Genomic DNA, 144179 nt, shown 5'->3' with positions numbered 1-144179 from the left:
CGTACTTGATATTAAAGTCTTTTCCAGTCTGTCTACAACCTTCTTTGGGATGTCAGAATAATCTAGGCGTTCAAGGCAAGGCATGGAATAAGATCAGTTATAAGACATAGCCTCAGTGCTTAATTTGTAGAAGAATAAGTGGCGGTGCCACAGCTCTGCTCAGAAGCCTCCAGTAAGCGCGATCAATCCTCGAGTTACTGATTGCCAAGGCTGTGTAGGGCTCCCTGTTTTCCGTATTCACTGATTTCTACAGATAAATATAGACAGAAAACATTTTAGGTCTGTATTTATTTTTTAAACGTGGATAAAAACGGAAATTCGGTTGTTTTTTTGTAAACCTAAATTCTCTCTGCCATGACTGCCAAACCAATATCTGTGTGAGTTGATAGGAAAGGGGGTTAAAAAAGGAAAGGAACTTTAGTAAAGAAGCTTTAACCACAGTAGATATACACAAGGCTGATACTGAAATTTTCATGTTTTTATATAAGTACATTGACTTAGCTTCAGTGGGTGTTCACAGCACTGAAACCTGGCAGGCATTTAAGCATGAGTGCGTTTATCAGTTAGATAAATGTGGAAATATACTAATTTCAGCTTCATTTTTTCACAAAGACCAAAATAAATATGGCTAAATACAGATAAAACAAGCAAAAAAATAAATATGGATCACTAAAATAAATATGGATAAATACAGATGTAAATGTCAAAAATGTTTGTCTCTCTGAGGACATAAAAACAGGAGCCCTACTTTTAATCCATCACCAGATCTTCCATTTCTCGTGATCCCACTCTTTCAGGCTCTTTGTCATCCATGGATTCTCCAGTTGACACTATTTTTGCATTCTTCTCTTCCTCTTTATACCCCTTTTGTGATTTTCTCTTTCTTGTCTGGATTAAAGTCTCGTGAGAAAAAAGAAGTGTCGGTCCCTCAAAATGAATGCCACTGGGCCCCATCTGCGGCCACTGTCTCAAATTAAGCACTGGATATTCTGCTCCATGAATGTCAATTCACAAAAGTACCAGATGAGCATAGCTGACACAACACACCCATTGGCAGCAAATGACACCAATGGGCTGATCCTTCACCCCACCATACCCTCTAAACAATGAACTATCTACCGAGGGACAAAGAGAAGGTCAAGGAATAGAAACCAAAGAATGTAAACAGGCTTCCAAGAGAACTCTTCTCGTTCACTGTTCCTGCCTTCATGACTCCCTGAGACCAGTGGTAGCAAGGGTAATGTCAGGGCTACCAATGAGTAAGCCTAAGTTAGCAGTTGATACCCCTAATTGACATCTGTGCCTACTACTGTGTCTCTCTGAGGACACCCTGTCTGACCCTCATTGAGCGGGTTCAGGAGTGCTCCCTAAAGGCTTAACTAGCTGGAGGGGTTGGCCATCACATTGAGCGAATCCAGAAGGAGGTTCACTTTATACTTGACATCTATTCTTTAAAACATTTCCCAAATTGCTGATTATTCTCATGTTGTCCAGAAGAGCTTTTACATTTTTTGGAATGGGAACTGGAAACCACTGCCCTCCTTTTGTAAATTAAACCTAGGTATAGCCTAGATACCTTTATGTTCTGATCCCAGCCACCAAGCAATGACCTGCTATTTTAGCTGTGGAACAGTGTGGGTTTGGGCTAAACACAGTGTTCCAAACTGGATCTCCCTTGCTTGAATAGTTATTAATAGGAATGATAGTTATCACAGGCAAGTGTGGCAATGCCAGTCGGTGTCATCCTGCAAAGGACTTGCAAGCTTTAGTTGGAGACCAATAGTATTCCTGTAAGATCATGCATTGCGTGAGCTTAGTTGAATGAAAAGCCATTGGGGAATCAGGTGCATCAACTCACCCGTTGCTTATCATTCTATCCTATTGTATCTCTGAGAGGTACAGACTCTTGACTACTTCAGATACGGCTCTGGAGAAACCCTCCTTTAGTAGTAGTTGTATTGGACGTTTGCATGCTATGCATGTGAAGTTACTCCATTAGGCTATGCCTTTTGCTTTGCCTAGCACTAGATTTTCCCCACTGAGGGTTAGTTACCGTCTTTCAATATTCCTGTATTGCATGCACTGTAATTTATGTTGCCTATCTACAATTTTGTGAAGTGTATGGCTCACCAAATACACAACCTAATCGCACAAACCTTATCACCACCCCAGCTGAACCTTAAAAATAATGTATTGCTTGTCTACTGCCACCCAACCCCCCAACCTCTTACACTATTACTTCTGTGAAAAAGAAACAAAATAAAGGTGCCTAGCTACACTCCCCCACCTGCCTAGATAGAATCATCCTATTATCCAAATAATTAAAGGAATAACTGGTTTCCAGCCACCCTCTGCTACAACATCTTGGGCCATACCTTCCACCATAATTTCCTTTCCCCACCATAGTTGTGCATTTCACTCGTAATGAGCTCTTAATGTGTGGGGAATCAGTGTCACCAACAGCGGCACGCTTAGAGTCGTAGCTAGAACAGACGCAATTCCCTGTCAGATGTGGTTCTTTGGAGACAGGGAATGCAGCGATTGGTGATAAAAGAGCATTCCTCCACCTCTCTTGAGTCTGCAGAGACTCGTGAGAGGTGGGAGAAGGTGAGCGGCGGGGCAGATCATCATAGACATTCAACTTTTTTACTCAGGTCTCTGGACATCCAGATAAGGTGAGAGAAGACTGGGGAAGTGAGCACTTTCCCAAGGGATGCCACAGCTGTGACAAAAAAGTTTTGCTTTTTATTGCTGTGATTCAAACCTCAACTTTCACTCAATGCCAATTCACTCGCATTCACCCTGGACCCTGACTTCATCTTCATGTAACATATTGCACAGAAAACCAAGACAGCATTATTTCAGCTCTCTCCTGACAAAATGAAACCATTCCTCCCAGAAAGTGACTTCAGTACTGCTGTTCAAGCCCTATTAGTCCCACATCTGAAAGATGGCAATACCCTGCTCTACACCTCTCATAGGGGCATCCTAAATGCCACAGTAAGCCTCCTAAAGAGTCAGTAGAAATGTGACCACACCATACCCATCCTTTAGGAACTCAAATGACTGCTCTTGAAAGTCCATGCCATCCTCAAAAGCATCTCCATTATATACAAAGCCATCATACTAGAAGCCCTGCCTAACAGGCTGACAAGCTCAGCTCCTCTGGTGGCTCTCAGTACACGTCTGAACTGGGGTGGCAGAATGGGCTAAAGAACGGTGATGGATTAAACCCAGATCTTTTGACTGGGGGTGAGTGCCTGTATTGTCAACGCTCCGTCCATCATTTCCTTTGGTTTTTCTTTGTTCGCCATAAGTTGGGAGGGTATGCTCAGACGTGAGTCCCTTGCTCACTTTGCCACTGGATTCAAGCAAGCCGGGCTGAAGAAGGCTGAAATGCCAGAATCCGGTCCTCGGTAGCCTGTTTCCGGTCCAGGGAAGGCATGGCTTGGCAGTTCGGGCTGGACTGTTCCCATGAGGCATAGGGTCAGACTGATTTGCATATGGCCATGTCTGAACTGGGGTGGCAGAGTGGGCTAAAGAACGGTGATGGATTAAACCCAGATCAGTTAACAGGGGGTGAGTGCTTGTATTTTCAACGCTCCGTCCATCATTTCCTTTGGTTTTTCTTGGCTCTCGGTACACCTCCAGTCTGGACAGCATCAGATTTGACATAAATAACTGCAAAAATAAACAGGCAACAGGTTGAGTCCATGTATGTACCCAGGACCTCCAAGAGTATCCCTGTATCAGTCAGTACTGCCCCAACCCTGAGCCTATTAGAAAGACACACGTCTTTAGAGAACAATACTACATGATGAATTTAGAGTCAACCTCGGCTTTCAAACCCAACTTCCTCTCCTTCCCCCTCATTAACACTATCCTTGCTGTCTGTAAGAAATTGATCTACTAGTTGAGGACGGTGAGTGCCCACTTCAAGTAATAATCACAGTCCTTGTCAGGGTTAACCTCTAAAGTCACTAAACAAACTTGAGCTCAACCACTGGAGAGAAGACAGGCTTTACCATTTCGGTACTTATGACGAAACGGTTCTGTCATGAGCACCAGTGCTCCTGTGCTCATGACGGAACCATTCCATCATGAGAATAGGCGCACTAAATCCCTCTGCTGCAGACAGCAGAGGGATTTCCTTTATTTTTATTGACCTCAGGAGGTTGGGGAAGAGATTCCCCAAACTCCCAAGACCGTTTAGCATTTTCATTGCAATGACGATCGCGGGCATAGCGCGTTGACATCATTCCATTAAAAATGAAACTGAAACTTTGTTCCACCCACTAGCCACCAGGGACGGGGGAGTTACCGTTGAGCAAGGACCTTTGCTCCCCCCATATAATTTGGGTACAGACAGTCTTTTTGCCCCCCCCCCCCTCCCCTTGGAGGGCAGATGGGGGCAGAAGCCCCAAATCTGCCCCCCGGGAGGGGCAGAATGCATCCTAGTCACCAGGATTTTTTATTATAGGAGAGGGGTGGTGGCTGCCCAGAATGGGCATGTAAATGCCTCCACCCTATCCCCCCAAAGAAAACAAAATACTTTCTGCCCCCCAGGAGGCAGATGGGGGCAATAGCCCATGATCTGCCCCCCGGGGGAGGAAGAAAGCCCACTAAGCACCAGGGAATATTTTTGTTTTATATACGTAGGGGTGGGGGCTGCCCAGAATGGGCATGTCAATGCCCCCACCACCCAAACAAATGCTACAGTCTTTCTGCCCACCCTGGGAGGTAGATGGGGTAGTAGCCCCTAATCTGCCCCCGGGGGGAGATAGCTCGCTAGACGCCAGGGATTTATTTTTTATAGGGCAGGGGTGGGGACTGACCAGAATTGGCATGTCAATGCCCGCACACCCCAAAAAAATGCTACAGTCTTTCTGCCCCACCTGGGAGGCTGATTGGGCAATAGCGACTTATCTGCTCCCCGGCCCACTAGGCAACAGGGATTTTTTTCCCCAAAGTTCGGGGTGGGGGCTGCCCAGAATGGGCATGCCAATGCCCCCACCCCCCAAAAAAATGCCACAGTCTTTTTTGCCCCCCCAGGTGGCAGATAGGGCAGTAGCCCCTGATCTGATCTGCCCCCAGGGGGAAGGTGGGGGCAAGAAAGCCCACTAGGTACCAGGGAGTTTCTTTTTTTATACATAGTGGTGAGCATGACAATGCCCCCTCCCCCCCAAAAAAAGATGCCACAGCCTATCTGCCCCCCCCCTCCCAAGGCAGATGGGGGCAGTAGTCACTGATCTGCCCCCGGGGGGCAAAAACCCCACTAGGCACCAACAATTATGCTCTCTTTTTATACGTAGGGGTGGGGGGTGCCCAGAAAATAGCAGCAGTCTTTCTGACCCCCCCTTGGGGGCATATCGGGCCAATAGCCCCAGATTTCCCACCTCCCCAGTCCGGCAGGAAGCCCATTAGCACAGACTTTTTCTTCAGAATGGACTTTGGGTCCTAGCGCAGCCGGCACCTAGGGAAACATAGCAATCCTGTATATTTTGGTAAACTAGACACCTAGGGGAATCCAGGATTGTGTAGCTCTCTCCAGGGTCTGCTTCCCAGAATCCCTTCAAAACCTCAAGCTTTGTAAAAGAAAAGGACATTTTCCTCACATTTCTGTGATGGAAAGTTCTGGAATCTGTGTGGATCCACAAAATTTCACCCACTCGCATTCCCCAAAGTATTTTGATAAAAATGATACCTCACTTGTGTGGGTAGGCCTAGTGCCCGCAACTGGAAACAGCCCAAAACGCAATGTGGACACGCCACAATCTTACAGTAAAAACTGACCTTTTTCCGCCTAGTGCCTAGCTGTAGATTTTGAACCCTAGCTCTGCCGGCACCTAGGGAAACCTAGCAAATCTATACATTTTTAAAAACTAGAGACCCAGGGGGATCAAGGATGGGGTAACTTGTTTGGCTCTCACCCGACTCTGTTACCCAGAATCCCTTGCAAACCTCAAACTTCGTCAAAAGAAACACATTTTCCCGACATTTCCGTGATGGAAAGTTCTGGAATCTGCATTGGTCCACAAACTTCCACCCACCCTGCATTCTCCAAAGTCTCTCAATAAAAATGGTACCTCGCTCATGTGGGTGGGTGGGTCAAGCACCCACGACAGACAAGGGCCCAAAACGTATTGTGGGGACATCAAAATTATCTATCACAATCCATCAGAAAATGTCCTGGTTTTGCAAGGGAAGCACCTGGGTTTTTGGCCTAGGGCTCAGCGGCCATCTAGGGAAACGTATCAAACCCAGACATTTCAGAAAACTAGACACAGTGGGTACTACAGTGGGGTATGACTTGCGTGGATCCCCCAACGTTTCCCTACCATGAATCCCCTGCAAACCTCAAATTTAGCTGAAAGAATCATGTTTTCCACTCATTTTTGTGTGGGATCACCATTTCGGCACAAATGTCCGACCACCCAGCGTTCCCCTCGTTCTCCCGAGTAAAATTATGCATCACTTGTGTGGGTGGGCCAAAGGCCTGTGACTGAGAAGGGTCAAAAACATAGGGATTAAGGGTATAGCACCACGAATTCTAAGCGCTACATTTTTTAAAACAAATAAGTTTTTAGCTGATTCTGTATTGGCCAGTCACCCTAGTGAGGTTTAATTTTACTCTGGAGACCAGGGGGGACGCTGGGTGGTAGGACATTTGTGATGGCACAGTGATCCCACAAAAATGTGTAGAAAAAGGGATTTCTTCAACTAAATTTGAGGTTTGCAGGGGATTCTGGGTAGGAAAACATTGGGGAATCCACGCAAGCCATACCTCACTGGACTCCCCAAGGTGTATGTGTTTGGTAGGTTTCCCTACATGGCCGCGGGCACGGGGCCAAAACACCAGGTGCCCCCCCTGCAAAACCAGGTCATTTTACGTTAGGTAATTTTGAAGTCACTGCAGTAGGATTTGGGACATTTTCTGTTGCAGCCACTATGTCTACCCACACAAGTGAGGTACCATTTTTATTTGGAGACCTGGGAGAATGCTAGGTGGTAGGAAATTTGTGTTAGCCCGGTGATCCCACAACTTTCCCACATAGAAAATTGAGGAAAATCTGATTTGTTTCAGCTACATTTGAGGTTTGTACCGGATTCTGAGTAGGGAAACGGCGGGTTCACGCAAGCCATACCTCACTGGACTCCCCAGGGTGTCTACTTTTCATTCAGATATGTGTGGGTTTGGTACATTTCCCTAGATGGCCGCTGAGCCCTGGGCCAAAAACCCAGGTGCCCCCCTTGTAAAAACAGGTCGTTTTGTGATAGGTAATTTTGATTCTCCGCAATACATTTTGGGCCCTTGCCTGTCGCAGGTACTTGACCAACACACACAAGTGAGGTACCATTTTTATGGGAAGCTTTGGAGAATGCGGGGTGGGCGGAAGTTTGTTGACCAACGCTGATTCCAGAACTTTCTATCACCGAAATGTGAGCAACTGTTGCATGGCTAAACACTTATAAGGTTTCAAAGGCGAGACCTATTGGCTATGCCAATGCTTGTTTGACTTAGAATCCTTTCCTGAATAGACTATTCCCTCTGCCTTTAACGTGGTCTGCTTTATCTAAAAACTGAAAAAATTGTAGACCACCGAGAAGGAGGCAACTGGGCTCCTTGTGAACATGAGACCTAATAAATACCTTGGACAATCTGCCCTTGCTACTGGGTAGACTCAGGTCCAATACGGGCTCCTTGTAGCCTGTAACGGCCAAACTCCCACAAATCAATGCATGTGAGGTGTTCAAATCAAGAGGTTTCTTACATCCTGCAATGTAACCATTGTCTCTGTGCCATGAGTCCTTAAATAACACGTAACAGTCTCAGCTGACCCTCTCAAACTCACATGAAGAAGAGACCATTTAAAATTCTACATAACATTGAACTAGATTCACCCAGTCTTTTGAGGTAACCATTTTCACAACTCTGCTTCAAAACAGCAGTGTTGCACTTTTATTTCACTTCTCCATTACTCAATTTCCATTTCGAAAGCAGTCATGCATCAGCAAGAGTGAAATCTAAATGTCCAATAAATAGAGTTTTAAATTTAGACAGCATTATGCTTAGTTCTCCTACTACTACATGAACAAGGAGTGACACAGGCTTCCATAGGATTTGAATCCGGTAACGGTCGAGCTACAGGATTTGCATTTCAAAAGCAACCCTGTATTTAAGTTATCGATGGAACTGAAATAACATTGGGACCTCATGAGGCAGCCCTTCTTGCTATCTGCAGAAAGGTAATGTGCATGCAAACAAGGATCAGTCATAGATGCACTGCCTTTGAATCTGATTTATATCACTGGAGCACAGTGTGCAAAGCATAGTGGGAAGCTAAGTTGTTAAATTCCAAAACAGAGCTGCATCGTGTTAGCCTGTCCTTTCCTCCCCTTGACTCCCTCAGAGAAATTATTCCCCTTAAAGTCAAATGAGGAAAACACTGCATGCTCCAAAACACAAAGCATCTTTGTCGTTTCAAATATGGGATGCCACTCGGACAAAAGTAATTGTCTTAAACAGGAAGGAAGCAGTCGGCGTGTGTCAGATGTGCTGCACCTGCAGTAAATGCAGCGCGTGCCGTGCTGTGCAAGAAACCCCACTCACATGTCTGCCAGCGGGAGGGAATCAGAAGTGATGCCCCCGAAAGAGAACCCTGCTCGAGGACGGCATCAGCAGCATGATAGATGAAGCAGCGCGTGGCATCTCACGCAGGATTCATCAAATTGTTTCCATGATATCTGACTACAGCAGGGGCACAGCGGGTAAGTGATTCCAGTAAGGTTCTGCCTTGGCACCGTCTTTCCTTTGTACCTCGGAGAGGCTGGCAGTGTGTAGTGCGAGCGTGCGTACAAGCAGAAGGATTACACAAGCAAAAGCAACAAGCGCTCAAAGACAAGCACGCCCCGCGGACGAGTACTCGTGCATGCAGAGCTTTTGCCTTGCGAGAGCAAGCAGCGGTAGGCGTGATAATTGAAAACATATGGCGTCGCTGCTCACTACCGCAAGGCAAAGGCTGTGCATGCACGAGTACTCATTGGAAACAGTGCAAAACATGCACGAGTTTCCAAAAAATACAGAGCAATGGCAAGAGGTGCCTCATAAGCAACGCTTTCGTGATGCGTAGGCGAGACCTAAAAAGGGTCAGTTTTCACTGTAAAAATGTGGTGTGTCCACATTGTGTTTTGGGCCGTTTCCTGTTGCAGGCACTAGGCCTACCCAGGCAAGTGAGGTACCATTTTTATCAGACGACGTTGGGGAATGTGGGTGGGTGGAATTTTGTGTATCCAGGCAGATTCCAGAACTTTCCATCACAGAAATGTGAGGAAAATGTGTTTTTTTTACAAAGTAGGAGGTTTTCAAAGGATTCTGGGTAACAGAACCTGGTGAGAGCCAGACAAATTACCCCATGTAGGTTTGCTATGTTTCCCTAGGAGCCGGCAGGGCTAGGGTTCAAAATCCACAGCTAGGCACTTGCAAAAAAAAGGGTCAGTTTTCACTGTAAAAAATGTGGTGTGTCCATGTTGCGTTTTGGGACATTTCCTGTCACAGGCATTAGGCCTACCCACACAAGTGAGGTACCATTTTTATCTGAAGACTTTAGAGAATGCAGGTAGGTGGAATTTTGTGTATCCACACAGATTCCAGAACTTCCCATCGCAGAAATGTGAGGAAAATGTGTTTTTTGCAAAGTTTGAGGTTTGCAAGGGATTCTGGGTGACAGAACCTGTTAAAAGCCAGACAAGTCACCCCATCCTAGATTCCTCTGGGTGTCTAGTTTCAAAAAATGTATAGGTTTGCTAGGGTTCCCTAGGTGCCGGCAGAGCTAGAGTTCAAAATCTACAGCTAGGCACTTTGCAAAAAAAGGGTCAGTTTTCACTGTAAAAATGTGGCGCGCCCACTTTGCGTTTTGAGAGGTTTCCTGTCCCGGGCACTAGGCCTCCCCACACAAGTAAGGTACCATTTTTATCGGGAGACTTAGGGGAACACAGAATTGTAGGACAACTGTTATTACCTATTGACTTTCGCTGTATTTCTGCCAATCTATGGAACTCACTACCCATCACCCTCCAACAGGCCCCATCTGAAGCCTGTTTTAAACACCTGCTGAAAACCTGGCTGTTTACCCAGTCTCGCTAAATGCTACCCTCTCCAGCCTCCATGGTCTGATACACTTGTTCTCTCAGCGCCGGGACACCTCCTCGTGAGGTAGCTGTTCGCGCTATACAAAATTCTGTATTATTATTATTATTCCAAATGTAAGACAATGTGTAAAAAAGATGTCACTTTTGAAAAATGTCCTATAATTCACATGCTAGTATGGCTACCCACAATTGTGGAGATGTGAAAATAGCTACTGTTTTTAAACTCTATATTTGGTTCCCATTTCAGAAATACATAGGTGTCTTTCATACTGATTTTTCACTATAAAAAGCCATTGCAATACGCTGCTCAGTTATTGGCTCTGGGTTCCTCGGGGTCTTGGTGAACCTACAAGTCCTATATATCCCCACAAAAAGAAGGGTCCAGCGGATGTAGCAGTATATTGCTTTCAAAAGTCTGTCATACTTAGAAGAAGTTAGAGGTGGAAACGTTGGCACAAATGATTGTTTTTTTCAAATCATTTTCAATTTTTCATATTTATAACTGTTAGTTTCTATAAGAAAACCTTGAAGGATCTACACAAATGACCCCTTGCTTAATTCAAAATTGTGTCTACTATTCAGAAATGTATAGCATCCCATGATACATTATTGCTTTCATACCTATTTTTACCATTTACTAGAAGGTTGTTTGACAGCACAAAAAATAGCAAAAATTGCCAAAACTGTGTAAAAAATTTGGTTTTCTGACAAAAGTCTGTCAGTCCCTGAAAGCTGGGAAGATGGTGATATCAGCTCTACAATCCCTTTGTTGATAGCGTTTCCAGGGAAAACACCAGACGCTTTCATCTGCAGCACTTTTTTTCCATTTTTTTAAATAAAAAAATTGGCTGTATTTTGCCAAATTTCTGAGTCCCCTTCCAGGGGAATCAGCAAATCCTGTGTACCTTTAAAATCCCCATTATGTTGGAAGAAAAGGACGTAAATTTTACATGGATACCTTATGTGGTCAAAAAGTCACAGGGGCCTAAGCGCAAACTATCCCAAATAGCCAAAAAAAGGCTTAGCACAGGGGTGGAAAAGGCCTAGCAGCGAAGGGGTTAACTTGGAGGCAATGTGTACATTATTATGCAGTACTTACACAGTAATAAATTCAAAATGCAAAACAATAAAAAGGGTAAAATTATTAGAAAAATATAGTAAAATGTAATATTAGAAATGACAAAAATCCAATAAGGGGAACTGGATAGATGATTTTTTTAAGTTTTAAGTAGAAATTGTTCCAAGATGCTCAAAGTGTTATTTATAGTCAATGGTTTCAGTGTTACAGGGCACTTGTGTAATTTAACACTGATTGGGATGGAGAGTGGGTTGGATACAAGAACCAGGTACTTCCTTATCAAAGATTTTATCATCTGGATTTAGGCCTTTTAAATTCCAATCCACCACAGGAGTACACTTCTAAAAAAAAACAGGACCTCAGAGGAAGCACTTAGATACGCACAGGATGGCAGGGAGAAGCTAATAGGAGAGTCTAGTTCAGGTTTAGTGCCACTGGTCAGCTGGGCAGTTGCAGGAAAGGCCACTTGTTAACTTGTTGTGTCCCCGTAGCTTAAAAGGAGGTCAGCCTTATGACCCATGGAGTCCACTTCTTGGGGGGGGCGTGGTTTGGAAGCCGATGAAGCAGGCTGCATGAGCGCTAAGCTCCACAAAGATCCCCATAAAAATCCTGATTTAAAGCGGCTCTGTGACCCACCCGTCAGCACCGAGCGACTCTAAAGTGGTGTGGACCGAGACTGGCGCTGTCCAGAGGGCAGACCCGACGTGGTTTGAGAGTTTTGCAGTTCCCTGACCCGGGGTTATCAGCGAAAGGGAGGCCCAAAATGGCGGCGACGCAGGCCGAGTGAAGCTCGAACCCGGGATTGAGGCTGGTCGGAATCGTCGGCTATGGGGCTCCACTATTGAAGAAGCGGCAGGAGTGCCGAACCGAAGACCTGATTGAGGACTGGGTCGGGGCTGGGCTTGGGTGTCCGTGAGTAGCATCATCTTGTGTTGCGGATGCCCCGAATAGGTACGGCCTGCGACAGCGCCGGAACTGCGGCTGGGAGAGGGAGCCCTGACACCCGGATACCTGGGGCTGACCTCGGGGCCCGGAGAGGCCGTGAGTCAGTGGGACGGCTTGACGGAGAGGGTCCGCAAGCCACACCAGCCTGCATTGTGGGTGCCCTGAGCGAGTGTGATCCGCAATGCGAGAGTGGACGCAGACCAGCAGCGAGAACCCCGGATCCCCTAGAACTGGGCTGTGGCACTCGAAGAAGCTGCGAGTCCGAAGCACAGCTTGGCGGGGAGCAGCGGTACCGACGGTCCTGCCGCGGTGAGTGGGGGGCGGCTTGACCCGGGGTTCCGGGCCGCGGAGGCGGGCATGGGGCGCCAGGGATAGCTGCAGCCTGCGAGCTGTGGTGGGGGCCGGAGTGCACGCAGGGATACAGTTGGAGGCCAGTAATGAGAGACCTACCGTGGGCATATTTGGCGGCCCTGCTGTGAATGAGTGCGGGTGCGCTCGCCGAAGAACCGGGATACCGGCCTCTAGGTGCGTGGAGTGTGGCGGAGGGGAGCTGATGGCGAAGACCTGAGCCTGAGGCACGGAGGAGCGAGGAGCGGAGGAGGTTGTGCATGACACAGCACTGACGGGGTGGAAGAGCCGCGCTGCCGACAATCATCACAGGGAGGTGCACAGGCCTCGGAGGACTGAGCTTGGCCTAACACTGTAAGAGGGGCATGCACTGCATGGTGTTGCGAGCAGAGAAGCAGTGAGGCATTGACTTCCAGGGAGGGCCAGGTGGTGGCTCCTCTACCAATGCTGCGACTACCTGGTGCGAGGGCTCACTATTAATGATTGAGAACTGAGGAAGCCTGGATTTGGTCGCAGCCTCCTAACCGTTAGGTTGTGGACAAGGGCTGATGGACTGCACGCTGAGGCATTGGGACTATTGGGGGAAGGCCCCCCCCTAATGAGCGGGACACCTGCACTTCTCTGGGGAAGAGGCGGGCGCTGCTATCACTCAGGGAGCCTGAGCACCGCGGCGAGCGCACTCTCACCTGACCAGCATTAGGAGGCCCGCACCATGGGGAAACCGAGAGGAAAGCAGGGGGGAGCACTCCAGCCCCCGGACAGTGAATTGCAATCCCAAGCTGAATCAGATGGAGCGGATGAGGCCCAGGACCCCCAGTTGCAAAAACAGTTTGACTGCATACTAGCGGCGATTGCTGACTCACGCACAGCCCTACAACAAGACATTGCACATGTAGCGACGGGGCTGGGACTACTGAGCGCAGACCGCTCTAAGCATTTGTGGATAGAGTGAAACAAGTGGAAGCAACACTGGAGGAGGTGACGCCGGCCCAGAAGGTATTGGAGAGCAAGATGACAGATGCGCTGGATTGCATACAAACGTTGGAAAAGCGCGCGGAAGATGCGGAAAGCCAGAATAGGCGAAATAACATTTGCGTGGGGGGGCCTGACTGAAAAAGTGGAGGAGTCGGATATGGTGAGATACCAGGAGGATTGGTTGAGGACGGTGGTGGCAGCTAAGAGTCTATCTCCCTTCTTCACATTGGAACGCGCACACAGAGTACATACTAGGCTGCCGCAGCCAGGGCATCCCCCGTGCCCGGTTGTGGCTAGGCTCTTACATTATAGGGACAGAGACCTCCTACTCCAGAAGGCGCGTACGGAGGGGTCGTATCAAGTGGACAATGGCATAGTAACTATATTCCCGGATTACACACTGGAGATCAGGCGCCGTCGTGCATCATTCCTGGTAGTTAAAAGGGATCTGAGGTCGGAGGTCCTTCAATACTCGTTGCTATTCCCGGCGAAATTGAAAATAATGCTAGATGGTGGCACTCATTTTCATGACACCCCAGAAAACGCATGGGAGTGGCTGGAAAATTACAGGGCTGGAACTGATCGTAAGGAAAGACGCCTGCAGGAGACCTTTAAGGGCCTGCCACAGCGCCAATCGCAGCACCTTCTGCGCAGGCGACAGGGTGTGCGGAAACCATCGCAGTCCCAAAGTGTGTTTGAAAGACAGGAAGCATTTGAAGCAGTGTCGGCGTTGTCTGGCAGCCAGGTGTTGCAGTCCCTGGGGAGCACGGAGAAGGACAAAACACAATCGGACACTGAGACCTCGGATGTCTGGAGTGTTCGGATGCCGCAGGTCACCCCGGCAACAGCAGATGGACTCATTGATGAGTGATGGGTTGCATTTCTGAAGATTAGAGTTAAGAGGCTGCCAGGAAGATTAAATCCAGGACATGTACTATACTGGGGTTGACTGCGGTTGGCGCAAAGTGGCTTGTGAGGGTATTTGGGAGGCTACCCGGAGCGGGAGCGTACTTTACTACACAGTGATTTGTTGAATTGTTGAAAGGTGCATGGGTGGGAGCAGTTGGCTGTGTTTTGTTGGGGAGTACAGCGGGCATAATATAGGAGCGCGAGTGGTCGCCCGTTGGCGCTATGTCACCCCCATTGCCCTTAAGGCATGCCTGCAGTGGCTACTGCTGGGCTTAGGTACGTGGTATATGTTGGAATGGTTTGGATGGGGACTAACAGTTTTGTTTTAGGACCTGTTCTTGGGAAGGTGAGGGGAGGGGGAGTTGGGGGAATGGTTGGGATCTGGGGTTCACCAGTATGTTCATCTATGTACAAGGAGGGGTGAAGTGGTTGGACCGTGATGATGGGGGCAGTGCCTGATTTGTGATGTATAAATGTACGGGGGCTACACACGATGACAAGGCGCCACAAGATTCATGCATATCTGGTCAGGAGAGGGGTACACATAGCACTGCTCCAAGAAACGCATCTTACTAAACCGGAGGGGCTAGCACTGCAACGTAGATGGAGGGGACAGGGTTTTAGCACATCTTATTCGCCGTTTGCGAGGGGGGCGCTGATTTGGGTCAGGGTGGGTGTCCCCTTTCAGGTAACTAAGCAAACAATAGACTGTGAGGGCAGATATGTTGCGGTTGAAGGGCGCTTGTATGGCAGTGAGGTAACATTATGTAGTATCTATACCCCGAACGTGGATCAGGCGAGATTCCTGGACCGGATGTCGGGTACTCTAGCACATTACTTGGCGGGCCCGATAATATTGAGAGGAGATTTTAATTCAATAGTGGATACGTCCATGGACAGGTCTCATCCCCCCTTGCTAGATTCCCTGGTTCATAGACTTTCCAAGTATACACTTGATTGGCAAACTAGTTGGAATTTGGTGGATGTGTGGAGGACACATCACCCGCAGACTAGGGATTATTCTTATTTCTCAGCACTGTACAAGCTTCATGTTCGATTAGATGCCATACTGTGTTCCATGGTGGTGGTGCCTTCTGTAACCCACTCTGAGTACCTCGCTAGGACTCTGTCTGACCACAACCCGTTGCTGGTTACTTTACATTGGACGAGGGAAAAGGCCGAAAACCCCGGCATTGCGTCTCTTGCAGCATATGACTAGCCTGGTACATGAGGATCAGGATGGGTTTATCCTAACCAGGAATACGGCTACCAATATAAGGAGATTGACGAGGGTTTGTGAGAAGCAAGAGATGGCTCACCCATGGCCGCAATCCTTTCTGTGGACATAGAAAAGGCCTTTGATAACCTCGAATGGCCGTTTTTGTATAAGACTATGGGGTGCTTTGGGCTGGGCGATGCCTTTGTGGGATGGACGACGGTGTTGTATACCTCGGCTGTGGCTAGAGTAAAGGTAGGGAAGATAATTTCGCCCCGCTATACATTAGGCCGGGGGACGCGACAGGGTTGCCCACTCTCCCCGCTGCTATTCGCTTTGGCAATAGAACCTCTGGCAGTGCGGGCGCGGTTAGGACAGTGGTACAAGGGCATAGCTTTTAGAGAGGAGCAACAAAACAACAAGAAAGCCAATACTGAGACTTCTAGAAATATGGTTGTATATTTGCGTAGCAGCCCTTTAACACTGAATGGTAGGCTAACCCATGGCTTTTATCAACTTGTCTTCTAGTTGTCCACCGTCCGGGTGTTTCGTTCACAGTAAGAGCTCTCATACAAGGTAGGAAGCGAGGGGAGCGCACAGGCAGCTAGTGTATATTCTCTTTTCAATCCATCCCCATTCTGATTTAGTGTCCTTGTCTCTTTCAGCTATGAGGTCCTGATGAGAACCCCATGAAATTGTCAAGGGTTCGAAACGCGTAGACCATTCTACAACTCCATAAGACTGTTAAAATCATAAGACACTTGTTTTAAATTCTGAAAAGGAGCTGATTTGCTTTTGTAGAAACTTTAGTCTATGGTGTTTATCAAAAAATCCCCCCCGTTTTTCTCATTTCATCCAAATAATTAGTTTTTTGACATTTCAATTGTATATAAAGTCCGGAGTGCTTGTTGTAGTGTATGAGAGAGTGATTTATGAGTGTGAATGTTGATCAACTTGATATGATATGTGGTATTTTCACTAATGTTGTGTTATTAATGTTTGTTTTAAGCAAATGTCATTTTTATGAATAATGTTTTCTGTATTGTTTGTGTTCAAAATGTATTGAATTGCTGGTAAACTATGAACCAACATATTCTTTCAAAAAAAAAACTTTCAGTATAAATAAAAGATTAATTTCGTGAACTGTGTCACTGCCCCGCACTTTAGTTTAATTCTTGGCACGTAGGCAACTTGAGGTAAAATAGAAGTCTCAGTATTGGCTTTCTTGTTGTTTTGTTACTTTGATGAGGCTTGGCCTTACTGTGGGAAGCCCACACCCAGTGTTGTTTCTTCACTGTTTTAGAGAGGACCAGCAATACATCTTGCTGTACGCGGATGATCTGTTGATGTTTTTGGCAGATGCGGAAGGAGCACTGACAGGGGCTGCATGATTATTATCTGACTTTGGCAATATCTCAGGACTAAAGGTTAATTGGTCTAAAACGTGTTCATTTCCTGTGAAACCGGGGAGGACGGCACCTATGCTGGTGCGGATCGTGCGGTGGGAGCCGTCTTGCTTAGCGTACCTCGGGGTACATATTTATCATGAAGCCAGGGACATGCTAGAAGGCATCATAGGGAGATGTGTGCGGGCCGTAAAGGGGAGCATGGCATTTTGGAGTACCCTTCCATTATCAGTGATGGGGAGGATAGCCTTGCTGAAGATGGTGGCACTCCCTCGGCTACTGTTCTTTTTCAGAACATTGCCGGTATGGGTGCTGTGCTCTGTGTTTGCCCGCTTGAAATCAATGGTTGTAGGGTTCCTCTGGGGGTCTGGGAGGCGCAGAGTAGCTAAAAAAACACTGATGAGGACTAAAGCGGAGGGCGGCCTGGTGGTTCCTGACCTGGAACTATATTATATAGCAGTGCAACTACAGGTTCTCACGCAGGCAGTTGCCATGGAGTTTCGGGGTCCTGAATCCTTGATAGGTAGCGGAATCCCGAGACATGTCCTGTCGTTTGTAGTACTGCAGCAGCAATTAGACCTTGGGGATCTCTCCTAGGAGGAGAAGACGCTGCGGTTGTGCTGGAATAGGAGTCAGCGGAGAGCGGGAGTATTACACCCCTATGTGCCGGAGATACCACTGGGGATGCTGACAACATTACCCCATGGAGGAGACTGGATGCCGTTGTTGAAGTGGGAGCAGGCGGGGATCCAGGTGCTCAGGGACTTATACGAGGATGGAGAGTTGTTACCTTATCGGGTATTACTGGAGAGGTATGGTCTCCCTAGAGGAGGTTTTCTGGTACATGCTGCCCTGGTGCGTGCAATTCAAAGGCACTGCCAAAAAAGAATTGATGGAGCCTAAAACAACAATGGCGTGTCAATATGTGGTAATGGCAGCAGGCACGTTTAAAGCAGTTACATGCCTGTATTTGAGAATGCTGCATGAGGGGTTGGCTCCGCTTGATACATTGCGGCTAAAATGGGAGGCGAGCATTGGGAAGTCCATACCGGAGACCACATGGGGGCATATTAAGTGCAGGGCGTGGAAGGGCACCAGAAATGCACAATTCCAACTGGTGCATTTTTATATACTGCACAGAGCGTATTTGACACCTGGCAAGATCATGAAATATTATAATGTTGACAATACGATGTGTCCTCTGTGCGGAGGTGGGGGCTGAACTGGAGCACATGCTATGGGAGTGCCCGAAACTGGGGAGTTATTGGGTAGAAGTGGGAGAACTGTTAAATCTACTTAAGGAACGCCAATTGGACTTTGATATGTCCACATGTATATTACACTGGTTCCCTCATACTCCCAAGACGAAGGTGACAAGTAAGTTTGTGGATCTGGGGCTGGTGCTGGCCAAAAGGGAAATAAAGATGCGATGGGTCCCTGCAGCAAGAGATGGAGGGCTGAGCTGGTTAAGTGGGCTAGTGGTGAGAGCGTTATTCGCTTCCAGCAGGCACGACATATACATAACGAAAAGGCGCTGGGCGTGGGAGGAGCTGGTTCAAGCACTGATACACCAACAATCTGGGGAGGAACGAGAATTACGTGCTAGGGGCACATGAGGGCCACTGCAACACCCAGTAGGCACATCCTGGTTTTCTAACAACACAAGTACGTATTGTACTAGGGTGGATACAGAACACACCGGTGACAGGGAGGGGGGGAGGAGGGTATGGGGAGGGAGTTATCATTTTTACATTCGATTAGAATTAATGTGTATGCAGTGCCAGTTACCTTGCAGCTGCGTCTGTGATTTGGCAGTACGGGGAAACATTATAAGGAACTGTCAAGAGACTGTGGGGAGTGACGGTTAACTGGCAGCATAGATGGTACGCTTGGTGACCAATGGTGACTGTGGAATGGGTGGGGTGGGTATCTATACAATGTGGTTGTGATTACCTGTTTGACAAGATGAAAATCAATAAAATGTGTTTAAAAAAAAAAATGTAGTTCACTTCTTTGTCCTGGGTACAAGAGGGAGAGCAGGTCCAGCCTGCAGGGCATTTCTCAAGTGACAGACACTAGGTTCAATCCTCTTCTGTTCTTCAACAATTCCAGAAAGTGTTCTGAAGTGGATACCTGGACATGCCGCATTTATGCCTGGCACGAGCTAGTCAGTGGGAATACCCCTGGGCATGCACTATCAAATAGGTAAAGGTTCCTGGGGAAAACTCTACCTACTTTGGGCATTTTATACTTGTTTGAATTCTTCAGCCACACTCAACTAGGGATATGAGGGCTGGGTGTGTCTGTTAGTAGTGTACTATTGAAATACTACTCTCTTTCCACATATAACACTAAAATCTAATTTGAGGCAGGTTTTGTAGCCACGCCAACCTCAGAAACAAAGGTATGGTAGAACAAAAGCTGAGTTTTCAGCATCCAGACAGTGGGTATCCATAAATTGTTTTGACATCTTGTTTTCCTCCTATGAAATGTGCCCCAAATGTGCATTACTTCTCTCTCTCTCTTAGATTTGAACAGAGCATGGCACTCCAAAGCAACTCAAATTTCAAACTCCTTTATTTTAGCAGAGGTGAAGCTTCACCTCTGCTAGAAAATAAAGAATTTGACATTTGAGCTGCCTTGGAATGCTGTGCTCTGTTCCAATCTAAGGGAGTGAGAGGAATAATTGATTTAAGTCCTACGACTTGAGAGCATCTCATGAGCATCCCCTGTGATAAGGGGCCCGTAGACACACGCCAACAGTTGGTGGAGATAGATAGATAGATAGATAGATAGATAGATAGATAGATAGATAGATAGACTCTACAGTTTTAAAGCGTGTTTGAATGGTCAGCTATGGCAATAGGAGGCCAACTATGATTGGGTCCTGTCTGGCTGGGGGGACAAAAGATGACTCCTGATCTCATCTCACTATACCATATCTGTCCCTTTAATATAGCTCCTCCTTACTGTAATCAAATTTACCTATATTACCAGTATGATACTGCTTCATCTCTTGCTTCATTCCTCCTTGATTTTGTGAATTTGTTGTTTTTTACTTTGTTATTATACTTTTTATACCACTTGCGGCCTTATCCTATCATGATCATGTAAAGCGCTCTGATACCTCTGGGTCTAGCCAGCGCTATATAAAACTTTTTAAATAAAATAAATAAATAAATAAATAAAATAAGTGCCCTGCCCATGAAAAACCCCAGCAGACCTGTCAAGCAGGATGTGACATTTGAGTAGGATTTGCAAACAAAACAGGTGATGGACAGAATGTGGATCAATGTCACACATTCACCCCAGTCCAAAGATCTGGGCCCAAATTCATTGTTTTTTTGCACTCCACACCACCCTGGGTTAGACAATGGCGATATACAAATCAGCTCTGACCCTGTGCCCCATGGGAACAGTCCAGTCCGAACTACAAAAGCCATGTCCTTCCCAGAACGGAATCAAGCATCCGAGGACCGGACCGGTTTCGAGGTAACACCTCTCATCAGCCCGGCTAGCTTGACTCCAGTGGTGTGGAGTGCCTGGGACCCACGTCTGAGCATCCCCAGCGCACTTATGGCGGTAATTGCAAACAAAACAGGTGATGGACAGAATGTGGATCAATGTCACACATTCACCCCAGTCCAAAGATCTGGGCCCAAATCCATCGTTTTTTTGCACTCCACACCACCCTGGGTTAGACAATGGCGATATGCAAATCAGCTCTGACCCTGTGCCCCATGGGAACAGTCCAGTCCGAACTACAAAAGCCATGTCCTTCCCAGAACGGAATCAAGCATCCGAGGACCGGACCGGTTTCGAGGTAACACCTCTCATCAGCCCGGCTAGCTCTACTCCAGTGGTGTGGAGTGCCTGGGACCCACGTCTGAGCATTACCAGCGCACTTATGGCGGTAATTGCAAACAAAACAGGTGATGGACAGAATGTGGATCAATGTCACACATTCACCCCAGTCCAAAGATCTGGGCCCAAATCCATCGTTTTTTTGCACTCCACACCACCCTGGGTTAGACAATGGCGATATGCAAATCAGCTCTGACCCTGTGCCCCATGGGAACAGTCCAGTCCGAACTACAAAAGCCATGTCCTTCCCAGAACGGAATCAAGCATCCGAGGACCGGACCGGTTTCGAGGTAACACCTCTCATCAGCCCGGCTAGCTCTACTCCAGTGGTGTGGAGTGCCTGGGACCCACGTCTGAGCATCCCCAGCGCACTTATGGCGGTAATTGCAAACAAAACAGGTGATGGACAGAATGTGGATCAATGTCACACATTCACCCTAGTCCAAAGATCTGGGCCCAAATCCATCGTTTTTTTGCACTCCACACCACCCTGGGTTAGACAATGGCGATATGCAAATCAGCTCTGACCCTGTGCCCCATGGGAACAGTCCAGTCCGAACTACAAAAGCCATGTCCTTCCCAGAACGGAATCAAGCATCCGAGGAACGGACCGGTTTCGAGGTAACACCTCTCATCAGCCCGGCTAGCTCTACTCCAGTGGTGTGGAGTGCCTGGGACCCACGTCTGAGCATCCCCAGCGCACTTATGGCGGTAATTGCAAACAAAACAGGTGATGGACAGAATGTGGATCAATGTCACACATTCACCCCAGTCCAAAGATCTGGGCCCAAATCCATCGTTTTTTTGCACTCCACACCACCCTGGGTTAGACAATGGCGATATGCAAATCAGCTCTGACCCTGTGCCCCATGGGAACAGTCCAGTCCGAACTACAAAAGCCATGTCCTTCCCAGAACGGAATCAAGCATCCGAGGACCGGACCGGTTTCGAGGTAACACCTCTCATCAGCCCGGCTAGCTTGACTCCAGTGGTGTGGAGTGCCTGGGACCCACGTCTGAGCATCCCCAGCGCACTTATGGCGGTAATTGCAAACAAAACAGGTGATGGACAGAATGTGGATCAATGTCACACATTCACCCCAGTCCAAAGATCTGGGCCCAAATCCATCGTTTTTTTGCACTCCACACCACCCTGGGTTAGACAATGGCGATATGCAAATCAGCTCTGACCCTGTGCCCCATGGGAACAGTCCAGTCCGAACTACAAAAGCCATGTCCTTCCCAGAACGGAATCAAGCATCCGAGGACCGGACCGGTTTCGAGGTAACACCTCTCATCAGCCCGGCTAGCTTGACTCCAGTGGTGTGGAGTGCCTGGGACCCACGTCTGAGCATCCCCAGCGCACTTATGGCGGTAATTGCAAACAAAACAGGTGATGGACAGAATGTGGATCCGTTCTGGGAAGGACATGGCTTTTGTAGTTCGGACTGGACTGTTCCCATGGGGCACAGGGTCAGAGCTGATTTGCATATCGCCATTGTCTAACCCAGGGTGGTGTGGAGTGCAAAAAAACGATGGATTTGGGCCCAGATCTTTTGACTGGGTTGAATGTGTGACATTGATCCACATTCGGTCCATCACCTGTTTTGTTTGCAATTGCCACCATAAGTGTGCTGGGGGTGCCCAGACGTGGGTCCCAGGCACTCCACACCACTGGAGTCAAGCTAGCCGGGCTGATGAGAGGTGTTACCTCGAAACCGGTCCGGTCCTCGGATGCTTGATTCCGTTCTGGGAAGGACATGGCTTTTGTAGTTCGGACTGGACTGTTCCCATGGGGCACAGGGTCAGAGCTGATTTGCATATCGCCGTTGTCTAACCCAGGGTGGTGTGGAGTGCAAAAAAACGATGGATTTGGGCCCAGATCTTTTGACTGGGTTGAATGTGTGACATTGATCCACATTCGGTCCATCACCTGTTTTGTTTGCAATTGCCACCATAAGTGTGCTGGGGATGCCCAGACGTGGGTCCCAGGCACTCCACACCACTGGAGTCAAGCTAGCCGGGCTGATGAGAGGTGTTACCTCGAAACCGGTCCGGTCCTCGGATGCTTGATTCCGTTCTGGGAAGGACATGGCTTTTGTAGTTCGGACTGGACTGTTCCCATGGGGCACAGGGTCAGAGCTGATTTGCATATCGCCATTGTCTAACCCAGGGTGGTGTGGAGTGCAAAAAAACGATGGATTTGGGCCCAGATCTTTTGACTGGGTTGAATGTGTGACATTGATCCACATTCCGTCCATCACCTGTTTTGTTTGCAATTGCCACCATAAGTGTGCTGGGGATGCCCAGACGTGGGTCCCAGGCACTCCACACCACTGGAGTCAAGCTAGCCGGGCTGATGAGGTGTTACCTCGAAACCGGTCCGGTCCTCGGATGCTTGATTCCGTTCTGGGAAGGACATGGCTTTTGTAGTTTGGACTGGACTGTTCCCATGGGGTACAGGGTCAGAGCTGATTTGCATATCGCCATTGTCTAACCCAGGGTGGTGTGGAGTGCAAAAAAACGATGGATTTGGGCCCAGATCTTTTGACTGGGTTGAATGTGTGACATTGATCCACATTCGGTCCATCACCTGTTTTGTTTGCAATTGCCACCATAAGTGTGCTGGGGATGCCCAGACGTGGGTCCCAGGCACTCCACACCACTGGAGTCAAGCTAGCCGGGCTGATGAGAGGTGTTACCTCGAAACCGGTCCGGTCCTCGGATGCTTGATTCCGTTCTGGGAAGGACATGGCTTTTGTAGTTTGGACTGGACTGTTCCCATGGGGCACAGGGTCAGAGCTGATTTGCATATCGCCATTGTCTAACCCAGGGTGGTGTGGAGTGCAAAAAAACGATGGATTTGGGCCCAGATCTTTTGACTGGGTTGAATGTGTGACATTGATCCACATTCGGTCCATCACCTGTTTTGTTTGCATTTGAGTAGGATTTGGCACTTTAAAGTAAACAAGCATTTGCAATGCAATAGGTCTCGCAACTGCAAGTTTTGGAGTTATTGGTATTGTAAATGACAATGCCTTTAATTTAAGTTGTACAAACCAAAGCATAAATAAAAGGCATTGTCATTTACATCCACGAGCATCAGACATCCACAAGCTTCAGGCATCCACAAGCATCAGGCATCCACAAGCATCAGGTATCCACATGTACAGCACTTCTCTGTTCCACCCAAACCTCCTCTCTCTGTCTAGCCCTTCTCTGCTCCACCCCAGCGGCACCTCTCTGTCCAGCCCTTCTCTGCTCTACCCAAGCCTCCTCTCTCTGTCCAGCCCTTCTCTGCTCCACCCAAGCCTCCTCTCTCTGTCCAGCCCTTCTCTGCTCCAACCAAGCCTCCTCTCTCTGTCCTGCTCTCTCTGTCCAGCCCTTCTCTGCTACACCCAAGCCTCCTCTGTCCAGCCCTTCTCTGCTCCACCCAAGCCTCCTCTCTCTGTCCAACCCTTCTCTGCTCCACCCAAGCCTCCTCTGTCCAGCCCTTCTCCGCTCCACCCAAGCCGCCTCTCTCTATCCAGCCCTTCTCTGCTCCACCCAAGCCTCCTCTCTCTGTCCAGACCTTCTCTGTTCCACCCAAGCCTCCTCTGTCCAGCCCTACTCTGCTCCACCCAAGCCTTTAATTTATGCAGTACAAACCAAAACATAAATAAAAGGCATTGTCATTTACATCCACGAGCATCGGACATCCACAAGGGTCAGACATCCACAAGGGTCGGACATCCACAAGCGTCAGGCATCCACAAGCGTCAGGCATCCACAAGCGTCAGGCATCCACAAGCGTCAGGCATCCACAAGCGTCAGGCATCCACAAGCGTCAGGCATCCACAAGCGTCAGGTATCCACATGTCCAGCCCTTCTCTGCTCTACCCAAGACTCCTCTCTCTGTCCAGCCCTTCTCTGCTCCACCCAAGCCTCATCTGCTCCACCCAAGCCTCCTCTCTCTGTCCACCCCTTCTCTGCTCCACCCAAGCCTCCTCTCTCTGTCCAGCCCTTCTCTGCTCCACCCAAGCCTCCTCTCTCTGTCTAGCCCTTCTCTGCTCCACCCAAGCCTCCTCTCTCTGTCCAGCCCTTCTCTGCTCCACCCAAGCCTCCTCTTTCCAGCCCTTCTCTGTTCCACCCAAGCTTCCTCTGTTCAGCCCTTCTCCGCTCCACCCAAGCCTCCTCTCTCTATCCAGCCCTTCTCTGCTCCACCCAAGCCTCCTCTCTCTGTCCAGACCTTCTCTGTTCCACCCAAGCCTCCTCTGTCCAGCCCTACTCTGCTCCACCCAAGCCTTTAATTTATGCAGTACAAACCAAAACATAAATAAAAGGCATTGTCATTTACATCCACGAGCATCGGACATCCACAAGGGTCAGACATCCACAAGGGTCGGACATCCACAAGCGTCAGGCATCCACAAGCGTCAGGCATCCACAAGCGTCAGGCATCCACAAGCGTCAGGTATCCACATGTCCAGCCCTTCTCTGCTCTACCCAAGACTCCTCTCTCTGTCCAGCCCTTCTCTTCTCCACCCAAGCCTCATCTGCTCCACCCAAGCCTCCTCTCTCTGTCCACCCCTTCTCTGCTCCACCCAAGCCTCCTCTCTCTGTCCAGCCCTTCTCTGCTCCACCCAAGCCTCCTCTCTCTGTCTAGCCCTTCTCTGTTCCACCCAAGCCTCCTCTCTCTGTCCAGCCCTTCTCTGCTCCACCCAAGCCTCCTCTGTCCAGCCCTTCTCTGTTCCACCCAAGCTTCCTCTGTTCAGCCCTTCTTTGCTCCACCCAAGCGTCCTCTGTCCAGCCCTTCTCTGTTCCACCCAAGCCTCCTCTCTCTTTCCAGACCTTCTCTGCTCCACCCAAGCCTCCTCTGCCCAGTCCTTCTCTGTTCCACCCCAGTGGCCCCTCTCTGCCAAGACACTCTCTGCCTTGCTCCTTTTCTGTCCTACCCCTGCTGCCTCTCTCTGCCCAGACCCTCTCTGCCTTGCTCTTCTCTGCCCTGTCCCTCTCTGCCCTGCCCCTCTCGGTTCAGCTCCTTTTCTGTTCTACCCCCGCTGCCTCTCTCTGCCCAGACCCTCGCTGCCCTTCTCTGCCTTGCTCCTCTCAGTCCTGCTCCGCTCTGCCCTGCCCTCCCTGTACTGCTCCTCTCTGCCCCACCCCTCTCTGCCCCACCCCTCTTTGCCCCGCCCCTCTCTGTCCTGCCCTCTCTGCCCATCCCCTCTCTGCCCCTCTCCCTCCTGCCCCGTCTGTGTTCTGCAGACAGTCCTCTCCAAGGCTGCACCTGGGCACTCAGGCCCTTATAGTCAGGCAACAGTTTCACAAGGGAGGTGTCAAGGCGGCTGTGTGAACTGAGCTGTTCGGAGACAGAACCACCACCCCTTCCTTTTTTTACCTTTCCCTCCTTCCTTCCTGGCACTGTTGGTCCTCTGAGGCCGAGCCGCCTTGGTTTACCAGCTTGCGGCCCTGTTGCTGCTACAGTGTCTCCTCGTCGCCTCCTCCTCACAGGGGGGCAGTGTGGGTCCCATTAATGTCCACAGGATCCTCCGACCTGGGTGGGGAGCACTACCTCCTGCCGCCACCACTGCCCGCTGCAAAGAGCACCCAGACTGCAAACAGTGTCTGCTCAACGCCTACTCCTTACAGGGGGGGCTGTGGGGGTCTCATTAATGTCTACAGGCTCCTGCGAACAGTGATGTACCTGGAAGAAATAGGGGGTGGGGGCGGGGGACATCACAACTGTCCGCAGCAAAGAGCACCCAGACTGCAAACAGTGTCCCCTCGGCACCTTCTCCTCAGATGCGAATCTCCAAGTATATCACAGGCACTCTCTTTAAACAGAAGGCGGGAGCTCCGCAGTTTTCACTTTCTTTACACATGCATCATACAATGTATTAGTTTGATTTATGCTTTCTCTCCGAGTAAAGAAAGAAAATCTGCATTTGTTGCACGTTGGCATAAATATATACCGATTATAACAAGTTACGTGTGCTCCAAGATGGGAGGGGGTGGGGGCGAGGAGAGGCTCCCTGAGTGGAGGTGTGATCCGAGGAGGGTGGGGGGCTCAAAAGTGGAGAGGCTGCCCGTGCAAAACACAGAGTCTGGCAGGACCCCCCTGTCCTCCCCGTGCACCTCTGTGCTCGGTGCCTGCTTCACAGCTGACGTGAAGAATGTTCTTATCTGATTGTTAAGTAAACAAGCAGATAAGAATAGTCTTTAGGCCAGCCACAAAGCAGGCTTCCTTGTCCGGAGGGGCAGTGGGAAAAGCGGACAGGGTGGCACCCATAACCCCTCTTTTCCAATGGGAAGCCAGCGTTTACCATCAACGTTGACGCTACCCAAGGGAAAAGAGGGGCGGGGCTTACAGTACCCATTTTAGAACAATATCTCTCGCAGGGCAAGGCAGCAGCTTCGCTGCTCCGCCCACGCCTCTGCGAGACCTAAAAAGGAGCCTCCCAACCCCACCCTAAATATTCTGTCAGGGTCAGATGGGTCATCTCTGCTCATTCACAGCAGCATATTGCTTGCTGCTTTGAGCGAGTTCACACCTCATTCACTCCGATTCGAAAGCTAATTATTGGCTGGCAGAAGTGGGAGAGTAAGATGTAGATTTAGCTTCCAAGGAAGTCATGCAGGGCAAAGGTAACTTTATCAAATTTACTTTTACATAATATTTAGAAAAAAAACACCTCCAAAATTGAATTGTATTTGTAATATATATTAAAAGTAGTTGTTTAATTATTTTTCTAGCTAGTTCAATTCGATAGATACAGTATTAGTATTTAATATTGCACCACAATGTTTTCCAAGGAAGATTGCTACAGTGAAATTTGCTCTGATGTGCTAGTCACTGTAGGACATGTTTAACATTAAACCTTTACATGACCTACTTTTGAATACCACAGACCCTGACTTTTGGGAAATAAAGCCTACTTAGGTGTCACTTATAAATGTTTATAAGAAAGGTTTAGGCCTGCCAAAGAGGTTGTTTTTATAGGTTGCATCTCTAGTTTTAAAACATAATGGTCAGGCTACACTGGTAGGCCTGGAGCCATGCTTTACAGTGCCACTGCAGTGGATGGCACAATGAGTGCTGCAGCCACTGGTATCATTTAATTTACCGATGCTGGGAACACTTGGTACCATATGCCAGGGACGTATAGGCAAATTAAGTAAACCAATCAGATGTATACAAATTTTACCAAAAGAGAAGCATAATCACTTTAGCACTGGTTAGCGGGAGTAAATGTGCACAGAGTTCCATGGCCAGTAACAATAGGCTTCAACAAAATGGCAATAAATCGAGGGTGACTGCAGAAATGGCAAATTTCCAACTGCTTACTTTGGATAAGGTTTGCTCTATACAAGTACCGTATGCATGCATACAAAAAAAAAGCAGTAAAAGGCCAGTTTTCAAATCCATTACTCGTGCTAATAAAGCTAAAAGTATACCAAGATAACTATTAGTAATGGAGAGTTGTCCTTCTACTGGTTTCAAGTGACATCATAGACAATATTTGACTCACCCCCTATGATGCTTCAATGCTACATATGATAGTCTAAACACTTACTCAATGTAAATAGCACAAAATAATTATGGTATTCATTGATTTGTTTTATGCAAAAAATAATTTTTTATATTTTCACAAAAGCAGATCATACACACATATGGTCTAGTGTAAGAGGTGAAACAAAGTGCAATAATGTGTATCCAATTCATAACATACATACACAAACAACATTAACAATAAAGCATAAAGAAACAATAAAGGCACATAGAAAAAATAATCATTCTCAGAATGACCTAGACATTATTCAGAATCATTTTGGCTGGTCGATGTGGAATATACAAGCTTCTAATTTTGTGTCAACGTTTCGACCCTTGTGTATCTGTGCTAGATATAGAGGCATCAAACGCGGGTCTTCTTCAGGACAAATAAAAACTAGACTGTGTGTGGCCTCAAAATTATGGTTCCAAAGGAATCCAATAGGCAGACACATTATTCAATTCTTAAGAGCTTCTAAATCACTCCTGGATGGATAATTCCTGATTAAATGGCAGAATGGGTAGGCTATGCTCACATTCATCTATGGCATCTGGCGCTTGATTTTATTAAGAATTATTTAGGGCAAGGGTATTCTGCTATCCACGTAATGGAGAGGACGCGTTCATGGATGTGCAAGCAGCATGCTGTTTAAAGAGCCCATGGGAACTAATTTTACCGGAACTCCAGTATTTCAAGTGATTAAATATTATTATTATTATACAGCTCCAATGGAGTGTCCCCAAGCTAAAACACCAAATTAGTACCCAACAGCTAGGCCAGAGATCACCCTCTCATCCTGCAGCCATAGCCCCCTATAGAACAGTTGCATAGGACCTATTTCGGCCATCAGGGGGACAGCGAAATAGCCACATCTTAAGTTTTTTCCGAAACAAAGTCTCCGACTGGCACATTCTTAGATCAACAGGGAGGTTGTTCTAGGCTTTCGCAGCCAGAAAGCCAAAGGAACTCCCACCAGCCCGTACCTTCAGAACCATAGGCACAATCAGCGTTGTCGTGCCCAAGGACTGTAGGCAACGGGCAGTAATATAGGCAGTAAGAAGTGGGTGCAAGAAGCCAGGACCTTTCTTATTGATGATCCTGTGAGTGAAAAACAAGGCCTTAAAAGTGACTCTGGCCTGTATGGGGAGCCAGTGTGATTTCCTCAGAGCCTCACCAACCGAGGCCGTCTAGGAATATTCAGGATAAGGCGAGCTGCAGCATTCTGAACCTCCTGCAGGATGTATACATTTTTTGGGGTCACACAACCAGGTACAAGATGTTACAGTAGTCTAGACGCGACATAACAAGGGCCTGTATAATAGTCCGTCTAGCCTCTACTGGGAGAAGAGGCAGAATTGTTCGCAGCATCCTAAGAATACCAAAACAGGCACCAGCCACCACTGATAGCTGTTCAAAGAATGAGAGGGAGTCGTTAAACCACACTCCTATATTCTTAACCTTGGCCTTGGGGGTCGGGGTGGTCCCAGCTCCTCCAGCCACCACAGGTGAGACCAAAGGGAGGGCTGTTTACCAACTACCATCACCTCTGTCTTACCCGCATTCAGCTGCATACAGCTGAGCTTCATCCAATTGGCAAGCTCCCCCAAACAGGCCTTAAATTTGGCAGCTGTACCTGCCTCCTTTTGCTCCAGGGTAACATTCAGCTGAGTATCATCAGCATATGATACCATTTTTACCCCATGTCGCAACACAATGTTTGCCAGGGGGCGCATATAAATATTAAACAGGGTAGGGCTGAGAGCAGAACCCTGCGGCACCCCTTACGACAACGGGCAGACTCTGGACTCAAAAGGATGCTGTAGAACCTGGAAGGATCTGTTCTCCAAATAATGTTTAATCCATCTCCATATCACTCCACTGACCCCGTACTCCCCCAACAGTTCTAAAAGAAGGCCGTGGGAGACTGTATCAAAAGCGGTACTCAGGTCTAGGAGGATCCGAGCAGCTGTTCTTCCCTCATCTGCAGCCCTTTTTAGAGCCTCCGAAGAGAGAAGAAGAGCTGACTCGGTGCTACGTAGGGGTCTGAACCCGGACTGTGTCTCGTGGAGTACTTGTCTCTCTTCCAGGAATAAGGAGAGTTGACTGTTAAGATGCTTCTCTGCACTTTTAGCCACATATGGTAGAAAAGATATGGGTCTAAGATTTTCTGGGAGAGCAGGATCCAGGGAGGGTTTCTTTAGCAGTGGAACTACCGTGGCATGCTTCCAATTACTATGAACCTCACCAGAGCTAAAAGAGAGGTTCAGGAGTGAGGTAAGAACCGGAGCAATCACTTCTTTCCCTAACCTCACGTATTTTGGGGGGTATCAAGTCCAGAGGCGACCCAAATTTATATGCCTCCATGAGTTTAAGGACCCCGCTTACTCCAGGCAGGCAAAAAGCAAATCTGTTCTCACTTCCATGATCATCTGTTACAGAAACCGGGATGTGATTCCTGCTACTTTCAGGGAAGGTAGCATAGATTTTTATCAATCTTGCTCATAAAAAAGTCTGCAACTTGATTGCAATAATCAGAGGAGGCTGGCATTGTTGCTGTCAAATGAACTAAAGAGGACAGTTATTTCACTACACTGAAGATATTATTGGTGCAGTTTTTATCTGCATCAATATGTTCAATTTAAAACTCCCTCCGTACTCTCCTAATGCGTTGATTATACAGCTTGAGAGCAGCCAGGTAGAGCACCCTGTTCTCATTCAGGTAGTTCCCCCTCCACCAGCGTTCAAGGCACTTACAGTCTGTTTTTAGAAGAGCCAGTTCCACCGGGAACCATTTAAGGGAAGGAGTTCTACGGGTACATTTACCTGGTTTCGGTGGAATGATGGAATCAACTGCCGCCTTGATCCAAAGAGAGACTTGCCCCTCAGCTGTATGTACTTCCGGCCCTAAAACTGGAATACTTAACGCCAGCTTATCTCCAAAGAACTCAGGACTTAGCACATCCCATTTCCGAACCATGGCAAGTCCAGAGCGCTTTCCTAAATTGCTAGGGGTCTTTATTGTATAGGTAAGTGTAAAAGGGAAGACAAAGTGATCCAACCATACTACTGTAACCGGTGGCAGAGCATCTACAAAGGCACTATTAGTAAAAATGTTATCCAGCGTATGCCCTTTATTGTGTGTGGGGGTGTTGACCAAGTGAGTTAGACCCATCGCCTTTAACCCTTGAATCAACTCCTTGGAATCTCTGCTATCTAAATCTTTTAAATGAAGATTCAGATCCCCCAACAAAATAAAGTTAGGGTAAGAAATAATATAAGCGACATTATTTTAGACAGCTTCAACTGAAATTCCTTCCTAAATATCACAGCGAGACCTCCCCCCCTCTGCCCAAGTCTATCAACCCTAAGAATAGCACACCCTTCAGGCAGTGCTACCAGGACATCCAGAGCAGATTGCTCAATTAGTAAAGTTTCCACCAGAAACACAACCCCACTGGTTTCTGGTCAGTAAGTAGGTCATAGATTTCTAGGCTGTCTTTGCTAAGAGACCTACAGTTAAGGGAGAGGCAAAGCAACGGATCCAAAGTATTACACATTGCCTTCCCTCTTTCTCTATCATCCCTGACAGGGGAGAATCGGAAGTTACAGTGCGCATGATTAATGATCGGAACAAAGGATGAATGATACTTGGTTTATCCAAGATAAACTCACGAGTCCTCGGAGTTTGTCCCCACAGCGTACCTGCTTTTTACATGGATAGCGGAATACCCTTGCCCTAAATAATTCTTGACAAAATCAAGCGCCAGACGCCATAGATGAATATGAGCATAATGTGCCCATTTCGCCATCTAATCAGGAATTATCCATCCAGGAGAGATTCAGAAGCTCTCAAGAATTGAATAACGTGTCTGCCCATTGGATTCCTTTGGAACCATAATTTTGAGGCCACACACAGTCTAGTTTTTATTTGTCCTAAAGAGGACCCGCGTTTGATGCCTTTATCTAGCACAGACACACAAGGGCCGAAACGTTAACACAAAATTAGAAGCTTGTATATTCCACTTTGACCAGCCAAAATGATTGTAAATAATGTCTAGGTCATTCTGAGAATTATTTTTTTTTCTCTGTGCCTTTATTGTTTCTTTATGCTTTATTGTTAATGTTGTTTGTGTATGTATGTTATTAATTCGATGCACGTTATTTCACTTTGTTTCACCTCTTACACTAGACCAAATGTGTGTATGATCTGCTTTTGTGAAAATACAAAAAAATCGTTTTTTGCATAAAATAAATCAATGAATAACCTAATTATTTTGTGCTATTTACTTTGACTACGGGTTTAGACTACCATATGTAGCATTGATTGATATCCTAACTCCGTAAGGGATAAAAAAAAACACTCTGAATTTGATGAAGCTTTGTAAAGTGTGTTGAGGCAGAACCATTTTTTCGTTTCATCTAATTGTCCCCAGGTTCTGCACTATACTGGTTATCCCCATTGATTAATACTCACCCCCTATGATGTCACTTGGAACTCCTCAGTGGAAAACAACTCCATAATTTATAGCTACCTATCAATATTTCTGTATACTCCGAAATCTGAGCTTGCTACTGTTCTATAAGGAAGTCTCTAAGTGAATGAAGGAATGTACTATGATTAGCCTGTGAGTCCTATGTACTCATTATTCACATTCTGAGAGGACTGAATTAGATGTCATTCTAGGGGTGGGGTCGTGTATCTTGACAATGCCCCACCCTGCACCTATGAGGGAGTCTATTAACCCCTTTGATGCTGATGACGGCTGGGAGCCGTCATGGCACACAGTGCTCGTGTGCTGATGACGGCTCCTAGCCGTCATGACCTCGCCAGCGATCGGAATGTGCCGCACAGGAGCGGAATTCCGGCCGCGGGCAAGGGGTTAAATTTGCCTAAAGATGGGTGTGCTGAGTTTTCAGAAACAATGAGCTATTGGGACAGTTGAGAATTCAGGAAGCACGTTTCCTTATCTGAAAGTTTTGTCCAGCCACATTCTATTTGAGCCTGCAGCTGCAAACTGCTAGATTGGTTTTTTGAACCATTAGAAATAAATGGTGATGTCCTTTGTGATTTTGTACCAGAACCCTTAAGCTCGTTAACATAGTTAACTTTGAAAGTAGCATTTGGTTTGACACAATATCGCCCTCCCACAGTGAGAGGTTCAGTTTAACTGATTTGCCAAACTCCTAGTGGGGCTAGTTCACGTAACGAGTCTAAGTTACTCACCACTAGAGTCTCTAGCCCTTTGCTGAATTCAGTCTATGAAATTTGATGCTTAAACTCTTTTCTTAGAGGCCCAATTCTCATAAGTAAAACTTTGAGATAATTGATGGAATATTGAGAGCTTTGTTTTGTTACAAGGGGATAATTGTGCTTTGCCTCATTTGTGTGAAAATCATTACCTCTGCAACTATTCGTGTTGCAAAAGTATATTTGCAGAGAAAAAGCCAGCGTGCATTTTCTATCTTGGCTGTATTCAATACAATGAAAAGTATAACAAAATGTAGTGTAAGCCATCTTGTCATGAGCCAAAAACGTTACAAATGCAAAAATAAACATGAAACCATTACAAGGTTCAGAAATGGCAAAAAATGTCAATTTCACAAATCTTAGCTGGCCACCTCTGCCCCCTACCCCTTTGGTAGAGTCAGGATGATGTGTAGGACAAAGGGAGGGAAGAAGGCTCTCTGGAAATACATACAAGTGTTGTAAGCAGGTTCTGACTATCAAAAAGTAGAACAGCGAGGTTTGGCAATCAGGAACAGTTTAAGTTTAATCAAATTAATTTCAGTTGCATGCTGAAATTCAACTTGCATTAGGTACATGGCATGCTTTATATTGTACAGAGGGTGCAAATAAAAGAGAATCCCATCCCTTTTTGGTCAGGACATACTGGTATAGTGGGCCATAAATTGTGTGTTAGATTCTTTATCACAACCTGATAGAAGGGGCCAGAAATACCAACTACTGGTCATATTCTGAGGTGGTCCAGGTGACCAGTTGAGTAATGTGTGTGTAATCTAGGGGGACGCTTATCACTAGGCATTGTTTGGGCTTTATCTGATCAATGCAACTAGCCATTTGCTCTGGTATCATGTCCTTGGGCCGAATGCAGGCCCTATACTGAGCCTGTGTTTTGTGTATAAGAGTGTGTGGATCTAACTGGTATCTTACGCATTACATCCTTGAAACATATGCAGGGGTGGCTCTGCCTCTATGTCGGAGGAGCGTTGCCCCACTGCTTTCTCTCAGTGAGAGAAACAGAAACATTGCATTGCCGGCGGACGGGGCTGCTCTGCTCTCTGAGCAGGGCAGGGGAGGAGTGGTGTGCCCACTCTTGAGTGGCCTGCCCTATTGGGCACTTGTCCCTTCTCCATTCAGGCTACAATGCACCCTGCATGGAGAACATGGCTACCCCATAAGCCCCTGGCTGAGTCCACGTTACGGCGCTCCAGACCAATTGATTGGCTTAGGGGAGGGAACCTGGCTGCCTGCTTCCTGTTCATGTCGGAGGCAGGAGAGCAGGAGCTGAGAAGACGCAGGACGCAGCCTCAAGGTAATTTAAAAGTATTTTTTTAAATTGAACCCTCCGGCGTGTGACAACCTGCGCACCCTTTGCCCGCCGCACCCACGACTGGCCATATGTGATTTTCTGCAATCTTCCAGGTGTGTTTTTAGGCTGTTCACTCTGTGGCGTTTCATCACAGAAAATACTAGGGGTGGACAGAGAGCAGTTGTGTTATGTTGATCTGATAAAGTGGGACTTTGAAACTGTAACAAGTGCTTTTTTGTGAATTTGCGGAGCACAGGCAACATTTGCTCTACTGTGTGCTGGGCTCACAAAAGCAGGAGCTTTTTATAAATTGATCCAATGCTAACATTAGAGGGCAATGTTAAATTTCTAAAATAATAAATGCTGTGCCCAAAGATATTCTCAGAAAGCCTCAGCTAACATGAATGATTGTCGGGACTGCTGAATAACAAGGCTGTTTGCTCTTGATTCCACCTTGTGCCTCTTCCTTCCACCACCCTAACCTCCATGTCACGTTTTGTCATTCTTAGAGATCCTCTTTCATTCCTGCTTTATCCCTTCCGTAGTATTTTTCCATCATCCTGTTCCTCCTCCGTTCCTCCTTTTGTATTTTTCTCTCTCTCGCGCTGGGTCTGATGAGAAAAAAATGTGTTGGTTTCCAAAAATGAGTGCCAGTGGGCCTACCTGCAACCATCAGCTGAAATTAAGAACTGGATTAATGGCAGCTGGCCTGAGCCATAGATAGAAAAGCAGTGCGATAGAGAAGACAAGAGAAATGGAGAGAAGATTGAACCATTATATTTAAGAGACACATTGGAATGTAAGGGTAAATTAAATGGATGACTTAATCATTCTGGCCGAAGGTTCAAAGGGGCCATCTTATGAATGATGTCACAATTTGATCTCAAAACCCCAGATGACATCATCAAAAACATTCTAGGATGCCTATAGCTGGTGAATGTTAGAGATGCCAAAGAGAAATGTGTTTCCCCTAGAATTCCTGACCTCTCTCAACAGAGAGAGCAGAATCCAACAAAGCAGCCATGATTTCATGCAAGTGAGGCCCCAAGCCCCGGATGTTACTAAGTATTAACGTAGGGAAAAACGAAAGGCGCGTGGAACGTGTCGGGCAAGTCAACTCTCTCACGAGTAAGACTCTCAAAAACTATTAAAGACAGAAATCCCACAGCACACCTGCCTCGCCCTTTTCCCTGCCTCTGCCAACCCTGCACAGTGTTTTCATGCTGTGCTGAAAATTGAATTTCCAGATGTTCTGGATACTCTTGTGTGCCACATCCTTTCCTGCAACAATTGTGAAGAAAAATCCCAGAATTGAAATCTGATACGTTGTTCAGATGGCTGTTACATTTGGAAAAAAATATTGATTCATTTCAGTTATTTTACGTTGCTTTGCTAATTGGTTGCAAAACTGCACAAATAAGAGTTTCAAACAGTGTGAATATGAATAGCTTTAAAATAGTGTCCCGCATTCCATGAACAAAGTACACTTACTAGTTAAAAACATATGCAAACCCATTTTTGAAAAGTTTCCCGTTTAGTTTAAAGGCAGCGCCCCGAACAACATAACACGTTGAACCTTTAATATAGCGTGCTTTAAAAAGCGCACTTGAAAGGAGCGCACGTAATGACCGGAATATGTTGCGCAGAGTAGTCTAAAATTGTACACAGAATCGTTCAAAAATAGGTTACAGAATTATTTAATAGTGATATACAGGGTAATAATTCAAATAGAAAAGGCTTACCGGGGAAATGATATAGATGTCTCAGGGACTCTTTTTTCTAGATTGCGCTGTTACCCCTCAGCCCCTTCTAGTGCCTTGGAACATATTTAAGCCTCGCAGCTGTACATGGATGTAAACAGATGTGAAGGGCACAGCCCGGATGCTCTCCGGGGTTAAGGTGGGGTGAGAGTGGGGGCCGCGGCTCAGCTGCAGCGCTCCGGCATGGGGAGTTGCGGGGGTGCGCAAAGCAGCCCCTGGTCGGGATCCCACAGTCTCACTTCCTCTGTAAAACCGATTTAAGAGGTGTCCCGTCTCTCTCGTTCTTGCCTTCGTGCCCGCTTTGTTTTCTTTAGCATTTCGTCCTCTTCGTTTCACACATCCGTTTCTGGTAGTTTTCATTTCCCTCCTTTTAATCCCACTCTTCCTTTGGTTTTTCGTGCCATCATTTATTCTTATTTTCCTCAGGTTAATTTCTTATTTATCCCTTTTCACTTTCTCATTCTGTTTCCCATGTTTATTTCTTTTTTGTTTTTGCCTTTTTTTCCTTCTTTCCATTCTTTTCTTTCTTCCTTTTCTCTTTGCCACGCTCTATTTCGTGTTAAGTCTGTTTCTGTGCATCGCTCTCTTCAGTGTTTTGTTGTTTATTTCTTTTGTTTCCCTCTCCTCATCTCGTTATATGTGCACCCAGTCTGGTCTAACAATCAGCGTCCCCCCAGGCCACCCCCACCCCCCCCGACCAGCAGCAAAAATTGCTAAAAAAAATGATAATAATAAACCAGGTTTTATTTTTCTCTCCCAGGCGAGTGTTTCGGACGGGGCCTTCACGGGGGCAGTCATTGAGGATTGGTGGGCACTGTTGTCAATCCCTATGTGCGTTTGGCTGGTCGTCTCAAGATGGCCAAATCGCTGTGGCGGCTCCTCTGCAATGGCGGAGGAGCATCACCCCACTGCCTTGCTCAGAGCCAGTAAATAAAAAATAAAATGATGTCATCATTTTATTTTTTATTTTGCGCCTCTGAGCCAGCTGGCGATGGGAGGGGCGGGACATTGGGAGGAGGAGTGAAACATACACTCCAGTCCCTAAGTGTGCATATGTGTTTTAGCCGACAGTGTAAGGCCGACCAAAACACACATGCGCACTTAGGTTTTCTCAAGCCCAGCTGCATTGATCAGCCAGGCTGGAGAAACCCCACAGAATCCTTGGTCTGAGCAGGGCATCTTTCCTGCCTGCTCAAACCATTCCCGGCACGTGAGAGCAGCACATCGATTGCAGGGAGTCGGTGACGTGGCCCCAGTGCTTGCTGGGACCAGGAAGGAGGAGACCGAGCGCGACAAGGGAGGCAGCTCCAGGTAACTTTTTACTTTAAATTCATTATTTATTATAGCCACCCACCTACCGCTTCCCCTCCTGCGCTTCCTCCACCCGCACCACCACCTCTTTATTTTGGTGGCCGCAACTACCAAACCGACATGCACACTAAAGCTGTCTCCAACCCGAGCTGTGTTGCCGGATTGGAGACAGCAGGCACAGGCTCCCTATCTCTCTTGGAGTGCCAATCGAGGGCGCTCAGGCCGCCCTTGATGCTGTTCTTAAGCAGATGAAAAGAGTGTCAAGATTGGACGCAGGGTGTACTGGGAGACTGTGGTGGTGAGGAGCAGAACAGCGGCGATGGGGCAGGTAAGTTATTTTTTTATTTGTTTTTTGTTGTCGGCATTCGTCGCTCCCCACCCCATCTACCCCACAACTCAACTGGATACCAGCCTCTACTGCTCACAATAACATAGACAATCTGAGGCCCAGGATGATGCTGTGTAGTAATAACATGTCCCAGGAATCCCACACCAATATAAGCATGTCCTAGGAGTATCACAACAATATAGCATGTCCTAGGCGTCTCACACCAATATAAGTGTGTCACCGGAGACTCACAATAATATAACCGTGTCCCTGGAGAGTCACGCCAATATAAGCATGTTGCAGGAGGGTCACACCAATATAAACATGTCGCAGCGAAGTGACACCAATATAGGAGTGTCTGAGGAGACTCATACCAGTATAAGCATGTCCCTGGAGTTTCACACCAATAAGCGTGTCCCTTGAGAGTCAAATCCATATAAGCGTGTCCCTGGAGAGTCACACCAATATGAGCATGTCCCAGAAGTCTCACACCAATATTGTCATGTTCCTGGGGTGGCACTTCAATACAAGTGTGACCTAGGAGAGTCACAACGATATCAGCGTGTCCCAAGAAAGTAACACCTATATAAGAGTGTCCCTAAAGAGTCACACCCATATAGCCTTGTTACATGCAACTCAAACCAATATAAGCAAGTCCCATGGGAGTGACACTAATAGAAGGTTTGTCATGTGTCCCAGTTAGGCCTAGAAGGAAACCATACCCTTTTACATGAGCACAGGGCTTTCCTAAAGTTGCCTTCACTTGTCACATCAACTTTTGACCCAATTTGCATTCCTTACACTTTGAGTTAGTTTTCTTGAAACACTGAATTTTCTTACACAGGTCAACTACGCAAGAACACTATTGTATTGCCCTGACACTATGTACAAGGCCTATACGTACGTTGAGCAAATGTTTTTGTTATTGTCGTCCATATAGCGACACAACTATCTGTAGCATACAAACAGTGGTAGCCTGATCACAATATCAGCCCAAGGCAAGTATACCTTTTTAGGTCTCGGCTAGAAACGCGCAAAGCGCGTTCTCGCCAGAGATCTATTGTCGGCGTCTCAGCAGTGTCAGAACGACGAAGGGAGACAAGACCTGGCCGCGCGCAGCATTTCCCCATAGGATAACGTTGTGCACGCGGCCAGGTCTTGTCTCCACAGCATGCATGGCAGACCGGATCGCAACGCGCGCCTCTCTGGAATGCAGGGGGAGTCTGCAGAGAGGCGCGCGGCGCGTGAGCTTGTTTTTTCTTGTTTTGCTGTGTGGTGCGTGGTGCCGTTCTCAGCAGCCCATCGGAGAGCAATGCTTTCCACCAGACTCTCTTCGCCCGATGGAAAAATGCGAAAAGCGATTTAAAGCCCAGCTGTAACCCACAGGGGGGTCTGCCATACCTCCGTCCTGTGCAGCAGAAGTGGCGGCAGTTTGTTTGCCGGCAGTGAAACCCTGGTACTCGTTTCATTTTCACTTTTATATTTCTCCCCCTTTCATTATTCTGGTTAAGCTAATAACATTGTTACTTTTCTAGTCCTCTTTATTTCTTCTCCATTGTTATCCCACGGTCTCCCTTCCTTATTGCATTAGTTTCTTTGCGCATCTCTGAGGTTTTTTCCCGCTACACCTTTAGTTACTCTACGCAGTTTTACCTCCTATTTTTGACTCTGCTCCGTTGTCCTTTAATATTGACCCACCCTGCCTCGCGCTTGTACTAACTAGTTCTATCGCTTGGTTTGCTGCATCTGTTTTTTATATAATTTAACGACACTGGCGTTTGGACAGCACCGTCCGCCTATAGATATTTTATTAACAAATTGCACACAGATTATTATTTCAGACTTACACGAATATCGTTCTCTCAGCCTTAATACATTTCACGCCCGTCCTTCAACAGGCAATCCCCGCGCCCCTAACTCCCGTGCACCTATGGAATTCCGTTCACTCCTAACCTCCTCCCTTTGTCTCCCCCTCTACAATGTCCCCAGCTGCCTTTTCCCCCCTTTTGATTTACAACTGCTCTCCCCGTGGAACTCCCATAATCCCCCTCGCTCTCCATCCAACTCTCTTCATGGACAACTTCCCTTCTCTCTCAGAGTTGTCTCCCTTTACCTTGTTACCTCGCCAGTGGAAGGCTCCGGTCCTCCGGGTGTGGGAGCAGACCGCGAGTGATGAGGAGCACTGGCAGTGGCCACAGCCCGCCCTCCGCACCTGCAGACACCTCCTCCGTAAGCAGACCGGTGCCGACGAGGATCAAGGGGGCCCCCGCCTCCCCTCTTTCCCCCCTCTGCAGATGCCGGCTGAGAGCATTAATACTTTTAAATAGTGCGTACCGTGAAAAAAGCCGCCTCTAGGTGTCCGTGAGTTCAGGTTGTGAGTAGGTGTACCGGGGCCATGACTGACAGTTTTGTAGTTCCGGCCAAAGGCGGATGGAGTTTCTCACAGTGCCCGTCAGTGGATCATAAAGAGGGTTATGAATACATGCTCACCCAAACCATGGCCTCTCTGCAGAGCGCACATATCAATGGTGTGCGCCAACTTAAATTGTGATTCTATGTGAAAATGTGTGAAGGAGACACAGCTGTTAAAGTACTGACAGGGTGTGTTGTGGGTGGGGTTGGTAAGGTGAAGGAAGTAGGTGAAGAGAGAGTGAAATGAGGGTGGTGAAGAGGAAGGAGATGAGGTTGGAGATATGCATATGGAGAGTTTTACAATGATATTGGGAGAAAAAGGACATGTTTCTAACCAAGAGTCTGCAGAAGAAAGTGGTGAAAGAAAGAGGATTATGGGAAGGACTGAGCATTCCGAAGGCTACTACCCCTTCTATAGGTTGAATTCACAGTTTTATCATTTAAATATTTCCCATTCTAGTTACTCACACCAATTTTTCTGTTATTACTCCTTTATATGATACTGCTACCACGCATTGGCAAAGAGAATAGTTTTTTATCTTTTTTTTCTTTACATTACTAAACTGCAATCTACAGCCTCCTTCCGCCCCTGTCTTCCTTTGGTGTTAGCTACACTGATTCTGCGTACTCGTGCTGCCCGTCACCATCTACACCCGTTTACAACCATGCATCTTGTACATTCATACATTTCTTTTCTTTACACATCACTCGGGGTCACCACCACATGACTCGGGGACACCACCATATCACTCACGAACCCCCCCACATCACTCAGGGGCACCACCACATCACTCGGGGACACCACCGCTCATCACTCGGGGACACCACCCCATCACTTGGGGACACCACCACATCACTCGGGGGCACCACCACATCACTCAGGGGCACCACCACATCACTCAGGGGCACCACTCCTGGGCACCACCACATCACTCGGGGACACCACCACATCACTCGGGGACACCACCACATCACTCAGGGACACCACCACATCACTCAGGGACACCACCACATCACTCAGGGGCACCACCACATCACTCAGGGACACCACCACATCACTCGGGGACACCACCACATCACTCGGGAACACCACCACATCACTCGGAAACACCGCCACATCACTTGGGAACACCGCCACATCAGTTGGGGACACCGCCACATCACTTGGGTACACCACCACATCACTCAGGGACACCACCACATCACTCGGGGTCACCACCACATGACTCGGGGACACCACCATATCACTCACGAACCCCCCCACATCACTCAGGGGCACCACCACATCACTCGGGGACACCACCGCTCATCACTCGGGGACACCACCACATCACTTGGGGACACCACCACATCACTCGGGGGCACCACCACATCACTCAGGGGCACCACCACATCACTCAGGGGCACCACCACATCACTCAGGGGCACCACTCCTGGGCACCACCACATCACTCGGGGGCACCACCACATCACTCGGGGACACCACCACATCACTCGGGGACACCACCAGATCACTCAGGGACACCACCACATCACTCGGGGACACCACCACATCACTCGGGGACACCACCACATCACTCGGGAACACCACCACATCACTCGGAAACACCGCCACATCACTTGGGAACACCGCCACATCAGTTGGGGACACCGCCACATCACTTGGGTACACCACCACATCACTCAGGGACACCACCACGACACCACCACATCACTCAAGGACACCACCACATCACTCAGGAAGATCACCACATCACTCAAGGACACCACCACATCACTTGGGGACACCACCACTCATCACTCGGGGGACACCACCACTCATCACTCGGGGACACCACCACATCACTCAGGGGCACCACCACATCACTCAGGGGCACCACCACATCACTCAGGGGCACCACCACATCACTCGGGGACACCACCACATCAGTCGGGGACACCACCACATCACTCAGGAACACCACCACATCAGTCGGGGACACCTCCACATTACTCGGGGACACAACCACATCACTCGGGGACACCACCACAACACTCGGGGACACCACCACATCACTCAGGGCCACCACCACATCACTCAGGGGCACCACTCGGGGGTACCATCACATCACTCAGGGACACTACCACATCACTCAGGGGCACCACCACATCACTCAGGGGCACCACCACATCACTCGGGGAGGGGACACCACCACATCACTCGGGGACACCACCACATCACTCGGGGACACCACCACATCACTAGTGGACACCACCGCATCACTCGGGGACACCACCGCATCACTAGGGGACACCACCGCATCACTCGGGGACACCACTGCATTACTCGGGGACACCACCACATCACTCGGGGACACCACCACATCACTCGGGGGCACCACCACATCACTCAGGGGCACCACCACATCACTCAGGGGCACCACCACATCACTCAGGGGCACCACTCCTGGGCACCACCACATCACTCGGGGACACCACCACATCACTCGGGGACACCACCACATCACTCAGGGACACCACCACATCACTCAGGGACACCACCACATCACTCGGGGGCACCACCACATCACTCGGGGACACCACCACATCACTCGGGGACACCACCACATCACTCGGGAACACCACCACATCACTCGGAAACACCGCCACATCACTTGGGAACACCGCCACATCAGTTGGGGACACCGCCACATCACTTGGGTACACCACCACATCACTCAGGGACACCACCACGACACCACCACATCACTCAAGGACACCACCACATCACTCAGGAAGATCACCACATCACTCAAGGACACCACCACATCACTTGGGGACACCACCACTCATCACTCGGGGGACACCACCACTCATCACTCGGGGACACCACCACATCACTCAGGGGCACCACCACATCACTCAGGGGCACCACCACATCACTCAGGGGCACCACCACATCACTCGGGGACACCACCACATCAGTCGGGGACACCACCACATCACTCAGGAACACCACCACATCAGTCGGGGACACCTCCACATTACTCGGGGACACAACCACATCACTCGGGGACACCACCACAACACTCGGGGACACCACCACATCACTCAGGGCCACCACCACATCACTCAGGGGCACCACTCGGGGGTACCATCACATCACTCAGGGACACTACCACATCACTCAGGGGCACCACCACATCACTCAGGGGCACCACCACATCACTCAGGGGCACCACCACATCACTCGGGGAGGGGACACCACCACATCACTCGGGGACACCACCACATCACTCGGGGACACCACCACATCACTAGTGGACACCACCGCATCACTCGGGGACACCACCGCATCACTAGGGGACACCACCGCATCACTCGGGGACACCACTGCATTACTCGGGGACACCACCACATCACTCGGGGACACCACCACATCAGTCGGGAACACCACCACATCAGTCGGGGACATCTCCACATCACTTAGGGACACCACCACATCACTCGGGGACACCATCACATCACTTTGGGACACCACCACATCACTCTGGGACACCACGAATAAATAAATTACAGTTAATTGCGTTTGTGCCTGGGTGTTAATGGATTTTATTGTCTAGGGCCTGGCAGCCCCATTCCTAGAAGGAGATGGTGAATGGTCTTTTCTTTTTGCACGTTATTTATGGTCTGGTGGACGTGGTACAGGTAGGCTTTTTTTATTTATTTATTAGTTTTCACTTTTATATGGCGCAAACTTTACCCGCAGGTATCAGAGTGCTTTAAATCAGCATGCTTATAACAAGCGAGACTAGCACTCTATATTACTGCCACATTTGCTTAGCATAAGCAACAGCTAACCATTCACAAACAATGTTTATATACCAATTGCAAATTAAAGAAAAAATAATAATGCAAAGCATTGTCATTTACAATCCCAGTAACTCAAACTTTAATGCTGCGAGACCTATTGCATTGCAAATGCTTGTTATATAAGTAAACATCTGTTTCAGGGTATAGTCAGAGGAGGCACTTCTGCTCACTTTGAAAGGTCTCTACATGCTGAAGCTTTCACCAGCAGCTGACTGACATCTCCGTGAGGGGTGCCAAGCTTGTGACCAAGACTGGATTCTACATTCTTACCCACCAAGTAATGGGGTTGAATCATCCAGCAAGGGGGTTCTTGGCAGAACATACACGTACACCCTAGACATGTAGATTGGAGTCTGCATAGTAAGAGTATGCCAGATTTTTAGATTATTTTGTATGCTTGCAAAAATACGTTGCTTCATCATGATAGTAGAACTCTTTGTTCTGTTCACTGTCCTGACACTTATTATAACTTTCCTCTGCTTCTGACTATTGATCATTGTAGCACATATTTTCTATACAAGAATCATGTTTGTTCAATAAACATTGAAAATGTTGATCTGTGTATTCTTTGTATATATTTCTGAGCAAAAGAGACCATAAGTACATGAGCGAAAGGTTCTAGATCTGCCACTACGGTTCCTGAGGGAACAGGGTTGTCATGTTTGGTGGTTGACACAATTGTTTGCTCCCTATCTGGACTTAGGGGGGCTTATGATGGCACTGTGAGCTAGCTGGTCTAAGGGATAACCTATCCTGTGGGGGTTCACTGAAGCAGTCTTGCACCACCCCAAAATTGATGTTGTCGACAAACGTGCAGTCCCTAATGATTAGTGCAATCCACACAACATCTTGTCCCAGGAGAGTCGCAACAATATAAGTGTGTCCCAGGAGAGTCACACCAATATAGGCATGTCCCTGGAGATCCACACCTATATAGGCGTGGCACTGGAGAGTCACACCAATTTAGGTATCACAGGAGCGAGAACACGGATATAAGCATTTCCCAAGAGAGTCCCTGATATAAGCGTGGCCTTGGGGAGTAAAACCAATATAAGCATGTCGCAGGAGAGTCACATCGATATAAGCATGTCCCAGGAGAGTCACACCGATATAAGCATGTCCCAGGAGAGTAACACAGATAAAAATGTGTCCCTGGAGAGTCACACCAATATAAGTATGTTACAGGAGCGCCACCCCACTATAGGCATGTTACGGGAAAGTCATACCAATATAAGCAATTTACATGAGAATCACACCAACATAGGCATGTTAGAGAAGAGTAACACCAAAATAAGCATGTGCCAAGAGAGTCATAATAATATAAGCTTGTCCCAGAAGTGTCAAACCGATATAAGTGTGCCCCAGAAGAATCACACCAATATAACAGTGCGCCAGGAGAAACACACCAATATAGGCATGTCACAGGAGAGGCACACCAATGTAAGCGAGGTACAGGCGAGTCATGCCAATAGGCATGTCACAGGAGAGTCACGCTAATACTAACATGTCACAGGAGAATCACACCAATATAGTTGTGTCACAGGAGAGTCACACCAATGCTAGCATGTCACAGTCGACTCACACTAATATAGGTATGCCACCGGAGAGTCACACCAATGTAACCATGTTACAGGAGAGTCACATCAATATAGACGTGTCACTGGAGATTCACACTAATATAAGTGTATTACAGGAGAGTGTCACCAATAGGCCTGTTACAGAAAATTCACACCAAAATAAGGGAATACCAGAAATATTACACCAATATAAGCATGTCCCATACGTCTTTCTCCTGCTAGAAATAATTATAAGTACAGGGTATCTCATGGACCCCAGAAGTAAATGTCTCCCAAGAATCTCACCATAGTACTTTATGTGCAAAATCAGTCTTTCAACTTAATCATGGTTGGAGGAAAGGAGGAAGTTTAGGGAAAGAAAGAAGGGGGTTGCTGCTAGGTCAGGCAATGTAAAGACATTTCATAAAATCTAGGGTCACTTGTTAGTAAATCGAGGGCCTAAAAGTGTTGGAATTTTGTTTGTGGGGCGATTTCTTGGATGGGCTGTAGGTTCAGTGGATTTTTATGGCATCTTATGTTTCTATGAGAGGTATAGATTATTCTCTGTCAATGAGCTGTGGCGCTGTTCCTCCAAATGAAAATAAAAAAATAAAGTATTTTCACCCTGCTCATAAACGTGGCCACAGAGTCTAACACCCTCACTGATGTATTTTAGGAATCTCATCCCACCTTATTACAATGTTTCAATAGTGTCTACCTTTCATAAATATGCCACAGCAGTCTCATGCTTTTTCCCTTTGCCACACTAAAGCTGGAACTACATCCAGGAACACTGGAATTATGCGGTAGAGGCGGGCCAAATTATGTGGTAGAGGTGAGTAACAAACAGCAAGAAAAGCCAAATTATACAGTGCCATGCGGCACATATTGTAATAGTATTACTTCATTATTGTGTCATTTTTACACTTCTTAACACGGTCTGGGCATTGGTTGCACCTCAAAAGAACCAGTTTAACACCCAAATAAGCAACAGAAAGGTGACCAGTCAACCTTTGCAAAGGGCCTTCCACTGCACAGCGACACACGTTCTCAGTTTTAATAACTTCTGAACCGTTTGACCTAGAAACAGATTTTTTTTGCTAAAATCTGCATATTATGAAGCTGATGATGGATTATGTGGCAAATGCAGCAAATGTATAGTCATGTGAAAATGCTGCAGCCGCACAATCACATAATTCCAGTTGCAGTGACTATATCCTAGGAAATATGTCCAAGGAGCTTCACCCCAGTAATAGATGTTTGCCAGGGGTCTCACCTCAGTAATAAATGTATCTCTAGATATTCAGCCCAGTAATAGATGTGCTGTAAATATTACACTCTGTAGAAATGAGTCCAAGGAGTCTCATCCTTGGAAAAGCCTGCCAGTGGTATTAGCATGGTATTAAATGTACCCTAATGTTCTCACCCCAGCAATAAATGTGCTGTGAAGTATCACATTATGTCCAGGGAGTTTCCGCCCCCAGGAACAGACAGGTGCAAAGACCGATATTAAAAGTATCCTAACTGTCTCACACCCAGTAATAAAATGCTGCAAGTATCACAATTTGTGTAGAAATGTGACAAAGAATTCTCACCCCTGGTAGTAGACACGTGTCAGGAGTCTCACCCATTAATAAATGTAGCCTTATAGTTTCCCCTAAGTAATAAAGGATAAATGTACTCTAAGCATCACACTCTATATACAGCTATGCCCAAGGAGTAGACGTGTGCTTGGGTTTCACCCCTGTAATAAATGTAGCATAAGTATCACTTTTTGTGCAGAAATATGTCCAATGATTCTCACCTCGGAAATGGACCAGTGCAAGTGGTCTCACCCAGTAATAAATGTATTCTAATAGTCACATCTCTGTTCTAATGTGTCATAAGTATCACAATCTGGGTGAATATGTCCAGAGAGACTCACCCCAGTAATAAAGGTGAGCGAATGGTCCTATGTTAATAAGTGCTTTCCAATAGTTCATCTCCTCCCCCACCCCGGATTAATAAATGTCTTTGATTCTAATATGAAATGTTTCCTAGGAGTCTCACACCAACTTTAAATGTGCCCCTGGTATCTCACACTGTTGGTACAGTAGTTGCTTAAAACACCAATATTCTCATCTCAGCGTAACAAAAGCCTCCGTACACATCAAGGCGCGTTGTTGAGATAGGCTGCGGTTTTACCTCACCAAGAGAAACATGAGCCACTTACACATATGATTCCTCCAAACCAGGGCTGGGCCTAACTGCTTCAGCGTAGTTACGCAAAGTTACAGCAAAATTACACGTATTTATGCATAATTATGTGAGTAGCGTTAACCAGTGTTTAGCTCTACTTTCTTGATGTAAAATGCACCCTCAAATGCTAAATGGACCCGTGGATGCAAATTGCACTAAGAAAATTACCTTAGGTGCAACAGGACCCAAACTGCTTCTGAGGCAGGTCTGGACAGACCGTAGCGGGCACTGGGCATTTTCCTGTGGGCCAGAGGGTGGGGGGACGTTTATTTGAGTGGTGGGAGGCGTTTTTATTACTGGCAGTGCTGCAATATCAGCCCCCTGTAACAAAAGCAGCAGCAGTGCTTCTCATTAGCACCCCCCCTCCACAGGGGCCGGTCCAACAGTATTGCCAGAGTAGCCTGTCCCTACTCCGAAGAATAATTTTGGACAAATTACTCCTAATTCTGCGAATAGGCGTAATTGTAAAATTTTCTGTAATTTTGCGGCAAAAGAGTAATGTAATATTACCAAATTTACTACGATTACTTCAGCATCATTTAAATTTCATCCAGGCCTACTCCAATCATTTACATTCTTTTATCAGCCTGGATTAGTACTTTTTAGTACAATGCTTGAATGCAGAACTTTCACGATAAACATGAAAAATAACTTATTAAAGCTATTATAAGAACCATCACTGCAATTATGCGGCAGTGGAACGCTCTAGGAGGCGTGGATGAGTGAATTATTAAGTATGTAAAGACAAATTAGGCAATATATTTAGGTCATCAATGCAAGTTATGTGGTATATTCTGTACCAGTAATAAGTGGCTATTTTGCCATATTAGCAAACCTAAACCTTGTCTTAGAGTTTAGTGGAGAAGGTACTCTGTCACTACAACAATGGAGTAACCAAGTGAATTCCGCCCACCTCATTTAGAGTCAGGTGAAACTACTCCATATGCACAGCTAACATCCGTCTTCAATGGCCCCACTGAATAAGGGTCATCAGAGGTTTTGGAATTTGTTCACTAGTCCCATTTAGAGTGGGCAGACAAATGGGCAGTTTTTACTTTCACACACTGCCATCCAAAACCTGGCAGTACAAACCTTTTAATGACCCTCACACCTTGAGGAAAAACTCTCATGATCAGGGGGTCATTGTTTTATTTTTTTTTTAAATCCCACTTTGGAATTTTGTTTTTGAAATTAGAGAAAAGGTATTGAAAGTGCCCTGTACAGCACCATCAAGGTAACGAAGACCTACGGCACACTTTGATGCATTGACAGGAACAACTGTGATGGCAGTTCCTGCCAATGTGGAAGATGTTCTCCAGGGCGATGGTCATCTCTAAACTTGAAGTTCAGTTTCTCCGTCAGGGCGAAGGAGTATTTTGCTCTGTCACCCTGACGGAGTAAAATCTGTGCTCCAAAGTCTAAACCAACCTCATTGTTATAGATACAATAAGTTTTATTGTGTTTGGCCTATCAATGGCTGCATCAGAATTTGATGCCAGTGGGTGTTGAGACTGTCATTCAGAAAAAAGAAGGTGCATTGCTAATCAGCATGAATATATTTGCAGATATACTACTTGTAATGGTCTGCAGCTGGGTGATCAGTAACCCTTTTTTTCACTACATTCACACGAATCCAAAGAAGATTTGTAAAATTTTGTTCAACTTCTGGCGAAAAATATAGTGATAGATGGCACATGTATTTGGAGATCGTGTTTTCAGTCGTTAATGAACTTTAGTGCACGCTTCACAGCACCATTGCACTGTCACAGAAACAAAATGAAGTTGAAAAGGAGGTTCCTATATCCTCAAGATGCAGAAGATCACCTTTCCTTAAGCACCAATGTATTTCCACTTTTATTCTGGCATTTTACAATAGAACATAGTCTGAGCAACCTGGCGAATTGTCTATGATATTCCTATTCAACATGAAAATGAAAAAGGAAATTTTTTCCGCTGTTATATTTCTTGTCTAATGTTCATTTCATGGAAAATGTAGTCTTGTCTGCAATACATCTTTGAATGCCTAAACGGATGATCGTCAGGGGTTGCAAAGACAATGCAAATGGTACCAAAAGCACCTAGAGGTCATAGCTGCTACCTTTGGTGACCCTTAATTGACGTCTATGGCCATCACATAATCTTTTTTTTTAATATAAAAAAAAGTATGACCCTTTTATTCTATGTGTACCAGCTTTGTTTTCGACCACGTCTTCTGGAGCTCAGTGTCTAGTTTATTCTGTGTTAACACCCCATGGCCTCTCGAAGCACTCCTTTCCAAGAAGCACCCCGCAGAACAGTTTTATAATTTTCACATGTGTTATATAAATACCACACCTTATGATTCATAAACTTCAGGCTTTAAAGAAATGCAAAATGATAAAGATTGTTTTAAATTCTTGGCACCCTCGTAAAATCCCTGCTGTTTTGAGAATACCTCAGTGTTGGCATGAATAGTCAAACCGGACATTTTTAAGCCAGAGATGCTGGTTGAGTAATGTTTAAATGTGTACGGTTTTCAGAGAATCCTCATTCTCTTGTTGAAGTTATGCAAAATACATAAACTTTTCAATTTATCAACTTTCCAACGTTTTGACCTTTGAAAAACCAATGGCTAAATCATTTACATTTTACACAGTCCTTCTCCTGAAAGCCTCAATACAGCAATCACCATGAGTAATCCATGTGCAGCAAGTGGAGTCATTTTTGGATCCACTTAAGCTAGAACCTTTATTATTGAATTCAGTCCAAGATTTAAACAGCGTTTAAGAAAAAATATCATAACTATTACACAGATTGACTGCATTAAGTACATTGTGACCTGATCTCTTCTTACTTGCAGAAACATTGTGGGGTGCCTAACTGTTGACCTTGCACCTATCACTAGGGACTGCAATACTCTAATGATGCCAGAGTTTGTAGACTGTCTACATAACAAATAGCTAGAACAGAATCCATACACTCAGATCGACTAGTTACGTATGTCTGCTAATATGGCTAGGAGCCAGGGGATTTAATTTGTACGGTATAATGCTTCTTGATGATAATAAAGCTTATACAGGATGCTGTTGTGGCCTTGTTAAATATATGTGGCAGGAGAGAACCAATTGAAAATTAAGGACTCGTATGATAACGAATATGACATTCATTACTGTGGAATGTGATTATTTGATTACAAGACTGGTATGACAAAGGCATACTAGAAAGGGAGGAATATTAATTCTTATCAATTGAATACCCTAAAATGGCTACATTGTATTTTTTAACAAAAAAAACACATAAAACAATGAAATGCCTCCAGGTAGACCTATCATCTCAGCCCAAAATATTCTCTTCAAACACATCTTTAAATACAGTGATTATGTTCTCACCCCTTTTGTTCAATCACTCCCTTCCTATAACAGAGACACCAAAAACGTGTTAGAAAATGTATGATATAGGATGAGAATAAAGTTACAACTTCATCACATTGGATGAACAATCATTATACACTAATATAAGACAAACATGCAAGAAATGTTTGTAGGCATTATTAGAGATCCAGACTCTTACATCTGTGTCATCCCATGGATATGGTACTCAAAATAATGAAGCGGTGTTTGTCTAAAAATATATTTATTTTGATATGTGTATATACTGTCAGCTCCAGGGAACTACAATGGGCACCTGATTCAGTCCCTCCTGTACTAATCTATTTATTGGCAGGGGGAAGGAGCAAGTAGTATGGGTTCAAGAACTAAAATATTTCAGAAGACATATAGTTATCTGGCTAAAATGCATTGTTGATTTGTTTCTAATTTGGTATCGTCCCAAAGATAAAGGTAGAGAATTCATCAATACATTAAATAGATACAACAATAACATTAGGTTCAGTGGTGGCTGCAACTACCAAAGGGTGGTAGAGCGAGTGGGGGCGTGAGGGGATCACGCAGGGGCACGTGTTGATAATACATTTTTTAAACATACCTTTAGCTGCTGGCAGAATGCAGCACACATTGATAGAGGAACTAACATTGGCACAGCCAATAAGTTTAGCCTTGTCTAAAACTATTGTCTTTGTCAATGCTTTGTTTACATGCTGCACAGCAGCACGAACTGCTGTGCAACATGGTTTAAACTTTTTAAAAAATTTAAATGGCTCATTGCGATTGGAGAAAATATAATGAGGAGGTGAGGGTAAGAGACTGGCTGCACAATGGTCTTTTATAGGACTACATTTCATTCTGGAATGGCTTTGCAGCGCTTTGGAAGTTCGAAGGAATGGACAAATAGATAGATAGATAGATAGATAGATAGATAGATAGATAGATAGATAGATAGATAGATAGATAGATAGATAGATAGATAGATTAAGAATGTTAATATTTAGTGATTAATTAGGTTAGCAACTTCATAAATAATTAAGAAATGCAAAGAGAAAATACACTGTAATGGTTTATACTGAAGAAAAAAAGGGCAGCTAAACACGTTCATGTTAGATAATAAAGACAAAAGTGAAAAGAAATGCATGCTAAATACAAATAAAATGATTTAAAATAACCCTTATACATGGTTCTCACAGACTATGTGAGGAGCGACCGGCTAGAAACTCGATGTTAGCCCAGCACTTGACTAAACATGCTAGCGTAGTAACCAACAGAGGGGGAAAGGGAACACATGCTGGCCCCGCAACAAAACAATACAACAAGACAACAGGCTGGGAGAAAACCAGGACAAAACTCAGTACAAGAATTTTCTTTAAATATACTAAAATGTGGTGAGAAACAAGAGCAGCGCAAGTCAGTCAGCAGCACCAGGCTTCCTTCAATGATCTTCGCATCAAAAGAAAAGGCAAGATGCCTTTTCTTGCTGATTGCTTACAGATCAAATGATAATGGTTTGTCAATGTTCAAAACAGATAACCAAGGCAGGAATCCTCTAAGAAAATATAAATTAAACCATATCTACACAAAAAAAGCACATTAATTGTCTGCCTTGACTGCCCCCACAGGCCAGTCATGCCAATGGTCCTTTTGCGGCAGCCGGCGAATTGCTTTTTTGAGAAAAAATTATTCAGCTGCACCAGACTTTCTTTAACGGCTGCTCTGCATCAACATAAACAAGGGCGGGAACGAGGGGGGAGGGTTTAGGAATGGTAGACAGAGCCTACAAAGATATGCACTCTTAAGAAATGTCTGATTAAAAATAAAAAAAGTACCTGTAAGAGCGGCGGCCAGTCGAGGGATAGTGGCTGCAGAGACCGGAACTGTACTTGGTCCAAACTCCATGTAGGACTGGACGTCAGTGAAGAGAAAGTGGAAGCAGCAGGAGGCTCTGACCAATAAAAAGCAAGAAGATGAGAGCGACGTGGGAGCCAACCAATTGTAAGCCTGTTTTTTTGCTTCTACTAACCGCGCGTGCACGCTATACAGGTGAAATCTAAAAACAAGGAGAAATAAAGATCATTCTCCTTGTTATGCCTCTCCTGGGGAGGCATACATTTAAGCCCATTCCCATGTTTACCTGTTCTTGTAAATCTGAGAATGTGTCAAAATCCATGGATATTGCGTGGGAACACCCAACCACCCTTAGAAACGTCTCCCTGGGGCAAAGTAATGAGACACAAAACCCTCTGATAAATATGCCCCTTAGGTATCTGACATACAATGGCATATAAATCACACATTTTTAACTTTCGCAACCATTGTGTTTTCACTGAAAATGGTCGATTCAATAAAGATATGCATTTTATAAAATTGTGTCACTGTGTGCAAGGCTCGTTGAAATTATGTTATTTTAAACAAAAATCTAAAAACTATGGGGGAGATTTACAAGCCCTTTGCGCCACATTTGCGTCATTTTTTACATGGGGAAAATGACGCAAAAGTGGCGCAAGTAAATCTGCCTCCATGTTCTTTCATCCAAATGAAACTTTCCTTTACAAAAGCTGTTCTTAATTAAGACCATACCCGAGATCCTATGAATGAGTTGAGAGATGCATGTTCCCATGACCAAAGAGCACCCTCGTCCGTGACCCCGCCTCCACAGCACCCTGTGTACTCTTCTTCATTGAGGTCGTGCCATAGTGCAGGTCGCTGTCTCTGACTCGCTGCAGAGAAGTTCCAGCTTTGCCCAGTTGCTGTGTGGTGCGGTGGCCGTGATGTAGCACGGCTATGGCCGGTAATAGCCACCAGGTGGCAGGCTCACTAAAAGCTGGACGAGTACAGTAGCAGGCCTGCGAGGTGCTACGTCAGGCATAGCCACTAGGTGGCAGCAGTCCAACAGTATGAGCCTGCTGGCTGCGAGACAGCCGGGCGGCCGGTAGGTGGCAGCCTCCCCGCAGGTCCCAGGCCTTGGCAGGAGCAGCAGACCACGAGCACTCAGTGCAGCAGTGAGAAGAGGGGAAGCAGGGACGGCAGCAGACGTCCGGAGGAGCAGCGCGAGAGCCGGCAGCCTGGCATTCCTCTGGAGGAGCCGGCAGGGCATGGGGTTCAGGGATGAGCCCCAAGGTGAGTACGGCTCCTGTGGTCGGGGTGTGGGGGGTGTGGACTAAGGGTCAGTCATCTCTCCAGGTGCTCTGAGCAGAAGCGACAGGATCCCAGCCAGGTGACACAGACGAGGAGCACTGCAGGCTGGTCCCGTCTGCCCATCCCTGGATGCACCGGAGTGGGATACGCCTGAGGTACATTCTGCGTGGAAACTCGCAGCCTGAGATAGGAAGCGCGTGCATTTGCGTCTGATATCAAGCTATTTAAACATCTGGCGTTCCCGAACTTTAAATCACCTGGCTAGCGATGGGTGAATGGTTCACAACTGTCGCAGTCACAGAAGTGGCTGTGGGGCTAGTAACTACACGATTGCGCCGCGCTATCACTTTCGCGTTATCACTAGTGCGCAGTACTCTACAGATAACGCGGTTATCACACAGTAGCTGCGCGGGTGTTTGGTGTGGAGGGCTCTCCGCAGCGCTAGTTTGTGATGGGGTGTAGACGGTGTGTTAGTCTGCATGAATATCACCCACGGGATGTTTATACAAGATAGCGCCAACATGTGCGTTATGGTAATTTAGGAGCGCAGTGGCGGGGCTCACTGGTGTGCAGAGTGCAGTGGTTACACTTAGTGGGAATGGTGCATTTTGGATGATAAACGGAGTTTGCTTGGACGCATGATTGTATTTGACGGTAACGTCTTTTTGATCGAGGGGTGGGGCACAGGGTACCAGTGTTCTGGGCACTTTGGCCAATAAACGTGTTTCTGTACTGACTTCGGCTTCGACATGTCACTTTGTAACCCAGGTGCACATGTCCACAGGTCGTGGTCCCAATCTGTGCCACATTCCACCAGACACGAGCAGCGTTCAGAGGTTTCTGCGCAAGGCTCTCACATCGCGATAGATAGCGCATCACTAGAAATGCCATATCTTCCTCCAGGTGAGACGGGTCTCAAAGTGCCCAGGGACCGGGCAGATTACAAACTCCACACCTTTTTCCGTCTGTCCAGCAGGGAGTGTTCGTTCAAATTGTCAGCAACACAGCTACTATGTGTGTAATTTAATCGTTGTGTTTAGATTGACATAATTAAACCATCATCTTATTACAAAAAAAGGTCAAATGAGTGGCCATAGAGAATTCTATGGCATGCTGGCCATTTGTGTGATTTCAAATATTCTCTCTCTTTAGAAGTTTGGGTCAGACGTCAGAGTCGCGAGCCACCCAGCGAAATAATCCGGACAGGTGCGAAATAACTCGAGCAAGTGGCTGAAGATGACGTAAATGCAGGCACATTTATAGAGTAAAAAGGGAGAAATAGCGACGAAATTTTCAGCCAGTTCTGTGCAGATTTAAAAGAAGAGTTATAGTTTCAGCACCACACTTCTGAATACCTGGTGTTCCGTATTAAATCACCAGCATACACGTGCAGTGCTCATTAATGTTTAATAACGACAGGGTATTACATTGTTAATTTGAAGAACTATATTTGAAAATATTAATTGTCAGCAAACGTGTGAAAAGATAATTTAAACAGAAAGCTAGGGAAGTCCCCAAATACCTTTGAATGATACCTCTACATTTCAAGCAGATGTAATCCCACACCCAAATAAAAAAATAAAAAATAGATCGTTATAAGTAAAAAAAAAAAAGTGGGAGAGAAAGGCAGGTGGATATCAGCGATTGCCACAGAAACATTTTAACACCCACAATAACACGAGTGCTACTAGTCCGAAAAACCTGGAACAATAACAATAAGAATCGGATTAACTGTCGCAATATTAATAGAAACAATAGTAAGATAGTTACTGCTGGATATAGCACACATCACTTCTTCCAGCGGTGTAGGCGCTTTACCAACTTTTGTATCGAGGTACAGTATCATTGGTTAACCGGGAAGGGATCGATTGTTTTGATATATGATGAGGGAATTCGTAGAGAAGGGCTGTTTCAATGATGCAATGCGGATACATAAAGAGACTTATGGTAAAGGGGTCAGAACCATACTTAACCTTGTTGAAATAAGGTAAACATGATGGTGCTGTGAATTATAATGAAGTAATGTGCGTAAAAGTGTCGCCACCGTATTATACAATTAGGTAATGGGTTCAAAGGCCAGTCCAATGAATGTAATGAGGGTGCACCTTGGTACCGTGAAAAAAAAAACGAGGAAATGAGCACGAAATATCCGACCCCTCGAAATAAAATGGGGGATAGTGGCACGCGACTGGTGCCATGGTATATAATAATAGACAAATAGAGGCATCGTGATACGCGATGAGGGAGCAGTGTGAAAACACTAGTACCGTGATATCGTATGAGGAAATCAGGATAACTGAGTGAAATATAAAGAAAGAATGAGTGTAAAAGGTTGGCACTGTGATTTATTACAAGGGGATGAGAGGAAAGAGGCTGCTGCGATGGAACATAACGAGGGAATAAGAGCAGAGTAGCTGGAGCAAAGGAAATAATGGGAAAGCTGGTGCTGTGAAATTTAAGGGAATAAAGGCGATTGGAGGAAATATAATGAGGAGGTGAGGATTGGAGACTGGCTGCACAATGGTCTTTTATAGGAGTACGATTCATTCTGGAATGGCTTCGCAGCGCTTTGGAAGTTCGGAGGAATGGACAGATAGATAGATAGATAGATGAAGAAGGTTAATATTTAGTGATTAATTAGGTTAGCACCTTGATAAATAATTAAGAAATGCGAAGAGAAAATACACTGTAACGGTTTATACTGAAGAAAAAAAGGGCAGCTAAACATGTTCATGTTAGATAATAAAAACAAAAGTGAAAGATAAGGTCAAATACTTGATAGATGACATAACGATAAACTGGGGAGAATCAGACAGCTGGGATATAAAACCAAACATACTATGCATATACAGAGAGAAGAAATAATGCTGCACGACACGTACCATAATATGTCATGAAGAGATAATGCCAAAACGACCACAATATACAAGAAAAAAAGGTGAGGAGAAGTGGAATGTGGTCGGGCGGCAGGTGAGATGGGACAGAGGGGTATGCGAGGCCGGTTGGGAGGTAAGGAGAGTGGTGAGGAGCGAGGTGTGGGAGGCGGGATGCGGGTGTGAGAGGGGACTGGAGAGAAGGGGTGGATGGTGTGAGTGAAGGGAGTGAGCGGGAGGATGTGAGACGGTGAGAGGAGACAGGATGAGAGCAGGCAGCCGAGAGGAGTGAGGAGAGCGGCAAGGGAGTGAACGGGTTCGATTTGAGAGGTCATGGTGAGGCCAGAGGAGGAGAAATGTGAAGGAAGTGCGGAAACGCGAGGAAGGTGAGGGAGAAGAGGAGGGCTACTGTTGAAGGGTGAGAGAAGATAGCTGAGAGGTGATATGTGAGAGGTAAAAAGAGAATGTGAGGGTGAGGGAGAGCAGCGATAGGGGAAGAGTACTAGGGTGGGTGTTGGCGTGACAGGGGAGTGATGTGGGTTCAATAAGGGGTGGAAGGACAATGGGAAGACGTGAAAGGGTGGACTGGAGAGGTGTAGGATACAAATACATAAGACAGAAATTTGAAGGGACAGAATGGAGGTGAATGAGAAATGCTGAGGGGTGTGAGGTGAAGGGGGCCAGAGAGGCTGAGATAAATGCGAGAGACTGTTAGAGATGAGGGGAGTGGAGAGACAGAACTGCAAGAGGTGATTGAAGGTGAAGTGAGAGGTTGAATGGAGAGAGTTGTGAAGATGAAAAAAAGGCGTGAAAGAAAATGGCCTGCAAATGGAGAAAGGGATCCGGGATGAGGAGAGGTGAGAGGGAGGGAAGAGGCGTGGGTGAACTGCTTGACTCTGCACAGGACCGCCAGGGTTTTAAGGGACCCCAGCTGCTCCCGGCCAGGCCCAGGTGAGCTTCGGATATTTATTCTCCAAAGTGTAAGTTTACAGCACACTCGGAAATGACTGCAGCACCCCCGGGTGACCCCGTCACAGGATTTCTTTTTGGGGGGTGGACATTGATGCCAGCGGATACGAGAGAGGTGCACGGTGCGTCTCGCCCATTTCGTAAATGGTCAAGCGTGAATTTCCGCTCTGTCTCAGTTCAGCATGTCTATCTTAATCAATGGACTCTCTGGTACCACTCTCTCTCTCGTGACCGTGTCATCAATTATTATCTCACTCACTCTCTTTTTAAATATTTCGCCCGAATATTTGTCATTTTCTTTCGCTTTAGAAAGTCTGGACCAGAAACCAGTTTCACGTAACGTTTATTCAAAAAACACTAGCATCGTTAAAAATATTAGTCCCTACAACAAATAGCAAAACAGAATAACCAGATTGTAACGGTTTCCAAATTTTAAAAAAATCCGGACGATTTTTAACGTCATTCGGGAGATAACTCCGCCTCGAAGTCCCTAATCCCGAGAAACGCAATGGAGGACTTTTGTTGCTTATAAAACCGTGCATTGTGTTTTTTTTATTTCGGTATTTTACATCGCACCCACGTATCACCTTTCGCCCGTTTCACAGCTCCGAGTTTGCTGTAACCGTTACTTTAGGAATGCGGTGTCTTCTGAGATGGTTGTGGTTGGGGTTCGGGCCCGTAAAAGGGGATTGGTCGGTCGGTGGCTGCGAACTGTTCAGGGGCGGGGTCCGGTTCTAATGGTGTGAGGGGTGCTACCGAAGTGGGGTTCAGGTAGAAAATGTCCTTAAACAAACGGTTGCCATGCTGCTGCACATATTAAAAGACTGTGGTGCTCTCAGTTGCAGTCCTAAAATGTCAGCGTTCTAGACGGGGGGAGGCCAATGAGGAAGGTGAGGCTTCCCCAAATGGGCTGGTGGTGCCTTTCAGAATTACAAAAAATGGGGCTGGCGCAGAGTCAGTTGATCGGCCCAGTCCCATAGGCCCTTCCGAGGTACCGAGCTGTCACGAAAATGCCCCCCCTCCCAAGAAGACAGCCACCTGCTAGACATGCCTTTGGTGTGAGATGTGGGGCTGATTGGGACGCCTACAACAAACTAGCACTCTACAACCGAGAGTTGAAAGAGTTGAAACGGCATGAGGAGAGAGGTGTGTGTCACCACTTCTAAGGATAAGTAGAGCTCGAACTGTCTTCCTAAACCTGTCTCGTCCTCTCTGCTGTGCGACTGTCTCTTTCTGTCTGCGTCTCACTACATCTGGCCTATGTGGGGACGCCTCGCTCGTCTCTGACTCACATGTATTTTCCCTTTGGGGTGAAAAGTGCATGCCTAGGTCCTGAGGTGAGGAGTGCATCCCTCCCCTGCGGCCAGAGGGGCAGCCTGGCAGGAGTCCGCTTGGGTGAGAGGTCACGACCTTCTCGGGTGACCATGGCGGACCTCCCACGTGATGAAGAGGGCATGACACCCTCTGGGGGCTTCCCCCATGGAGTGCAAACAGTATCCTTTGCCACGGGCAAGGAGGGATGACTCCCCTCAGACGACGGCGGGTGTCTCCTTGAGGGTAAGTGGGTTCCCGCCATAAGACAATCCGAGAGACAGAGGTTGGTATGTGCCCCCCTATTCCGCGAGAGATCCACCCACGCCTATCTCAGTGGTGATGACGTCACGCCTTTCACCGTGGTGAGTGACTCCCCACGGGGTGAGTGCGTCATTCCTCTCCTGGGGTGAGGGGGCATGCCTTCCCTGGGTGAGGGGGGCCCGGGTGGCACTCCTCTCCGGGGGTGAGGGGGCATGCCTTCGCCGGGTGAGGGGGGCACCCTCCGCCCAGGCGTGCCCCGGCGTTACTCCTCTCCGGGGGTGAGGGGCACATGCCTGCCCTGGAGGGCGCCCCCCTCCAGCAGGGGTGAGAGGGCCGTGCTGTTGCTGCACACTCCGAGGAGGCCGGGCAGGAAGCCGCGCGGCTGCAGGGAGCCCGGCCGGCGTGTGTGGAGTTCACGCCGGGGTCATGTGAAGTTCCTGGCCGGGGCTTTACCCCGGCCCGGAGGAGGCCGGTCACATGCGGCACTGCAGAGACTGCGGCCTTTATCTGCGACTGAAATAGCAGAGGAAACCGCTGGAATAACCCGTGCCCGGGGGAGGAGTGGGTACATGGGACCGGGTGAACAGGGCCAGGGGCACAAGGGATGCAGGGGGCAGGGGGCAAGGGGCACATGCGGCAGCGCCGGAGGGCTGAGGTGGCTGCGGGGTAATATTGTGATATGGAAGCCGGGTGACCTTTGCAGCAGCACTGGGGAAGGAGGCAGAGTAAAAAAGAGCATAGGAGAGGGGACGGAAGGTTGGAGGGCACACCCCTCAAACAGGCGGGCTAAAGCACAAAAAGAAGGGCAGGGCGGGAGATACACGGGGTACAGGTGGCACTCGAAGACCAGAAGCACGGAAGAAAGGTGGCAGAAGAAATTGGGCAGCGCTGGCAAAGCACAGGAAACGAGGGGCACACGAAGCAGAATTCACCAGGAATGGAAGGACGGAGGGGGCAGTGAAGGGAGCAATCGAGGGTGAGTAGGCAGGGGGTAAGAGAAACCGGCAATACCAACATTTTAGAACAAGAAAGAGAGGCGATTTTTTCCCCACATTCACTTACATTGATTCAGAGGCAAGTTCAGGCTGAGGCAGTTAAAATGAAGCGTTTTTTGGCTTCAAAATTCGGACTTTCTCTTGAATCGGGTCTGTTGGCATATATTGGCCTTGGAGAAAGATACCGGGAAAGAGATACAGCAGAAAGACAAAACAGGAGACAGAGGAGACATGGGTAAGGAGAAACAGGGATGAGAAAACGGGAGGCTGATGAGAGCGAGGTCAGAGGAGACACGTGGAAGGAGAAAAAGTGTGGCACAGAAGACAATAGGCAGAGACATCGTAAGAAGGGCGCTGGGTGGACAATTTGTACCGGGCTACGAGTTGCAACACATGGCACCAGGAGAGTGCAACATGTCCTGGCCTGGTGTGCATGTTTGTGCACATGTACGTTTGTTGTGTCTCTGCTTGGAACGAACAGGGGACCAACCACTTCATTTCATATGGCAGTGTTTATAGATGAGAGTAAGCTTACCACGCAAAACATAAATTAAGCTTGTTGGTGTATGGTCTTTCACTTTTTGAAGTACATTCAAAACCTTTCTTACAAGTTCTGTTTTTCTTTCTGGGAGCCTTCTATTCCGAATTATGTCAATTGCATTGCTTTTAGACTCCTTAGGAAACGTTTTTTTCTGCAGACCAGGCTAGAGACCAGGCTAGAGAAAATAGTCGTAGGTAGCATGCAATTTTTAACAACTAAACTTAATAAAATCGAGGTGTAAAAGCTTCAAGTGCAGCCACCTCAAAATAATTCCCCAAATTTATTTTTCATAATTTCTGTGCTTGAGTTGAAATGTATAAGGAAGTCCTTATTGATTCGATTACAAATAGAAAGCTATTGTGTTAGAGGAACATTCTCCACAGTTATGTGCATAGGTGCCACCAGAAACACTGTTTTCTACAAAAGATGTAAGCATAAGAAACATAATAAAAAAGAAACTAGCAGTTAATAATAGTTTGCAAATCAGTTTGCGACTTTAGTTTCTAGCTGCATGTTTTACTTTGCAGCTGTAAGTTTAGAAATATGCCAACAGGCCATGTACCATTTGATCAAAAGAAAGAAAAAAAGGAAATTGCCACAAGAACTCATTTTTATGCACAATTTTACATTGTAAACAACCGCATGTTTTGTCTCTCGCTAAGAATGTGAGTGGTGGTAAAAAGCACACATCAGATAAAACTGATTAGTTAAACTCAGCTGCTTACATTTTTGATCTTTAAAGATATCACAGAGGAACAAATATCTCTAATGATCTCCTTCATTTGAGGCTTTCACTTCAGTATCATTCGAGATTATTATTACCAACTTGATTACTTCAAATAAGCCCTCCAATGACATGACATGGGTCCTGACAATTCGAAATAATCTATTAATAGAGCACATTCACTGGGGGCATCTGTTGTGGCTTATTGGTTCAATGCCATTTTATGTACACTCAAATTCCTCTAATTTTCAAAGGGGGGGGGTTATGATTATTTAAACACAAGAAGCAATTAGAAATTGATCCTAACAACTATAAATTATTCTCTATGCTTTGTTCACCTGCACAATTGTTTTTCTTAAACTCTATTATTATATTTGATTGATTGGTTTAAAAGGAAAGGCATCCTTCATGCAATCCAAACGAGGTTTTACAAAGCTTATTCTGTTTGCACAAATAGATGGCTTTTTCAGTTTTGGGGTGTAGGGTGATCGGCAACTAGCTTTGCAATTCAATGAATTTGCTAGGGATCAGGTTCGGTCCGAAGCATAAGATGCTAAGGATAGGTTCCCTCAAGAGTCTCGTCTATTTTTTGTCTCAATTTTATCTGGGCACACATTTGTGAGATCATACAACAAGTTGAGTAGGTGTGGCGAGATCAATTTCTGGTCAGGGTGGCGTCAGGGATGTGTCTTGGCGCCCTACCTTTTTAATATCTTCTTAACTGACCACAAGGACTCCCTGGCCTTACATCCATAAACACCCATTCGCCTCTCTGGTCAGACGGCCAGTACTTAAGAATTCTTTATAATGCTGATGAAGTTTTGCTGCTCGGCCATACTGCATTGATCTTTCAGCTTGCTGTTAATGGACTGGTTATCTATTGATTTGCCAACGATTTGAAAGGAAATTTGTATTAAACACAAATTCTGCCAATTTTGCAAGTCACGTTTCTGGTCCTATTGGCACCTGGATAGTACACAATTCTTTAATTACTTCCTACTTTTCGATATTTGGGTATTGCTGATAATAAACTAAATATTAAGAAAATAAGAAAAAAACCATTGACCATAGAGGTGGGCGCCCTAGGACAGAGTCCACTATGTCCCTTAATAGAAGTGCACTAAGCAAAAGCTATTATATTACTCAATTATGGGTGTCGCATTTGGTTTCTGACTACCAATTTCCCAATTGATTGTATGAAGATCCAGTTTGACACAAATTTCTAGGGCTTAGAAATCTGACACCCTACAATCAGAGGCTCGGATTTATGTTTTTGGGGGCTCTTGCCCTGAAAACAACTGTGGACTAGTATTATTCAACCAGGGGTGTAGCTTCCATTGGTGCAGCAGATGCAGTGCGCCAAGGCCCATTGAACGCTGATGATGGCTGTATTTTTCTACCCAACAGCAGCCAAAGGGGCTGCTTCCTTGCTTGAACAGTTCCCATGGCACCCAAGCTGCGTTACTGTATTCACCTGTTCATGCAGCACCTGGCGATATTTCTTCTTGGCTCCCTTGTGAGTGTCAAAATCCAAAGGTGGCTAGTGTTTTGATTATTATTGATTTTGTTGAGGTTGGATCAAGATTTTAGGCTTGACCGCTTACTATGTAGATTTTAGGTTGACCGCTTACTATGTAGATTTTAGATTGACCGTTCATTAGTCAAAAAGAAAGTTACATTTCATTATTTAGTGGGAATCTCTTCTTGCTGATTTTTCCAAGTTTTACACCAAAGCATATATGTTTCTATGTACAAATATGCACTAATTATGGACTTTCATGATGGCCTATTTTATTGTTCAAAAACAGGTCTTGAATGCTAATATGTTTTTGGTCACATTCCAGCAAGGGACAAAATCAGTGGGATATTGTTAACAGGATTCATTATAATATTTTTCCTCAGTCTGAGTGAAGGGCTTTCACTTACCTCCTTTAACACTGAAAGCACCTTGCTCATTGTCGCTTTGACTATTTTTTTTATAAGCTTGACAATTTGGGATTCATTGCTGACTGAAATATTTCAGCATATTTTTTTTTATTCTACTAGTTGTGAGGTGCACCATTCACTTATCCTTCTGTTCTAGAACATTTGAAAAGTGCTTAGCCTCCATATAAGTTTTAGTGGATTTGTTAATTGATTGATCCATTGAATTGTCATCTTGTGGAATTTGTGTACTATTGATTTGATAAGGTTAACGCATTTTTTACCGGTCTTTAAGATTTGTTTTTATCCAATGAAACACAGAAAGAAATATGGAGCGTCGGTCTTTTCGGAAGGATTGAAAAATTGCCATTCTAAAATTGCTATGCATTTTACAGGACTTTCATACTAAAAGTAAAGAGAAGCAGATGTACCTTGTGTAGTCATAACTCTGGATTTCTAAAATAGTTCACAATTGGTAGTCTCAGTGAGAGGACTTAGTGAATAAGTGGCAGAATTACTTGTTGAAAGATGTGTTGATGTCTTCCTGTATTTATTTGTAAAATTCTGTGGAAAAAAACGCAAAACATAAAAGTTAATCGAAATAGTGTTCCTGTTCCATACTTCCTCACCAGAAAACCTCTGTCTGTTTAACACCCCAACTTCCCCACTCTATTAAACTGTGTGATTCTGGACAATTCCTGTTATAACCCTGTGCTTGTATGTCAGCCATTAGTGAGTCCCTTAGGGCGTATAATTAGTTTACAATAACATGTATTTATACAATTGAGTCATTTACAATGACATCTGTCAGTCTCAAAATGACCCATAAAGCTCCCCAAACTGCGAGTAGTGTTAGTGTATGATAGGGTTTCCACAACCAGAGCCTTTAAAACAATTACATTACAACAGAGATCTTTAAAAAGAGACGGGCACTGAGCTGCTCTGTAGTGGGTCATCAGGTACATCTTTGGTCCTTTGTGAGAGTAGGAATTAAGGTGTGGGGGGGGGCATCAACCCTCATCGTTCGTTCACATTATTTCTGATAAATGATCATACTGTGGGTAGGTTAACAGAGAGACTTGGCTGCCAATAGAGTGTTTGAAGTTGGGTATTTTCCTTTTTGAAAAGGGATAACTTATCATAACTACAATGCCTGATATGTTAAATATGTTCAGTTTTGCCATTTTGTATAATAATTATAATTAATTATGTTTGCAATTCGCGGGCCGTGATGATTTTGTTTTTATACAAGGCGCAGTATGAAAAATTGTGAAGACCCGTGCATTAAGCTTTGGTGATGGGAGAGAGGCTGGAAGCAGAGGTAGGCAGACACACACAGATCTGTAAATTCACAACACACAGGCATATGACTAGCAAATACACAGTAAGTGACAATGAGCTTGCAATAGAGGCAATCAGATCTGGGATCTTAAATACAGGCCAATGATCTGCAAATACACCGTGAGCGGGCTTCAAGCAGAGATGAGCACACTAAGAGATCCCATGTACAGGCAAATAAACAATGCATTCAGTGCAAGCAACCAGACCGGGAGATCCCAAATACAGGTCAATGACCAGAAAATGCAAAGTGAAAGGGAATGAAATAGACAGATATGGGGATGCCAAGTTAAGACAGCACAGAGAGCAGATGAGCGGGGCTGGCAGGCGCATATTCGGAATGGGAGCCATATCTGCATTATGAACCTTATTGAAGAAACTACTTACTTCCTCACCCACTACACCCAGCATGAAGAAACAAGTAGAGGTTACTTCGACACGAAAAGTAAGAGATAAGCAAAAGAGGTCAAACTTCAAAAATGCTGCAGAACACCGGTCAGGAAGTGAGAGGGTAAGGTACTCTTTATCTATATAAGCTTCATTAGGACATCTCAACCTTTGTGACACTCTCCATGCTGTCAATATGCACAGCCATGGGCCTGGCAGTCATGATTGACAGCATGGAGACACACTCAAAAGAATACCCAATTTCTGCATTTTCCACTGTTAAAACTAAATACAAACAGGGAAAGGGTTGGTCTGTCTGCATTTATTTGTAAAATTCTGTGGAAAAAACGCAAAACATAAAAATTTATCGAAGGTATAAATATAAAACCGCAAAACTCCTCAGAGTAGGTGATAGGGTCAGAAGTCAAACGAAGAGCATATGTTGCCATATAAGATACTCACAGCAAAAGCTGTAGAACACCTGGGAGCGTTCATCTCAATTCAATTTACCTTTATTGTTTTAAAAAGTCAAATCATCATACAACGGTATGCAACAATAAATTCCATAAATATTTCTATTGCGCAGAATAAAATAAGTCGTCATAATAAATCTTGGCTGGGCTTATAGAAACAGACACTAAAAGCACCTTAGTCATGACTATGGATAGATTCCGCGCACACTAATGCTGCACAAGGGTCTTCTGTAAAAGGATCATGCCAAACTAATGCCACACGATAAAAGTCGGTACAAAAGGGGGTGGTAATGGACAAAGCATCTGAACCAATCAAACACTCGCACCCAGTCAAAAGATCTGGGTTTAATCCATCACCGTTCTTTAGCCCACTCTGCCACCACAGTTCAGACATGGCTATATGCAAATCAGTCTGACCCTGTGCCTCATGGGAACAGTCCAGCCCGAACTGCCAAGCCATGCCTTCCCTGGACCGGAAACAAGCTTCCGAGGACCGGTTTCTGGCATTACAGCCGTCTTCAGCCCGGCTTGCTTGAATCCAGTGGCAAAGTGAGCAAGGGACTCACGTCTGAGTATACCCTGCCACACTTATGGCGGCCAAAAGCGGTACAAAAGGGGGTGGTAATGGACAGAGCATCTGAACCAATCAAACACTCACACCCAGTCAAAAGATCTGGGTTTAATCCATCACCGTTCTTTAGCCCACTCTGCCACCCCAGTTCAGACATGGCTATATGCAAATCAGTCTGACCCTGTGCCTCATGGGAACAGTCCAGCCCGAACTGCCAAGCCATGCCTTCCCTGGACCGGAAACAAGCTTCCGAGGACCGGTTTCTGGCATTACGTCCGTATTTCTATTGCGCAGAATAAAATAAGTCGTCATAATAAATCTTGGCTGGGCTTATAGAAACAGACACTAAAAGCACCTTAGTCATGACTATGGATAGATTCCGCGCACACTAGTGCTGCACATGGGTCTTCTGTAAAAGGATCATGCCAAACTAATGCCACACGATAAAAGTCAGCAGTCTCATTCTTGGTGGTGGCTCTCTTTCTGCAGCCAGCTTGGATCTCCGCTTCCACGCTCCACGGGCATTGTGCTAAGTGCTGTGTTACACGTTTGCAAAATTTAGCCAGGCAAGAACAGACTTGAAAATTCTGTCCTATCGAGAAGCTGTACACCCACACCTTAAATTCTATCAATGTTTGATTTTAGAAGAGAATTTCTTTCTTGTTTCACGTTCTGATAAATGCAAAATAAGTTCACAACCTCTCCATCTTTCACCCCAATACATACAGAAGCACCTTTTTTTTAAATCCAGTGCTATCTGATGGACTTAAGCTGTAGTGGAAGAAAGGAAAGCGAATAAAGAATTCAATTATGTATACCAGCAACGCTGTCAGCAGATATTTTTGAGGAGGAGGAGTCACAAAAACGTTCCAAATAATTGCTGAACAACTTTCTTTGCTATAACAGTCAGGTCACTTGGAACATGACACATTCTTATTTTTAAATTAATCCCAAGCATAGATGAGGATGAGGTACATGCTTATCCAGTGCCTGATGCCTCATTTGTAGTTCTAGCCAAGTAGCTCCGTGATTCTCAAAAGTCCTCACACCACAGATCAAACCACTTAGCACCCAGTTCATCAATTTCCCTTCAACTGAGCTTTTTAAGCTATTAGACCGGGACTCACTCAACCTTTGTACATACTTCACAAAATACATTTAATTTATACAAATTGAAGTCAAACCAAACTATGTGCGACTCAAGATGGGCAAGCCAGAGACCAGCAAATGGGAAATCCTGCTTGCAGTAAGTAGAGTTTCATGTCTAAGCTGTAAGTTAATCGAATTAAACCTGCCAGCAGGTGACAGTGAATACCCAGAGGAAATGCAGCTGAAACCTGGCAGCAGGTGACTTAAAACACACAGAGCATAGAGACACAGCTGAAGAATACTAGGCAGCAGGTGACATTATAAAACACAAGGAAATCCGCTGCACGATACCTGTCTGCAGCTGCTACTATAAAACACCCAAAGCTTAGAGTTAAAGCCAAAACCTCTAAAAAAGACTTGGCAGCAGGTGACAGTTGAGAACACACAGTTCTGAGGCACCAATGAAGAATACCCGGCGTTATGCGACAGTGTAAAACACACAGAGCTCAGAAACACAGAGGAATACCTGCCAGCAGGTGACACTGTAAAACACACAGACCTCAGAGATACCACCGAAGAAAACATTGCTGCAAGCAGCAGTGTAAAGCACACAGATCTTGCAGACACTGCTGCAACCTGTGTAGTACAGGTAACTGTGTAAAACACACACAGACCACAAAGACACCTCTGAAGAATACCTGGAAGAATGTGAGACTGTAAAACTGAGGGCGCCCAGAGGCACAGTCAAAGGCTTGTGGCAGCACATGACAGTGTAAAACACACAGGGAGCAGAGCCACTGCTGAATACTATGTGGCAACAGGTGACAGTGTAAAACACACAGGGAGCAGAGCCACTGCTGAAGACTATGTGGCAACAGGTGACAGTGTAAAACACACAGGGAGCAGAGCCACTGCTGAAGACTATGTGGCAGCAGGTGACAGTGTAAAACACACAGTGAGCGAGCCACTGCTGAAGACTATGTGGCAACAGGTGACAGTGTAAAACACACAGTGAGCAGAGCCACTGCTGAAGACTATGTGGCAACAGGTGACAGTGTAAAACACACAGTGAGCAGAGCCACTGCTGAAGACTATGTTGTAACAGGTGACAGTGTAAAACACACAGTGAGCGAGCCACTGCTGAAGACTATGTGGTAACAGGTGACAGTGTAAAACACACAGTGAGCAGAGCCACAGCTGAAGACTATGCTATGTGGTAACAGGTGACAGTGTAAAACACACAGTGAGCAGAGCCACTGCTGAAGACTATGTGGCAACAGGTGACACTATAAAAACACACAGAGCTCAGACTTGCTGCTAAAGACTATGTGGTAGCAGGTGACAGCGTAAAACACACACAGACCACAAAGACACAGCTGAAGACTAGGGTCATCAGGCAAATTCGGCTTCACACTTATATCTTACGCTAATGACACCCAAATAGTGGTGTCCATCTCTAGCAAGCCAGAGGAAACATCTGAGCGTTTTAACCAGTGCATGTCCCACATAAACCAATGGATGGGGTCGAACTGTCTAAAGCTCAATGGAACCAAAACTGAGGTACTCTTACTAGGTTCTGACACATCCTTCTGGTCCCAAAACTGGTGGCCTTCCAGTATGGGCGCTCACCCTACCCCAGTCCATAAAGTGAGGAACCTGGGTGTCATTTTTGATGACAGACTGACCTTCCAACACCAGGTCAACAAAGACGTCTCATTGGTGCTTCTCACTTTAAAATCAATCCATAACGTGCACTCCTTCATTCGTCCTGAAGCAGTAAAAACACTAGTAATGGTCCTAGCCAGGGCTAGACTAAACTACGGAAATGCACTATACTTAGGCCTTCAGAAACAGCCCATGGTTAAACATCAGCGAGCACAAAACGCTGCCGCCAGACTGCTGCTAGACGTCCCCAAAATTCAGCCCATCTCTGAAGGCTTGAAACAACACCACTGGCTACCTAAAAAGAAAAGAATAGACTTGAAAGCCCTATGTCTAGCATACAAGGTTGTCCACGGAACTGGACCAGCATTTTTGAAGCAACACATCACATGGTACCATCCTTCAGAGCACCTACGCTCAGCACAGAGCAAACTCCTCCAAACATCAAAATTCAAGAAAGCGAGCTGGGGAGGAAGAAGCTTAGTCCTGGGTACTTTGAGGCTGTGGAACTTGCTTCCGTTAAAAATCAAAAGTTTCCCAACACTGCTTGGTTTCAGAAAACTACTAAAGACATGTTTTTTTTCAAACTAAAGTATACCATCTTCGGCAATTCTGCCACAAAGCGCCTAGACGCACCCGGGCAATCGTGAGCTATACAAATTCCACAATCAAATCAAATCAAATCAAATCAAAGACTTCCTTGGAGCAGATGGCAGTGTAAAACACACAGAGTTCAGAGACTGTTGTGAAAACTATCTGGCAGCAGGCGCCAGTGTAAAGTACACAGACCTCAGGGACACCTGTGAATACTACCTTGCAGCAGACACCAGTGCAAAACACGCAGAGATCAGAGACACTGCTGAATACTACCTTGCAGCAGACGCCAGTGCAAAACACGCTGAGATCAGAGACACTGCTGAATACTACCTGGCAGCATACGCCAGTGCAAAACACACAGCGATCAAAGACACTGCTGAATACTACCTGGCAGCAGACGCCAGTGCAAAACACACAGCGATCAAAGACACTGCTGAATACTACCTGGCAGCAGCTGACACTGCAGAACACAGAGCTCAGAGACACCGTTGAATACTACCTGGCAACAGGCAACAGTGTAAAAGACACAGAGATCAGAGACACTGCTGAATACTACCTGGCAGCAGACACCCACGCAAAACACGTAGATATCAGAGACACTGTTGAATACTACCTGGCAGCAAACGCCAGTGCAAAACACACAGCGATCAAAGACACTGCTGAATACTACCTGGCAGCAGACGCCAGTGCAAAACACACAGCGATCAAAGACACTGCTGAATACTACCTGGCAGCAGCTGACACTGCAGAACACAGAGCTCAGAGACACCATTGAATACTACCTGGCAACAGACAACAGTGTAAAAGACACAGAGATCAAAGACACTGCTGAATACTACCTGGCAGCAGACACCCACGCAAAACACGTAGAGATCAGAGACACTGCTGAATACTACCTGGCAGCAGACACCCGCGCAAAACACGCTGAGATCAGAGACACTGCTGAATACTACCTGGCAATAGGCAACTGTGCAAACCACGCAGAGATCAGAGACACTGCTGAATACTACCTGGCAGCAGCTGACGGCATAAAACACGCAGAGACCAGAGACATTGCTGAATACTACCTGGCAGCAGGTGATGGCGTAAAATACGCAGGGATCCAGAAACCGGTCCTAGGAAGCTTGTTTCCGGTCCAGGGAAGGCATGGCTTGGCATTACGGGCTGGAATGTTCCCATGAGGCTCAGGGTCAGACTGATTTGCATATGTTCATGTCTGAACTGGGGTGGCAGAGTGGGCTAAAGAACGGTGATGGATTAAACCCGGATCTGTTGACTGGGTGTGAGTGTTTGATTGGTTCAGATGCTCCGTCCATCACCACCCTCTTTTGTACCGAATATTACCTGGCAGCAGACACCAGTGCAAAACGAGCAGAGATCAGAGACACTGCTGAATACTACCTGGCAACAGGCAACTGTGTAAAACACGCAGAGATCAGAGACACTGCTGAATACTACCTGGCAGCAGACACCAGTGCAAAACACGCAGAAATCAGAGACACTGCTGAATACTACCTGGCAGCAGACGCCAGTGCAAAACACACAGAGATCAGAGACACCGCTGAATACTACTTGGCAGCAGACACCAGTGCAAAACACGCAGCGATCAGAGACACTGCTGAATACTACCTGGCAACAGGCGACAGTTTAAAACACGCAGAGATCAGAGACACTGCTGAATACTACCTGGCAGCAGACACCAGTGCAAAACACGCAGCGATCAGAGACACTGCTGAATACTACCTGGCAGCAGGTGACGGCGTAAAACACAAGAGCTCAGGGACACCACTGGAGGCGGCGTGGCAGCACGTGAAAGCGTGAAACGCACAGAGCTCAGAGACACTGTTAAATACTACCTGGCAGCAGATGACGGTGTAAAACACGCAGAGATCAGAGACCCTGCTGAAAACTACCTGGCAGCAGGTGACGGTGTAAAGCACGCAGAGATCAGAGACCCTGCTGAAAACTATCTGGCAGCAGTGACGTTGCAAAACCCAAGCACTCAGGGACACCACTGAAGGCTGTATGGCAGCACGTGACAGCGTGAAACACACACAGTGACACCACTGAAGAATACCTTGCGGCATTTGACAGAGTAAAATACACACTGATAACGTCGCATGATAAATGTCTGCAGTTAATAATCTAAAACGCACTAAGACTAAAGATAAAGCTGCAAAATACCGGAAATGAATTAATTTTTATGGGACCCAGAGGAGCAGAGATGAAGTGCCGAATACCTAACACTAGGTGGCAGCATTGGCTCCCAACATGCCAGAGTTGAAGCTTCACAGTAGCGGTGAACGTGGGAGATGACTTAAACTGCTGTAGCGCTGGCAGCAGATAACAGTGTAAAACACTCAACGTTTCAGGGCACCGTGCAGCAGGTGAAGGAGTAAAGTACCTGAGCCAAGAGGTAACACTGCAGGGTTCCTTGCAGCAGGTGGAGGATAAGATACCTGAGCCCAGACATAACGCTGCAGGGCACATTGCGACAGGGGGAGAAGTAAAATACCTGAGCCCAGACATAACGCTGGAAGGCACCTTGCAACAGGTGAGGGAAGAAGGTACCAGAGCCCAGAGATAACGCTGCAGGGGACCTTGCAGCAGGTGGAGAAGTAAGGTACCTGAGCCCAGACATAACGCTGCAGGGCACCTTGCAGCAAGTGGAGAAGTAAGGTACCTGAGCCCAGACATAACGCTGCAGGGCACCTTGCAGCAAGTGGAGAAGTAAGGTACCTGAGCCCAGACATAACGCTGCAGGGCACCTTGCAGCAGGTGGAGGAGTAAGGTACCTGAGCCCAGACATAATGCTGCAGGGCACCTTGCAGCAAGTGGAGAAGTAAGGTACCTGAGCCCAGACATAACGCTGCAGGGCACCTTGCAGCAGGTGGAGGAGTAAGGTACCTGAGCCCAGACATAACGCTGCAGGGCACCTTGCAGCAAGTGGAGAAGTAAGGTACCTGAGCCCAGACATAACGCTGCAGGGCACCTTGCAGCGGGTGGAGGAGTAAGGTACCTGAGCCCAGAGATAACGCTGCAGGGCACCTTGAGTGGAGAAGTAAGGTACCTGAGCCCAGACATAACGCTGCAGGGCACCTTGCAGCAAGTGGAGAAGTAAGGTACCTGAGCCCAGACATAACGCTGCGGGGCAACTTGCAGCATGTGAAGGATTATACTTCTGGGTGCGTGGCATGGAGAAGAGTGGTAAAGTAGCACAGCTCAAAGATTACGCTGCAGGGGGCGTGGCATGGAGTAGAGTGGTAAAGTAGCACAGCTCAAAGATTACGCTGCAGGGGGCGTGGCATGGAGTAGAGTGGTAAAGTAGCACAGCTCAAAGATTACGCTGCAGGGGGCGTGGCATGGAGTAGAGTGGATTTAGTAGCAGAGCTCAGATATTAAGCTGCAGGGCGAGTGGTAGGGGCAGAGGAGTAATGTACCAGAGCCCAGAGATAACGCTGCAGGGCACCTTGCAGTAAATGGAGGAGTAAGGTACCCAAGCCCAGAGATAATGCTGCAGGGCAACTTGCAGCATGTGAAGGATTATACTTATGGGTGCGTGGCATGGAGAAGAGTGGTAAAGTAGCATAGCTCAGATATTACGCTGCAGGGGGCGTGGCATGGAGGCATGGAGTAGAGTGGTGAAGTAGCAGAGGGGCAGAGGAGTAAGGTACCAGAGCACAGAGATAACGCTGCAGAGCACCTTGCAGTAAATGGAGGAGTAAGGTACCCTAGCCCAGAGATAACGCAGCAGGGCACCTTGCAGCTGACCTCAGTTTAAAGTACTCAGAGCCCTGTGATAATGCTGCAGGATGCCAGGCATCGGTGCGCGGAGTAATGTGCGAGGGCAAAGAGAAAATGCTGCAGGGCCCCCGGCACCGGGTGGACAAAAAGGTCACAAAGCCCAGAGATAATACTACAGAAGGCCTGGCAGCGGGCGGAGGAGTAGGGTGCCAGAGCTCAGAGATTACGCTGCAGGTACGCCGGCAGGGGGTGATGGTGTAATGTCACAGAGCCCAGAGGTACGGCAGCAGGATGCCAGGCAGCAGGTGGATGAGTAACAAACTAGAGCTCCAAGATTATGCTTCTGGGTGCGTGGCATAGAGAAGAGTGGTAAAGTAGCAGAGCTCAGAGATTACGCTGCAGGGTGCGTGGCAATGGGGTAGAGTCGTAAAGTAGCAGAGCTCAGATTACGCTGCAGGGTGCGTGGCAGGCGGTGGAGGGTAAAGTAGCAGAGATTACGCAGCAAGGTGTGTGGCAGGCGGTGGAGGGGTAAAGTAGCTGAGATTACACTGCCGGGTTAGTAGCAAGGGGTGGAGGGATAAAGCAGCAGAGCTCAGAGATTATGCTGCAGGGTGCGTGGTAGGGGTGAAGGGGTAAGGTAGCAGAGATCAGAGATTACGCTGCAGGGTGCGTGGTAGGGGTAAACTAGCAGAGATCAGAGATTATGCTGCAGGTTGCGTGGTAGGGGTGAAGGGGTAAGGTAGCAGAGGTCAGAGATTACGCTGCAGAGTGCGTGGTAGGGGTGAAGGGGTAAGGTAGCAGAGGTCAGAGATTACGCTGCAGGGTGCGTGGTAGGGGTGAAGGGGTAAAGTAGCAGAGCTCAGAGATTACGCTGCAGGGTGCGTGGCATGGGGTAGAGTCGTAAAGTAGCAGAACTCAGAGATTACGCTGCAGGGTGCGTGTCATGGGGTAGAGTGGTAAAGTAGCACAGCTCAGAGATTACGCTGCAGAGTGCATGGCATGGGGTGGAGGTGTAAAGTAGCAGAGCTCAGAGATTACGCTGCAGGGTGCGTGTCATGGGGTAGAGTGGTAAAGTAGCAGAGCTCAGAGATTACGCTGCAGGGTGTGTGGTAGGGGCGGAGGGGTGCTTGGCATGGGCTGTAGGAGCAAAGCAGCAGATCTGATAGATTAAACTGCATTATGCTTGGCAGGCGGTGGAGGGGTAATGTAGTAGAGATTACGCTGCAGGGTGCGTGGCAGGCGGTGGAGGGTAAAGTAGCAGAGCTCAGAGATTACGCAGCAAGGTGTGTGGCATGCGGTGGAGGGGTAAAGTAGCCGAGATTACACTGCCGGGTTAGTAGCAAGGGGTGGAGGGATAAAGCAGCAGAGCTCAGAGATTATGCTGCAGGGTGCGTGGTAGGGGTAAGGTAGCAGAGATCAGAGATTACGGTGCAGGGTGCGTGGTAGGGGTAAACTAGCAGAGATCAGAGATTATGCTGCAGGTTGCGTGGTAGGGGTGAAGGGGTAAGGTAGCAGAGGTCAGAGATTACGCTGCAGGGTACGTGGTAGGGGTGAAGGGGTAAGGTAGCAGAGGTCAGAGATTACGCTGCAGGGTGCGTGGCATGAGATGGAGGTGTAAAGTAGCAGAGGTCAGAGATTACGCTGCAGGGTGCGTGGCATAAGGTGGAGGTGTAAAGTAGCAGAGCTCAGAGATTACGCTGCAGGGTGCGTGGCATGAGGTGGAGGTGTAAAGTAGCAGAGCTCAGAGATTATGCTGCCGGGTGCATGGCATGGGGTGGAGGTGTAAAGTAGCAGAGCTGAGAGATTACGCTGCAGGATGCGTTGCGTGGCATGGGGTGGAGGTGTAAGGTAGCAGACCTCGGAGATTACGTTTCAGGGTGCGTGGCATAGGATGACCTTGCCTTCAGTCTCTGTCAGCGATACGGCTGCAGGGGCCTGACTGTTTTTGGTTATTTTTCAAGGGTTTGCAAACCCTGCATTGTTGACTTGGGGGTATATATACTTTTCTATACAGATTCAGATCTGTGGACCCTGCAGAATGTCCAGCAAGGGTCCAGGAGCTCTTGTCAAGTGCTTGTGGACCCTAGTTCCTGGGTTTGTGGACCCCAGACACTAGTAACCCAGCCCAGCGGTCAACACACCCCACAGCAAAATATATTTTTGTATTTTAATCATGGTTCAGTATCACGGGTTAATCTGATCAAAAAAGAGCAAATATCATTAGCCCATTAAATCATTTTTGCCTCCCTCCTTTTAACTGCATAACCTGCATTTTTGATCCATGTCTTAAATCATTAAAATTATGAAGCCCACTTAAAAAACTCAGAGTAGATCTGTACACTTTTATCATGTCCTCTGTCACTTCAAGCTGCTCCAATTGAAAGTAGTATTTATCTTTAATTGATGATCTTACCACAATTGGAAGAGAGCAGGGCGCTTTCCAATTTTTGTGGTCTCAAAATATACAGTTCGAAACCAAAGTTTCCTTTTTTTGCCTAATGCAGGAATGAAAAAAAGTTCCTCTACCTGCTCCTTGGTAAGTTGAGGGGTTTATCTGGCCAACTTGTTTTAACATCTGTTTTGTTTGGGATTTTTCAAAAAGGTTTGTTCTTAATGTTGGATGAGTAGTCAGTGTGGGAGCTAGTTGATGCTGTGTACTTCTTGTCCTGTGGTTCCAGTAATTTGCAGACTAAAGATTTCCTGATTGTCTAGTGAAAGCTTTCAAGGTACCTCATGGAATCCTTGTTGGAGGAACAATTGTGTGAGTTACTACTGCCAGTATCGAGATGCCAGTATTGACAAGTCAAATCCCATGGTGCCGCATGAAGGGGTTGGACTTGCTGCTACTGTAGCCACGCAAGCCCAAGATAGAGCCACACGGTGTACAACTGTTACCACAGATTTTTTACAACGGATTCCATGACCACTGATTTTTTACAATGCAGGTCATGTTACAACGGATCCTTTTACAACGCTATTCACTACAACGCAGGTACTATTACAACGCAATACCATTACATCGTAAGTATAATTATAGGTAAGTTTATCTTTTTTGGGGTTTTGGGGTACAGGGGTATTTTTAGGTTTTAGGGATGGGTTTGGGTTTTGGGGTACAGGGGTATTTTTAGGTTTTAGGGTTGGGTTTGGGTTTTGGGGTACAGGGGTACTTTTAGGTTTTAGGGCTGGGTATGGGTTTTGGGGTAAAGGGGTATTTTTAGGTTTTAGGGCTGGGTTTGGGTTTTGGGGTACAGGGGTATTTTTAGGTTTTAGGGCTGGGTTTGGGTTTTGGGGTACAGGGGTATTTTTAGGTTTTAGGGCTGGGTTTGGGTTTTGGGGTACAGGGGTATTTTTAGGTTTTAGGGCTGGGTTTGGGTTTTGGGGTACAGGGGTATTTTTAGGTTTTAGGGCTGGGTATGGGTTTTTGGGTACAGGGGTATTTTTAGGTTTTAGGGCTGGGTTTGGGTTTTGGGGTACAGGGGTATTTTTAGGTTTTAGGTTTGGGTTTTGGGGTACAGAGGTATTTTTAGGTTTTAGGGCTGGGTTTGGGTTTTGGGGTACAGGGGTATTTTTAGGTTTTAGGGCTGGGTTTGGGTTTTGGGGTACAGGGGTATTTTTAGGTTTTAGGGCTGGGTTTGGGTTTTGGGGTACAGGGGTATTTTTAGGTTTTAGGGCTGGGTTTGGGTTTTGGGGTACAGGGGTATTTTTAGGTTTAAGGGCTGGTTTTGGGTTTTGGGGTACAGGGGTAATATTAGGTTTTAGGGCTGGGTTTGGGTTTTGGGGTACAGGGGTATTTTTAGGTTTTAGGGCTGGGTTTGGGTTTTGGGGTACAGGGTTATTTTTAATATATATTTACAATTTAAAAAATTAAAATTAATTGTATTAATATATGTTTTATTTTTTTAATAATAAATAATTTAAATTAATAATACCTTAATAATTATTTACATTAAATATTAAATTTAATTACTTACCTGTAATTATACTTACGATGTAATGGTATTGCGTTGTAATAGTACCTGCGTTGTAGTGAATAGCGTTGTAAAGGGATCCGTTGTAACATGACCTGCGTTGTAATAGATCCGTGGTCATGGTATGTGTTGTAAAAGGACCCGTTGTAACGTCATATATCCGAGCCACACACGCCATTGACTTTACCTTTAACCCTCAGGCCAACCTGGTAGTTCGAGTGGTTCTCTTAGTCTGCAGGTGTTGAAGCAGATCTGGGTTGAGGTTGCCCTCGGAAATGAGAGCTACAAGAAAGTGAAGAGGGATTATATATCTGCTTGGGACTGGCCCAGGATGATAGCAGTCCTAAATCATGCCCATATTTGCTTTTCATGCTGTAAAGTCCCCTGACCTAAAATCCTTGAACTGGCTCCCGTTTGAAGCAAGAATTCATCTAAAAATAGCTTGCATGACACTTAAGGCCTTACACCACAAGGCGGCCATTTACCTCGCACAGAAATTGACAATCTCTGGGGGCTGAAGGTCCTCTAGGGGTGCAGATAACCTACTACTGAAACCTCAAAGATTCAATAAAAAAAAACATATACACGATCCTTCTCTGGGATTCCGCCTAGGATTTGGAATACTCTTCCCCCTGAAACCAGACTGAATTCCTGTACCGCATCTTTCAAAAAGGATGTAAAAGCGATTCTCATGGCAAAATTTACTTGACCACTCTACCCCGCCCTGAACCTTTTCCAACCGATAAGCGCCTGTTTGTTCTTCGATGACTTTTCTGTGTTTTTGTACTACGATCCCATGCTTCGGTACTTTACGACTTTTCGTGTGTATTCTTATATTTATCCCATACTTGTTCTTTCCCCGAAATTACTGCATTTATAATATGTCATGTTATTCATTGTGTATAATCAGCTTTACCATTGTAAAGGGCTCTGATATCCGCAAGGATCTTGTTCACGCTCTATAAAGCCTTCAAAATAAAATAAATAAATAAAATAAAAAATAAATGTACAGGAAGAAGGGATACTGAACAGACATCAAAGTCTATACTCACCACTTGAATCCTAAACTCTAAGAGAGGTACCTCCCCTCTGTATGATGCAGGACTACTTGTAATAAATAAATCCTATAGATAACACTACTTTTGCAATACTTGAGAATCTATACATGAAAAAAGCAAATGACCCATTTTATTATATTTCAGATTACATCATTTTATTGCACAAACAGCAGCGCTAACCAAACTTACAAATGACAAGAATCATGCCATATCCATAAATTGTTTCCCTCAATCCATAGCAATTGATTCAATCCAGTTAATTATGGATTTGAAGCTTTATATGTTCAACTGCATGTATCTTTATTTGTGAAGTTTCAAATACTTGTAACTTGAATCAGGGCCTGATAATGCCATCTCAGAGTTTTTGAGACAATTAAAAACTAAATCGTTTTTGGCCTTGTTGTTGCTTATGTCACGGCCACTGAGAAATGGCACCCCAGTTACTAGTCCTGTGTCCTCTGCGTAGTGTATTTTATTATATGGCAGGCAGATGAGACAGGGCACCAAATGGATAGGGTCCAGCAAGAGGCGTCATAGGAGACCACACACACAAGAGACAGAGGCACTGAATTAAAACAGCGTAGGAAGCAATTGCAGAAGGTAGGGGGCGCAAGAGATAGAGGCACTGTAGGTAAGTGACTCATAGGTGTATGCAATTTGTGTAATTTCCTCTTACGTAGTTATGTGAAATTTGAAGAAAATTCTGCAAAATGCAAGTCTGTCACATTTTGGACTGTATCTTAGTTCAAAATGCACCCATACGGTAGGAGGCTCTGACCCTCAAGCAACAGTCAGTGGGAAGAGGAATGGATTACATGCGTCAAGGAGGTCTGCCAATGCATTCAACCCTGGGGTATGCAAAGTGGCAGGAGGGGTACACTGTCTAGTCCTGGGCTCTATATGTTACCTTCCAGCTAGGTTTGTGCTATACAAATACCACATATATATTTATACACACTTGCAGCCATGTAACAGTGGCATGAGGGGTCTTCTGTCTGAATCTGGAGCATACGGGTACTGTGTTATTGTTATTTGGCAGCTATGAGGGGGCGTGGAGGCACTATGTCGTTTTTGTTTTGTCAATCATGGAAGATGACGCTGGTGGCCGTGTAGATCTGTTTAGAACCACATAAAATTTTGTTGGCTGACTTTTGGTTTATTCAGAGCTGTGTGATTGGCTAATGGAGGCTAAACATTGGCTGCCCTGGCTGAGTCCTTGATGAAAAAGGGCTATCCTGCCTCTATCCTGATGGAGGTCCATGATAGGGGTGGGGGATACATTTACTGAATGTGGACCTTAATTGGAGGAGGTGTGTCCTGACTGAGGTTCTTCAGTGGGTATATGATTGCACAAGCTGATGTCTCAACAAGCAAGAGATTGATTTGATTATTTGTGGGTTTCTAACGCGCTAGAATCGACTCCCGAAGGAGTATCTCTGCGCAATAGACCGCTGGGGAACCCGTCCTGGCTTTCCTTGTGAGATGGTCCCTACTGGGTATCTCCAAGGTGAAACCAGGCATCCCCGGCGTATGTGGGGGCCGTTGTGGAGATGAGGCAAGCTAATGCCCAGAGTTGCCGAGTGTGATCCCAGGTTAGAGTAGGCACCGAGGTGAGAATTATCGAATCCGCTGACCCTGGTCCACGACCTGGGTCAGCGGACTCGATAAGCCTGAGGTCCTTGGACGGTGAGATACTGACGTAGCTGAAGTCTGTACATGCGTAGTGACTGTGCTGGGTGAGTACCTGCAGAGGATCTGTGGCGCCCAGAGCTGCAGGATAGGGAACGTGACCTGGCTGCGGGAGTGCAGGCCTTGCTCAAGAATGGACTACCGAGGGCTGCACCGGCTCCGAGGATGAGCCTGCTGGTTGTATGCCTCTGAAGAGCCCAGATTCCAGATTGGATCATGTCCTTGAGGTGGAAGAGGATGACCATGGACATGGATGCTCTGGTCCAAATGAAGGCTTTAACCCTTTCGCTGCTGATGACGAGCTCAACTCGTCATCACCCACGGGTGTCGTGTGCTGATGACGAGCTGAGCTCGTCATGAATAATGGTATTAAAGGATCTGCAGCACAGGGCAAAAATCCCCGCAGCAGCCATGTGGTTAAACTGAGCTGCGACAGGCTCAGAGCCCATCTTAGAGTCTACCTATGGTCTTCTGGCAGGGTTGAAGTTAAAGGCTCAGTCTTTTGACAGTGCCAAGACATGAAGAATTAGGTAACAAGGATATACATAGAGTTGCAGTGTCAGGTGTGCCAAAACAAAGAATATTAAAGTTTTGTGGTTTGCCAAGAAAAAGAGGTGCAGTTTGTTTGGGTGTGGGAAGAAACAAAATGTTTTAATTTTCGATTGTTGCCAGGAATTTCAGTTTTGGGGGTTTGTCAAAACATCAAAAGGCGTTTACTGTGAAGGGGAAGCTGGATGATATCTACCCCTAGGAGCGTATTATCCGGTCTCAGGACCACCTTGTGGCGTTGATTCATCTTTTGTGTTTGTGTGAATGTGATTAATTGTGTGATTGAGATACTGAGTTGTGTGTTGAGTGGTGGTAATTATGAAGGAATGATTGTGCAGTATGAAAGAGGAGTGTGAGATGATATGTTATGATATCCTCTGTTTTTGATGCTTTTAAATGTATTTTGTTATACAAGATATTATTTTTAAATATTTGTTAAAAACCAAATAAACTTTATATTTTTGTACTATTCGGAGTGACTGATCTTCCCTGCACTTATATTGCTTTGGTGACAGCGGGTTTATTTAAGGACCCCCCTCTGGGGCCTTGCTTTATCGATTGGGGCAGGTAGTTTTTGTTGTAGGCATTTCTGTTGTTCCCCTGTTTACCTGCCCTCATTCCTTTCAGGGGTCCCCCTTCTTAGTAGTACCGTTTTGGGTTGTGCCATGGTACAAAGAGTTGCAGTTTGGTGGTTTGCCAAGACAGAGTAAGTTGCCATTTTGCTCTGCACCAATAACCAGGGTTGCATTTTTGCGGACTTTTTCAGACAGAATTACCACTTTGGGTGTCCCGGTATTTGGAGAGTTGCACTGGAGGGGACACACCACTGGAGTCAAGCTATCCAGGCTGATGAAGGCTGATACCCAGAAACCTGTCCGTGGATGCTTGATTCCGGACTGGGAAAGACATGGCTTGGTAGTTCGGACTGGACTGTTCCCATGAGGCACAGGGTCAGAGCTGATTTGCATATAGCCAGTGTCTAACCCAGGGTGGTGTGGAGTGCAAAAAAACGATGGATTTAGGCCCAGATCCTTGTACTGGGGTGAATGTATGACATTGTTCTACATTCTGTCCATCAACTGTGTTTTTTTCAATTTTCGCCCCGAGTGTGCTGGGTATACTCAGACGTGAGTCCCAGGCTCTCCACACCACTGGAGTCAAGCTATCCAGGCGGATGAAGGCTGATAGCCAGAAATCGGTCCTTGGATGCTTGATTCTGGACTGGGAAAGACATGGCTTGGTAGTTCGGACTGGACTGTTCCCATGAGGCACAGGGTCAGAGCTGATTTGCATATAGCCAGTGTCTAACCCAGGGTGGTGTGGAGTGCAAAAAAACGATGGATTTAGGCCCAGATCCTTGTACTGGGGTGAATGTATGACATTGTTCTACATTCTGTCCATCAACTGTGTTTTTTGGGACATCGAAGACTGCCAGCGCTCAGTTTGGAAATCTCACAACATTTGAGTGATTTCATGCTTTAGAGAATTGCAGCTTCTGGATATACAAAGACACTGAGTTGTCATTTGAGGCTGTCCCGGTACACGTAGAATTGTATGTTTGTGGCTTGCCAAGACACACAGTCGAAGTCTAGAGACTGGACAAGATAAAAAACAAGCAGCAGTGTTTTTTGAAAAGACGCAGCCCCAGTTTTGAGGTTTGAAAAGACGAAACGAGTAGCAGTTTCCGGGTTTCCCAAGTCACAAATGTGCATTTTTGGGGGTGAGCTGAGAGTGGCGCAGAGAATAAGCACAACTGCTACGTTCTTGATGCTGAGTAAGAGGAGCCTCTTTGCCAGAGATCTGTCGATTTACAATGTGTTCGATGTGTGAATAGAAAGAGGTGACAGTAGAAATGCAATTCCAAAGTTTTCAAACTTCGATCAACAGGGCCCATGAATAATAATTCCTTAGGCCATATTTCTTTGCAAGAGGGCTGATGTGGGTTCCCATCCTCATGCGCTGGACGTCGTTTGTGGTGACGTAGTATTTCCGCCGGGAGATTTTAGAAAGTAGTAGGGAAAACAAAGTATTCACAAGAGTTACCTTTCATGGATGAATACATCTAGGTGAGTGTGGTCATTTATAGATCACATTTGTTAATCACATTGGCCTGAGGCCTGGGGCATCCGTTTACAGGAAGGGAGTGAAAACACAGGGGCTGGAGAGAAAGTTTGCCAAGTGGACTAGTGAGGTAAGACAGGGGTGTTTTTGTGTTGTCTGGTCAACTGTGGCTAAGTTGTGTTGTGGCTTTCCACTGTCTTTCATGGTATATTGTGGTATTCATGCTTTGTTTTTGTCTGTCTTATAAAGATAATCATTGTCTATCAGCATCTGTGGCTGTGTGCTATAGTCTTCAGTGGTCTCTCTCCATCTGTTGTGGGTTGTTATTGCCTTTTGTGATCTGTAATGATCTGTATTGGTCAGTCATGATACAGCATAATCTGCCACTGTCTGGCAATAGCCTCTTGTCTTCTCTTTTGGTCTGATGCCATCACCTCTGGTCCTTCATGCTCTATCGTGGACTTCCATCGCTTCTCAGTGCCACCAACGTATATTGTGTTCTGTGGCCTTTCCTTATAATCCTTCATGGCCTGTTTCAGATTCCATTTGGGGACCACAGGGCAGGTTGGGGTCTATCCAGCTATGGGTCTGCAAACTGGCCTAAGCACACGTCTTCTGCATTTGATTCGCAGGGTAGTGAGGGCAGACAGTCACAGGTTTCGGAAGAAGGTCGTTTGGGGGGACCAAAGCTCCGAACTCAACGGTCAGCCATCAGACACAATAACGTATTGTCGAGCCCAGTGCTTGTCTCAGTAAAAGGAAGGTTCTGTGAACTCACAGCAAAACGAAATACTGCACAGATCAAATTGGAATATGCAGAATGAATTGCAAAGTCCTCTACAAGTCTTAGAGGGGTGCTACACCCCTTACAGTGCCCTTTCTTATCTCTAGGGGTTTTACTGTCTATTGCCCCTAGTACAAAGTATGGGTATAGGCAGAGGTGCTATTCACTCTGAATGCCGCCCACCCTCCCCCTACTAATGAGTAGGTCAGTTCAGCAGTTTGTGAAAAGACAAGTTCTCATGGGCAAAGTTTAGGGTACTACGGCAGATTTGTTTCCGCCCATTCGGTCTCTCAGTCTTTGCGTGGCCAGGCGCTGGTTTAGCTGCCTTGTCGAAGACGTAACTCTTGTGCCGTTGGCAGGGGTGTTCTGCTACTACGCTCCTGCAGCAGCGGCTTCAGTGGGACAGAACCACGGCAGAAGCTTCACTTGGCACATGAGCCGCTGAGCGGGGATCCTAATGGCAGGCCTGCATGTGAGGTGCCCGACTTCAGCAGTTGTGACCTCCCATGCTGAATGTAGATGTGTGCTTAGTCATGAGAGTTGCTGCCTCTGGGTTGGGTTTCTTGCTCTTATTCGTCCATTGCAGGTGCGGCCTCCTATTCCGGATCAGGGCTTCCACATCAGCAGCAACGATGGCTTCTCTGCGTTTGTATGGTAGCCTCTTCATCAGGCAGCCATAGCTCCAGTCTCTTGGCCGATGGTAGGGACCCTGGGCGACACAATGCTGTTCGTTAGTAGAATGCCATGGTGCGGTTCACAGTGGGACCCACTCAAGGGAACTAGGAAACCCTTCATCATACGGGTTGAAACCTGGCACTACTCGCTCGGGCTCTCGGCTTCTTCTGGGTGCTCCTCGTGTCAGGTATTCATTGGGTTTTTACTACTTCAGAGCCAGGCACTCTCATTCCGTCTCTGAGAAAGCAGGCAAACTTCTAGGTACTAGGCAAATCCTCTACTCCTCCAGCAAGATGTGTGATGCCCCCTCACCTCTGGGAGACCGGCTGTCATGCAGACACCAGTCCTGGTCATACAGCAGCTCTTCGAGTACTCTGCAAAGCACTCTCTTACTTGGTCATAAAGAGCTTGCAAATGGAACAAAGTGAGGTAGTTTAGGTCCTACTTTTGTTCTCATTTTTCAAGCAATGGACTGCCTACGTTTTCCTGAACTGGTTTGAGGCAGTTTTCTTTCAAATGTTTTTCTGGCTGGAGCTCAGACACCGCTATTGTGCAACAGGAAACTTCTCACAGCAGAGAGCAATGCTGCTGGCTCCAAGCATCTCTTCACCTGGCTGTCATCAGCTATCTTGAAGCAGTAATCAGGGACAAATAAAAGGGCGGACATTGCTTAGGAACTTACCTTTAACAGCGGGGAACTGCTGACCCGTCCCTCATCCCCAACTATCAAATGGCAGAAATTGGAAGAACTTATCAGTGGCTGCGTGTTAGCAAGCACCTCATTGAATTTCTACGGGTAACTCTGTCTCCAAAATCCTTCATTTCTGTGTCTGCATCTCCATCATCCAACCACAAGAAGGCACGCAATACATTCCCATTGATGGGGGAAGTTATATCCATTTTCCATCATGTGCTGTGCTAAGCTAGTAGCCATCCAAAAATGGAGCCCACTGGTCCCGACACTCTCTCCGCACATGGAGCCATATTACTCTGCATGTGTTGCACATCCACAGCATATATGCTCAATCGACACATATACTTAATATCAGGGCATGGGTCTGGGAGTGACACTAAAACTGAACTTTAACGAGTGAGGTCAGTAGGCCCTGCTGTCCCTTGACACAGAGAAAAAGATCTGGCCAAGTTTAATAATTTGCCAGACCCAGTATACTGCCACCACTGCTTCATGTGATCAGCTACTGGACATGGACCATAGTCCTATGTTGGTTATGAGAACACGCTTGGTGTGCCCCTCCAGGTCACCAAACAGGATCTGGGCCTTGTGTTTCCATGGACAGGCCTAGGCCTCTGCACAGTACTAAAGTAGCATGGTTTGAGCACAAACCAAAAAGTCAGGATACCAGTTTCACATGCAGTCGAGCACAAACGGCAGGATTAGTGGCTTAACAAAGACCCCCGCAGTGCGGGGAGGCCCCCTAGCTGCAGGGGGCCTCTCAGCACAGTACTCTCGTCCGAGAGCTCCTGATAAAATTCGGAGCAGGCCCCTCCCTGAACTTTGCAGGGGTGGGGCCTCCTCAAATTTCGTTACACCACTGGGCAGGATAAGCATCGGCATACCATGCAGTAGGCATTTCCATTGCAAGGGTCTGGCTAGGGTGATCAAGCCCTACTGTAGTATGCCATCCTCTGTCACCATGTGGTAAGGCCACAATGGTCTGCCATTGCCAGTGACGTAAAAGAGACCCCCACAGTACGGGAGGGCCCCAAGCTCCAAGGGGCCCCCTCAGCACAGTATCCTGGCCTGAGCACAGTATCCTGAGTGGTGGCCCCTCCATGTACTTTGCAGGGAAGCCCCTCAAGTTTTGTTACACCACTGGCCATTGCCTGCCACGATCCCCACCCCCCTATTCTGTTTTGGTCTTTAATGTTTCAGGGTCAGCCATGTTCTCTGGAGGTTTATCCTAGCCTTCCATGTTTGGTAATGTTGTGCCATGGTCTGCTTTTCGTGAAATTTATAAATAAATGGGGCTATATTCCAACTGTATTAATCATGTGACTGAAGGGGTGAGGCCTCCTCTGCCCAGTGGTCTTCACCCTCCTGGATGGCCTTGGAGGGCACGGGGCACTGGCAAGACAAGTGGGTGAAGCATCTTTAGCCACTTCTTAGGAGTCTTTGAACACAACAGCATTGTGGAGTGCACTTGGCAAAAAGCGCTTTAAGGGGGAAAGTTGAAATCATCGCTGTGTTTGAAATGTTAACTGTGTTATTGTAAGAAAAACAAGGTATCGATAACATTTGTGTTTACATTTCTTCGAGAATTTTTCTCCCTCGCCTCAAAACCCCTTAGACGTCTTGCCTTGCTTACAATGTGTCATATAATACACTTATTGTAAAAAAAAAAGCCAGAATGTTCATAATTTCACCTCTTTTTTTAACGTCCCCGCCCACCCTTTCATGTATGGCTTTGTCACGAATTTCTAACTTCCGATATTTATCATGAAAAATGAAAAGACAATTGTTTTTTGTCTTCATTCCGTAAAGGAAATGCCCACAAACCTGTTACAATCTTCGCGTTTGCTCGCAAAATGTAACATGTTACATATGCACTATGAGAAGATATTGATTATTACATAATTTGAGGTGACTCCTCGACCAAGTTATAGTCCTTGGATTGGGGCTCGACATTAACACTTCCTCATCTGTATTCAGACAAACGTTTTCTCTGGTACAAAAGAGTGTGGGCCTCATTTATGCGGCCCCTTGCGCCATCCGAACTTCACTTTTTGTGAAGTTCCGTGGCGCAGAAGCCTGCGTGATATTTATCAGGCAGCACTAAGCCACGTTTTTTGGTGCACTGCTGCCTTATAAATATCAGTCCCTTTATACACCATAACTGCAGGGGCAAGTCCGCTGCAGTGCGGGCGTTCTAAAGGGTGGGCAGGGCTGCGACGGCCAACGGTCGTTCGCAGCACCAGGGAGGGAGTGCTCCCGTCGGCCTTGTTAACGCAGTGTTCTGCGTTAAAGGGGCGTGCAATGGGTGTTGCTGGGGGCGTGCCCAGCAACATTCATGGCCTTTTGACACTGCCCCAGATTTACGAGGAATCGTAAATCTAAAGCAGTGCCAAAAGCTTACGCCTCCCCAGGGGAGGCGTAAGGGAGGCGCATTGGGGAGAAATATCTTAATTTCTCCTCGTTTTTCCTTTTTCTATGCGTGCTGCATTCTGCAACAAACATAGAAAGAGGAAAAGCCTCTTGTGATTATTTTTGTACAGAGAGGTTTCCCTTCCTGTACAAAAATAATCATCCCCGCAAGGCTGGCACCCGTGCATCATTGTGTAAATGTGCCTGCGGTGGCGCTGGCGCAGGCAGCCCATTGTGCGCCGGCACGGGAAAAGGGACAGGAATGCACCGTAGCTTAGCGCATTCCTGCCCTTTTCTTTTGCGGTAGGGAAGCGCAGCAGGAAGGCCTGGTGCGCTTCCCTACAGCAAATCCTCATAAATGAGGCCCGTGAATTTAGTGCTGTGATAACACTGATCATAGGTACGTTTAGTGATCGCCAGAGGATCAGAAAAAGGTAGTGTGAGCGGTGACTGACTGTTCATCGAGTGAATATCTGTGGGAACGGGGACTTGTCATGGGACTTTTTACTGTGATTGTTGAAATAGGGACTTAGTGTGGAACTGGATTTGAGGGTGTGAATAGTAACTGAATGTTGAAATAATTTTAAAAAATGTAACTTCTTTTTATTAAACACTGCGTTCATTACATCAAGTATAAATACGCACAAGTACATTTACAGGGATTATGGTCAAAATATCACTGATATTGTTATTAAATATCTTGTGAGTATACACAGGCTCATTACTCGTAAGAACGAGTTGCTCGCACAGTTAACAGCAGTACGGTAATTTGTCTATGGAATTGTTATCTACAAACAATTAAACAAACATCCCAACTAACGCTAATAACAATAAGCACAACTAGGAATAGGAATAATTAATTACCGAGGGATTAGTGATGTATTGAGGCAATAATGATAATCGGATTAGTGATTTACTGCAGAACTATTTGTGGTGTAAATAGTGACTGAGTGTCAGAATAGTGACTTAATGTGGAAAAAAATACTGGCTGTGGGGCAAATTACTGACTGACTAGCAAGAAGCACTGCTCCCAGTTTTGTTACAGGGGAACGACATTGGAGCAAACCAGCCCCCAGTGACAAAACCGGCCCTCACAGGTACAAAACCAGCCCCCACCCGTCCGGCCCACCAGGGAAATGCCCAGTGCCCGCTATGGCCAGTCCGGCCCTGCACAAGATCCTCCCACCACTTCTCTTACACGTGTCTCTGTGGTGCCGGTGGCGTGCAAAGAATACACAAAAAAAGGCAGACTCAAGGGCTACTCACTAGCCGCAGGGGGGGTAGTGACAGACATTGTGCTGGTTAAGGAGTGACCGACAGTGCAGGGGTAGTGAGTGACTGTGACAATAGTGGCCAGGTGTAACAGGCTATTACTATTGTAGACTGAGGGGAAAAGCCATAACTCACTCAGTGGGTCATGAAGCACCCCCCACCCACGCCTCAGCCATAATACAGCGTACATGCACGTGTAGTGCATATACAGAAAAATGTGCAGGGTGCATGTGCGATTCATTTCCGTGGTTGATTGTGGAGAGTTACTAGTGAGGCTTTGAGTGGGCTCAGATGCTCTCACCTCCTCCCTTACTAATGGTAAATAAAAAGGACATTCCACTTTGTGGTTCTGCATGCTTTGTTTATACCATAATCTATTTTAGTGCATAGTAGTAAAGAAAGAAAGATAACAGAACCAGGACAACAAGGTTCAAATCGATAAAACGGGAAAGACCTTGTATCAGTGGCGGCTAGCATGTCTTGCTGGAAGAGGGTCGGGGGCACAAACAAATAAAAAATACCCTTACCTTCTTGCGTGACGTCCACCTCCTTCAGGCTTCCTAAGCGGGACCCTGCCAACTCTCCTAACCAATCCTGGTGCTGCTGTCACCAGCATGAGAGCAGCTCCAGGATTGGAGGGAGTGGCATCACTCCTCGCTCTCATAGCTCTGGAGGCCTGTACTGTCCAAGACAGCTGGGTTAGAGAAGTTTAAAATGTGCATGTTTGGATGGCTATCACCATTTTGGGGCGCACACAGGGCCGGACTGGGAACACAAACAGGCCATGGCAATTGAGTCAGACCGGCTACTGATGTGGGGGGATAGGGGGTGGGTTCACAAGGAAAACACTGCAACTGCTGTTGGTACAGGGGGCCAATTTTGCAGCAGTTCTGCAAAACCGGCCCCCTGTACCATAACCAGCCCCCATCGGTCCCAAACCAACCCCCACCCTTCCGGCCCACTGGAGAAACGCCTGATGCCCAATATGGCCAGTCCGCCCCTGGGCGAATAGCTCCCTGCTGTCACTCAGCAGCACTGGCCCCGGCCCTCTCACTCAGTTTCGGGGCGGGTCCATTGCTGAAAAATAAAATGGTAATAAATAAACTTTATTACCGTTTTATTTTTAAGCTCAGGCCTGGGGCTTTTCTTTGCAGGCGATGCTCCTCCGCTCAAACGGAGGAGCCGCCCCTGGTGAGTATCACATCTGCAAAGTTATTTCAAAGTGAAATCAGAGAGACAGTAAATAATATTTTCTCACAATAGGTAAATGGAACTGTAGTAATGACATGGAACCTTACTTTTGTGTTGTTGCAATAAACAGGTTTATGCCACAGCAGTGAAAATAAATGTGCGTCCCCCAATAACATGTTATTTAGCACAACTGTACTAATAAACGCACATTCACACCTTTATTACCACAGTGCAAAGCTCAAATTCCATCTTGCCTCACAAGAGAGAAACTAACATAAGAAAAGACATTATTTTATACCTTCATCATAGTGCATCTTACCATGACCATATACAGGGAACCAACTCTCCTCTTAACCCCTTCGATGCTGATGACGGCTGGGAGCCGTCATGGCACACAGTGCTCGTGTGCTGAAGACGGCTCCCAGCCGTCATGACCACGCCCGCGATCGGAATGTGCCGCACATGAGCGGAATTCTGGCCGCGGGCAAGGGGTTAAAGTAATTTTACCTTACTGAACACATTTCATTCCTTACATCCTGGTTGGGGTCAGTTTTAAATACAAATTAACCTGAAATGTGACATAGCATAATCAATATATGCAGATGCTCAGAGTGTAATATAACATTTATTATGATTGTTGAGGAAGAGTGTCATGGCCCAGTCGGGATTTCACCTCTTATGAGTCATGCCCCTCCCCACATTGAATAACGATAATAGTGTATTACACTCTGCGCATGTGTTATTGGACCACATGCATCTTCCCTGGAAATATATAGTGCTTAATACTATAATTCGTAAATTGTCTGTAAGCTATCAGTTGTATCGGATGAGGAAAATGTAGCACAGTGACAGAAAAGCAATGAGCTCAAAATCACACAACATTGTTCAAGAGTTAAGAAAGCAGGGGTTTCCATACCCTCACCCATCCTGCTGCCAAGCACTACACCCCTTAGCACCATAACTGCACCATGACATGAAAACACTTACCATACAGGTTCAAAAACACAGCCTTGCAACCACACACCTTATTTCTGAAGTTAAGCGCTTCTGCGCCCTATAGAGGCGCAGTAAGCGCTATACAAATGCTACAATACAATGTAGTTTCAACACTGAAACTGCTGCTCTTAACCCTGCACACGCCCAATAAAGGGCAAGTCTCTATTTCTTAAAATAACAACATGCCAAAATCTATCACAAACGATGAAATACTAATATTTTAAAATGTACAATCCCTTTTATATTCCCTTAAACATAGTTCATAGACAATAATTAAAAAAATACAAATACCACACACTGACACTCTGCAACACAACACTCATACACATAACGCTATGCTTCTGAAAATTAACACACAACCTCCATTTATAACTGACCACACATAATGTAATGAATCTAAGGCTGCTTATCTCATCAGGAGCAGCATTTAAATGAGGCAGAACGTTCCATACTGGAGACTTTTGATGGTTCTTTTTTGTTCCAATTCTGTATTGTTGTGTTAGTGTTCTTTAAAGGAGATGCTGACGAGTGGCATAATAAAGGAGATTATGCATAATGTCAGCCTCCGGTTTGCCTTTAGATGCATGTATGAAACTAATAAAATGCTTTCCAAAATAAAAAAATAATAATGTTAGCCTCCGGTCTTGTAATGAAATCCGTTTGGGGACCAGGGATGCGAGCATGCTCGGTAGGCCTCCAGGAGACCCCCTTATGCTGGTGACCGAGTTGATGAGTCTGAAGAGCGGGTGGGTTCAGCCGGCTACTGAGGGGGTGTTGGCTGGAGGCTGCCACCTGGGGCCTAGAATGGAGGGTCAGACACAGAGTGGGCTCAACTTCCGTGCCCTCTGCTCTAGGCCTTTGGTGGCTGTATTGTAACATTTATATAGCGCTTACTGCCATGAAGGGCGAGCTCAAGCACTTGCTTGTATGGGTAATATGCTACACATGTGTAGGATGCGAGGTTGCGATGGTGTTGTTTTTGTTTTTGATCCTACGTGTGAAGTGAGCACAGAGGCGCCATTATCCTGTTATATGCGAAGCAGTGCAAGAAATAAGCGCCCATGCACTCTTTTTTTTCAGTGCACTGGCATCTTTGATCAGCTCTGCAGTTTCATTTATGGTATTTTTAATGATCTCAATCCGCTGCGGTTTTTTCCTTCACTCCAGGGTAATTAAGTGCCGAGTTTTTAGACTCGTTTCCGTGACTTTAGTTTTAAAAAGATTAGGATGTTATTTGAATTTCTGGCCAATAAGGAGGCGGCGACTAGACTAGACGTTAGGACACGCTTTTCCTCTCAGTGTCCACCTGTCCATCGCACTTTCGTTTTCGGTCTACTTTTCTGCTTTTTCCTACACTTGTATTGTACTTATCTTTTTTTAGCCCGTGTCTCGTTTTTGTCTATTTCTAATTATTTATTGCTTAACTTTTTCTTCGGTTTTGCCCCCCAAAAAATTCTTATTCGTTCCTGGTTTCCTTTGTCAGTTCCTTCCTCGTTTCAGATTTTCTGCTCTTCCTGTCTTAATGCAACCCTTCCAGTCTGCCCCCTTCTCCTTAGTTTTCCCAGACCTTTCATGTGTTTCAGCCGTTCCCGCGTCTTGCTCTCTTGCTCTGCTTCTAGGAGTGCTTTAGGTGGGGGCATATAGCTGCTCTATTACTTATAATTACGGAGTGTCAGTGCCTCAGGAGGATGCAGCATATGATATCCCCCCCCCCCCCCCCCCAACTCGCCGCTCCCCCACCTCTCTCAGCCCTGCGTGTCCTTATACACGTCCCAGACTGTGCGCAATTAAACGCGAGGTCCCTGGAGTGTCAAAGTGCATCAACTTTAAGTTAGTCAGGATAGTTCGGAACTCTTCTGAGTCACCCGCTCAGGGGCCGCCCCTCCCAGCTGATCCCTGCCCCCCCCCCCCCCGCCCCCTTCCTTCTGGCTAGGAAAGGGGAGGGGGACTGGGGTTTAGGGAGTTCCGCCCTCTGCCTAATTCTTCTGAGTGGGGGGACCACTTACCGAAAACAAAACAAACTCCCTCCGCGCTGCGGCTGGAGTCCGTGTAATGAGTCGATACTAAAAAAAAAATTATCATAAAAGGTTTGATTTTTACAAACGGTGGCGATAACCCGGTATGCATGTTAGAAGTAATAAAAATAAAAAATAAACTACTTCTACTTCAAAAACGATAACATAGCAAAACCCATGCACGCACAGACAGCACGCTGACAAAATGAGCTAATTAATAATTACACAACAATACGCACACATATACGTAATGTGTTCACTGCCTGCTACTAGCAGTAAGGCGAACGTAATTTTAAAATAAAGATACATTGCGCCTGATATGGACGCCTAAGGTAGTTCTAGAGACTTTATTCTTGAGCCTGAAATTAATATCCCCCAGCTCCTCACCCTCCCTGCCACGCTTTCTTCCTGTCCCCCCCCCCACCCCCCGCCCCCAGCACCGCCTCTCCCATCCCCCGAGTACTTCCGTCCCCGACCGGCGACAGATTTGTCTCTTTCGCAACCAATATTTACAGCGATGCTTCCCCCTCCGTCGCCGGTGCCTGTCTTAGCCTGGTCATCCCTCTCACCCAGCCCTAAGAGGACGCCTCGCTGTACATCTATGAGGCGCCCTCTCCCCCTCTCCCCGATGCCCTCAAAGCACCTCTCGGGCCCTCCGCCGATCGGAAATGAGTGAAACCAGAACCCTCTTTAAAAAAAAAGCCATTTTGGAAAGTTCGTGGCTCGGCTGCGTATGTACAGAGTCAGACGCGATACAACCGGATTTCACGAGACTTCAATTGAAACATCGTTCCGAAGTCAAACTGATCACAACGACAGTCCTGCTCACGAGGTCTCCAAATGACGTGGGAGGAAGTAACCTTGATATGCCCTTCTCTTCTGCCACTTTGCGATTTGTTCTTTATTTTGCATTTCTAGAAGACAGATGAGATTCATTCTGAAGCATCTTATGTTCAGCAGGCCCTGCGCTCTGCAGGAAATATTGGGTCCTAATAGATGGAACAGAAATTAGAAGATACGTGCTCCAAAACCAGAACGAATGTTTTGAAACTAGGAGCTGAGACCCCCAAACTAGAGCCACTGATCTGGAACTAGAGCTGACTTGCAAGAACCCATGCCCACAAACGTCCTGAAATCAGAACTAATAGTTTGAAGGAGAACCCGAATCGGAAACCATATCTTCGAAAGAAGAACTACACTTCTGAAATCAGACCCAAAGATCTGTACCCCAGGTCTGAAACCAGAACTGAAGCTCTGAGCCGGAACTAAGCTCAGAAACTAGAGCTAATTTCCCAGAGCCCATAGCTACTATTCCTAAATGAGAACAAATGTTCACTAATGAGAACTAATACTTTGTAACTAAAAAGAAGGAAACTATGAAACCATAACTAGAGCTCTGAACCTTCTGAAACAGAGCTGATGTTCTAAAATTAGAACTGAGCCCTGAAACCAAGACAAGAGGCCCGAAACTAGAATCAATACTTTGAAACTGAAACTAAGCTCTGAATACTAACAGGAAGCTTGGAAGCCAGAACTAATGCTCTAGAAATAGAACTGTGCTTTGAAGCCTGGACTGGAACAAATAACTAACTATAGCAAATAACTACACTCTGAAACTAGAACACATTTCTTATACTGGAACTAATACACTGAAATTAGAACTAACACTTTCAAACTAAATTCTAACAGCAGAACTAACACTCTGAAAGTGGAACTGGTTTTAAGATGACAACCTCTCTATAAGCACATGGGACACACATCTCCAGGCCCTCCACCATCCGATAACGTTCGGAGCACCTCCGAAAGTCGCAAGTGTTCCAAAAGGAGTGAAACTATAAACTCATCGGAAACAGCCATTTTGAAAAGCTCCTGACCAACCCTGAGAAATTAGAACTGAGCTCTTAAACCAAGAACAGTGCTGTGAAACTACATCTAAAGATATGAGCAAAGGACTAAGCTTTGAGCAGAACTAATAACCTAAATCTAGAATGAACCCTATGAAACTAGAACTAAGTTCAGAAACCAGAATGTATCATCTAAAACTAAAGCTAGAATTAAGTTCTGAAACAAAAGCAGAGCAAGGGAGCTACAGATAACACAAACAGTGCTTCAAATTGATTCCAGAACTAAACTATTAAGCTAGACCAGAGACCTAAATTCAGCGTTAACATTATGAAGCTAAACCTAGGCTCCAAAACCAGTCATAGGTTTTACTTCCAGAATTAAGCCTTTAAACCATAAATAGAGGTGCAAACAACTAAGCATGTTCTCTTAACCAGAATCATGCACTGTAATCAGAAGAGCTTCAGAACTAGTCAATCAGAACTAAGCTCTGAGATCAGAACAAATGCTAGAAATCCAGAACTAAGCTTTGAATGCAGTATTAAGCCCTTAAACCAGAATGTACGCTTTGTAACCATACAGTGTTGTTTGAGGAAGAACTGGCACTTTGTAAGGAGAACCAAACATTGACACTAGAACTGCTGTCTAAAACCAGAACTAAGCTTTCAAGTCATAATTAGAGATGTGTGAGAATAAGTAAGACATGGAGCTCTTATACTCTTACTACAGTTCCAAACCTACCCTCAAAACTCTGGCGATCCAAAATCAGAACAAAGCATCTCAGACCAAACTTGAGCTCTGAAACCATAGGTATATCTCTGAAACTAAAAAAAAAAATGTACAACCAGTTCTATAGCTTTAAAACCGAAATAAAGCACTGAAACCAGAATTAGCACTTGAAACAGAACTATGCAATGAAACCAGACCTGAACTTCTGAACCAGAAGTGAGCATTGAAATCAGAAGGAGATTTCTGAAAGAAGGACTGAAGCTAAGAAATGTGGCCTACGTTTTTAAAATCAAAACAAGGAGAGGCTGAACATGAAGAAGAACATAAGAATCAGGTCTGAAGTTTGGGACTAGCTTCTGGTCTCAAAACCAAAGCTAAAGTTCTAAAACCAGAGCTTCAGCATTGAAACCAGAAGTAAACATGCACAAATATAATTGAGCTTAGAACTAAAACGATTAATATTGACCATCTTTTGGAATTAACTCTTAAATCAGACCTAAAGCTCTGTATCTACAACACAATATTTGAAACCTGAACTAGAGCTCTGAAATGTGAAATAGAACCCCTGGTCACTAACTAAAATCTTGAAAGAAAAAAAAGAGAGCTCTAAAGCCTGAGTGGAGATCTAATTTCAAAATCGAAGCTCTTTCACCAGAACAAAGCCTCTGAAATTCGAACTAGAAATATGAAAAATTGCCTGGAGTGCCAGGGCCATGAAGCCATAACTAGAGATCAGTAACAAATTTAAAATAAAAAAAACAGAACTAAATCTATAAAATTCGAAACCAAAACTGAGTTTACCACTAAATCTCCCAATATAGACTTCATCTAGACTAATAACCCCAAGAGAATTAAGATCTGCACAGAGCTCTCAAGTTATAGGTAAATATTAAATAGATATCAGGATACCAAGCTGAAGAGGCCCTGCAGCTTGCAGTGAGTGTGAAGGGCATGCCTGGTCTCACTTACTGTAGCGCTCTGAATCCACCTTAAAGCGCTGCAGCTAGAAGTGGCGGGAGAAAGCCCCGCCCAAGGGTGAAATGCGGACACCACGTTCTTGTTATTTCTTGAATGCTTTGTGCTTTCACTTCTCAGCGGGAGGAGGGTGGGGGATGTATCTGGATTCAATTACATTTAGGAATGAAAGTTGATAAAATCTCACAGAACGTCTTGTAGGTTTGTAGAGAGGTGTGAAGGGCACGCCGAGGGGGAGAGAAGAGCGCTGCCCCTATAGCTGCAATGTGACATTAGCCATGAGTCCCGTTGCAGCAGGAAGGTACTATGAGACATCTGGGCACCACTGGCGCGAAGCGAGGGTGCGTCATGGTGCACAAAAACGACAGCTTCTGTACTAGCCCCCTGATTTTGTATTTTTTTGGGGGTTGGTCGGTAGCACCCCCTGACGTGTTTCTTGTATCTGCATTAATGTAGCGTTTAATGCCACTGACATGTTATACACGGTGTGTGTGCTTGGATGGAAGAGAGTGGGTTTTTGATGTGGCCTGAGCTGGAAGTGTGTCAGTGTCACGCATGATGTGCTTGTCTGGCTGCACCTGTGGTGTGTAGTGACGCTTAGGGAGGTAGAGATGCCAGCTGTTTTCTTATTAGTGGATGTCGAGACCTCTGAATGCAGTGCGGCCTCCGAGGGTGGAATATGAGTGTGTAGGTGCTGTGGCTCACTAGAGGAATTCAGAGATGGGGCCTTGCCCTACAAATGGCTGAACGCCAACTAACTGAAAAACATGTACATTTATTCGAGCACTCTGAAGTACTTGCATAGAATACAACTATATTCTTTAACTCATTGGAAATGAAATGTAGAAATAGCTAAAGCCTAGTTTTCCACTTTAGGGGATTTTTTGCATCTCTTCAGCTGTTGGTATTGACTGGGTTCTGGTATTTGCATGTCTTGGTGATTGCAGTGTTACTCTGGTCTTAAAGTACCTCATCCACAGGTCCCAAAGACTGATAATCAGGCAGCCAGACTGTGCCTGAACCTTTGCAAACACAGGCACATCAAACCAGCACTTAAAGCTGTTCATTGGCTCCCGGTGGAAGTAAGGATTCAGGTTCAGAGTCCTTTATCTGGTGCACAATGCACGATGGGGGAAAGGACCAGATTTCCAACACACAATTGCGGGGCACTATATACCAGTGAGAAACTATGGCTCCATTACTGCACACTGCATAAACCAAGGCACATTTAGATGGCGGAAGAATGAATCTAGATCATGGGGTGTCCTTGTTCGTAAACCTTAGAAAGCTTTGGCACTCAGCTGAAATCACAACTACATGAACCTGAGATAACTATTGACAACCCAGTGCCTCAAATTCATGTACAACCAACCCCGCTCTTGTATAGATAGCGATTAAGATGTCATACAAGGTTCACCTTCTGATTAAACCCTAACACTCCATCGCCTGTGAAATCCACTTTTGTAAATAACCTCCAATGATTAGACACACCCTGTAATACAAAAGCTTCCAAACAAGTTAAAAGTGCTTTGCAAGCCAACTTAGGAGGATGCAAAGAGTTATCACAAATTTAAGAGAAGGACAGCTGAAGAGAAGAGCAAAGGGGAGAAGCAGGGATATCTTAGGCTGAGGCCCAGCGTCTATTTTTTAAAAAACTCTTGAGAATGACTTGTTCTCTCAATGAAAATAGTAGTCAAACCATCTCAGTAATTCCTATTTAACACCAAGAAGCTTCTGCAAATGTTGCAATACGTGATAATAACATAAAACAATATAACAGGTGTGCACTGCACATCTGTCCTTTTGAGGTTGATTCCGGATAAAGACAATGCATATAAGCACTAGAGGTGTAGTGAGGGAGTTTCCTCTTGCCTAAGATCATCTTTGTTGCTCACAGAAGTGAAAAAACGTGTCTGCCGTGCCCTCTTCTAGGACAAGAGGCTAACGGGGATGTGGGTAGCGCCTAAGAGATTTAGCCACAACTCTGATCTTTGTCAATAGGGCTCGTTTTGGGTGATGTTGAACATTGAACATTAGAGGCCTCAGTTCTGGTGAGCATTTGTATCAGGTAAGCAAGATCAATTCTTCACCTGATCCTCAGGCATTCAGTGATGAGGTTGCAGTCATGGATGCAGTGTTCATATTTCTCTGAATTGCCCCGGGTTTCACATCTTGATATGCAGAGGATGATGACGCCTGGAAGGTCTCCCAAATCTAGAGCAATGCTCTAGAAATAGCTCCAGACTGGAGAACCACTGACATCCGCATGGATATAGTTGATTGATGCATTTGGCACCGCATACCTATGGAAGGCAAGAAGGTTAGTCAAACCCTGGTCTGCAACTGCGTCTCCTAAATTCTCAGTATTGCTGTAAAGGATTCTCTATTTCTTAGAAGGTTCTACTTGTGAGTACCACTCATTGCAGTGGGATCCTCTGTCTTCCTCTCTAGAGCAGTGTAGATGAAATATTCTGGATTCGTTGTCAATTTTAGGGCTAAGATTAAATATCATCTGATTTTTTTGTCATACCTTTCTGGCTGGTCTGCAACATCTTTACAAATTGTCTTATGTATTTTTTGGCTATATTTTATTTGTTTTTAATTGATTTGATGTACACTGCTTATTTAGGCGGGTTGCCCATTAACTTTTGTGACTAGCTTGGATCTTGTTTTACTACCAAGAAGATAACTATGATGATCCTAGGCAGCCACCATTTCCTCTTTATGCTGCACTGCAAAAAATGCCCTCCAATTGTGTTTGTATGTAATATGGTACAGTAAGCATCTTTGCCCTACACATTTGTATGATTGTCTTAAGCTATTATCCCCGGTCCATGATGAGCAAGCGATACTGAAAGAAAGAGAGAAAGGGGGGTTGCGTGTCTCTGCTTATTGAGAGTGTGTGCGTTTAGAGACAACTAGATCACTGAGAGGGCTTTGCTGGCTAACGCGCCCTCTCCCTTCCCCACCCTCTATTTACAAGGCCTCTGTCAAGCGTTGGGAGCTGGGATCTAGAGGGTAGCTACAGAGCCAAAAGGTAGAGAATTGACCATCAGTGCTCTGGTGCGTGCCCTTCTTTTTCCTCCAGCTGAGAAATAGTTCTTTGGAAGGAGTTTTCCACTAATTGTTAATGAGGGCTGTAGGAGGCTGGCTTAGTATATGGTGCACACTTCTCTAACTCTTGAGTACCGCCCTCGGAGGAGGAAGTATAGAGAGATTGGCAAACACGGCTCGAGCAAACATGGCTCGGAGAAATGGCGAAACGTACGAACACATTACCAGATGGGGTAGTTCCTCGTGAAACAAAACCCTGTAAAGATGGCGAGGGGGCGCTGTCTTTTCACAAAAACTTTCCCCCACTACCGGACTTGACAAAATGGCTATCATAGGTAACAACTCCAGACGCTATCCATCTCCCAGTTCCGTGAGGTCAGCATGCAATTTTGTGGTTGGACTCCGGAGCCAGTGTGATGTTGGAAGCGTTGACGCTGATGGACAGCTAACCAATAATCCAGAATGAGCCGCCGCAAGGTGGCACAAAAATAGCACCCAGCACTAATCCAGACAACCCTCATGGGGATTTTAGTGGTCTTAGACAACCATAGAAAGCTCTCTAAGTGGTAACTGTGGAGAGCAGCCTCCAGGCTTAGTCCAGAAGGAGTGTTAAGCAGTGTGTTTCACCAGGTCTAATCATGTAGTGAAGGTTAAGTGAAAAAGAACCACACAGTGTAAGTATAAAAATAGGTCCATTTATTACACAACACTCACTAACACCTAGGTGTATCTCCTACCTGGAGATATCAGGACAAATGTACAAGAATACTTAAATTGCAAGAGGTAAGTAAGCACAATACACAGTGGTCTCCACGAGGAGACCAAACCATGTACTAAAGAAGTGGAATGCAAACTGCGACCAGAGTCGGGACTTTAACCAGGAGACTCAGAAGAGCTGGGGACACATCCTGTCCCAGGACAAATCTGAAGAGCCACCCACAGGTAAGCCCTTAAGTTCCCTCAAGAAAGGGCTGAAATGATTCAGGGGTCCCTCCCAGAGGAGGAACTGGACAGAGGGGAGGATACTCCTTGTACTTTGTCCAGGTTCAGGCCAGAGCGTGAGCCAAGGGCTCTCTGGACTGGCTTAAACTGGAGAATGCAAGGAGGGTAACACATGCACCCTTCAAAGCAGTCTGGTGGTGCTGGCAAGCACCCCCACCCTAGCCCAATACACTAAGTCCTGTCTGGGAGGTGGTCACACCTACCTGTGACAGGAAACCCATTGTTCCACCTTCCCCTGCTCGAGCTAAGCTCATGCGGCAGGAGGCCAGAAATGTGTCTGTGGTCAGTAGCATCACTAGCTTGCTGTTAGACCCTGAAAGGCTGGTACCGGAAATACAGGGGGGCCTAGGGGAGCCCCCAGTACATGGAATACTACATCCAAAATTGGAATTGGTGTTGGGGTAGGATTCCAACATGTTTGATACAAACATGACCGGTTTCTGTGCAGCCAATATATATTTAGTCATCTCATAATTGACTTGATGTCCACTAAATGTATTAAATAGCTGACCACACTTACAAAGCCTGGAGAATTGACTCCAGGATTTGTAGGGATGTCCTGCTCATGCAGGGGCACCCTCACACTTATAACCAACCACCATGCCCTCAGGATTGAAGAGCCTGCCATAGGAGGGATTTAAAGGTTTTAAGTGTAGTGACCTCAGATATAAGGAAACGTATATCTGCTGTGAGAGGTGCAAGCACCAACTCACACAGGCTGCAATGGCAGGCCCGTAGTCATAGTTTAAGTCGACTCCCATGGGTGGCACAATACATGCTGCAGTCCAGGGGAGATCTCTGGTGTGCCTATGCCCTGGGTACCTCAGGACCATATATTAGGGACTTAGAAGGGTAGAAGGGTACACCGGTTGCCATGAATGTACCAAAGTACTTACCACTGTCAAATTTAGGGAAAAAGCACAGTGACTGAGGTTCTGATTAGCAGGATCCCAGTCAGACTAGTCATAACACAGAATAACACCAGCAAAGAGTGGGGGTAACCATGAAAACAGATCCTGCTTTCCTACAAGGCCTCATTCTGACACAGAGCTGAGCAACCCTATCCTAGACACATGGCTGTATAGCCTTACCAGAGGACTAGTATTACGCTCATAAACCAATCCTTCAACAGGAAATTCAGTAGGAAAGAGGGACACTTTTTGTAGACCAATCCTGTCTGTTTAGTTGCTAATTTCGCCACGACTCAGAACCAGACAAAAATATCAACCACAGCCCTACTGAAGCAGAATAGAAGGCTCTTAGGAAGAGACCTCAGCCGGTCGCCAAGCTACAGGACAGGGCACCTTCTGCTATTCCACAGTCAGATGGCCATAAGAGTGGACTCTTTCCTTTGGACCCAATGAGCTATGTTAGCAGGACCAGGCACTGCACAGAATTCCTTGCTTATCCTATTTGTTCTCATTCTTTGGCCACAGGAGCAAACTAAATTGCCTAAACCAGTGGTTATCAACCTTACGACATATGTGGAACCCCACTGAACCATTACTGGACTCCCAGAATCCCCACTGAGTCATTCCTAGAAGCCAGGGATCCCAACCTAAGCAATTTCTACTATTTGATCCTCAAAAAAAGATACAAAAATAAAGAAAGGTGGATGCAGGGAAAACAGGATAGTAGGGTGCCCACCACCCAGCTGTGGGGCCCAGGAACAAAGGGCATACAGGGTTTTAATGTCTACTGAAGATGTATAGTTTGGGGGGGACCAGGATTATGTTGCAGTAGAAGACTGATTATGCGGAAGGTTTCACTCCGTTCTGCGTCAAGACAGGGCAAGTTATTCTGCACGATGCCGGGCAGTCCTCTCTGCCCTCCCTCCCCCTGTAGGAGAGCACCTGTGCACTCAGTCCTGTACTTTACTCCATGGCAGGACAGAGGGGCATGGGCCTCGGAGGACGCACACTGCACGCCTGTGAGTACCCACAACAACCCTACTTTGGCTCCGACGCTGTTACAGACAGAAGCTTTTCCCGGGCTGGGGCCATGTGAGTACGGCCCAGACAGGGGATAAAGAAAGGTGTCCTGTGGGTCTCCTGTGGGTGCAGCTTTCACTAGGGGACAGGGAGGGGAGGGAAGGGGTGCTGTCTGTAGCCTGTGAGTACCCCAAGGGCTAAGGGACAGTGCTAGAGGCAACCTGTGAGTACAGCCACTGGGTCCCGAGGATTGATTTTAGCAACTGTGATAACCAGCACCGATTACAAGTTCTCCCCCAATAATAGGAAATAACTGTGGATTTTGAAGCTTTCTGCACCAAAATCTGCACATTTGGTTATTCACTGTGTTGTTTCCACCTGCTGCATTTCCGTGGGTCCTAATTGCTGAAACATAACGGAGGCAAAACTTCGAGGGCCAGATTTCTTGTATCTTCAATGTTTGCAAACAGGTGTTTGCGCAGGGATCGCAAAATGACGACGCATTGGTACTCAAGGCCTAAATATTCAAAGTTTGGAAATGACACATACAAACCCAGAGTGAAAAACGCTTGTTTGTCATATTTCCGAGGCATTGTCCATGTTTTTTTAGCTTTCTTTTTTTAATTAAAAGATCATACAGCCGACTATGGTATACGATTATTGAATATGTATTCCATGTTGAAAAAGGAATATTCAAGATTTACAAGTTAAAAAATAATTAAAAAGTATCAAGTTATTATAACAAAGTTTTATTATATCTACTTTTAAAAGAACTTTCTCAATGGTACTTCAGTGACCTACAGTTCATAGCCGGTAAATTGAGAATCATGACATTGTATAATGCCATCACCCATTATTTACAGCGTTTAGAAACACCCGAAGTGAGGCAGGAAGCGCTGTATTGTCATGCTGATGATGCAATTCTGGTCAAATTGAAACTTTTCATTAAACAGCTTTTGTTGGGCTGGATGAAAATAGAGGAATAAGCAGTTGATCCTGAAGCAAGGGTAACTAGAGGAGGTGAGCGGGGGTGGGGGGGGTGAGCGAGGGCTTTCTCAGTAAGGCCTCTCCTACAGGGCTCTTGGACCAAAGGGCACATCTCTGTGCCAGGGCCGGTGACTCCCTCTCACTAATGGACCAAGAGGCCAGGAGGGCGAGGAACAGAAGATGCAAGAGACCTGATTAAAGGGAAGGTGTCAGGCATAGTGGGGACGGAAGGACTGTGTAGAGAAATAGAAGAAGGACAAAAGAGGGACATACCATCGAGCAGGCAGGGTTCTGGCTCCTACCAGCCAAATTAGATGTTCGACCAGTTAGTTTTTTTTTTTTATTCAGTTTTCAATATATGATTGTAAATAGAAGTATAAGCTTAATTCACACCACGTTAAAAACCAACACCTTTAAACGATTTATAAAACAAATAATAAAAGCAGGAACTCTTTTAGAAGTTATTGCCCTGTGGTCAGAAATGAAAGCGTGTAAACAAGTGTTGAAGAGCAGTTTCACTAACAAGACCTCGTGCCACTTGTGAGTCAACCCCCTGTGACGTCTATCTCCGCACGCGCCCGAGGGACTTGTCCAACATGATTGGATGAGCAGACTGTCACCTGATGCTCCTAATATGGTTGTGCACTTCCGCTTTGGCTAACCACCTGCTGGTGACATCATAGATGCGTGAGTCGGTTGCAGACTTGAGGAGTCTACAGGGTCCAAGTTTGGGCAATATTATCAATAAGGTTTTATTGACCGCTTCTGCTGATACATGGTAGATTTCAGCAACAGAATAGCTCCCACATACAATGTGCTCTATTGGCTTTTCCTTTACTAATGTCTTGGTACTCAAAGCTCTGATTCAGACTTGTCAGAGTGTCCAGTTCTTTTGATTCAACTTGTTCAGCTTAAAAGCAGCACTTAGGCTCTTACTTTAAGTGTTATCAGGTGCACAGCCGGAGACAGCTGAGGGTCTCAATGACCATAAAACAAGGAAGGGATTGCAGTCATGTACAAAACACGTAGGTCCTCATTGCCCAGAAAGAAAACACACCCACTTATGTGTGCTTGTTCTTGTTGCTCATCTAAAGGCTATGCACTTATTTCACCTAGAAATGCCAGCGATGTAACAAAAGAGTTTAAAAAATTGAAAATCAATAATACTGGCATTGAGTTGGACCCTTAATAACAGCGCTTAGAAACTGTATGCGTGTACCACTCTCTCTCATGCTTGTGATCTTTTTCTATCTTTTGCACTTTCTTGTTCTTTAACTCAAACTCACTTTCGTGCCCTGCTTTGCCCTCTCTGTATTTCCATATATTCCTCTAACTCTCGCATAATCTCTCTGGCTCTCTATTTAGTCGTCTGACTCACTGTATCTTTCTTTTTCACTGTTCTCCTCAATATCCCTATAAGTTTATTTTTTTCTCTTTGCCTGTCTACTCTATTCTTTGTCCTTCTGTCTCTGTCTCACTCAGCTTCTCCCTTATGCTCTTTATTTGCTGCACGTGTTTGCCCTCTCCCTTGCCTCACTGTCCCCTCATTTTGTTTTTCTACCTGTGAAGCATAGTAGCCTACTCTCAAGCCCGGGTAGGCATCCCTTGACTCCGCACAGTCAGAATCATGAAGTTCCAAATGGCCAGGCTGTGCTTGTGCATTCTGTAGAGAGAGGCAGGGAGGGAATATGTGCATCTATGTGAGATTGATATACAGTAAGTGTGATACCCTCAGCCATTTCCAGCTCTTCAGCTAAGCACACTGAATGGTGGGATTTCCAACCTCATACATGTGGGAAATTAATAATATCTCCAAAAATGCAGCATGCTATTGGCTCGTAGGTCAGGGCTGTCTGGAGTTTTGTCAAACCCGGCATAGCTGACGTGTTGGGGTGTCGCATTTAAAAAAAAAAGTTTTTATAATTGCAAAGTTTGGCTCTGTTCTCAATATCTATCAGATATACAATCTCCTCTTCATGAGGCCCTTGGGCTGGTATTAATGTATAGTAAGTTACCAGATAGGCCATGTCGCTCAGGGCACCATATTTAGGGCCATCTCTTCCTTTTACAAAGCATTGTAATTTGGAATCTATCTATCTGGCCAGAATAGAGAAATACGGCTTCACATTTTAAGGATCATATATTGTATTAATCTTCGCAATCAAGACAACAGAGGAAAGTTTTTCAGACCGTACATTGCCAGGATGAATATATTTATTTTACAAAACAGAAAGCGGCTGACACAAGAAGTTTCTGAAAGTAAACTGTTCTTATCGGCTTCCTGTTTGCCTTCTTCTCTTCATTTTGATCTACCTGCCATGGGTCGCAAGGAGGTAGCAAGGTGTCGCAGGTGTGATCCTTGGCAACTTCTAAATGATAGTCCATGGGTGCATCCATCGTCTTGGTACTTTTCATTGGCTCCTGCCTCTGCTGCTGTGCCTCGCTATGAGCCCCTGCCTCCCAGCTAGCACTGACTACTAGAGAAGAGCACAAGCCTCCAACCTCTGAAGGGCCTTGGACGACTAGGTGTCCTAGATTCGCCAAGACAGTCCAGAATTTTCACCATTTTCACCAGCTGTCCCATTAGATTTCAAAAATTTTAGCACATGTCCTGGTTTTCAGAGAGGGTCGACTAAAGAAATAGGGAGGCACGTTTTTACGTGTTTCATGGGCAGTATGGCGGGTCACTGGCCTGAGAGCTCTTGACTGGCATGAAGAATGCCCCCCCCCATGTACTTTGCAGGGGGGCCCCCTCAAGTTTCGTTACGCCACTGAGGCAAGGCACTGTGATCCGTTATTGGGTATTGGTCAAATTGTACTCTGGGAAGTCAGAGAAGCAAGTTCACAAACGAGGTGCAATAAACAAAAGCCTGTGTCCTTATCTACACTAAATTTCACTGAGCGCCAGCCACCAACCTGCTTAGTTACAGGGGACAGTAACCACCCCATGTGAACTTTTGATGCACCCTCTAATGAGTTGGACCCAGGTTCTACCTTCAAACACGCAACGCTTACAGGTGGTCCAGAACACTGCCGCACGGGCCATCTTTGGCCTTCACAGGCGGGCCAGAGTCTCTAGCCTATTGCAGTCGCTCCATTGGCTGCCTATCCGGAAGCGGATAGTGTTCAAGGCTCTGACACTGGCCCACAAGGCTTTGTACGCCTCGGGAGCCCAATATCTCCAAAGGAGGCTCGCCTTTTACCATCCGGCCCGATCCTTGAGATCGGAGTCCCTGTTTCTGGCCGTGGTTCCCCGAGTAAAAAAGGCCCGCATCGTAGGCCGCTCTTTTAGGCTGCAAGCTCCGTAACTCTGGAACTCTCTCCCTTTGACTCTACGCAGTACATCTAATCTATTGGCTTTTAGGAAGGGCCTCAAGACATGGCTTTTTGCCCGCTAGGGCGCTCCTTCTATGTGTTGGATTTCTTCAGTCCTCTGTAACTAATCTATTTTGGTTCTGCTGTTGTCTGTCTTTTCTGGTCACCAATAAAAGCGCCGGGATACTCCTTTGGAGTAGCCGTGCGCTATAGAAGACCAATTTAACATTAACATTAACATTAACACCGTACAAAAGCACAAACTTGCAGAAGGATTCTGGGTAAAACGCAAGGCAGACGCTGAAAGAGCTGTGAGGAGCAGCACAGCCTTTCCAAGTCATAATCAGACTCAATCCAGAAGTACTCACGCAATTGTAATATGAAGAGGAAGTGACCAGAGCTGTCTGGTTTCAAGATATGATAGTTCTTTGGAAAGAAACTCTGATTTGAAGCTGTGGTTTGGTGGTCACAGCGGGGGCTGTTTCCTCAACCTCAGCATGCCTACATACAACGCTTCACGAGGCGGAGGGGCCGATTCACGTCATTTATATTCAGACTTAGGAATTTCATTGGTCCATTCATTGCGGACGCCACCTCCCCCCAAATCTTCAACACTAGATTTCTTCCCCTTTACTTCAATATAAGGAAAATAAATGTAAGATATGCAAGGGTAGATATTTAGGATCCTAAGTAAATTTAGATTTTTTGTCCTTTACTACATTCTATTCTTTTTTAATTGAATGTGTGGTAAGTGTTTATAAGATTTCTCGGTTAGATTGAGTTGCGTAGCTTAGTTAATTGTGCTTGCCCATTGTGGAGTGAATATTTGGTCACGGTCCATGCACCAGAGAGCAAGGGTGACTTCAGTGAGCCATTCGTTCTTTGTGTTTGTGCTGAGTAAAGGATTGGATTGGTGAGTGCTTTATGATATAGTATTCACCTAATTATGTAGAACCATCACACACCTCACAATAGCCCGAGACCTTATACAAATATTATGTTGACAAAGCTTCTAAGGTTACAGGTTTAGTAGGGTCGATGGCATTGGACAATATAATTGCATAGGGCTGTTTCTTAGCTGCAAGGATAATATATTTACATTACTGGTATAGATTTACAGGTAGTACTAGTTAGAGAGTGTGTTTAAAGGTTATAATTGCATACCTAGTTCGATTAGACAGTAGGCATGGTTAAATATTATCACTGCCTGTAGGTATAGTTCCACAGTCAGTATGGAAAAACAGCATATTTGTTATATAGATGCATAGTCCCCATGCTTAAATAGTGTAATTAATGTAACTGTGCAGTGAATTTGGTAAACATTAGAATTTACATAGATTCAATATCTATAGAGGAAACATGGTTAAATCATATAAATAGTTGGTAGCTGGGTCACAAACATTGAAATTATACTAAGCACGGTGAAGTAATATCCTCACATACTTGGTATGGATACAAAGTGCATGGTTAAAGTGTTTAGTTAATTAGTTGGTATGGTTACACTATGGTTATGATTAGGTTATTAATATAATTGGTGTAGTTATACCAACAAGGGCACAGATATTTCAATTAGATAGTTGATATAATAACACAGCAAATGTGGTCATAGCATGGATGTCATTCTGCGACCCCTGGCTTGCCCTTTGCTACCCCTAGCACTGCCTTTCCGACCCCTGGCCTCACGGATGGCACATTCAGTGCCAGGAACACAGGGGCAGCTGGGGATTCACTCTCTATTTTCTTTAATTTTTTTATACACAATAGTGAATAAATAAAATATATTATTCACTGATAGTGTGATAAAAATGGAGTACAATAAGCTGGAATATGCCGTTCCATGGGAGCTGAAGTTAGTAGAAACTTATTTCAAATGTATGTTGTGTGTGTGCTTGTGGGTGAGAGTGTTTATGTGTGAGAGAGTCTATATGCGTGAATTTGTGTGTATGTGTGTGTGAGTGAAAGTGGAGGTCAAAGGGCGTGTGATGTCAATTCCGCTACCCTTGGCATTTCAGTGAATTGACATCCATGGGTCATAGTCTCATTACATAGATGGTTTAGGTACAGAGTGAGTATAGTTCACCAGTAGAATTACATAGTTGGTGTAGTGACATAATGAGTAATGCCTACACCTTATATCTCAATGCAGAGTCAATAAGGGCAAGTACAATATTTACATACTTGGTACAGTTACATAAGAAGTATGGGTAACAAGTATAATCGCACATACACTCTTTTTAGATAGCAAAGTTACAAAAATATAATTACGTCGCTGATTCAGATACCCAGAGAATATGGTTATATAATGTTTACATAGTTTTTTTTCTTTACAGCAGGTGTGGGTAAATAGTACAGTTACATAGTTGATTTAGTAAAACCGTGAGTGTGGTTCTAGTTAAATTACATGACAGCTACAGAGTGACTATCGTTTAATACCATAATTGCACAGTTGGGACAGTTACACTGTTAGTTTGGTTACATTCTATAATTACTTGGTCGATTTAGTTACACTATTGTATATTTACATAGCTGGTATGGTTACACAGTGGGTATGTTTGCTTTCTTATATTTATCAAGTTGATAAAGTTACAAAGTGAGTGGTTAAACAGTACAATTACACTGTTAAAATACCGACACAAGGAGCATAACCAGGCTGTATAATTACACTGTTGGTATAGGCCCACAGTAAGTGTGGTAAAATACACAATTAAATAAAATGTACAATCCTAGCGTGAGGCTGGTTAAACAACATAATTGCAGAGCTGACACAATTACCCAAGGGGAAGGTTAAATACAGTATTGATGCAGGGCTTAGAGTGGGTTGGGTCCTGCCTGTGCTCAGAACCGACAGCTCAATTTTTGCTCCCACCCTCAGGGTGGAAAAACAATCTTAACTCTGCAGCAATACCACCCTTCCCTGCCTTTGAGGTAACTTCAAAGGGACTCGTTACACTTCTTTCAGGGTCTCATCATTTCAAAACTGAAGCTTTTCCTATATTCTATACAAGGAAGCCTTAGTTGTTTCTGATTTGCTTTCGACAACTGACAAGCATTGGCAAAGCCAATAGCACTGGCTTGTTGTAGGTGTAATGTTACTTGTATTGCATATCTGGATGCATTGACAGAAACCTCAAAATACCATTCGGGAAGCGCACCATGCTAAGCTTAGATTTTTAGCATAAGTGTTTTTAGCCACGCCCTTAATTACATCGGCCACGCCCCTTGGGAAGATCCCTAGTTTTTTTCATCCCACTTAAAGTCCTGTATGAATATATTAAGGTATGGTTAAATAGTATAACTACTTAGTTGGTAAGTTAATACAGAAAGTAGTTCAAAGCCATACAATTGGATAGTTTGAAAATGTGCACACTGACAGCAGTTAGCATAATTGCACAGTCTGCACAGTTGCGCAGTGTCATTGAAAGAAAACTCCAGGCCAATCGAGTTACACATCAATGTAAATGTCTCCGTCTGGCACTCTCCTGGTGATGACCCTAAAGTAAAAATATAAAAAAAATCCAGTGGAGCTGGGGCCAGTCCTGCTCCCTAGTAGGAAGAAGAATGAGAAGGCCCTCGGCTCGGACACTCCGAGTCAGCCTTTACTGGGTCTGTTTCACACCCAGGACTCCCATGAACTCTGGGGAACTCTCCAGCCTGGTTACACTGATGCCCAGAGCCGGACTGGGTGCAGCCCAGGACCAGAGGGGTCGTCACAATCCTACCCGAACCCACCCCGCTCTTTGGAATGGAACGGTCCAGTGCAGTCCGAGCTGGTGAAGAGGCGCCATTCCCTGAGGCTGTTTATCTGCCATAAGAGGCCGCATTCCTTCATCCGAGCTGCTTCCCCCATCCTCCCCGGGGACGCAGAAGCTCAGCTTTGTTGTTCTGCAAGTCCCAGAATGAAATGAGATGTCATTTGCTGACTGCATAAACAAGCATTCTTTAGTGCTAACCATGGCTGCCAAGCACGAATAGGCCTCTAGAAGGAAGGGAGAAGGTCACGCGGCCCCACCCAGACAGAGGTGGCAGGCTGACGTCAGCTGCTTGCAAACAGCATCAAGAAGCCATCAACATGGACAGATCCCGACACGCACCCGACCCAAGAGCGGCCAAACTCAAGCAGGCCGGGCGGCCATCCAAAAGAAACCTAAACAACGTGTTTGGAGAGATCTTCATGTGTGCACACACATCTTTTTCAGTTAATGCGGCCTGTCTGGCAGCTCTTTTCTCATTTGTGCTGGGTGCTGTCACCTCTGTCCTAGGATGCCATTTATCTGCATGTTTCAAGAACTTTCTCACGTTTACATTATAATGGCGCTTGATTCCTTCCGCTGTGGTGGTCCAATCCCCTGGCAGGGCGATTTGCCACCCTCTGTCTTCAGGACCACTGCTGTACGGGGTTAATACACATCAGCATTTATAAAACAATCCCAAACTACCAGGATTAAAAAGCGGGCTATGAAACGAATAAATGCTTTTGATACAGCACTCCAGCCATAAAAGCTTCTCTCAGTCCAAATTTAACAGGATGGGGTAAATTAAGATATTCTGTTGTCGTTTATTTTATATTTATTGGTTTTAGGTGGGGGCCCAATATGTTTCGCGGTCTTATTTTACCTGAGAAGTCGGTTGGCGCGATTGGCGGGTGCAAATAGAATGGAGGGTTGGCATTGCGCAACATCTGCACAATATCAGGCCGAGGGGATTTAGGTAGGGGTCCAGGAAGAGACGCTGGAGTTCTTATGCATCAGGTGGAGATTTCCCATGCGCTCGCCCTGATAATATTCGATGGACGATAAGTCTTTGGTGAGCTAGGCTCATAGAACATTGTACGTCAGCCAAACAAGTTGGTAGGTGACGAGGGTCCGTCTTAGAAATTGAATCTCAGCATGTTATTGTTCCTTGTTTACTCTTGTCACAACATTGAAATTGTGATGTACTCCTTAAAGAGGAATAAATAAAATATAATCTACCAAAATATCTCTGGGCTCTAGTCCATCAATATTAATATTAAAAAGCATGATAGGCCACTTGGCTTCAACTTACAAGGACCCGTACAGATCGCAGCCAGTCCCAACAGCGGGACTGAATTATATTAAAATGGTACAAACCACAGGGTGTTGACGAGAGAAAACGATGTTGACTTTGCCTGGAAATCATAGTACACCGCTGGCCATGTTCAACTTGGACATTGTTTTTATAAAAGCCACATCTCAATTGTAAATAAAGATTTTTAAAAGTGAAATATTAGATTTCTATAAACTGGTTACCTCTTTATGGAAAGGGACTTCCATTAACAAGCCTTCCAATTTTAGTACATGTTGGCAAGATGGCTTCTAAAGAAAAACAGACATCAGTAAAGAAGTTATTATAGTGCAAACGCCATCAATTCCATTGAATGCATAGTGTATAGTGCAACACCAAGGCATATGATGGTAAGTTTGTAAATTAAATTGACAGTCTTCCGATTTGAAAATATTCACCAAGTTTATTTTTATTCAATAAAGTTCATGATCTCATTCCATTTCATGTGATTGAGTCCAAATATTATTCAAGGCGCATCAGGAAACCTCGGTTGTATCCCAAACAATTCAAATATATACAGTTTGCACCCAACAATCAGACTTTCAAGTGAATCACCAAGGGGTGGGTATATCTGTCACCAAATGATAATAGTTCCATGTAGTCAGTGGGTAAAGTCCATTTGAAACTTTCTGCCATAGGGTTCTGGAAGTTAGACAATTCATTGTTGGTTAAACCTATGACGATGTAGCCAAAGGGGTTGCTCCGTAATATACGCTGCTGCTACATTAGCACTATTTCTCCTCACGAACATAACTCATGACGTATGCAATGTTTTGACTTAACGGAATTATTGGACAGTGGGTGACGGGTTCAGTCACATTTTTCTAGCATCTAGGAGACAAGATAATTATTTAACATTTTTGAAAGTCTTGCAGATTTTGACACTCACATGATTAAAAGCACACCATACCGACATCCCTGCGGTGCGGCTTCCTGTCAGCGAGCGGAGATTTTGCGAGTGTGATATATTTAAAGTCAGATCTTTAAGTAAACACCCAGCGATCTCAACGCACAGGGCTCTCTAGAAGTATGGTGCCTGTAGGGAAAAAATATGGTGTGAAAGAAAACGTTGAAACATGCAAGCGCCCACACTGATTTTGCTATAAACTAAAAGGGGAGCAAATGTATCAAAGGGTACAAAAAGAGACAATTCACTATTGATTTAATTTTTCACAGATATTTTACACCTTCACATTGTTTTCAGGATATCAATGAGATAATTAATTTTAACTACTTTCCTAAGAATTCCTTCCTACAACCACAGACACACACACAGGGGTTACAAATATACCTTTTGGTTAAAGATAATAGCAATAAAATATCATATTTGTGTTTGAAGGAAGCTTTAACAAGCGAAAGAACTGGGCCAAAAAACGTCCAAGCTGAATAAAATAGGTTAAGGAGCAGCTTAACCGGCTGGGTAAAAGAAAGTGTATGGGACCCATTCCCGTTAAAGGAGTTTGGAGTTGATTTGAGTATGCTTATTTGAAAAATCTTGATTATTTACCGCCTTAAAAAATAATTTGCTTTTGTTATGGGATCTTTGAAAAATTAAAATATGTTTGCATATATCCCTAGAATATGTTATCGCCACCAAAGAAAAGGGGTTCTAAAATTATAATAAAGAAGTAACCAGTGTTTGCAAAGAAAACTGCCATGGCTTTGCCACTGACTTTTTAGATTGAATAATGTACTGTAACAGAATCCCCACCGACCAGGAGGGTTACAACACCAATCGAAACTTGGTAGCATGTACCCTTTATGGTTTGATTTTATAATTGAATACGATGGAAGTGTTTGAGACACGCCAGGTCACTTTTTACAAAACAGTTTAAATTCTCATTTTTTATGCTTTTTATGTCTGTACGGGTTTCTCTTTTAAACTTTTTGTCTCACAAAACTGTACACAATGTGATTTGGGAAAACTTTTAAAGATATTGTTTTATATCTAAATAAAGATACTACTACAGAGTTTGCTATACGGTATATTAGTTCTTGGTTAAAAGCCAAAGTTTGAAGGTGTATATGTAAGGTAATATTCATGTGCTTTTAGATTGCTATATGTTCTTAACAGTAGGAAAAACGTTTTTAAAGCTATTGCTTTTAGTGTATACTACTTTAACACACTAGATAGTTCTGCATCTTTTAATTAATATGAATGTTTTGTATGTGCTAATTAGAATCTGACGGTTCTCAATTTCTCTTAAAAATATACATGTGTAATACTTAATGTCCTATGTTTGTGAGTTATGGTTTTATGGACAGAGTATCTCAATAAACTTGATTCTGAAATTGGGGCCTAGAGGTAGTGTGCACATGTTTGCAAAAAAATAGGTAAAAATGACCCATACCTAATATAATTTTTTTTTAATGACATGAAAACACAAATCAAAAATGTATTAACCTACCAGTCCTGGCCCTGAAGTGGACTACATTTTAGACCTATGTACACATCTGTACAAGCAAAATGGTGCTTCTCTCGGACCCATTTCTACATATTTAGGTCAGCACAAGCAAAATGTGAATACCTATTGAACAAAAGAAAGGGTACCATAGGAGGGTGGCATTTCCCAGTCCAGAAACCACACTCTAGAATGCCTAACCTCTAAAAGTAGAGAACAGAGATTTGAGTAGACTCGGTGGCAGGCTCAGAGGACCTAGGCAATACCATTCTGAACATCTGGAAATTAACAGAGATTGCATAAATAAGGCCAAGATCTCTGTTTAGCTTTGTAAACCATCCTATCTAAATTAAGTGTGACCAGAAGGTCACCTGGAAACCAATGCAGAGCAAAGAGGACAGAACATACATATCTGAAGCTGACATAAAAAGCTCCTCTCAGTATTTGGGCTCCAAAACCAAACACCTTGGAAGCCTGGGCATACGGTACTTAATCTTACTCCATCGACATTTAGCATAAGTTAGTTGGCTACAGAACTATACTTGAGAGAAGTGGTCATACTGCCACATATCTTCGTGTTTAAAAACGTCTTAAGGACAGACCCCTTCAATCCTTTGCAGCATGCAGTCACCGTGCCATCTGTAAGGATTGAATGGGTCACTGGTCTAGCTCGTCAAAGACATAACTGAATTAAACAAGTTGAAACAATGTTACTTGTCATTACTCAGATACAATCCTGTGTCTCAGGTTTTATAATTCATGTTAAACCCACTTGATTTTAATTCCTTTATTCATAATCTTAAATATTGTATGACCTCCTGCCTCTTTTCTATGTGTAAAGTAGCTCGCACTATCTATCTCATTTGGGAACAGATCAAATAGAAATTGAAAGGTGTGGGCATCAGCGATAGTGTGTTATTTTTGACATGATCTTTGCCCTTGTTGCCTTCTAACAACATGTCCATCTCCCTTACAGGTGGACAACTGAATGGGATGCTGGATGCCATGGAGGTTCCAAGCCACGCCCGGCAACTTCTCCTCCAACTGAACAGTCAACGGACTAAAGGATTTCTCTGTGATGTGATTATTGTGGTACAGAACGCTCTCTTTAGGGCTCACAAAAACATCCTGGCAGCTAGTAGCGTCTACTTGAAATCTTTGGTGGTGCACGACAACCTGATCAACTTGGACCACGAGATGGTGAGTCCGGGCATCTTTCGCATTATCCTGGACTTCATCTACACGGGGAGGCTGACGGACATGGAACCAGCAACGGAGCAGAGCTTTGGGGCAATCTTGGCAGCTGCCAGCTACCTCCAGATCTCTGACCTTGTATCCTTGTGCAAGAAGAAAATCAAAAGGAGTAACAAGTACTGTCACATAAGGACCGCTGGCTACTCTGCCTATGGGAAATTGGGCAGGGGCTTCAGGTCTGCTACCCCAGTGATCCAGTCTTGTTTCCCATCTACCCCACGGGCAGTAGAAATGCCACCAGTGGAGCCAATGAACGCCCTCAACACCCACTGCGGGGAGCTCTACGCATCAATGTCTCAGGCGAGTCAGATGCACCCGCATGGGCTGTGCCCTCCAGAAAGACACTGCTCACCTCTGTGTGGGCTGGACCTCTCCAAGAAAAGCCCCAATGGACCATCCTCCCAGCACCACCCAGATGGACTACATCCTGGAGAGGCCAGGGACCCCCCTATGCCTACAAGGCATGACAGCCCCCCCATCAGTGCTTCTTTGATGGTCAATCACCACAGTGCCTCCTACAAAGATTCCTTTAAAAAAACAGACACCAGTGATACAACAAATCACCAACCAGAGCCATTCCGGAACAGTTCTACCCCTGAGCCCCCTTCTCGAACCGACAGCCAAGACCTCTTCTACCGGTGGATGAAGCACGAGCCCCTGAGCAATTATATAGAGGAATGTGAGCGGGAGAAAGAGCTTGAGAGAGAAAGAGAGGAGAAGGCCGATGGCTCCCCTATCTCGCAGCAAGCCAGGTACCCCAGCATTGGGAGCAATGATCCAGACGATGATAAAAGCACCAGCGAAGAGACTGGAAGCAGCGAAGACCCCTCCCCTTCCTCTAACATGGAGCGATACCACTGCAACCATCTGGGCTATGAGCCAGAGACATTTGAGGATAATTTGTATGTATGTATACCCTGCGGAAAAGGATTTCCAAGTTCTGAGCTGCTCAATGCACATGTGGAGGCTCACAACGAGGAGGACCTCTATCACAAGGACAGTTCAGACCCGGCCACTCCATTCCTGGACAAGTCTGGACAGAACCTAGGAGACATTATAAGACCATACAGATGTGCCTCTTGTGACAAGTCCTACAAGGATCCAGCCACCCTCCGGCAGCATGAAAAGACCCACTGGTTGACCAGGCCTTACCCATGCAACATCTGCGGCAAGAAGTTTACCCAGAGGGGAACCATGACCAGGCACATGAGGAGCCACCTGGGTCTCAAACCCTTTGCCTGCGATGCCTGCGGCATGAGGTTCACCCGTCAGTACAGGCTGACGGAGCATATGCGAATCCACTCTGGAGAGAAACCGTACGAGTGCCAGGTATGCGGAGGCAAGTTTGCTCAGCAAAGGAACCTCATCAGCCACATGAAGATGCATACCACTGGCCCAGATGGCAAGCCCAAGTTGGACTTCCCAGAGAGCGTCTATGCCATGGCGAAGTTCACTGCCGACCACCTGGGCTTCAAGCAGGACAAGGCTGCTGAGATCTTTTCTCATACCTCACACTTTCTGAATGACCCCAAAACCATTGAGAGTCTCTACCCCCTGGCGAAGTTCACAGCCGACCACCTAAGCTTCAGCCAAGAGAAGGCTGCTGAGGTCTTAAGCCAAAGCTCCCATCTCAACAGCGACAGTCGGATTATCGAGAGGTTCTCCCCACCCTAAGAGGCAACCCCTCTCCCCCCACCCTGAAATTCACCTGACCCAAAGCCTTTGCTCGCAGAGAGCTTCCAAAGTCAAAAACTCGTACGTGAAAAACATTACAAGGTGGTTACCCGTTTCAGCATTTCCAGCTGAATGGCTAACTGCTGCAGGAGCCAAAATGTGCCGAGGGTCACCTTAACCTGTGTCTTTTTTACATTTCCGAGAGGAGAGCACTGCCCAGATTGCACTTTGAGTGTGGAGTCGAGACACACACACACAAAAGGAGTGAGTTGCATTAATACATTAACTCCGTTCGCCCCCCTCGAGGGGGTGTTGTAGACTTTCCAGTGCCTCAGATAGCTAAGACCAAAGAGAAGATAGCTGACAATCAAGACTCCACTGTGCCTTAAACATGTGAATTTTTTGCTATTTCCCAAACCCCTTCCATTGGCTGTTCTGTTTTCTGGATAGCTTCCCACGTGCCGCGGGGCAGATCCTGCAAGCTGCTGGCTGGGCATTCTGTCCACATGTGAGTGCCCCACATACGCTGAGGCTACATCAGGGGCTGGCTGTTTTTGTTGGGGTAAAAAGGGAGCTACAGGGGAGCTACCAGTGGGTAAGAGGTTCGTCCCAGGCATCAGAGAGACCATCCCATGCCATAAGAAGTTGAGTTCCTGAAGTTAGCTGAGATCTTGAGAAGAATCATTACATTAGCAACTGCGCATATCTCTAGAAAAAGTTGTAGGGGCAGGGCGACCAACCACGTGTTTTTGATTATGAGACAAGTAGTGAGGGGCATCACCGAGGTGAGAGTTGATAACACTTCAGGGAGAGGTGATATTCATGGCAGAGAGAAGCATTGTTGGGAGATACGGGATATCCCGGGGTGGAGGTAGACATTGCTGAGGGGTACAGAGGATATCTCTTATAAAAGGGTGATAGGAGCTCTGTACTAAAATGACAAATACAAAAGGATAGGTAACAATGATTGACAGAGAGATGCCCTTTAATGAGGTGAGAGGTTGTATGTGAGCGTGCTTGTTCATTAGGCACCATTAGAAGGCCGGGTGATAATATCCTGTCAGCGATTGGCAGGGGGAGGTGGTCAACGGGTGAGAGGTGACATTCCTAGGGTGAGAAGGAAAGTACAATTGGGTCTGAAGGGTTCGTTTTTAAATGAAAGAAGGCCATCACTAGACAGCTAGGGTTATCGTTTAACCACTGCAAAGTTCTAAACCTACCCCAAAATAAATGATACATTTTTAAGAAGAGCTTATCAACGAGGAAAAGCAAGGGTCAAATGTGTAAAGTTTCTATAAGTGCTTACTCTCCCATACAGAGACAACAGTTCTACACTGATTACCACTACAGCACTACTCTACATTTTGTTTTGCAACGTCGCCTTGTTTCACCAATCTGATTTGTGTTTAGACAACTACACTGATGGTAAACTATATCTTGAGCGCTGTAAGTGGTTCAGGAAACTTCCTAAACATAGGAATTTAGACTTGGCTGCAGAGACGGGTCACTATTGTAAACTATCGAACACAGTGTCCACCTATCCCGTGGGTCTAGAACACCCCCTTTCCCTCACTCACCCGTTTTTAGGTCAAGCTTGGGCAGCGAATGCGCCTCTTTGCGAGGCATGCTGTATTGGAGTATGGACTTGAAGCTCCACCCACTCTCCGACCATATTTGTCATTGGCTTGTGTCATTGTCCTTCGTAAATGTTGGCTTCTGATTCGTTAATAGGCTTGTTAGTCCCTCCTTAGTGCTGCCTTGTCTTCATTTGTAACCTCACATGAGAATTGGCCCTTTTACTTCAGTTGTTACACAGTGCATCTTATTTAGTTTGTAAGCACTGCAGACACGACACGCTTTCCTGCAACATTCAGTACACCATGCACGCTTTCACTTTCCAAGCACCCCGGAACAATGAAGGCCGCTTGTTTGAAATGCAATAGGTCTTGAATTTACATAAATAAAAGCCATTGTCATTTGCAATGGCAAAAGCTCAAACCCTTGTAAATGCGAGACCTATTGCATTGTAAATGCTAGTTATGTCATTACTGGCAGGCCAGATGTCTCAATAAATAAATAGGAAGAGAACTGTTTTCTATTTTAGTGCCCTAGATTAATGGCATTTCAAATTAAAAGCTATGCTTTGTTTGGACAGCAAATCATGAACACCTATGGTTTCACATCTATTTGTAGATTCTGGATACGTTTCGCCTCTGACTTTGATCTTACGCACAGATTACTCAGATGACACCCCCACGCAGTAGAAAGTAGACATAGCACATGCTAATCTAAGCACCCCTCCGCCACGGCTGTTTGTGGGCGTGGGGGCCTCCATCCACAGAAGACAGACCCGGAACACTTGACAGCAGACAATCTACGGCTAGAATTCCCAAAAGAGCTTTTAATTTCCTGTTCATCAAGTTATCAGGTGACACCACGTCATCAAGGAAATCGATTTTCAAGCCTAGTTTTTAATTCGACAAACTTTTGTACTCCAGGACGTTGGCTCAATTGGGTTGAATTAGGACACCTTCACAATGGATCAGGTGGTTAATCGGGCGCTCGTGGCGTGCTTATGCTGCTGAGGTATAGTCGCCGGGTAATGGGAACTTTAAATATTATGCATATTTTACTGCCCTCAGAATATTTTTCTTATTTTAGACACATTCTTCTATTTAAGAAGCTCTAGAACACGGATAACAATTCCAAAAGACTAATTGTGGTGGTTTTTCCAGGTGAAATGTATTTGCCGCTGGCAAGATATTAGTGGTTTAGGGAAGACAAAATAATTCAAAGGTTACTTTACTAGACCACCCCCTACCCAAACTGGCCCCTAATTTCCTTTGATCTGGTTGCTCTTTTCCAACTTTCCTGTCCCTCCATTTTAGGGCCCGAGATGACCTCATAGTAGCATAAAATGCTACACAAATATGCAACATAATAGGCGCAGGGCATTGACTTAAGTTCAAGGAGATCTGGGCTGGTTGTAAGGCGCACCTCAGGCCTTCAAGCCTTAGGAGCAGCTGGACCTGCCCCAGCCCTACATAAACATGTGCAGTAAAAAGGAGCCAGCCGTGTTAGAGCACAGACTTTGCGAAAAGATACATGTTGAGATTGGTAAATTTGGAATCCTTTGACCATCTTCAGAAAAGGAGAGAATTCGAGATTTATTGTGATCGTTCATTCGCACACGTGTGCGCCTAGTGCATCCGTGCAGGTCTGGGAATCAAAGATACAAGGCAGATAAGGGGATGGCACCGATTCATCGTGCAGACCTGGGGAGACAGGATACAAGGAAGAGAATCACAGAGTGTTTCTAAAGCATCACTCGCATGCATGCTTGGTAACAGAACAAACAAGGGAGAATTATCTGGGAGTGTGCCTGATGCATCAACTACAGCTCTGGGAACCGAGGATACAAGCAGATGATCAGATAGATGCAAGCAGATGATCAGGGAGTGTTCCTGATGCATCAAGTGCAGCTCGTGGAACAAAGCATGCAAGGCCGATGATCAGGGAGTGTGTCTGATGCATCAAGTGCAGCTCTGGGAATAGAAGAAACAAGCAGATGATCAGGGAGTGTTCAAGCTGCATTAAGTGCAGCTCTGGGAATAAAGATACAAGCAGATGATCAGGGAGTGTGCCGACTGCATCAAGCGCAGCTCTGGGAATAGAAGAAACAAGCAGATGATCAGGGAGTGTTCAAGCTGCATTAAGTGCAGCTCTGGGAATAAAGATACAAGCAGATGATCAGGGAGTGTGCCGACTGCATCAAGCGCAGCTCTGGGAATAGAAGAAACAAGCAGATGATCAGGGAGTGTTCAAGCTGCATTAAGTGCAGCTCTGGGAATAAAGATACAAGCAGATGATCAGGGTGTATGCCGGCTGCATCAAGCGCAGCTCTGGGAATAGAAGATACAAGCAGATGATCAGGGAGTGTGCCGACTGCATCAAGCGCAGCTCTGGGAATAGAAGAAACAAGCAGATGATCAGGGAGTGTTCAAGCTGCATTAAGTGCAGCTCTGGGAATAAAGATACAAGCAGATGATCATGAAGTGTTCAAGCTGCATTAAAAAAAAAAAAAATAAAATAAAAAAATAAAGATACAAGCAGATGATCAGGGAGTGTGCCGACTGCATCAAGCGCAGCTCTGGGAATAGAAGATACAAGCAGATGATCAGGGTGTATGCCGGCTGCATCAAGCGCGGCTCGGGGAATAGAAGATACAAGCAGATGATCAGGGAGTGTTCAAGCTGCATTAAGTGCAGCTCTGGGAATAAAGATACAAGCAGATGATCAGGGTGTATGCCGGCTGCATCAAGTGCAGCTCTGGGAATAAAGATACAAGCAGATGATCAGGGTGTATGCCGGCTGCATCAAGCGCGGCTCTGGGAATAGAAGATACAAGCAGATGATCAGGGTGTATGCCGGCTGCTTCAAGCGCGGCTCTGGGAATAGAAGATACAAGCAGATGATCAGGGAGTATGCCGGCTGCATCAAGTGCGGCTCGGGGAATAGTAGATACAAGCAGATGATCAGGGAGTGTTCAAGCTGCATTAAGTGCAGCTCTGGGAATAAAGATACAAGCAGATGATCAGGGTGTATGCCGGCTGCATCAAGCGCGCCTCTGGGAATAGAAGAAACAAGCAGATGATCAGGGAGTGTTCAAGCTGCATTAAGTGCAGCTCTGGGAATAAAGATACAAGCAGATGATCATGAAGTGTTCAAGCTGCATTAAAAAAAAAAAAAAATAAATAAAGATACAAGCAGATGATCAGGGAGTGTGCCGACTGCATCAAGCGCAGCTCTGGGAATAGAAGATACAAGCAGATGATCAGGGTGTATGCCGGCTGCATCAAGCGCGGCTCGGGGAATAGAAGATACAAGCAGATGATCAGGGAGTGTTCAAGCTGCATTAAGTGCAGCTCTGGGAATAAAGATACAAGCAGATGATCAGGGTGTATGCCGGCTGCATCAAGTGCAGCTCTGGGAATAAAGATACAAGCAGATGATCAGGGTGTATGCCGGCTGCATCAAGCGCGGCTCTGGGAATAGAAGATACAAGCAGATGATCAGGGTGTATGCCGGCTGCTTCAAGCGCGGCTCTGGGAATAGAAGATACAAGCAGATGATCAGGGAGTATGCCGGCTGCATCAAGTGCGGCTCGGGGAATAGTAGATACAAGCAGATGATCAGGGAGTGTTCAAGCTGCATTAAGTGCAGCTCTGGGAATAAAGATACAAGCAGATGATCAGGGTGTATGCCGGCTGCATCAAGCGCGCCTCTGGGAATAGAAGATACAAGCAGATGATCAGGGTGTATGCCGGCTGCATCAAGCGCGGCTCGGGGAATAGAAGATACAAGCAGATGATCAGGGAGTGTTCAAGCTGCATTAAGTGCAGCTCTGGGAATAAAGATACAAGCAGATGATCAGGGTGTATGCCGGCTGCATCAAGCACGGCTCTGGGAATAGAAGATACAAGCAGATGATCAGGGTGTATGCCGGCTGCATCAAGCACGGCTCTGGGAATAGAAGATACAAGCAGATGATCAGGGTGTATGCCGGCTGCATCAAGCGCGGCTCGGGGAATAGAAGATACAAGCAGATGATCAGGGTGTATGCCGGCTGCATCAAGCGCGGCTCGGGGAATAGAAGATACAAGCAGATGATCAGGGAGTGTTCAAGCTGCATTAAGTGCAGCTCTGGGAATAAAGATACAAGCAGATGATCAGGGTGTATGCCGGCTGCATCAAGCACGGCTCTGGGAATAGAAGATACAAGCAGATGATCAGGGTGTATGCCGGCTGCATCAAGCGCGGCTCTGGGAATAGAAGATACAAGCAGATGATCAGGGTGTATGCCGGCTGCATCAAGCGCGGCTCTGGGAATAGAAGATACAAGCAGATGATCAGGGAGTGTGCCGGCTGCATCAAGCGCAGCTATGCGAATAGAAGATACAAGCAGATGATCGGGGAGTGTGTCTGATGCATCAAGCGCAGCTCTGGGAATAGAAGGTACAAGCAGATGATCAGGGAGTGTGCCGGCTGCATTAAGTGCAGCTCTGGGAATAAAGATACAAGCAGATGATCATCAGGGTGTGTGCCGGCTGCATTAAGGGCAGCTCTGGGAATAAAGATACAAGCAGATGATCAGGGAGTGTGCCGACTGCATCAAGCGCAGCTCTGGGAATAGAAGATACAAGCAGATGATCAGGGAGTGTGCCGACTGCATCAAGCGCAGCTCTGGGAATAAAGATACAAGCAGATGATCATCAGGGTGTATGCCGGCTGCATCAAGTGCAGTGGCTGTAGGGAATGCACATTGGGTGGGTTGTAGTTATTTGGTTAGACCATCACTTTCAGAGAGAGACTGGGAAGACACTTTGTCCAGTAAGAATAATCCGGTTGGGTGAGGTGAGTGGCGATATAAAGGATGGGGCTGGCACATCCTTCCATTGACCCTGAGCTTGGCATTGCCACTGCCATACGTCACATGTGTGCTGGCCTCCCTATCCACCACCCCAGATGCCAGGCAGTACCCTGCGATGTGCCAATCAGAGCTCCCAGTGTCAGCCTGATATGCCCCCTGTATCCTCTATTTATGGACCCCTGTGTCTGCCGGATGGCCCCCATGTGTCTTCCAGTTAAGCCACGGCGTGTCTGCCAATTAACCCCCTCCCCTCCATGTCTGTTCGCTGGAGCTCCAGTGTCTGCCAGTTCGGACACCGTGTGTCATGCGGTCTGCCAGAGGAAAAGGTATTGCACAGAAACTTGGCCCGTGCGTGACATCCTGCATGTGTTACAAACAATGGAAAAAACTTTGAAAAAGAGCAGATTGTAGGAAAGTGACGATGTTCAGACACAGGCGGTGGAGCTGGACCTGGAAGCAGGAGGGAGAGAACCTCTGTAGGGTAGAAGAGCTCCCTGGCAGCTGGGGAGGGGCTTCTGAGGGTATGGAACGAGAGCAGGCTGACAGCTGGAGGGAGTAATCACAGGGGCTGGAGAGTGGTCTAGAAGCTGCAGAGGGGATTCTGAGGAGAAAAAGAGTGGCCAGGCCTCAGACGAGCAGGGGTGTCCGATGTTAGGAGTCTGCCCCGGAAGCAGAAAATTGATTCGCGCTTGAGAAGAGCTGGTCTCAGGAGCAGGAAAGGACCTTCTAGGGGAGAATCCCCGACAGAAGGATGTGCGTTCAAGGAAACGAGCGCGGCATGCCCGCAGCATTAAAGGGTGTCTGATGACAGGAGCCTGACCTGGAAACAGAAAAGGGACTCGAGTGGGGAAATTGCTGTAAGGGTCTTCCGGTGAGCAGAAGCCTTCTGGAGGAGAGCACTAATTTTTCCTCATCACAAATTTACTGAGTGCAAAAGAGGGAAAAACACACAAACCGTTAAAAATGAGGAGGAATTAGACGGCAAGACTGTCACAAGCAGAACGCTGAAACTGTAAGGATGTGAAACATGGACAGGGAGTCTTTGGTAGGATTAAACCCTACCGGCCATGGTATTTGGTGCACCCACGTTTAACTGCACCAGCCGCCGGCTTCTGAGCGGAGCTTCAGGCACCAACACTCTTTCTTTCACAAACGAAGGCCTGAATACAATCAGGGTCAGCTGTAGTGCTGATGGCGCCCGATGTGAAAATCTTTTTTGGCGCCCTCCCCCTCCATGACTTCCTCCACAGATGCCCTCACTACTATCCAGCAAAAGTTCACCTCCTCTCTCCATAGCCCCTCTCTCCCATACATTTCATTTGTTTTAAAGCGCTGTTAATGGCTGGCTTTACTAATTCACTCAGCTATCTACATACAATACAGATCTGTGTTTTTGCAGCAGGCATATTAGCCCTCTGGTGAGTCAAAACTGCTAGTAGAATATATATATATATATATATATATATATATACACCGAAAATTATTCAAAAGAGTGATCTCGACATTTTTATTGCTTCCTGAAAGGTGGACCAAGGAACTCACCCCCCCTGAGGTCAGCGCCCCCCCTCCAGGTTAGCACCCAGTGCGGCCGCACCCATAGCACCGCCCTAAAGCCGGCCCGGATTACAATCCCACAAGCAGATACAGGCACCAGAAAGTCACAGCCTGCATTATATGCCCTATTGGTTGAAGTGGCAAATGCTTTGTTTTCTTATGGGACATTCAATTGCCAAAGGTAAAATGTCATTATAACACAACTACATTAGGACGTGTCAAACTACTTGGCTTTAATTCTGAAATGGGAAAAGATATAAGTTCAAACTATTGGTACCTTGCATGCTGTTAGACTGTAGGTTCTTTGGTTATTGAAAGGCTCCGTTCTTAATGCCAGAACACCCGCGTATGTGGCCACTGTAAGGTGACTCTCTTTTTGTCAATGCCTATGTTTCTATAGTCAGTAGGGGCATTTCTTGCTTCCAGTGTGTATGTTTCTATGGTCTCTGAGAGGCACCTCTTTTCTGTCAGTGTGTATGTATCTATGGTCAGTAGGGGCACCTCTTGCTGTTAGTGTATATGTTTTTGGGTCCCCAGAGACACGTCCACCCACAGCATGTATGCGTCTATGGTCCCAGGTATTTATGCTATACAGTGTATGACCCTGTTAAGGCTTACAGGGGAGGGATCATTATAAAGTTTTATCAAAAAAGAGGACACCTCACTTGCCATAAATGTGAACTGATATTTGATAACTAGCACAAAGCTTTAGTCAATGTGTGTAAGTGTATGAATATATATATATTATTAGTCATAGCTACTATATACACAGCACATCACAAAAAATAAATAAATGAACAAACATACCTCATTTACCTAAAGGCAACCTTATACAATACCCCAGTGTCCATCAATATTACTATTCCATATCTCCGTAATCTGGATATCTTCTAGTATGGTTTCACTACTCTGTGGGCTATACATGCATACCAATACATTTCAGCCACCTTATATATAGGACGAAAATGTTTTTCCAAGGTCTTCCTCAGGGTGTACTCGTATGCCCATGCGGGACACTCTTGAGTTGCTTGCACAATAAACACGTAAGTATTTTGTTGTCTTCAATATCTGATTTCCGATCATGAAAACTCCATGTATCCCATGGTATGATTTCCTTTGTTGCTGGATAAATCCATGTGCCATCTGGTGTGTGGCTCTTGTGTCTGATGTCTTGTTTCTTTCATCCGACCGTGGTACGTACTCTAGAGCGATTCATTCACCATGACGGTGCTTGCAAGCTCTGTGACATGGGGCCATGATTCCTTCCAGCTAGAATAGCAGCACCTCAACAGGGAATCAAACTAGAGGATGCCTCACCAGCGAATAAAAAACAAGACATCAGACACAAGAGCTGCACAATGGATAAGACACTGATTCATCAGCAACAAAGGAAATCGTACCTCAGTTCAGCAACAAAGGAAGTTGTACTTCAGGACACACAGCGTTTACGGCCAGGAAACCAGATATTGAAGACAACAAAATACTCAGTGTTTTCGAAGCGAGTAACTTGAGAGTGTCCTGCATGGATATAAGAGTACCACACCCTGAAGAAGACTTCAGATTTCCCCCCACCCCCATTTATAAGGGGATTGAAACGTGTTGGTACCGCTCGTATGGCTCGCAGAGCAGTGAAACCACATTAGGGGATATCCCGATTAACCCTTTCCATGCTCATGACGAGCTGAGCTCGTCATGATGCACGGTTGAGCTGTGCTGATGACGAGCTGAGCTCGTCATGAAACACTGGCATCCTGCATTCTTCAGCACAGGAGGGGAAAACACCTAGCAGCGAAGGTGTTAAATACAAATGAAATAACATTGATGGACACTGGGATATTGTCCAACAAAAGAGTACATAACCCTTATATGGGACAGTAGGGACTGCTATTGAAAATTGGTAGGATTCTTCTATGTAATGAGCAGTTTTAATTGTTGTTTATGTTCCAGTAATTTGTGCTTAAGTAAATGCAGAGTTTATTCATTTATACATTTTCTGTGCTGTGCCGTGTATACATTAGTTATAAATAATAATATATTTGTTCACAAACTTACACACTTGGACTAAACCTTTGTATTCATCATAAAATAACAGTTTACACCTATGGCAAATGGGGGCCCTCTTTTCTTTTATATAGTCTACTAGGGAGTTATCTCTTGCAGTGAGTGTTTATGCTCCCATGGTTAGTAAGACACACATTTATTGCTGTCGGTGTATGTGTTTATGGTCCCTGAGAGGCACATCTTGCTGGCATTTTCTTTGTCTATGATCCCATGACAGGCACCTCCTGCAAACAGTGTCTGGAGTCCCTGAGAAGTACCTCTCGTCTTCAGTGTCTGTGCCTATGATCCCATGAGAGGCACCTCTTGCTGTCAGTGCATGTGATTTGAGCATTTGGATGTCTGAAAATAACACCACTAGTCTGAAAGAGCACAGTGCCCAAGGGCAATCTATGGTGATAACTCTTATCATTTCCTTCCTGTGATACAGTTGTCCAAGGCCTCATGTGACCCTACCCCCTGTGAGATTCTTGGCACAGCAATGCTTTATAACTTTTTATGAACTTCCTTAATGATCTGCATTAGTCTATTTCTTTACGTATCCCTTTCATGGTCTTGGTCTCAGATTGGAGAGGGCCCTTGCGCCGGTGCTGCTGGATTTAAAGCATAGTCACGCTGGGGCGCTTTGTCCGTGGCTGTTATCGATGCTCTAACTGTGAGTTTGGCTGCATTCGACTGATAGTATTTGGTCAGCCTGTATTATAAACCAGTGAGTCCATTAAATGAGCTCAATCCCTGGTGGCCCGCGTAAGGCGTTTCTGGCAGAGCGTGTGAGCTTCTCTGTTCCTTGTATTTGGCATGTATTGTGCGTACAGTACTTAAACTTTAGGTTCCCATGAGCTTGTGCTACTGGGGTTTCAGATGGGGTTGTTCATCCTTTACGTATTTTCATGCCGCTAAGATGTTGGTCGATTAGTTCGTCGCAGAATAGGTGAGATTTACTTTTCTCAGAAGTGGGTTGGATTGTTTGGCTTGGAAGTAGCGAGTTCCACATTTGGGCCCTGGGTGTTAGAAACCATTTCCACCATCTCAGTTTCTTTTAAGGAATGCAGAGGGGATTGATGGTTGGGGCTTCCTCCAGGTCTTTGGGTGCTGAGATGTTGGAGGAGGAGGTGGTGTAGCTCTTGGTTTTCTTTATGAAGGAAAGGTCAAACAGCACTTTTTAGTTCTTGACTCAACTTAGGATCACTTTAGTTCCTGGAGTAGGCCCGGTAGTTATTAAGAGTCCTTGCAGTTGAATGGTTGGACCTTTCAAGATGTGAGATCTGCAGTAAGGGGTGGTCCAGGGTGAACCCATGGTCACAGCCTACCCTGACCTCTGCTAGCAGTTGCTTTCTTTTTCATCTGGAAATCGTTGCCGCCTCTTTTAGTCCTGGCTCTTTGGGTGACATGGTTCATTTTTTTTTAGATGTGTAGTGCATGGTTAGTGGGCTTACCCTCTGACCTCACTTTTAAGAGCCTTGTCACTGCTTCTCTTTGTTCATACGGGGCAGGGAGGCTTCTTGCTCCTTCCGTGGGTTCTGAGAGATGTGCTGGAGATTGTAGCTCATGCTAGGTTGGGCCAGCAGGCTGTGCACAGAATCCAGTGCAGGCTGGACAGGTCTAGAGAAGGCAGAGGCTACCCAGGGACACTTAGGGAATAGTATTTGTGGACCTGTGAGAACTGCTGGAGTGCAGTGATGCCTTTTAAGAGAGTTTTGGTAGTCAGGGGTATAAAGACTGTGCTGAGGTCCAGTTGGAGAGTACAGCTTTGGAGAGTGTAGAGGTTTGGAGAGTACAGATTTCCACCCTCGCCGTAGAGTGTGAGGCCCTCACTTTTTGTGTGGTGAGTCTATTAGGCCCTTCTCAGGTCTTACCCCTGGACTGAAACCTGGAGGTCTGTGTCACAAGGCCCAGGGCCTGTTGTTTCTGTCATTTCCTGTGTTCATATTACTGCGGATCAACGAGACGTGAACTCATCCCTAGTGGCAGCAGCTGTCTAGGCAGATTTGTCAGCTCTTTCCTTTGTCCCACAGGTACAGTTTAGTTTAACCAATCATTTTTAGGTCGAGCCTGGCGTCGGAGCGCATGCGCTGCTCGCTCTGCGAGGCATGCTGTATTAGGGAATGTTGTAGAAGCATCTCCCACTCTCTGCCCATATTTGTCATTGGCTTTGTGTCATTGTCCTTCTTAAATAGTGGCTTCTGATTCGTAAATGTGCTTGTTAGTCCTGCCTTGGTACCACCTTGTCTCCATTTGTTACGCCCATAATGGCTGTACCTTTTACTTGGCAGGTTACACGGCCTGCTTTATCTACGGGGTGAGCACTATTTTTGTTATTAGCACTGATGGGGACAATGTTGACTGCTTTTAGCGGAATTTGCATAATGATCACGGCACCCACTTTAGGGACACCGCAATCATTTTCAATTTTTAATTTTATTCATTTTTCATGTTGCGCTCGGCGTCCACTTTTAGGACATTGCGCTCAGTTTTAAAGTTAGACAAACATTTGCAATGCAAAAGATCTCGCATTTATGCGAGTTTAAGCTATTGGCATTGTCATTTACTATATCAATAGCTTAAACTCGTGTAAATGCGAAACCTATTCCATTGCAAATGCTTGTTTTATTTGTTGTTGAAAGTATAAGCAACATCTTACTGAAGAGTCCAACGCGTTTGTTACACATCCTTACCACCCTGGCACCATGGCTCAAGAGCAGGCAGCTGACCTCTGGTGTAACGATCATGTAAAGTTTGAATCCCGTCTGTGCCACCTCAATATTTCATCCTTCTAAAGATGATAGATGAATTTCCATTGCCCTGGGTGATATGATCATCAGCTAGTTCAAGCTCTTGTTATGCCAGAACGCGTAGCATTCAGTGTTATATAACCAGTTATTTTTGATATTGGTTTACTTAAGGACAGCCGTGTACCTAGCTTGACCCCTGGGATACTGACCTTTCCACCAGTGTGATGCCTTTGCCACCCAGGCACCAGGACAGCGTTTCTCACAAGGCTCTTTTGCGTCAATGGTACCAGCCTCTGTCACCCGAGACATCCTAAACTCTAACTAGTCTTGGTCAATCCTCTCTGTGTTTTTCCTGATAAGCATCTTTCTGGGGCTGGCAGACATTGCAAAGTTTTTAAGCTCGTTATAGAGCTGGAAACAGTTAATTGCGGCTATAGCATAATCCATATTCATAGATCCATGACCCAGTGGAGGTAGAAGTACATATAACAGCATTGGTGAGAGAGTTGACCCCTTGGGGACTTTCAGTTTAGGACTTGGCACATAGACACATGCACAACGTGGTCCAATGATGGTGACCTGTAGTAGCGCTTTGCAAGACATTACTATATCTAGTGGAGGTGGTTGGCCAACCCTGTCCGTGACTTCGCCTCTCTACAAGGTTGCTTGGGCCATGGTTTAAAATGCTGCTATAAGTTTTTATAATATTGGTTCTGCCTGCTATTCCTGGTCCACAATGTGCTACCGTGGCCTGGACATTCCAAAGTGCTGCCGCATTCCTTGCCCCAAACCAACAGCATGGATGGCAAAAGTTTAGGCTGTTGTGCTCAGCTTGGCCACAAACATGCCCTGAGCAAAGAATCAAAGTGATTGGATACAAGAGAGAGGGCCCCACCCACCAACGGGAGCACGTGTAGACTAGTACAGTCATGTCCTGAGATTTACATGCAATCGGTGACACCACAATCAGGCTTACAGTGTAAATATGATCCAATTTTCACTTTTTCGTTTCTTTGTAAGCCTTGATAAGCAGGCCCTTTGCAGCCACTGTTAAGCTGGTGTAATAGATTATAGCTCTGTTTTGTCTCCAAGTAAGGCTCATTCCTCTACCCTCTGCAAAAGGTCGCTCCCCTTATGAAAGTGACAGAAATATCCCCGCATTCTCTAGATTCAGAGGTTCTTCGAGTGTTTGGAGAGGTGTTGCATAAGGATTTTGAAAACGTTGTTCCTGAATCAAAGGTGGCACCCCACTGACAAGAGGTGCCTCTCACTGACCCAGACCTTGGTAATGCCAGGCCGGCACCAAGATGCATTCTTCACACCAAGGCTGCAAAAATATTACCTAGATTTGAACTCCCATCTTTAAAAGGTTTTCTTTTTCTCAGTCCACAGAATTAAGTTCAAAACCTCAACAATATTTGGGACTGTAACTTTATGCTTTTCTGCGTTCCTATTGGTCCCTGCCTGTTGATGCACCTGTATGAGCACACCTGGGCATATCCAGGAGATTGAGGTCAAGTGAGTGATTTCACAGCAAGGCTCACTCTGGGCCAGCTGTGGAGAAGCGTTACATTACCTCCCACAACATGTACTTTATTACAAAACATAGGTGGCATATTCATATATGTACTTCCTATTAAACGCTTTTTGGCAGCTATACAAAGCTGCACAGGTGCTTTAAAGGGAGATATTCAAACATAGTCTCGTGCATTTGTAGAAATTGTTGGAAATCCAAACAAAAATGCCTCTCCCTTACTCTGAAATTTTAAGTGGGACCAGTGATGAAGGTGACGGCAAATGGAGACGGAGGAAGGGGGGTGCAGGTAAGATAGGCAGTAGACAAGAATAAGGGAGGGGTGCAGGTTATCCATGGTACTCGTGATTGACTGGGAGAGGAAAGGAAGATGATTGGGTGTTGGCTGTGGTAAGAAAGTATTTCTGGTGTACTTGTGTGTGATTACTTGTTTGTTTGGAGCATACCTTCTGCTGTAGTTTATCCTTTGCAGGCCTAAAAAATGGCACAGGGTCACCTGCACTGTAGCATCCTTTAGAGACCAATAGCACAAAGTGCAAAAGGAAGGGGCGCCATTTTTCTAACTTCACAGATATGAACATTCCCCGCCCACATGGCCATAGACGTAGGCTGGTTGCAAGCCACAGGATATCCGCCCATGAAGGGCTGAACTCCCTGCTGCTTACAAATGGCTGCATGTGAATTCCTGGTGTGGGGCTTGGGACTGAAGGCGGCTGGATCTGGGGTCCTGGAAATAGTGCACGGTGGGACAAGGAGGTAAGGGGACCTTGCCCAGGCGAATATGGCGAGGTGAAGGAGATGGTTCAGCATACTTTTTGGGAGTGGTGCTGTCACAGGGGATGACTGCCAAGCAATGCTAGCCCACAGGCTCTTTGCAGCAATAGGCACTGTATTCTCTTGCTGCAAATGGCCTGTTCAGCTGTCACTTTTTTTTGTCAAAGGTGTTTTTATTGGTAGGTAAGACAAGAGAGAACATGCGACAGTCCCGCAGAACTTCCCACGCAGGGAGCAAAATGGAATCAAAGCGAAAGAACAGTCCCTTTACCCCATAGCAGCTGTCACTTTTTCATTATTTCACTTCACTCTGCAAAGATCACAAAGTTTTTTAAAAGAATGCAAACTTGAGATTGGCTCAATTTAGCACACCCATAATGAACACTCTTCCAGGCTCCTCTATCCTAAAAACAATACACCACAGGGAATCCCTGCCTCTGATTTAGGATGTGTGTTCTGGGCCCCGGACCCCTGATAATACCTTCCAAAGATCAAGGAGTGACATTTTCTTCAAAGGTGAGCCTATTTTCGAGGGATACCTGGTTGGAGCTACACCCTCATCCAAGGGTTTTCTGCGTCAGCACCATAAAGTTACAGAGGGGCCTGTTTTTCACAATATGCCCCTTCCCAAAGTGCACCCATATTGAAAGACGCTTCACTCTGAGTGACAGTATCCATCCGACTCACCAGGTAGCCCCTTTGTCTGAGTAAGTTGTGGCTTGAGAGCTCTTTCTTTCCTCAATAATGGTCAGAGAGTTTGCTCAAGGTCAGGGATGGGTTGATGGCTTGTCTATGTCTTAATCGTTAGGATGAGCGCCTGCAATTGTCGATAGCTTAGTAGTGGCTTCAAGGATTCATCGTAGGCCAGGTATGGGTTGTGGACTTATCCATAACTAGGAAATTGTTGAAGGCCCGACCACAGATCAGCAGTGAGGTGAAGACTAGTCCATGGTTCAGTAGTGCCATGAAGGTGTATGAATAGCTTCGCAAAGGTTTGATGGTTTATAGCATTGCTTAATAGTGGGTTTGAGAATCATCAACCACTTGTGCGCGAGTCCACAGCTTGTCCATATCCCGGCGGTCAGTGAAGGGACAGTTCATAGCTCAGCACTGGGGTGAGCGTTCCTCCATACCTTAGGAGAAGTTCAGGGGCTCATCTGCTCCACTAACAGGACTGAACATGCCACAGCCAGCTCCCATTCATGCCTCAGCCAGCTCCCATTCATGCCTCAGCCAACTCCCATTCATGCCACAGCCAGCTCCCATTCATGCCTCAGCCAGCTCCCATTCATGCCTCTGCCAGCTCCCATTCATGCCTCAGCCAGCTCCCATTCATGCCTCAGCCAGCCCCCATTCATGCCACAGCCAGTTCCCATTCATGCCACTGCCAGCTCCCATTCATGCCACAGGCAGCTCCCATTCATGCCACAGTCAGCTCCCATTCATGCCTCAGCCAGCTCCAATTCATGCCTCAGCCAACTCCAATTCATGCCTCAGCCAGCTCCCATTCATGCCTCAGCCAGCTCCAATTCATGCCTCAGCCAGCTCCCATTCCTTAAGGCTCATGTTATGTTGTACTTTTTTTTATGGACAAAACCACTGTTTAAAATGATGCACATATTTAAGCACACCATGTGTTAAAGAATGTAGCGCTTTGTAATACCACTATAGTCCTATTCCTGAGGACTACACTATGCAGCCGATCATGCTACCCTAACTGCTTACTATGCTGCTGTGCCCTGGGCCATAATGCACTTGAGACAAGCCTTTTAAACCTAGTCCATGGTAAATGGGCATTTTACCATGGGTACGTGGAGTCATCAGCCAGCACAGCGTGGCAACGATGTATGCATCTAGTGCCCACAAGCATCCATTCCCAAGCACCACTTGCAACTGATGGCACGCCAGCAGATGTTACAACCTCCATGCTTTGCAAACAACCACCGGGATTAAGTTGATACTAACTGTGCAAGCCAAAGCAAATGACTGTGTGCAAACATGCAACCAAAGCAACAAATTCCACACTGCATTTGTCGCCAAAGAAACTACCCGCCTGCCAAAAATGCAGCCAAAGCAAACAACCAAACAGCTAAACTAACTACACGTTGCTCCGTGTCAAGCACACCAACTAAATATACTAACCTGCAAGCCAAACAAACAGACCTCATGCCAAGGGAAATATTGAGAGCATACCAAGCCTCCTAGGCAAAAACGACCTAATGTTAAGCCTGCAAGCTGAAAGAACAAAGTTTATGCCACGTTTGCCAGCCAAAAAAAAACCCAGCACGTCAAGCCTGCCAGCCAAAGGAACTTATCCCCCTTTCAAGTCTGCCAGGTACAGGAACTGTTCTCTATGCCAGCCACAACAAATGACAACACGACAAGCATTCCCAGAAAAGGCAAATCCAGTCAAGCAATCAAAAACTGTACAAATCCTGTTTCACTGCAACCAACCCTAGGCCAGGCCATACCTGGCAAATAAAGCAACTTAACTCCGTGCCAAAATTGCTAACCAACACATGCAATGACACCAAGCTTGTGAGCTAAAGAACTGAACGTAAGGCCAACCAGAGCAATACAAATCCCTGTCAAACCTGCCATTTCTGCTAAAGTAATGATACTCGTGCCAACCGAGCCAGCCAAACAAAGAAACTGTGCCCGCTATGAGAGAAAATGCAATAGAGAAACACTCAAGATAAGGAAATCAATACCGGAAACATGCGCCAGATATCTGAACCACCCAATCTGCAAATGAGCCACTTGAAGGAAAAGATCACCTCACCACAAGGGCCGCCCAAGTAATTGACCCAAGACAAATGTACAAAGACACTCCCTTCAGCCACATTCCATCTCTGATCATGGGACCAACCCAGCCCCGGCTGCCAGACACTGAAAGTGTCCCCAAGCAGATGGAGGGACTAATGCAGGTGGAGAGTTCTGGATCACCAGAACTCTCCAAAGGATGGATTCTAAGTGAAACCTGAACCCTGAACATAGTTAAACAAATGCACGCAGCCACAAACTCCCGTATCCGCCTAGTACAGTGATGGTAACCAAAGAACACATCCCACCTACCTGTGGTGCCACCCATGGGACCAGATCCCATAATTCATGTGCCAGCTCCAGCAAAGACCACCCAGAGCAGTTCTGTACAGCATGTTCAGGGCAGGCATTTCCTCCCACAGCAGCCAGCTCTCCCACGGCCTCTCCTCAAGGTTGCGCGCTGTGGTGCTTGAGCCAGCTGCAGCGCAGAAGGTCACACTTTTTGCGGTCACCATGTTTTTTGTGAAGTATTAGAGCAGAGAAACTACCTTCCATCAGACACAGCGGCACTGGAAGGTGGGTCTTTAACACAGCACTCCTTACCCAAAGGGGCTCCTAGGGTGTTCACTGACAGAGCTACAACACTGCACACCTGCCTCTTTATAGGTATCTGAAGACAGTCACAGCACCATGTGCGTCCTGCACCACATAATAAAGTGTCTCAGGTTCAAAGCCTGTTGCCAGTCCAGCTGGTTCCGGCAACCAAAGCGCTGGGGCCAGCTGGCTCCGAAAGAGGTGCAGGTCAGCCTGCCTGATGCCAAAGTATCCTGCACGTCTCACTCAAAAGTAACCATAGCATTTGGAGGCGAACCATGAAACATACCCAAAATATATCAGTCACACAAATACAAAGGCACAGTGACACAAACATACAATTTAGAAGAGCGTCAGAAAGCACTTGCAGTGAATACAGACCAAAGTTAACAAGAACTGTAACACAGGTTCTCTTATGGGTGGTGAGTACATAGTGATGACAGGGATAAAGGACAACAAGCACAGGTATATGAAAAACATGCAACAGCAACACAGTATCTCAGAAGGAAAGCATAGGCTACTATGAGACTTAAAGCACTTAGCACATACAAAAAAAACAAAAAAACTGCACCACTACATGTGGCCTTCGAAGGTGAGCTATGGTTACATTTAGACCAAGAACAACCATGCCACAAACAAATGAGCCACAAAACAGCTGCAAAGCCCTGCTCGCAGCAGAGAAGAGAAACAACGTTAGAAAGCAATTAGATATCACGCACGTGAGGAACATTTAGAGCCTGATTTAGACTTCGGTGGACAGATGTAGCACCATCGCCATGGCGGAGTACTTTACTCCTGCCATGCTGAGGGCACTCCGTCTCCCCAAATTTAGAGGTGTTCAGCAGACATCTCTTACATTTATAAGAATGGCGGTTCCTGGAAATGCATTGAAAGTTTGACGATTGGCTCTGTCAACATGAAGAAGCCTTACTTAAAACCTATTTTCAAAAGGACCCCCCCCCCTAAAAAAAAACCGACCTCCTTGCCATGGGAGTTTTTTCCTATAACGTGGGGGAATTTTACACTTTTCACTGTCCATAACTGCAAGATGTTACTTGGTGGTGACAGCCAGTGACAATTTGCCATTTGTCCACCCACTGTACATAGGGTGGGCAGGCAAGTGGGCAAGCCTCTGATGGCCCTAATTCTATGGGGCCATGGGAGGTGTATGCAGGGGGAATGGATGGAGCAGTCTCCGCCGTCTCCATACTGAAGTTCCACCCAAATCTAAATGAGATGGGCAGACCTGTACTCTGTTGCGATGCAGAACCTTTTCAGCCAAAGTCTAAATCGGGCTTTTAGTTTTACAGACAGACGCTGGGTACAAAGCGACTTAAAGCACTTGAACATGGCACACACCAAACATTCCAAAATTAGACCTGTGGATTCACCACTAGAAGGCAATGATTAGATTTAGACATAGCACTTACACACGTCAGAAAAAGCTTGCACCCACCCATAGAGAATGGCCAACATGGCACTTGGAACAAACAAAAGAACAGGAGAAACTGTTGTTGCTTGGCCGCCTGGACCAACTGTAGACTTGCCCAACACTAACCGCTCCAGGCATCCATAGCCACAGCAACACACCGCCTGCCTCAGTTTCGGGAGAGAAGGTAGCTACCTTAAGGCCAAGTAGACGGAAAAGTTTCTAGCTGTGCTTTCTTCACACACTGTTTTTAAGGCATCAGGTACACTGGAGCACTGATTGGAACGGTGCCTGATGTCACTCTTACCACATTGTATGGCAGGTTCCCCGTCCCCAGGCCTACCAAAGACTGAGTGGGAAGACGACCAACCAAAGACTGCAGTTCTGGGTCCACAGACTTACCCTTACCCAAGACTGCATGGGACGGCCCACAGTCCTACCCTTAACCATGGCTGCATGGGACGGTCCGCAGTCCTACCCTTAACCAAGACTGCATGGGACGGTCCGCAGCTCCACCCTCACCCAAGACTGCACGAGGCGGTCCATGTTTCACCCACAGCCACGTAGTGGTCACACCGGTCCCCTCTGAGGAGAAGAGGCATTGGCGGTAGATTCAATGTCATCCTTCAACGAATACAAGCACCTCAACTCTGTGAAAACCAGACAGTATTTTTGACATTTCCATCGTGTTGTACTCCAAGGGATATATTTATTGCATGTGAAGGGTTTGTGTAATATGCTTCGGTGGGACCATGGTCCTCTGGATTTTTTGTATATTTTTTTAAATAAATTGTACAAGGGCTTCTGTGAAAAGGCATGAAATGCATTTTCAATATTCATTGAACCCAGCAATAAAAAAGATCTTGCAACGACAAATAAAAATGTGCAGAGCATCTATCCGCGTGCCTGTGTGTTATTATGTCACTGCAGAACGCACTGCAGCCTCTGTTCTGTCATTGCTGCACACACTGCACTCGGACTCTATCCTGTCAGTTCTGTGTATGCCTCATCCCCAATCTGTCATGTCACTGTTAAACATAGTTCACTCTCTGTCCTGTCACTGCTGTACACGCTCCACTCACTCTGTCCTGTCACTGCTGTACACACTGCACTCACTCTGTCCTGTCACTGCTGCACACACTGAACTCTTGCTCTGGTGTGTCAGTGCTGCATGTGCCGCAGTCTCACTCTGTCCTGTCACTGCTGCACACATAGCGGTCTCGCTCTGCTGTGTCAGTGCTACTATACATGCTTCAGCCTCACTCTGAACTGTCTCTGTTGTGCACACTGCACTCTCACTCTGTTGTGTCAGTGTTGTACGTGCTGCAGCCTCACTACACTGTCACAGCTGAACACACTGCACTCACTCTTCAGATTTAAATACAAAAACTACTTCAATGACTACCATTACTGAGAAACTATTTAATCTAAACTGTTTAATGGAAACTTTCAGAATGAATAGCATTTACCTTTTCGTAGAAACCAATTCATAGAATGTCTTTTTGTTGGAAATTGTGTTTAGAATGCCTATTTTCTAAGTGTAAATGCAATGGTTGCAGGTTCTACTTTCAGAAACAGGTTTGTCGGTGATATTTATTTCAGTGCTTTACTTCAGGGGACATTATACTGATGTATTTTACAGTATCAAGCTATTCAATTACGTAGGATGATTTTAATTCGCTGACCCCTTACAACCCCTAAACACTATACATCAATCCCTGCCCCCTAGAACCTCTCTAAACACCTAAACCACACTCATTCCCAGTGGTTGCTGGTATTTAACAGCGGTAGGGGCGGATCAGATGGCCGGGAGACTGGTTAGGGGAGGAAATGAAGAAAAAAAAGAATACACACCTGCCTGCTGTCTGCCTCCGGTGCCTCCTCTCCTTCACCCACTTCCAGGGTAGGAAACCCCCGGCTCCCAGCCTCCCGATACCTAATCACAAGGCTGCATTGCAGCGTTGTGATTGGTCTGCAAGCGATGGAGCAGTGCATTGCCAGAGAATGGGAGGCTGGGCATGTTCTCCATGCAGGCTGAAAAACAGCATGCTTGGAGAACATGCAAATTGTGCATGACGGTCTGACCGGTCCGAGATGGCCGGCCAAAGCGTCCTGCGCACCTGGAGTGGGAAAACCTGCCTGTGAGCAGAGCAGCCCCACCCCTACCCAGCTGAGCAAGGGGAAAAAAATGATAACACTGAGTTATTATCTTTTTTTTTCCTCTTTGACCTGCTCTGTGGGGCGATGCTCCTCCGCCTTAGCGGGAGAGCCATTCCTGGAACCAAAAAACTCTTTCTGCGCCAAAACTCCAGCATCCCTCAACCCTAAAATCACTCACTACCCCGAACTCCACCCAATCCAGAACTCTAAAACCCCTTTTCTATGCCTAAACACCACCGATCCCATACTCCTTAAAACCCCTCAGTTCACCCAAACTTCACCCATCCCTGAATCCTGAAAAACCCTCAGGACTCAAACACCAGCCATCCATAAACCCCCTAGAATTCCTCATCACCCTAAACAACTCATTCCTGAACACTTAAAATCCCTTTGTATATCTAAATTCCGTCCATCCCTAAATCCTTAAAACCCCTCACCTCCTGAACTCCTACCCATCATGAAGCCTAAACACTCTTTAGGATCCCAGCCCTTCCCTTAATTGCAGCCTAAAACCCTCACCAGTCCTAAACTCCACCCATCTATTAATCCTGAAACCCCTCAACACTCTTACACTCCGCCCATCCCTGAAATCTAAAAACACCTCAACACCACTTATCCGTGAACCATAAGCACCCCTTACACTACTACTCTCCACCCATCTCTGAACCCTAAGCACCCCTTACACTACTACTCTCCATCCATCTCTGAATCCTAAACACCCCTTTCTATGCCCGAGCTCCAATTATTCGTGACCCCTAAAAAACCCTCATCGCCCTAAACATTACCCATCCCTGGCCCCAAAACCCCACAGTATTCCTAAACTCCAAAGATTAATGTCATTTTGTATTTTCCTTAAAATTATCACTCTTTTAAAATGTTTCTTTTAATTTGTGATTTTATTTTGTATTTCCTCAAAATTGTCTTTCCTTAAAATAGATTTTTCATGATTTGGTTTCCTCCAATGTGGTTTCTCAGTTTTCGTTTTCCATGAATTCGCACACATGACTCATTCTGCCTTTTCACTGCTGTGCATGCTGCAGCCCCACTGGACTGTCCATTCATAAACACTGTATTCTCCATATGTCCTATCAGAGCTTTACAGGCTGCAACCTCACGCTGTCATGCCGCAGCGGTATTCACTTGAAATAGCTATACACACTGCACGCTCACTTGTCCCATAAGTGTACACACGACACTCTTACCTGTCACAAAACTGTTATGCACACTGAACCTTCACTCTGTGAGGGACCTATCATACACACTGCTGTCTCATTTTATTCTGGCAGTCCTGTGCACACTGTGGTCTGCCATGTCTATGCTGTGCACATGCACTGTCATTATACCCTGTCAATACTGAACACACTACACTCTCTCTATGGAAATGCGAAGTGTAGAGTGTGAAGGGAGTCTAGACTAGTCAATTGGAACACATTCTCCTGTGATCGAGAGTGCTCGCACTGGAAACAGCACAGTAACCTCTGACTTCCCTAGGATCTTAAGGAAAGACACTGTGTGCTCTGACTTCCCTAGGATCTTAAGGAAAGACACTATGAATAGAAAGTAACTAATCTGTAACTCCATAGAAAACTGGAGAATAATAACTCCAGAGAAACAGCTGGTTTTTGGTCTCTCATTTACAATGTTCTAGGATTCAAAATGGTCTAGAACCAATGGTCAGTTAGACTCTAGATTCAAAACAAGCATTGTGCAGCATCGGCAAAAAGCATTATTTTGCTAATGCTCGGTAGCATTGGCCCAAAAAAAAGGCATAATGACCTGGCCGCTGGCTGCCTCAGTGCATAGATAAGTGCACGCATCAAGAATGTGCACACCAATTCTAATTTCTTTTATTTACTGACTGACATGGATCAGTAAAGGTAAAAAATAAGTTAGTAACTAATGGGAAAAAGATTTTTTTAAGGTGGAAGGCTCAAAAGCAATTTTTTGCCCGACCGTCCCCCAAAAATTTGAAATATATATTAAAAAAAGGACTGCAGGGATGGGGAGAGCCAGAGGGAAGAATCAACGAGATGTGGGCAGGGAATACAATAAAATGAAGCTGGGTTGTGGAAGAGGGGAATAGAAAAGCAGCCAGTGGTGGCTCCTCCACTAAGGGGGAGAAGCATCGCCCCACTGCTTCACAGCAGTGTCAACTTCAGAAACATAAAATAATAATAACTTAGTTATTATCATTTTATGGTTCTTGTCCATCTGGGTTGCGGGTGGGCAGTGCTGCGCTGCTCTGGGAGCAGGGGAGCAGTGCTTTGGGCACTCCTAAGTGCGCAGTGACGGTTTGGTCGGCCCTCTCAGGCCACCCAAAACAGTCATGTGCACTTCTCTGTTCTCCATGCAGGCTGCAATACAGCCTCCATGGAAAACATGCCCACTCCTCTAGCCCTTGGTTCAGTACCATGTCATGGTGCTCAGACCAATCACAAGGTTGCATTGCAGAGTTGTGATTGGCTTAGGGGAGGGAGCCTGGCTGCCTGTTTCCTGTTCCTGTCGGAGGCACAAGAGCAGGAGCAGAGAAGACACGGGACCCGGCCTCTAGGTAAGTTTATGTTTTTTTATTTAATTTCCCCCGCTGCGTGACCCCCCCCCGGCAACCCCCTCTTGCGACCCACCCGCAACGGCAAAACATGCCGGCTTCCCCTGGAAGCAGCACACAAGGGACAGAGCAACACAGGAGGCAAGGGGAGTAGTTCATGAAGGAGAGTGCAATACAGAGAGCAGGCGGGTAGTTTAACTGGGGAGAAGCACAGAGGGAGATATGCACATGAGGGAGAGAACAACACAAAGCATGAGAGAGTATGGATATTTGGCAGAGGGGAGATGCACATATGAGAGACAGATGGAAAACACATGCACTTTCATTGAGTGCTTAGCCAAATAGAAAAAAGCAGTTCCCTAAAAGAAAGCAGTGGAACGGAAAGGTACAGGTCAGCCAGTCAAAAGAAAGGTAAAAAGGCCGTGCTCCATGCGAGGGACAAACAAAGGAAGAGGAAAGCACACAACTGAATACGAAAAGGAATGCTTGCAATAAGTCTAACCACTGGCAATTGCAATGGGTCGCATTCCAACTCATTGATCGTTTTCCTACCATGCCACCTCAGTTTGGACCCAACCAAATGCCAATCACTCTTGACCCTGCTCCAACAGAAACAGACCAGCCTGAACTGCCAGGTCAGGTCCTCCCTGAACTAGAATACAAACACCTCAAGACCAGTTTTGCCCCGATTGGGGCTCGTCAGTTAATTGTAGCTTGGTTCCAATGGCACAGTGAGTTTGGGTCTCATATCTGGACATACCATTGCCACTTAGGGCGTTACATCAAACACACAAAAGGTGATGGGAGAAATGCTTGCAATTAGCTTAACCAGTGGCAACCACTAGGTGTAGCAGTCTGACCCTTGGTTCTTTTGCACCTCAGTTTTAACCCAGCCATATTCAAATCTGTCTTGATCCTGTTCCAACTGGAACAGTCCACCCCAAATTGCTACCCAAACTGATAAACAACCAGCACAAGACAATCGTTGCCCTAACTAGGTGAAATCCAAGTAGAGTGACAATTGGCTGGGGTTGCTTGTGGTCCCTTCTGGAGGAGGCTACACTGGTAGTAAAACTTTATTCGGTTTCGATATTCAACAAACCATAAAAGTACATATAAAGAGTCATACATTCTTCATGAAGGGAAGACATTAATGTACATTTTAAGATACTAATTCAATAAAATACGCACCAGTACGAATAAAAAATATAGCAAGAAAACAGTTAAAGATTCTTTCTATGTCTAACACAAAATTTAAAAAACCTAACAATGGGAAGAGCAAAAGATTCAGACTCTAGATAATGAAGGGCCAAGAGGGCAGAACGACAATGACGTTGGCCGAGACTTTTTAAAATAGGTACTAGATAACACTTTCTCGGCTCTAAATAAAAGTTGCAGAAAAGAGTCATGTGTAATGTAGATTGCGGGAGATACCATCACAAGGGCACTGGGTGAGGTGCTGCGACCAATCATTTGTTTGAGGGAATGTAGTTAACCTAAAGATTATGTCTAACCTGAATCAGGTCAACAAGAATCTGTCAACGACCAGGTTAGATATGGCTGTATCAGCAATGTGGATTGAATCAATAAAAAGTGTTGAGTTGA

At 45.9% G+C, this 144179-nt stretch overlaps 1 protein-coding gene across 1 annotated transcript; it reads left to right on the top strand.

The window, feature by feature from the left end:
• Nucleotides 1–54790: 54790 nt before the first annotated feature.
• Nucleotides 54791–119215, top strand: HIC1 (HIC ZBTB transcriptional repressor 1). Its single transcript, XM_086955189.1, has 2 exons — nucleotides 54791–54911; nucleotides 116047–119215. Exons 1-2 carry the CDS (start codon nucleotides 54887–54889, stop codon nucleotides 117996–117998), a joined length of 1977 nt encoding a protein of 658 aa, XP_086811315.1. The 5' UTR covers nucleotides 54791–54886; the 3' UTR covers nucleotides 117999–119215.
• The last annotated feature ends 24964 nt before the right edge of the window (nucleotides 119216–144179 follow it).

Source organism: Lissotriton vulgaris, chromosome 2_1 (assembly GCF_964263255.1).
Source record: "Lissotriton vulgaris chromosome 2_1, aLisVul1.2, whole genome shotgun sequence".
Taxonomy (NCBI): Eukaryota; Metazoa; Chordata; class Amphibia; order Caudata; family Salamandridae; genus Lissotriton; species Lissotriton vulgaris.
The sequence above is the reverse complement of the archived record's forward strand: the minus strand, read 5'-3'. Positions and strand labels throughout refer to the sequence as shown.

Bases quoted from the DNA above. Each gene is read 5' to 3' on its own strand.
- HIC1 (XM_086955189.1), top strand. From the start codon at position 54,887: ATGGGGTTCAGGGATGAGCCCCAAG. The intron at 54,912-116,046 runs GTGAGTACGGCT...TCTCCCTTACAG, and splicing joins GTTCAGGGATGAGCCCCAAG to GTGGACAACTGAATGGGATG.